General features: G+C 48.6%; 3 protein-coding genes and 1 long non-coding RNA gene across 4 annotated transcripts; 3 read left to right on the top strand and 1 right to left on the bottom strand.

Annotated features, from left to right (window-relative positions):
• Positions 1-69,487: 69,487 nt before the first annotated feature.
• Positions 69,488-72,053, bottom strand: LOC103626509 (WAT1-related protein At1g09380). The gene is made up of 2 exons (XM_008646921.3): positions 71,490-72,053; positions 69,488-70,789 (listed from the first exon to the last, which is right to left on the bottom strand). Exons 1-2 carry the CDS (start codon positions 71,693-71,695, stop codon positions 69,904-69,906), a joined length of 1,092 nt encoding a protein of 363 aa, XP_008645143.1. The 5' UTR covers positions 71,696-72,053; the 3' UTR covers positions 69,488-69,903.
• A 24,159-nt stretch (positions 72,054-96,212) lies between these two features.
• Positions 96,213-97,266, top strand: LOC100282661 (pectinesterase inhibitor domain containing protein). Its single transcript, NM_001155569.1, has one exon. The coding sequence runs from the start codon at positions 96,370-96,372 to the stop codon at positions 97,003-97,005; it is 636 nt and encodes a 211-aa protein (NP_001149041.1). The 5' UTR covers positions 96,213-96,369; the 3' UTR covers positions 97,006-97,266.
• Positions 97,267-99,388: 2,122 nt separating this feature from the next.
• LOC118472023 (uncharacterized) lies at positions 99,389-115,980 on the top strand. Its single transcript, XR_004849438.1, has 2 exons — positions 99,389-99,663; positions 114,706-115,980. It is a non-coding gene; the product is annotated as an uncharacterized lncRNA (long non-coding RNA).
• Positions 115,981-116,441: 461 nt separating this feature from the next.
• Positions 116,442-117,518, top strand: LOC100276292 (uncharacterized). The gene has a single exon (NM_001150116.2). The coding sequence runs from the start codon at positions 116,446-116,448 to the stop codon at positions 117,097-117,099; it is 654 nt and encodes a 217-aa protein (NP_001143588.2). The 5' UTR covers positions 116,442-116,445; the 3' UTR covers positions 117,100-117,518.
• The last annotated feature ends 26,661 nt before the right edge of the window (positions 117,519-144,179 follow it).

The raw sequence follows: 144,179 nt of genomic DNA, 5'->3' as shown, positions 1-144,179 counted from the left end.
CCAAGTCACACCATCAACCATTTCCTGAATGGTACCTGCAAAAATTATGCCACAAGCAAGGCTGAGTATACTAATACTCAACTAGACTTACCCGGTGTGAGGAGTCTACTCCTCTACCTCTAGACTCTGCACCTGTTTGGCTGAGGGGTTTGGTTTGCCAAAAACACTAGCTGTTTCTAAAATCATTTTTTTAGCTTTTCAAATTCTATCATCATTATCTTAGCTAGGTTTGCTCCTTCTAAGCATACATGGTGACAAGCATTTAGTTCAATCAACAAATTGTCTCATGTAACCTCATTTCACTTCTTACTCGATGCAGTACAAGGGGTCAAGCAGTCTCATTAGCTGCGAGAAGCAGACGATTCGAATCGAGTTTTAACCTTGCAAGGTAAACCTAAACACACAACATGTCAGGGTACTCCGACCCCGCACATGACAACCGTCCCCATCGATTCCCCGTTCGCGTCCAGGCCTCACCGCCTTGGCATACAATGCTCCACTGACCCCGGCTGCCGCCATGCAGTGATCGCACTTGTACCCACCATAGCTAGCATGGGAGACCCAGTCTCAGGCCGCATGAGGGATAAAGTCCACGCCCAGCTTCACTCAGGTACTAGGTTTACCAGTTATCATTTTTCCCGGCATGTGCTTAGTACGTTCAAAAGCTTGACTCAGGTATCCACACATTAGTCCTTAATTCCTTTTTCCCGTCTCCTGGACAAGGCATCCTCCCTGGATCCAAGTCCATAGACTAACATAAATCCCGTTATCAAGATGAATACAATCAATTTCTGACCTCGCGCGAGTGCTAGAAAAATCACTCGACTTCTACCGAGATCCTGATTAGCAAGCAGCTACTCGACCTAGCATACTAGTATTTATCTCAAAAAGGAATCCTAAGTTCATGCAACTAGAGGTTTCAAGCAACTCCTACACTTAAGTGCACATTACAATCCTACAAGCATTAAGTGTAGTAAAGTAGCATATAATAATACAGTTATGCATATAAACCGGGGCTTGCCTTCAATAGCTGGGACTGCAGGGAGATCCTCGATAGCAGCCTCGGAAGCTTGCTCCTGGTCCTCCTCTTGGACAGTTCCTTGCTCGGGGATGAGCACGTACTCTCCGTCGGCGAGATTACAATCTAATGAATGCAATGCGTAAGATATATGCATGGTATGATATGTGTTTTAGTAATTTCAACTTTATGATCTACTTGAGTTAGATAGAGTTAAACCATACTTATGTGATACCTTTGGGTGGTATACTTGGTAAATTGGATCAAACTTAGCTAAGGTAAGTGGTAGGTTCATTTTTGGGGTTCCACTGAATTCTTTTTATAGTCTTAGTGAGAAATTGACAAGAATTCAAGTTGGACTTATTGGAGTGAGATTTATTTCTCCCTTCTTTTTCTTTATTCTCTTTAAGTTTTTGGAGTGGGTTTGAACTACAAGTTGCCTTAATAAAATTCTAAAAATTCTGCAAAAATTACAGTGGCTTATTACTGGTGTATAATTCTCTGTCTCCAAATTTGGGTTCAAAAAGTGAATAGTTCTCTCAGGACAAAATTACCAAATTTTAGGGTAGAAGGGGTGCTTTGAACTACAACTATTATTTAACAGTAGGTAATTCTCTAAAACTTATTTTTGCTGGCTTTTAGGTGCTATAACATGACTTGGCACAAAATTGTAACCATTAATTCTTATTAGTTATCTTACTAGGATTTTCTAAAGTTTCTAGCCAAAGGGGTGCTTTCTACTACCACTATATTTGAAAATATCAAACAACAGAATTCTGATTTTTCTTAGCTTCTATTTTGCGCAAGAGCAATCATTCTGAAGTTTGGCATCTTTTTGCTTGAGGGAAGAGGTGGTATGCATTAATTGGATTAAATGGCCTTTCTTATAAAATTTTAGCAATAGGTATTATTTTGCATCTTTTTAATGGGTTTGCATTTTTCTCTGGTGGCCTATCTCATCATTGACCAAGCAAAATTTTGGTTGCCCATTATTGCATTATTATGGGTTATTCATGATTTATTTGGAAACTGCCTCATTATCATATTAGATTTATTTATCCTACTTAAAATGATGGGCTGCGGTGTTCATTATTTTTGCAGTGGGGTTCTGGTGGTTACAAGTCCACTGGATTTTTATTATCAATTTTGGGTCTACTTTTGTATTTCTAATAATTGATTTCTAGTTGGAATAATGCTAAATAACACATTTCACTTTAAAACAGATCTGGACTAGAGATCCATTTATTTTTCTTAGGTTCTCTGTCACTTAAGTAAATTAGGAAAAATAATTTCACTCACTGTTCATTAATCTCTAATGCCTTTCTGATTTTTCTAAGTTTTGGGCAGAAATGGCTTTAAATGGATATCTACACTACATTTTTCAATACTGGGGTTCGTACTATTTTTAAACAGTGCTTAAATGAGGTTTGAACATCTACAAATTTTCTTAGGTTCAGCACAGAAGCAAAACTAATTTTCCTTAATTCAACAAGGTTTGGTCAGTTTCTGTTTTTAATTTTAAACTCTAAAAATTAGAACAGAAAGCATAGAGTTCATTATTTTTAAATGATAGTTCATAATATTCAGGATTTAGCAAAATTAGTTTGACAACTTTTGGTTAAGAATTCATCAAGTTATGGATTTTCTAAGTTCTCTGTTTATTAAAAAGATTAAACAAAATTGATTAACTGGAAAACTACTTTGCAACGGGGTCCCTGGCGGGTGTTTTAAGTTTTCCTCACAGATTAGTCCCTGGGCTACTATTCAAATGAGTCACTGACACTGCAGAAAACCCCCCGGGTTCTTCTAATCGTAACCCGAGGTCCTTCCCCCAAATTAAACAGTACCCGCGGCGGAAGAAAGGGCGGAGGGGCTTACCGGCGGCGAGATTGCTCCGGTGAGGTGGCAGAGGGTGTAGGGGAGGTCCTGACGGTCACGACGATGTGCGGGTTGCCGTCGGGGATGGTCGGAGTTGGCCGGTCCGCGTGCGCAGGCGGGGGAGCTCGTCGGCGGCGAGGAGTCCGGCCTATCCAGGGCAAAATTTACCAATCAAACAGGTCAGAGAGCTTCACCAGGGATCAAGGAAGGTGTGCGCGCAAGGAATTGAAGAATGGCTCACTGGAGAGCTTGGTCCACGCGTGCAGGCGGGCGACCGAAGTCCGGCGAGGGTGATCTTCGCCTTCCGGTGAAGTTCTGCCGGGTCCGAGGGCTTGGAAAGCTTCACGGGCCACTGGTGGAGCTAACCAAAGTGCTGGCGCGACTTGGGGTTGACTGGAGTGGGCTGGCCACGGTGGCCGAAGCTCTCGCGACAATGTTGGGCGGAAAAGAGCTCGCCAGAGCTAAGGAGGGGTGGCTGGCCGGTGATGGTGAGCGCGGGGTGAAGTGAGGCGCGCCCGAGGACGCTTTATAGATGCGGGCGGGCACGACCGAGAGCAAGGGCGCGTGGCGGACTTGACCGAACGCCGGGGTGAGCGCGCGCGGGTTGGGCGAGCGCCAGCGTGCCGACCAGGGTCGAACATGTGTGCCCGTGCGTTCTGCCCAAGTTCTGGCGCGTGTGGTCACTCATCCGAGCCTGCTCTTGCCTTGGTCAGTGCACAAGACCTCTTCTCCTCTCTACAAGCTACCGATCTTGTGTGGAGGTCATAGGATTTTGCCTACTGGCTGCAGAGATATGGAGCCCGGAAATCCGGTCTGTCCCCCTGCTCAAACCCGAGGCAAATCCAGGGTTTTGTCGTGTCTAGGGCTCGCGTCCCAATGCCATCTTCTGGCATGCGACAGAGGGGTTAGTTAGGCACATTTTTGTTAATGGGGCCATTAGGATTTGAGTTAGGGATCAAGGTGAACACGCTTGATCTTTGGCTCAAGGTCTAAAATTCAGAATTCTGAAATTCATAATTCCCTATTGAGTCCCCACATGAGAAGCTTGTTTGGGGTTTTATTTGAATTATTTTGGCCAAGCTTCCTCAATCTTTATTGTTGCTTAATGAATATACTTCAATGTTTATAATTGGCCCAAGCCATGATTTTAAATTTTTCATACCCTTTTCCCCATTCCCTTGAATTTTGTTCATAGGGCTCATTTAGGGTTTTTATTAGGGTTGCAACATTTTGCCCTTTTGAAAACCCATTTGTTTTGGTCATGATACTTTTAAGTATAGGATTAGTGGGTCCTTTATTCTTAAGTCAATTTGATGTTCATGCTCAATTTTGGTTCACATAAGATGATGGTTCATGGGTTAGCACTTTGAGAGAAACCCTAGGTGACACTGGGTGTCACAGCCTTCCCCCCTTAAAAGAATCTCGTCCCGAGATTCGGGCCAGAGTCCTCCCGGGGTGAAGTGAAGGGTGAGACTGATATGAAGTGGGTGATTATTGTTATCATTAGAGCAAACTGCTCTTCGAATGTCATTCTCTTTGCAACTAAAAAAGGAAGTCCTTTTTTTTAAATTTGTTTCATGATTACTTCATTCTGATTTAGGATTATATTTTTGAAATTTAGATTCGAAGTGCAGGAGGAGGGGTTGGGTGTGATTACGTACCAGCGTCCTTAGGTAGGCAATCGGGGAAGTTGGATCTCAGGAATTCCTTGGTTTCCCAAGTAGCTTCTTCCTCTGAGTGATTACTCCACTGGACCTTGTACATCTTGATCGATTTAGCCCGAGTTAATCTTTCTTTGCAATCCAGAATCTTGGAAGGGTACTCTTGGTGTGATAGATCTGGTTCTATCTCCAATTCTGGCTCTGCTATGATCTCGGTCGGCAATCGAACACACTTCTTCAGCTGAGATACATGGAACACATTGTGAATGGCAGACATTTTTGAAGGTAGCTTCAGCTTATATGCCACGGGTCCACATGCTTCTATGATCTCATAAGGTCCAATGTAACGAGGGGCTAGCTTGCCTTTGATCCCAAACCTCTGCACTCCCTTGGTGGGTGATACCTTGAGGTATACAAAATCTCCCACCTTGAACTGGAGAGGTTTCCTTCTTCTATCATGGTAACTCTTCTGCCTGGCCTGAGCAGCTTCTAGATTCTTCCTGATTAGTTTGACCTTCCTTTCGGCTTCAGTCACTAAGTCAGGTCCAAAAACTCCTCTTTCTCCAGGTTGAGACCAATTGAGTGGTGTTCGACACCTTCTTCCATAGAGAGCTTCGAAAGGTGCCATCCTTAGGCTGGATTGATAACTGTTGTTATAAGCAAACTCTGCCAAGGAGAGGTACTTATCCCAGTTCTTGCCACAATCGATTGCACAAGCTCTCAGCATATCCTCTAGAATTTGGTTTACCCTTTCCGTCTGACCATCAGTCTGTGGGTGGTAAGCTAAACTTCTGATTAGCTTGGTTCCCAAAGACTCCTGCAGTTGTTCCCAAAATCTGGCAACAAATTGGGCTCCTTGGTCAGAAACAATGGTCTGAGGTAATCCGTGCAAACACACAATCTGGTCAATGTACAACTCTGCATACTTTTGAGCCTTATCAGTGGTGTGCACAGGAAGAAAATGTGCCACTTTCGTCAGTCGGTCCACAATAACCCAAATCGAATCATGATGACGAGAGGTGTTGGGCAGACCCACGATGAAATCCATGCTGATGTCATCCTTCCACGAAGGTATAGATAGGGGTTGCAAAGCTCTAGCTGATTTCAAGTGGCTTGCCTTTACCCTCTGACAGGTGTCACATTCCGATACATACTGGGCTATCTCCCTCTTCATTCTGGTCCACCAATACAAAGGCTTCAGATCATGGTACATTTTGGTGCTTCCCGGATGCATAGAGAATTTGGAGAGGTGAGCCTCATCCAAGATTTTCCTCTTGAGGTCCTGGTTTTTAGGAATCACCAATCTGCTTTTGAACCATAACACACCCTTTTCATCTTGGCGGAAACAATTATACTTCTCAACCTTCTGACGGAGATTCTTCTTGATAATATGTACTCCCTTGTCACTGAGCTGGGCCATGATCATCTGGTCTTGCAAAGCTGGCTCGACAAAAATGTGAGACAGAGCACCAGAAGGAATCACTTCTATTTGCATCTTGCTCAACTCATCACACAAGGTGTTGATGCGAGAATCCATCAGAATACAATTGCATTGCAACTTCCGACTCAAGGCATCTGCTACCACATTGGCTTTTCCTGGGTGATAATGTACCTCCAGGTCATAATCCTTGATCAGCTCTAGCCATCTTCTCTGCCTCATGTTGTGATCGGCCTGAGTAAAGATGTACTTAAGGCTCTTATGATCAGTGAAGATGTTGCAGTGGGTTCCCATTAGATAGTGCCTCCACATTTTTAATGCATGAACCACTGCTGCTAACTCGAGGTCATGAGTGGGATAATTCTGCCCATGAGGCCTGAGTGCTCTTGAGGCATAAGCAATGACTCGGTTGTCTTGCATCAAGACACAACCTAGTCCAGTGCCAGAGGCATCACAATATACATCAAACGGCTTGCTGTTGTCGGGTTGCGCTAATACTGGTGCTGTGGTCAGATGCTGCCTTAATGCATGTAAGGCATCTTCGCACTTCTGACTCCAAACAAACTTGGCTTCTTTCTTCAGCAACTCAGTTATAGGCTTCGCAATTCGAGAGAAATTCGGAATAAATCTTCGGTAATAACCAGCTAATCCCAGAAAACTCCGAATCTGACGGATAGTCGTTGGTGGCTTCCAGTTCATCACCTCTTGCACTTTATCAGGATCAACAGCTATTCCTGCCTGAGAGATAGTGTGACCCAATAATTTGATTTCCTTTAGCCAAAAATCACACTTGGACAACTTGGCATAAAGGTGGTGCTCTCGCAGACGTTGAAGCACTACATGCAAATGCCCGGCATGTTCTTCTTCGTTCTTCGAGTACACTAAGATATCATCGATGAACACCACTACGAATTTGTCCAATTCAGGCATGAAAACAGAATTCATCAGATACATGAAATATGCTGGTGCATTTGTCAGCCCGAATGACAACAACAAAAATTCATATAGCCCATATCTGGTTGAGAATGCCGTCTTCGGAATATCGCTTGCTCGTATCTTGATCTGATGGTAGCCGGAGCGATGGTCGATCTTGGAAAACACCTTGGCCCCGACCAACTGGTCAAAAAGAACATCAATACGAGGCAAAGGATACTTGTTCTTGATAGTTACCGCATTAAGAGGGCGGTAATCTATACACAGCCACAAGCTTTCATCCTTCTTCTTTACAAACAGTGCTGGACATCCCCAAGGCGAAGTACTTGGGCGAATAAATCCCTTATCCAGCAACTCCTGCAATTGCTTCTTCAATTCTGCCAACTCAGCGGGTGGCATTCGGTAGGGCCTCTTGGAAATTGGTGTCGTTCCCGGTTGCAACTCGATGGCAAATTCAATATCCCGGTCTGGTGGCATTCCTGGCAATTCCTCAGGAAAGACATCTGCATATTCACAGACCACTGGGATTTTCTTCAGAGGTTACTCCGTCATGGAGAAAGCACATGACTGAGTAGAACCTTGACTGGGCAGAATTAAGGTGAAGTTCCCACAGAATGGAGAATTAACTTCCACGGTACGGCTGGCTACATCAAGCACAACTTGGTGCAAGGTCATCCAATTAGCTCCCAGAATAATGTCCACATTTTCCAAACCCAAAACAAGAAGGGTGGTTTTGACAATGTGGCTTCCCAGTTGAATAGGCACACTTTGGTTTAATTGATTAGATGAAATTTTACCCCCAGGTGTGACTATCATAAATGACCCTTTTGAGTGAGAGAATGGCAGTTCACATTTAGCACTGAACTTTTGGCTAATGAAACTATGAGATGCACCAGAATCAAACAGAATTAAAGCAGGTTGATTATAAACTGAAAAGATACCGGTCATGATAGGAGCTCCCTCAGGTACTTCCTCCAGAGTAGTGAAGTTGAGCTTCCCTTGCCTGACTTGTACCTTCTGCTTTCTTCCCTTGTCTTGATTTGGTGCTGGCATCTGCCTCTGCTGGTTCCTGGGACAATTCTTGGCATAGTGGCCCACAGTGCCACAAGTGAAACACTTGTTCCCATTGCCCTGGCGGAACTGCTGCTGCTGCGGAGGCTGATTGTTCCTTGGAGCGGGAGCTAGAAAGCGGTTGGGTGCCGGCTGCTCCTGCTGAGGTGGCCTGATCACCCATCTGCCTGCCTGCTGCTGGAAACCCCTGCTCTGATTGTGAGAAACAATCCGAAACCTCTGGGCCTGAGCGGATGGTGCTGCCATTGGTGCCTTTCTCTTCTTCTCTGCCCGGTGAGCTACAATGCAATCCTCCTGGGAGATGGCCAGGTTGACCAACTCATTGAAGCTATCAGCCCGGACAGTGTTGAGTCGTTGCCGCAGCTTGGTATTAAGACCCCTGCGGAAGCGGTCTCTCTTCTTCTCATCAGAATCAGCATGGTACCCTGCATACTGGCATAAGTCGTTGAAGGCTTGCGCATACTGCAGTACCGTGCGGGTTCCTTGATTAAGGGCCAGAAACTCATTCAGCTTGCGATCAAGAATGCCAGCTGGGATGTGGTGTCCTCTGAAAGCAGTCTTGAATTCCTCCCAAGACACTTCACGATCAGCGGGGAGCATAGCACGGAAGTGGTCCCACCAAGTCCGAGCAGGGCCGCGAAGCTGCTGCGCGGCGAAGCGAGCCTTGGCTTCATCGGGGCAGTCTCCCGTGAGGAGGGGAAACTTGGACTCAACGACGCGGAGCCACACGTCGGCGTCCAACAGATCCTCTGCCTTGGTGAACAAGGGCGGCTGCGTACTCAGAAACTCCTGGTAGGTTGCCGCTGCCGGAGGTCGCTGATGCTGGCCTCCACCATGCTGCTGAGGGTGGGGCTGGCGCTGCAAGAGCTGTCGCAGAATCTCGTTCTGCTGGGCCATCAGCTCCTGCACTGTGGGAGCTGGAGGAGGTGGCGGGGGAACCTGCTCGTTATGCCCGCGACGCTGCCTAGCTGCCATCTAAAAATAGAGATTGCCGCCATTGTTATCCCGACTCATAGTTTCGAACGACAAGATATCATCTCATATGGAAGGAAGAATGCCATAATCATAATATTAGGTTCGAAATGAAGATAACATGGTGACAAACATCCCACAGATTTCAAAAGTTCACAGGGTTATATGAATCAGGGGAAAGTACCCATAAGCCTAGTCCAAAATCTGACATTAACTAAGCTCGCATAGGTTTCTATCCGCCTAAAAGTGTCGAAGTGACTGCTTAACCCTGAGCGGTGGAAGCGACACTGGATACGGGTGAAGGAGGCATCGCGGGGGTAGTCCCATTGGCACCAGGGGCTGGTCCTAGCTCCTCGGGAGCCTCTTCTCCCTCGCTTCCGGCTTCATTGGCCTCCATCTCCAAGTGGTGCATGTCAAGGTGGTCATTCGCTTCTTCGAGTTCCCTCTGCACATCGTGGAGCTGGTTCTCCAAGACATCAATAGTGTTGTCTCGGATCTCCACCTGCTGCTCCAAGGTGGTAATGCGCTGGCTCAGCCTTTCCACCTGCAGATCCTTCTCTACCAACTCGATGGATAAATCGACCACAAAATTTTCCCGACTGTCGAGAGTGAGCTTGGCGGTTTGAGCGATGTTAGCAAGGTGTGCCATAGCGTCGCTCTGAAGGGCCTGAAGGCGGTACAACGCACTCATGCACTGAATAGTGACCCTCCCAACCAAGTCAGGATACATCGCCCACACATCCTTCACATGGCTCACGCGGTTACACCACATGGGGTCATGCTTCTTCTCAGCAGAGAAGAGTCCCAAGGGGTGCATCACCATCTCCAGGGGATGGTAGCCACAGAAAGTCGTCAGAGTCTTCATGGCTGCCGCTTCAACGGTGTCGTCCGTCCTGAGTCCAATTGTCTCGGAATCAAGAGAACGCCAACCCGGCTGAAGGGGATGAGCTTCCAAAGTCAGCCAGACCCGACAACGAGGTACCCGATGCTCCTCATACAGCTGCACCGTGTACAAGGGAGGCGTAGGGTAACCGGCGGAGTTAAGCACTTCCCACAAGATGGAAGGAAAGCCATCGCGAGAAAGGAAGTCAGAACTAAAACGAGTGTCTCCTCCACTGGCGGGGGTGGGTGAATTCATCTGCGGAAGGGAATCAAAGGTAAAGATTATGGTGGAAGGAAAAAGAAAAAGAGAGCCCAGATGGTTTTAAAGAAAGTGGGTTAGCTCAGGTTTTAATTCCTCTTTGTGTTTATAATGCATGCATGCCGAAAGTAACGTCTCCTCTCCAACAATAGGGTGCTTTTAGGGCATCCTTAAAAATCTAAGTACTGGCCCACGGGGCCTAGTTAATTAGCCACCTATTTCTCCCTCTATGCCTAAGGCCTTTCGTCCTAGATCTAGCGGTCTAGTCCTGACGATCCATAGCAGTTTCTAGGCAAGTTTTAATTTTGAAAATGGTATTCATGGTTTATTGTCCCTCTCTGTGGTGGAATTTGCTCCGATACCAGCAGTGGCGGAACCGCCCGAATTATTCCAGCTTAAGTGCCTAAGTCACGCCTCAGGGACTGCAACACACTTAAATTGGAATAACCAGTCAGTCCCTCAGATCTAGTCTGATAGAGCCACTTAACTAGGATCAAATTCCACAATCCCACTCGAAGGTGAGTCACAGAAGAAATACAATAAAACATGAACCTCAAATTAAGTGCTGAATTATTACATAGATCGGAGTTTTTGAGTAGCAAATAGGAGTTCACGAAATAAAATGCAGCGGATAATCGATGTCGTCGGTATCGAGGAAATGGGCAAGGCCTAGCCCACTACTCCTCATGCTCCTCTCCTACCGGAGCAACATCCCACTCGACCGTCCAACCCGGTGGCAGGGTGGTAGGCCAAGTCACACCATCAACCATTTCCTGAATGGTACCTGCAAAAATTATGCCACAAGCAAGGCTGAGTATACTAATACTCAGCTAGACTTACCTAGTGTGAGGAGTCTACTCCTCTACCTCTAGATTATGCAGCTGTTTGGCTGAGGGGTTTGGTTTGCTAAAAGCACTAGCAGTTTCTAAAATCAACTTTTTAGCTTTTCAAATTCTATCATCATTATCTTAGCTAGGTTTGCTCCTTCTAAGCATACATGGTGACAAGCATTTAGTTCAATCAACAAATTGTCTCATGTAACCTCATTTCACTTCTTACTCGATGCAGTACAAGGGGTCAAGCAGTCTCATTAGCTGCGAGAAGCAGACGATTCGAATCGAGTTTTAACCTTGCAAGGTAAACCTAAACACACGGCATGTCAGGGTACTCCGACCTCGCACATGACAACCGTCCCCATCGATTCCCCGTTCACGTCCAGGCCTCACCGCCTTGGCATACAATGCTCCACTGACCCCGGCTGCCTCCGTGCAGTGACCGCACTTGTACCCACCATAGCTAGCATGGGAGACCCAGTCTCAGGTCGCATCTGGGATAAAGTCCGCGCCTGGCTTCACTCAGGTACTAGGTTTACCGGTTACCATTTTTCCCGGCATGTGCTTAGTACGTTCAAAAGCTTGACTCAGGTATCCACACATTAGTCCTTAATTCCTTTTTCCCATCTCCTGGACAAGGCATCCTCCCTGGATCCAAGTCCATAGACTAACATAGATCCCGTTATCAAGATGAATACAATCAATTCCTGACCTCACGCGAGTGCTAGAAAAATCACTTGACTTCTACCGAGATCCTGATTAGCAAGCAGCTACTCGACCTAGCATACTAGTATTCATCTCAAAAAGGAATCCTAAGTTCATGCAACTAGAGGTTTCAAGCAACTCCTACACTTAAGTGCACATTACAATCCTACAAGCATTAAGTGTAGTAAAGTAGCATATAATAATACGATTATGCATATAAACCGGGGCTTGCCTTCAATAGCTGGGGCTGCAGGGAGATCCTCGATAGCAGCCTCGGAAGCTTGCTCCTGGTCCTCCTCTTGGACAGTTCCTTGCTCGGGGATGAGCACGTACTCTCCGTCGGCGAGATTACAATCTAATGAATGCAATGCGTAAGATATATGCATAGTATGATATGTGTTTTAGTAATTTCAACTTTATGATCTACTTGAGTTAGATAGAGTTAAACCATACTTATGTGATACCTTTGGGTGGTATACTTGGTAAATTGGATCAAACTTAGCTAAGGTAAGTGGTAGGTTTATTTTTGGGGTTCCACTGAATTCTTTTTATAGTCTTAGTGAGAAATTGACAAGAATTCAAGTTGGACTTATTGGAGTGATATTTATTTCTCCCTTCTTTTTCTTTATTCTCTTTAAGTTTTTGGAGTGGGTTTGAACTACAAGTTGCCTTAATAAAATTCCAAAAATTCTGCAAAAATTATATTGGCTTATTACTAGTGTATAGTTTTCTGTCTCCAAATTTGGGGTTCAAAAAGTGAATAGTTCTCTCTGGACAAAATTACCAAATTTTAGGGCAGAAGGGGTGCTTTGAACTACAACTATTATTTAACAGTAGGTAATTCTCTAAAACTTTTTTTGCTGGCTTTTAGGTGCTATAACATGACTTGGCACAAAATTCTAGCCATTAATTCTTATTAGTTATCTTACTAGGATTTTCTAAAGTTTCTAGCCAAAGGGGTGCTTTCTACTACCACTATATTTGAAAAATATCAAACAACAGAATTCTAATTTTTCTTAGCTTTTATTTTGCGCAAGAGCAATCATTCTGAAGTTTGGCATCTTTTTGCTTGAGGGAAGAGGTGGTATGCATTAATTGGATTAAATGACCTTTCTTATAAAATATTAGCAATAGGTATTATTTTGCATCTTTTTAATGGATTTGCATTTTTCTCTGGTGGCCTATCTCATCATTGACCTAGCAAAATTTTGGTTGCCCATTATTGCATTATTATGGGTTATTCATGATTTATTTGGAAAATACCTCATTATCATATTAGATTTATTTACCCTACTTAAAATGATGGGCTAGGGTGTTCATTATTTTTGCAGTGGGTTCTGGTGGTTACAAGTCCACTGGATTTTTATTATCAATTTTGGTCTAGTTTTGTAATTCTAATAATTGATTTCTAGTTGGAATAATGCTAAATAACACATTTCACTTTAAAACTGATGTGGACTAGAGGTCCGTTTATTGTTCTTAGGTTCTCTGTCACTTAAGTAAACTAGGAAAAATAATTTCACTCACTGTTCATTAATCTCTAATGCCTTTCTGATTTTTCTAACTTTTGGGCAGAAATGGCTTTAAATGGATATCTACACTACATTTTCAATACTGTGGTTCCTACTATTTTTAAACAGTGCTTAAATGAGGTTTGAACATCTACAAATTTTCTTAGGTTCAGCATAGAAGCAAAACTAATTTTCCTTAATTCAACAAGGTTTGGTCAGTTTCTGTTTTTAATTTTAAACTCTAAAAATTAGAACAGAAAGCATAGGGTTCATTATTTTTAAATGATAGTTCATAATATTCAGGATTTAGCAAAATTAGTTTGACAACTTTTGGTTAAGAATTCATCAAGTTATGGATTTTCTAAGTTCTCTGTTTATTAAAAAGATTAAACATAATTGATTAACTGGAAAACTACTTTGCAACGGGGTCCCTGGCGGGTGTTTTAAGTTTTCCTCACAGATTAGTCCCTGGGCTACTATTGAAATGAGTCACTGACACTGCAGAAAACCCCCCGGGTTCTTCTAATCCTAACCCGAGGTCCTTCCCCCAAATTAAATAGTACCCGCGGCGGAAGAAAGGGTGGAGGGGCTTACCGGTGGCGAGATTGCTCCGGTGAGGTGGCCGAGGGTGTAGGGGAGGTCCTGACGGTCACGACGATGTGCGGGTTGCCGTCGGGGATGGTCGGAGTTGGCCGGTCCACGTGCGCAGGCGGGGGAGCTCGTCGGCGGCGAGGAGTCCGGCCTATCCAGGGAGAAATTGACCAATCAAATGGGTCAGAGAGCTTCACCAGGGATCAAGGAAGGTGTGCGCGCAAGGAATTGAAGAATGGCTCACCGGAGAGCTTGGTCCACGCGTGCAGGCGGGCGACCGAAGTCCGGCGAGGGTGATCTTCGTCTTCCGGTGAAGTTCTGCCGGGTCCGAGGGCTTGGAAAGCTTCACGGGCCACTGGTGGAGCTAACCGAAGTGCTGGCGCGACTTGGGGGTGACTGGAGTGGGCTGGCCACGGTGGCCAAAGCTCTGGCGGCAATGGCGGGCGGAAAAGAGCTCGCCGGAGCTAAGGAGGGGTGGATGGCCGGTGATGGTGAGCGCGGGGTGAAGTGAGGCGCGCCCGGGGAGGCTTTATAGGCGCGGGCGGGCACGATCGAGGGCAAGGGCGCGCGGCGGACTTGACCAAACGCCGAAGTGAGCGCGCGCGCGGGTTGGGCAAGCGTCGGCGTGCCGACCACGGTTGAACACGTGTGCCCGTGCGTTCTGCCCAAGTTCTGGCGCGTGTGGTCACTCATCCGAGCCTGCTCTCGCCTTGGTCAGTGCACAAGACCTCTTCTCCTCCCTACAAGCTACCGATCTTGTGTGGGGGTCATAGGATTTTGCCTACTGGTTGCAGAGATATGGAGCCCGGAAATCCGGTCTGTCCCCCTGCTCAAACCCGAGGCAAATTCAGGGTTTTGTCGTGTCTAGGGCTCGCGTCCCAATGCCATCTTCTGGCATGTGACAGAGGGGTTAGTTAGGCACATTTTTGTTAATGGGGCCATTAGGATTTGAGTTAGGGATCAAGGTGAACACGCTTGATCTTTGGCTCAAGGTCTAAAATTCAGAATTCTGAAATTCATAATTCCCTATTGAGTCCCCACATGAGAAGCTTGTTTGGGGTTTTATTTGAATTATTTTGGCCAAGCTTCCTGAATCTTTATTGTTGCTTAATGAATATACTTCAATGTTTATAATTGGCCCAAGCCATGATTTTAAATTTTTCATACCCTTTTCCCCATTCCCTTGAATTTTGTTCATAGGGCTCAATTAGGGTTTTTATTAGGGTTGCAACATTTTGCCCTTTTGAAAACCCATTTGTTTTGGTCATGATACTTTTCAGTATAGGATTAGTGGGTCCTTTATTCTTAAGTCAATTTGATGTTCATGCTCAATTTTGGTTCACATAAGATGATGGTTCATGGGTTAGCACTTCGAGAGAAACCCTAGGTGACACTGGGGTGTCACAGGCCTTAAGCCGAAGGTCCGAAAAAACACCTTCCCTTTGCTAGAATAGCGATAGTCAATGACAGATGGGCCCCACCAAGTTGCATAGCACTAGGCGTATAAATATGAACCCATAGCGGCATCATTTGATACGCTATTTCTGCTATTTGTGTTATTTTCTTAAATTTCTAGCTCTTTCTCACTAGCTTTTGTCTGGTTTTCGAGCTTTTTGAGCTTCGGTTTAAGACGTTTGCCCCATGTCTGAGGAGAAGAAGATGGCTGAGGAGAAGATAACTGAGGAGAAGAAGTTGTATGAAGAAAAGAAAGTTGCAGATCCTTTCATTGCTGGATTTTATAAATCTATGGCGAAGACAAACACAGAGAAAATTACTAAGGAGATCATGGAGGGTTTGTCCGAAGATTCTGATGACAATGATAGTTATGATGTGGAAAGTGGGGATGAAGATTTTGAGGATCGGCGGTGGCGCCCAAGCCATACTATCTTCGGAAAATCGACTATCAAGCAAAGTCATATTGACGCCATGAGGGGGAGATATTTTCGCGACATGTTTATTGTCAGAGTTGGAGGAGACAGTACTGCCCCTGCTCCGGAGGAAAATGAAGTTGTTATTTACCAAAGCTTCTTGAAGGTAGGCCTTCGGTTCCCGCTGAGTAAATTTGTGGTTGAAGTATTAAAGATATTTCAAATCTTTCTCCATCAGATTACCCCTGAAGCTATAATCAGGATGGGGATATTTGTCTGGGCTGTAAGGAGCCAGGGGCTAGAGCCGAGTGCGAAGTGCTTCTGCAACATGCACGAGCTTTTATATGAGACGAAGGATATCGACAAAGAACAATACCACAACAACTTCGGTTGTTACAGTTTCATTGCCCGTTCTAATGCAAGCCACCCAGTGCCAACATTCTGGAAAAGATGGCCTGGGGCCTGGATGGAGGAGTGGTTTTACGTAAAAAATGATTTAATTAAAAGAGAAGACATCAAGGGAATTATCCAGCGCCCCATCTGGTCTCACTTCGGCCTTCGAAGGCCGAAGGTGGATATTGATGATAATGTTGAAGCATGTCAGAAGGACTTTAGTACTGTGTGTGCCTTCATTAGCACAAGGGATTTAATTCAAGAGCACATAACCTTCAGGGTATGGCCACTTGTCGAGAATTGGGAAATGCCGAAGGATACTGTTGCTGAATCTAGTGAAGGTGGCCTAGTTCGATTGAAGTATACCTTCATATTTAGGGAGAAGTTTGATGAGCCAGATGATGACTGGTTGAAATGTATTGAAGCTACCAGTGACGAGCTGCTTGGGACATATTCCCGGGCCGAAGATGATGCCCTGTCCGTAGCCTTCGGGGGCCGGGGGAAGATAAGATTGAACAAGGTATTTGATGCGATTGGCTTCGTATATCCTGGTTATCGCTACCCGCTACGAGGGCAAGGAAAAAAGAGGAAAACTGCCGCTTCGGCCACCACAGCTGTGACGAAGGGCAAAAAGATGAAGGTTCTGACCCACCGGTCGCGATACATTGAACCGGTCGTAGTGCCTGAACTTGGCGAAGAGGCCTCTTCAACTGCCGAAGCAAGACAAGCTGCTCCAATTATGTAGAGCAATGAAGAGCCAACTATAGTGCCGATGATGCTTATAGTCGAGTCAGTCGAAGCTAAGGATGATAAGGCCGAAGAGCCAAAGGTGGAAGAAATAATGAAAATGCCAGAAATTCTGAGCCCTTCAGCAGAGGCAAAACTGTAGAAGGTGCAAAAGGCTCTTGCCGCAACTCCCAAGAGGAGGAGGATGGCCAGCGTGTTGGATGCTGTGATGGAGACCACAAAGGCCTTGAGCCCCGCTCCTACTAAGAGAATTGATGAAGCTGCCAAAGTCCAAGCCGCGCCCACTGAGACGAAGGCTGTCACGCCTGAGGACAAGGCTGATTAGCAAACTTCAGGGCAAAGTATGGCAGAAAAAGCAAAATCCCCTGCCCCCGAAGCTCTAGTTGAAGATATTGATTACATTTTTCGACATGCTTCAGGGAAAAATTATCCAAAGAAGAAGTCTTGGAAGCCAGACATTATGCCCAAAAATTAAAATATCCTAAGGAGGCCTTAGTGTTTAATGGCACTAATGAAGATGATTTCCTATACTGTCTCCCGGACAACAAAGAAATATCCATTTGCCGGGAGATAGCTAGAAGTATGGGATTTCCAAAACTTGAAGAAGGCCTTTCGGTTTTGTCGAAGGATGATCTTGCTGATAGCCTAGCGTACAACAGTATAAAGGTATGGAAGTTAACCTTGAAGTTGGAAATGAAGTATTTTATTTGTCATGCTCAATTCTTTCTTCTTCTTTGCAGAGTTTAATTCTTAGTAATGCCTTGAGGGCACAGAAAAGCGTCGAAGACGAAGGCTGTACAATAGCCCTTAACAACCTTCGCTCAGAGGTGATTGAGCTAAGAAATGAGGGTCTAGAGAAAGACAAGATTTTGATTTCATTGGTAAATAAAATAAAAGAAGACGAAGCTCAATACAAAGCTCAAGCCGAAGCCCAAAAAGCTGAGGTTGAAGACCTTCGGAGACAACTGGCCGAAGCTAATGAGAGGTGCGCGCTTGCACAGGCTAACCAAGAGATCAGTGAATACTAGAAAAATAAGCTAGAGAAAAATGTTGAAGAACTTCGCGAATCCAAGGAAAGGTGCTTTGAGAAATCCTTGGATTGCATGAAGAAATTAAAAACTAGCTTCGCTAAAGTAGACGCCTACTATTCTGAAGAAAATTTCATACGAGGCGACCCCAAGGGCGTTGTTGAATGGATAAGTGGAGAAGCTGAAGCCTTAGAGGAAATCTTGATTGATCGCGGGGATATTTGTGCGTTTTCTGGTGCACGGGGAATCTCAGCTATTCTGGAGAAGGCCGGATGTGATCATGTTATAGCCCAGGCTGAAGCTGCCTTCTCCATAGAGGATACGAAGAATCCTTCAGCCGAAGCAACTTTAATGGGCGGGAAGTTTTATAACGATGTCTGGGTGAACGGTGGCCGAGAGCTGGCCCACGAGATTATAAAAAAGAATGAAAAAGACACCCACGACGCCCGGGTAGAAGCAAAGCGAGTTGAAGAGGCTGCTGAACGCAAAAGGCGTATATGTATTGTTTTTTAATTATTTTAGCTTTGGTACTTGCTTTGTGGCTTCGAACTAATCTGTTTACCTACTTCGGCTGAACTATCCCCGCCTCCAGAGCCAAACGATCCCCTAGCTGATCCAGATGTGAAGGAAGCACTGGATATTATAAGCATGGCAAACTCCATTAACGACGAAGTCGTCGATAAGCTTTTGAACGAAGTTGCAGAGAAAGTCCTTAGAGAAGAGTAGATTTTATTGTAATAATATTTTTGAAATGTTGATATATGGAACAATGGAAGGAATATTAAGCTTCTGCTATAACAAAACTATGTAACATTTGGTGTATGTGACATTGAATCGAATATGTAAATTGCTGTAGTTTATTTCTTTGCGATGCATGAAACATACACACATGCCGCTTTTTGAGCCTTCGGCGAAAAAACACCTTCCCTTCTTTTCATGCTTCGTAAAGAAGGAAACCCCTTCTTGGGTAGATCTGATAGAATTGTCAGCCGAAGCTTGCTTCGTGCCTTTGCACATTTTCATTCAATCGAAGTATTTCCAAGGGTTTGCTTCGTATCCAGTCTTTCTGTTTATGCGGTGTGATATATGATGTGATGCTATGCTAGATGATGTGATGATATGATGCAATATGATGATGCTTAACACCCCACACATACATCCACACAGGTACACGGAAGACTGCATCCCCTTAGGGACATCTGTTGAGTCTAAGCTTTGCATCCCCTTAGGAACGACTTTTGAGCTTCTTCACCTTCTATTTCGGTGGTATAAGTTCTGCATCCCCTTAGGAACGACTTTTGAACTTCTTCGCCATATATTTCGGCGGTATAAGTTCCGCATCCCCTTAGGAACAACTTTTGAACTTCTTCGCCTTACATTTCAGCGGTATTTGGCTCTGCATTCCCTTTGGAACGACTTTTGAGCAGAAAACTTACGCTACGCTCCCTTAGGAATGACTTTTTGTAGCTTCGTCAATTTAGGCTATACATTCCCTTAGGAACAACTTTTGAGCTTCAGAATCTACTTCGTTTCTTTAAGAGTCGTCTTTCGAGCTTCGTAAATCTATGAAGAAGATATATTTAATTCTGGTGTTTGCAGAATTATTACAAGAAGTTGAAACTGAATTTTTCATTACTTGTTTCTCATACAAAAAAGTAAAATGATAAAAAAGACAAAAGTACTTCAAAAAATAGGATATTCCTCAATAAATGTGCTTCAATTCTGGTACAGTGTTGTTGACTATACGAGCTTCGGACTCCTCCCTAAAGTCGTGTTGCTGTTGGGAGTGCTGGCGCCCTTCTGGCTGTTGGCTTTGGGTATGAGCAGGTGGTAATGGTGGTGGCAGTGGAAGCTGGGGCCAGGAAGCTTGTGAATGGCTTGCCGAAGCAACAGAAGCTGCAGGTTGATTGCCCACATATTCTGGTATATAGGGAGAATAGCACGAAGCAGTATGTAGAACTTGCTTCGGCTGGTTCTGCCGGGCTTCTGCTTCGGCAATCTCTTTTTTGCTTCTGAATGGTAATCTAGCATGTTCTTGTAGTGTGGCCCTTGTCTTCACCACAGAATAAGCAATATATTTTCCTGGGCTGATCCCCATATCTTCCTCCGAAGCCCCTGCCGCCTCTGCCCCTTGGAGCTGGTGACCTGAAGGAGCTTTGTTGCTCTTCTAAAGACTGTGAGCTATGTTGTGGCCTCTGAAACTTGCTTCCTTTGTCATCACTCTGACTGGAGCTATGGATTGATCTGACATGTCTAGGGTGGATTTTTCCTCCAAAGCCCCTAGTCATCTCAGAAAACCTATAAGCTTCTTCCCTTCTTTGGCGGAAATCATTATCAGCCCGGATATACTCATCCATTTTCTGAAGCAGCTTCTCCAGAGTCTGGGGGGTTTCCTAGCAAAGTATTGAGCTGTGGGCCCTGGTCGAAGATCTTTGATCATGGCCTCAATGATGATTTCATTAGGCACTGTAGGCGCTTGTGCTCTCAGACGCAAGAACCTTCGGACATACGCCCGAAGGTACTCCTCATGGTCTTGTGTGCACTGGAACAAGGCCTGAGCAATGACTGGCTTCGTCTGAGACCCTTGAAAACTGGTAACCAACATGTCCTTAAGCTTCTTCCACGACGTGATTGTCCCTGGCCGGAGAGAAGAGTACCATGTCTGGGCCACACTTCGGACTGCCATGATGAAGGACTTTGCCAGGACAGCAGCATTACCTCCATATGAGGATATTGTTGCCTCATAGCTCATCAAGAATTGCTTTGGGTCCGAGTGCCCATCTTACATGGGCAACTGGGGTGGCTTGTAGAATTGTGGCCATGGAACAGCCTGCAATTCTGCTGCCAGGGGAGAAGCATCATCAAATGTAAAGTTACCATGATGAAAGTCATCGTACCACTCATCTTTGTTGAATGAGCCATCTTGACGAAGCTCCCTATGCTAAGGCCTTGGGTCCTGGTCATCTTGAGTGAGATGACACATTTCTTCAGCGGCCTCATCGATCTTCTTCTGAAGATCAGCGAGACGAAGCATCTTTTCCCTTTTCCTCTGGACCTGTTGATGAATAGCTTCAAGGTCCCTGATCTCTTGGTCCAACTCTTCCTCCTATGGTGTCGGACTAGTAGCCCTCCTTTTCTGAGTTCTAGCTTCACGCAGAGTGTCCTGGTTGACGTCTAGTGGCTACAGTGTAGCCCCTAGTCCCGACGAAGCTTTCTTCGGCGGCATAACGAAGATCACAGCTTGCCGAAGGTCGTCGAATGAGTTCACCGGAGGTGGGCGCCAATGTTGGGGACTTGTTCTCAAATGCTATGAGTTAAGAACAAGGCAACACAAAATATTAATGATTAAAGTCCTTCGACCTTCAAAGCATTATCTCCCTTAGGATATAATGATCTTTAGACGAAGGTTATGAAGGACATACCTTCATCATCACAGTTTATATTAATGAAAGTAGAAGCATATATAACGTGAGAAATAACATAAAAAATCATAGGATATCATTAATATATCTTTATTATATCATCATGAATGAGCATAAACAATATTGAATTACATTTGTACCTTCGGCTTGACAGAAGGCAAAAGTTCAAGTGTGACGCGCGAGTTAATACAAGTCAGCGTGAACAGTATGTTGTCACTATTCATCTATTTATAGGCACAGGATGCAGCCTGTGTAGAATTACATTCACGCGCTTGACATTTACTATTTACTTAGGGAAATCTATCGAGGACTATACAACCTTTTCCCCTTTAAGTCGGTTTCATTTTCCATCGCTAAGCCGAAGCTTCTTCACAGGTAGCTTCGACGCTGATTCAGCCTTCTCTCGAATGATGCTCTTCATATTATGTATAGCTTCATTTCATACCCGAAGGTTCTTGTACACATATTATACCTAGGAAACATGTTAGTCGTGTTTTTGAGGACCTTCGGAAGACGAAGGCCCCCAACAGGCAGTAGAAGGCTTTTTACTAGGGTATGACTCAAACACAAGGGCATATAGAGTCTTCAACAAATCCACTGGATTAGTTGAGGTTTCTTGTGACATTGTGTTTGATGAGACTAATGGCTCCCAAGTGGAGCAAGTTGATCTTGATGAATTAGATGATGAAGAGGCTCTGTGCGTCGCGCTAAGGAACATGTCCATTGGGGATGTGTGTCCTAAGGAATCCTAAGAGCCTCCACAAACACAAGATCAACCGTCATCTTCCATGCAAGCATCTCCACCAACTCAAGATGGGGATCAAGCTTAAGAAAATGAAGATGAAGATCAAGATGACGAGCCACCTCATGAGGAGGACATGGATCAAGGGGAGATAAAGATGATCAAGACAAGGAAGATGATCAAGAAACAAGGGATCAAAGACCACCACACCCAAGAGTCCACCAAGCAATTCAACAAGATCATTCCGTTAACTCCATCCTTGGTGACATTTATAAGGGGGTAACCATTAGATCTCGAGTTGCTCATTTATGTGAACATTACTCTTTTGTTTCCTCTATTGAGCCATACATGATAGAGGATGCACTAAGAGATCCGAATTGGGTGGTGGCAGTGCAAGAGGAGCTCAACAATTTCACAAGGAATGAGGTATGGCACTTAGTTCCACGTCCTAATCAAAATGTTGTAAGTACCAAATGGGTATTCCGCAACAAGCAAGATGAGCATGGTGTGGTGACAAGGAACAAAGCCCGACTTGTGGCGAAGGGTTACTCACAAGTCGAAGGTTTGGACTTTGATGAAACTTATGCACCCGTAGCTAGGCTTGAGTCAATTAGTATATTACTTGCCTATGCTACTTACCATGGCTTTAAGCTTTATCAAATGGACGTGAAAAGTGCCTTCCTCAATGGACCTATCAAGGAAGAGGTCTATGTTGAGCAACCTCCCGGCTTTGAAGATAGTGAGTACCCTAACCATGTTTACAAGCTCTCAAAGGCTCTTTATGGGCTCAAGCAAGCCCCAAGAGCATGGTATGAATGCCTAAGAGATTTTCTTATCACTAATGGGTTCAAAGTCGGTAAAGCTGATCCTACTCTCTTTACTAAGACTGTTGCAAAAGACTTGTTTGTATGCCAAAATTATGTTGATGATATCATATTTGGGTCTACTAACAAGTCAACTTGTGAAGAATTTAGTAGGATCATGATACAGAAATTCGAGATGTCTATGATGGGGGAGTTGAGGTATTTCCTAGGATTTCAAATCAAGCAACTCCAAGATGGCACCTTTATCAGCCAAACAAAGTACTTTCAAGACATACTTAAGAAGTTTGGGATGAAGGATGACAAACCCATCAAGACACCCATGGGAACCAATGGGCATATCGACCTCAACATGGGAGGTAAATCCGTAGATCAAAAGGTATACCGGTCGATGATAGGATCTTTACTCTATTTATGTGCATCTCGACCGGATATTATGCTTTCTGTATGCATGTGTGCAAGGTTCTAGGCACATCCTAAGGAAGTTCACCTTAGGGCCATGAAGAGAATCATGAGATATTTAGTTTACACTCCTAAGTTTGGGCTTTGGTACCCCAAGGGATCTACCTTTGATCTAATTGGGTATTCCTATGCCGATTGGGTTGGGTGTAAAATTGATAGGAAGAGCACATCAGGGACTTGTCAGTTTCTAGGGAGATCCCTGGTATCATGGTCGAGATCCCTGGTGTCAAAGGAACAAAACTCCGTAGCTCTTTCCACCGCTGAAGCCGAGTATATTGCCGTAGGCCATTGTTGTGCGCAATTACTTAGGACGCGGCAAACCCTTAGGGACTATGGCTACAAATTGAGCAAATTCCTTCTCCCATGTGATAATGAGAGTGCAATCCGCATGGTGGATAATCCCGTTGAACACAACCGCACTAAGCACATAGATATTCGATATCACTTTCTAAGAGATCACCAGCAAAAGGGGGATATCGAGATTGCCTATGTTAATACCCAAAACCAATTAGCCGATATCTTTACCAAGCCACTAGATGAGAAAACCTTTAGCAAACTTAGGAATGAGCTAAATATACTTGATTCTCGAAATTTTGATTGAAACATTGCACACATAGCTATTTTATATACCTTTGATCATATCTCTTTCATTTGGTACAAATGCATATTTCTTATTCTTATTGTGCTAAGGCTAAGACTAATGTGCTTTCAAGTGTATATCTATGATTAGTCTTAGATTGAAAGGGAAATGGAGTATTCGGCAAAGAAAACGCTTCCACTCAACTCTAATGGTATATTTTACCCTTTGTCGTTACTCCACAATCTCTCAATTGGTATAACATTTCACTCATATTTCTTTTATCAATAGGGAGAAAGTATTATAGGGCTCTCAAGTTCTCGGTTTTTGGCGATTAATGCCAAAGGGGGAGAAAGTATTAAGCCCAAAGCAAAAGGACCGTACCACCACCATTTTAAAATTTGTATTATATTTTTCAAATTGGTATCTTTCAAGAATTTGTATTTCAATTGATATATTCTCAATTGGTATCAATTGGTATCTATGTTTCACTTGATTTGTGAAAGTAAAATTTCAAATTGATATCTATTTCAAAACCCTCTTGAAAGCTAAGAGGAGAATTTCATTCAGGGGGAGCTTTTATTTAGTCAAAGGAAAAGCATTTGAAACAGCGGGAGAAATTTCAAATCTAAAAATGCTTATTGCAATCATATTCCTATACCTTTGACTAGTTGCAAAGTTTTTGAAAAGATTTCCAAAAGGTTTGCAAAAACAAAACTAGTGGTGCAAATGTGGTCTAAAATGTTAAATAAAAGAAAAGCCAATCCATTCACTCTTATTCTTAGTGATACTTTCAATTGGTTTAACTCCAAGTAACCTATGCACATTCATAAATGCAAACTAGTTACATTTCTGCACTTCACATTCGCTTTGGTTTGTGTTGGCATCAATCACCAAAAAGGGGGAGATTGAAAGGGAAATTGGGTTAACCATTTCCTACAATTAATTTTGGTGGTTGAATGTCCAACACAAACATATGGACTAACTAGTTTGTTTAGAATTCATGGATTATAGGTGCATAAGGTTCAACACAAACCAATAAATAATTCAAGTTAGGGACTCAATCAAACACGGAGCAAAGAACTTGAGTGTGCTGAAAATTGGGGCACCGGACTGTCTGGTGTGCCACCGAACAGTGTCTGGTGCACCAGGTCATACAGTGCTGAACCAACCACTCTCAGGAATTTCAGAGCGCGCTCTGCTATAATTCACCAGACTGTCCGGTGTGCTAGCGGAGCAACGGCTAGCTCGCGCCAACGGTCGACTCTGTTAAATGAATAGTGCAGCACAGTACCGCACATAAGTTAGAGCAGCGAAGTCAGAGGGGCACCGGACTGTCCGGTGCCGCAAGAAGACAAAGCTCCAACGGTCGACCCAGCTTCGAACCCCAACGGTTGGCTGATGTGGCGGTGCACCGGACAAGGAACAGTGCCTGTCCGGTGGCGCACCGGACTGTCCGGTGCGCCCATCGCCAGAAGCCTTGGCCAACGGCTACCAAGGTGGTTGGGGGCTATAAATACCCTCCAACCACCACAACCTTTGGCATCCAAGTTTTTCAGAGATCACATTCAATACAAGAGCTAGTACATTCACTCCAAGACACATTTCCAAAGAATAAACCCTCTCTAAGTCTATAATTCATCTCAACCATTTAGTGACTTGAGAGAGAGCGTGCTCATGTTCTTTTGAGCTCTTGTTTCTTGGATTGCCTTTATTCTTTCTCATTCTTGTTCTCAAGTGACTTGTAATCAAAGCAAGAGACACCTAAGCGTGTGGTGGTCCTTGCTGGGTCTTAGTGACCCAATTGATTAAGGAGAAGGCTCACTCGGTCTAAGTGATCGTTTGAGAGAGGGAAAGGGTTGAAATAGACCTAGTCTTTGTGACCTCCTCAACGGGGACTAGGTTCTTTGGAACCGAACCTCGGGTAAAACAAATCACCGTGTTCACTCGCCTTGATTCTTGTTTGATTTTTTACCCCTCTCTTCGGACTTGAATTTAATGCTAACGCTAACCCCGGCTTGTAGTGTGTGTTTAAAGTTATAAATTTCAGGTTTCGTCTATTCACCCCCCTCTAGGCGACTTTCAGTATGCCAAGCTTAGCAAGTGCAGTTATGGATCAATGAGGTCCTATTATTGGGTCACATTATAAACCGAGAGGGATTGCTTGTGGATTCGAAGAAGGAAGCAGCTATTCTGGACTGGAAAGCACCGAAAGACGTCCGAGGAATCAAGAGTTTCATTGGAATGGCCGGCTACTATCAACGTTTCATTGAGGGTTTCTCCAAGATTGCTAGGCTAATGATAGCCTTGTTGGCAAAGAAGGTTGAGTTCAAGTGGACCCCAGCGTGCCAAGAGTCCTTTGAGACATTGAAGAGGAAGTTGACAACAACACCAGTATTGATTCTGCCAGATGTTCACAAGCCATTCTCAGTATACTGTGATGCTTCATACACCGGACTAGGATGTGTGTTAATGCAGGAAGGGAAAGTAGTGGCATACTCGTCCCACAAGCTGAAGATTCATGAGAAGAATTACCCTACTCATGATCTGAAGTTAGCAGCAGTGGTTCATGCACTGAAGACCTGGATGCACTATTTGTATGGGCAGAAATGTGATATCTACACGGACCACAAGAGTCTCAAGTACATATTCACTTAGTCAGAATTGAACATGACACAGCGAAGATGGCTAGAGTTGATCAAGGATTATGAGCTAGAGATACATTATCACCTAGGCAAAGCAAATGTGGTTGCATACGCTCTAAGCAGAAAGAGTCAAGTCAATATGTTGACCGCTCACCCAATGTTGTATGAGCTAGCAAAGAATTTCGATAGGCGAGTCTCGGATTTCTGAACAACACCCAAGGAGTGACAATTGAGCTGGAACCCACTCTAGAGCAAGACATCAGGAAGGGCCAGGAAGTTGATGAGAAGATCAACGAGATCTGACAGCTGATCATGGAAGGGAAATGCCCAGATTTCTGTGAAGACGCAAAAGGAGTGGTATGGTTCAAGGATAGACTGTGTGTTCCCGACATCAAATTGATCCAGGAACTAATTCTCAAGGAAGCTCATGAGACCGCATATTCTATACACCCTGGTAGCGAGAAGATGTACCAAGACCTAAAGAAAAGATTCTGGTGGTATGGAATGAAAAGGGAGATAGCAGAGTATGTGGTTGTATGCGACAGTTGTCAGAGGATCAAGGCAGAACACCAGAGGTCCGCAGGTTTGTTGCAGCCATTGCAAATTCCTCAGTGAAAATGGGATGAGATCGGGATGGACTTTATAGTTGGTTTGCCTCGCACTCGTGCTGGTTATGACTCTATCTGGGTAGTAGTGGACCGTTTAACAAAGGCAGCTCATTTCATACCAGTCAAGACCACCTATAATAGTGCATTGTTGGCAGAGCTATATATGTCTTGGATTGTGTGCTTGCATGGTGTTCCAAAGAAGATAGTATCAGACAGAGGCACCCAGTTCACTTCTCATTTTTTGCAGCAACTGCATGAAGCTTTGGGCACACACTTGAAGTTTAGTTCAGCTTACCACCCACAGATAGATGGTCAGATAGAGAGAACCAACCAAATTCTTAAAGATATGTTGAGGGCTTGTGCTTTGCAAGACAAGTTAGGTTGGGACAAGAGGCTACCGTATGCAGAATTCTCCTACAACAACAGCAATCAGGCTAGTCTAAAGATGTCACCATTCCAAGCACTCTATGGGAGGAATTGCAGAACTCTGTTGCATTTGGACCAACCTGACAAAAGGCAGGTGTTCGGCCTAGATATTCTGCTTGAGACTGAAGAGAACATCAAAATGGTTTGAGAGAATCTAAAGACAACGTAGTCCAGACAGCAAAGCTATGCTGACACCCGAAGAAGAGAACTGAGTTTTGAAGTGGGATATTATGTTTACTTGAAAGTGTCACCCATCAGAGGAATCAAAAGATTCGGAGTCAAGGGCAAGCTAGCACCTCGATACATCGGACCGTACCGAATTCAAGCAAGACATGGAGAAGTGGCATATCAACTCGGCCTACCACAAAGTCTGTCAGTTGTGCACGATGTGTTCCATGTGTCTCAATTGAAGAAATGCTTGAGAGTGACAGAAGAGTAGTTGCCAATAGAGGACCTTGAAGTTCAAGAAGATCTGACATATATTGAGAAGCCAACTCAGATTCTGGAGACAACAGATTGGGTTACTCGGAGAAGCACCATCAGGATGTGCAAAGTAAAATGGGCTCATCACTCAGAAGAAGAAGAAACTTGGGAAAAAGAAGATGATTTGAAAGCCAAATACCCTGAACTCTTTGCTAGCCAACCCTGAATCTCGAGGGCGAGATTCTTTTTAAGGGGGATAGGTCTGTAACACCCTGAATTTGGGGGTATAAAATTTCTTTCTAACTATCTACCAAATTCAGGTGTTACTCTTGTATCTCTCTAGTCTCTCTCTCTCCTTTTCTTTTGGGGTAGAATTAGCTTAATTAGTGAGGGATTAATTATTTATTTTGTCAAAACAGTATGAGTCATGAAATGTTGCATCATGCTGAGCTTAAATATTCCTTGAATTGTTGCACATGTTTGAATTAGTTTGAATTTGAAACTTGGTTTGAATTTGAATTGAAAACCCTAGAGAAAATAAAAACAAAAGCAATTAGAAATTCCCTGGAAAAAGAGAACCAATTCAGCCCAGCTAGCCTAGCTCGGCCTAGCCAGATCGCGCGCCCGCGTCGCCTGACAGATGAGTTCCACTTGTCAGCGGCAGTTTTCTCTCCGTGCGCGCTCCCCTTCCCCTCTCCCTCTACCCAGTGGGGCCGTTCTGTTGGCACCAATCGCCCTCGCCCGCGCGCCCGCTCCATCTCGCTGCGCCGTGGGACAGCCTTGTCAGCTCCACCTTCTCCGCGAACCGTCATGGACCAGCACACACGCATGCCGAGATCCCCAACCGTGTCGCCTGCCCACACACCCTAGCTCCCTTTTGAGCCCCGCCGGCACACGCACTTGCTCCCCTGTCCCATTTCACGCAAGCTCACCCTCTCTCGTGCTCTGCTGTCGCCGCTCGCACTCACTGGAGACCTGCGTTCGCCGTGCCGGTCACCCAGCCTGTTCGTTCCTATGCTTGGTTTTCCTTATTCATGCCTACCCGTAGCCAATTTGGCCTCGCCAGTGTGCGGCCGCGTTTGCTCGTCGCGCCCGCATGGTGTCCGGCCAACCCAACCTCGTCCAGTGCCCTGACGTTGGCCCATAGCGCTCCCCCACCTCCACTGGAACTAGACCGAGCCCTATCGCAGTCGATTGCCTCTCCCAGTGGTCGGAATTCCTCGCCGAAGTTACCTCGACCTGTCCGGAGCTCTCCCTCCGCCATTCTCCCCTCTCTGACCCCAGTCTCGTGGCTAGAACCCCCTCAGTGTGTTCGTCGAGCCCTCCTCGACAATTCTGGCCAACCCCGACGGCCTTGGAATCGCCGTAGCCCACACCCGCCCTGGCTCTGGCGACATCACCGTCGTGAGCAAGAGCAGCGCTGCCTACCACCGTTGACTTGTCTGGTGCTTGATTTCGGTTGTCCAATCTCTATCGCGCGGTCCGGATCACCGGATACTGCTTCGCGCACGCGCACCCGACGCCTGGACCCCACCTGTCGATCGCTGGTGTCTCTGGCACTAGGCCCGACCGGTCAGTCCGCTTCCCCGCCCCGGTTGCTGAATGCCTAAGCCCGCTGGTCAGTGTGCGCCCGCGTCCACGTGCTCGCCCGTGGATCTAATCTCAGTCGTTGATCGTGGATCTGACGGTTGAGGAGACCCCATACCCCTTCGCACGGTGGTTTTGCTAAAGAACCCCTCGGGTTTCCGAGAATTAACCCGTCGTCCTTAGGCTTTACGCGCAGGCCCTGAACTCTTATAAATAGACCCCTGCCCTTTTAAATAATCACAGAGTTGGACCTAGTTTTATATTTCAAACATCAAAACTTGTTTATTTCATATCTTTTTCATATGAACTCCAAATTGAGTGGTTCAAATTGCAAAAATGTTCATAGGAATATTCTCTGTTGAAATAAATTATGTTCATCCACAGTCTGTGCACTCTAATTTTATGTCTAAACTATAGGTTAGTGTATGTGTTGAATTATGCACTTAATAAAATAAATAAAAATGAAACCCTAGTGGTAAATAGATGTTTAATATTGTGAAGATAATAATATGTGAAGTATGAATTTATCCCTGGTTTAAATTTGATGTCTCATTAAAATAAGAGGAATTAGATTATGTAATCATGGAGATAGACAACACTTAAAGAATAATCAACTACTAGATGGGATTAGTTCACCTTATAATTTAAACTCCCTTTTGGGTTTACGCTTTTTCTTTTGAGATGTGTTCCATTGTTTGTGCATGATTGATGTGCTATTCATTTGTCATTTACCAAATGTATTGAATGTATGTCGCTTTATTTAGACAACGAGCAGCCCGTGGTTCCTGAGTGTGTTGTCGAAGATCTCCCTGAGCAACAACCTGGTGAAGGCAAGTGTCCTCTGACCCATTATGTTCCATTCACTTTTAATTCACCATCCCGCATTACATTATTAAAACCTAAGGATTGACTAGTCTGTATTTACCTTATCATTGTTTAGTTTTTGGGTAATCATGGTTAGCTTATGCTATTGCTTCAACTTAATCAATGAACATGATGTGAACATTTATGAGACGATGATGTTATCCCGATGATGATCTTGTGATATTTTAGGGGACTCAGGCCATTCTCCTGAGTACCTCTCCGTAAGGACCTGTTCATTGAGTGACCACCCGGGATAACAGTGCAACCATGAGGGTGGAATGGAACACCCTTAGCTAATTAATTAGATGAACCTGGGGGTATAGTTGGCTTTGCTTGAGGGCCGTTAATGGGGGTCGAGGCGTAGTGCTCGCTCTGCCAAGGGGGGTGCAGAGGTTCATTCGATTTGGTTTTGTTAGTCACCCACCTTGGGGAGGTGTTCTGAGTTTGTACGACCGGCGAAACCTAACGAGCAGCTATGCTCCAGGGGAGTCTTTGTAAAGTCTACGTAGTGTATCCCTGGTCATTCACCTCAATAGTGAAGATCGGGTTTGTACAACCCAGGCTGGAAAGGGATCACGACTCCTGGGTAAAGTGTGCAACCACTGCTGTAACGCCCTGAATTTGGGGGTAGAATTTTTTCTTCTTTTCTCTCACCAAATTCAGGTGTTACTCTTTCCTTTTTCCCTTTTCTTCTCGCTAAGCCTTGATCTTTTCTAAAAGTTATAGCGAGAATTAGCTCGACATCTTGTGTAACCAAAACCTAGAACTATTTTTGTTTGTTGCATCATGCCGGATTATGCACTCTTTTGTTTGCGGTTGAGTGAAGTGGAGAATTAGGCATATAAGAAAATGTGGAAATTAGAAAAAGAAAAGCCTTTTCTTTTTCTCTCTCCCCCTTATCCCCTTTTGGCCCAGCCGCCCCTTCCCCTTGGCCCAAGCGGCCCAGCCGCCCCCCTCCCCTTCTCGCGTGGGCCCCGCGGCGGCCCAGCCGCCCCTCCCCCGCCGTGGGCCGTCCTGGCGGCCCAAGCCACGCCCCCTCCCCCCTTTGGGCCCAGCCGGCCCAACCGCCCCCTCCCCTTTTTTCTTTTTTCCAAAAATCCCCTCCCCGCGGGCCCCGCCCGTCATCCCCTCTCTCTCTCCCTCTCCCTAACCCTAACCGCCGCCGTCCTCTCCTTGCCCTAGCGCCGCCGCCGCCCCTCCCCGGCGCCGCCGCTGCGCCGTCCTCCCCCTCCGGTGAGGCTTCTCCCCCCTCCTCCCTCCTCTCCTCCCCCTCCCTCCTCCCCTCCCGTCGGCGCCCTCCCCCGCGCCATGGGCACGCTCGCCCGGCCCCGGCGAGCTCGGCCCCGGCCCCGGCCGCCCCCGGCTCGGCCGCCCCGCGCCCGACCGCCCTCGGCCGTCCCACGCCCGGCCGCCCCCGGCTCGGCCGCCCCGCCCCGCCCTCGCCTCGGCCGCTCCGGCGAGCCCCCGACCCCGGCCTCACCCGCGCCCGGCCGCGCCGCCCCCGCCCCCGCCCCCGGCCACGCCGTCCCCGGCCTCGGCTCGCCAGCCCCGGTCGCGCCCGCCCCGGTGCTCGCCAGCCCCGTCCGCCGTCCCCTGCCGCGCCGCCCCCGCCCCCGGCCGCGCCGCCTCCGTGCCCGGCCCGCCCGCCTCCCGGCGAGCCCTGCTCGACCGCCTGCCCCCGCGCCCGGCCTCGCCCGGCCGTGTCCTCGCCCGGCCGTGTCCTCGCTCGGCCGCGTCCTCGCTCGCTTGCCCCGGCGTGCTTGCCCGCTCACCCCGCCGTGCCTTGCTCGCGTCGTGACGGCCCCGGCATGGCCTCGAGCTCGGCCCAGCGTGCCTATGGCGCGCGGCTTTGAGCTCGGCTAGCGCACGGCCCCGACATGCGCACGGCTAGTTCGTGGCGTGTGCGTGCGGCCTCGCGCGCGTGCTCGCGTAGTGCGCGTGCCTTGGCACGACCCGTCGTGTCCCCGTCTATCCCCAGACGCCCCGTCTACCCCCCGGTACCCTATGCGCGCTAATCCCGTTGTTCATATTAATAAGATACGAGTCTCAATTTGAAAATTGGTTACGTTAGTTAATTTGTATAGCTAATCGTCTAACTCATTCAATGTTAATCTATTAAAAGTGGTCACGTTTACATTAGTGCATGTAGCTAATTCTTTTGTTAGAACCAATTGGAACTAGAGCACGTGGCGTCTAGTTATTCGTTTACCCGTAGTGCACCTCGAGCATAAGCCTTAACCCCTGCGAGACCTTCCCTCGTTTCTTTCTAACCAAGGTAAATTCATTATCGTATGTGATATTCTATGCATACTTACTTTATTTGTTCTCTTGTATGGTGTACTGTTTGTTTCCTAATTTGAATGGATGGATGTATGTATGCTTGCAATCGATCCGGTTGAAGAGCCCGAGTAACTCGCAGGAGAAGCCCGTGAGCAGTAGTCGGTTGGTGGAGGCAAGTGTCCCTTGACCTATCTCTGTATTATTCATTCTTTAATTCACCTCCCGCATTACACATTTATGCCTAAGGATTGACTAGTTTTGTTATCCATATCCTTGTTTACCTATTTGGGTTGGATTATTATTGTTTAGCTCTATGCTATTGCTCAAACTCTAATCAATGAACATGATGAGATTATCTATGATACGTTGTTTTCCCTTCTCTTATTATGATATTGTACTTGTGGTCTTCAAGGGGGCTCGAGCGGTTTCTCGAGTGCCTCTCCGTAAGGACCTGTTCTATGGATGACCGCCCAGGAAAACAGTGCAACCATGAGAGTGGAATGGGGTGCCCTTAGCTGAATAATTAGAGGAACCGGGGTGTAGTTCGCTTAGCCGTCGTGCCGTCAATGGGGCTCGGTGTATGCGGCTCGCTCTGCCAAGGTTGATTTGTCCCTTGGGGAGGAGTGCGGTACATTTAGGAAACCTAACGGGCGACTACAGCCCCGGGGAATCTTTGTAAAGGCTACGTAGTGATGCCCTGCTGGGTCACCTTGGTAGTGATCAATGGAGAGTCATGATCTCCGGGCAGAAAGGGAATCACGGCTTGTGGGTAAAGTGCACAACCTCTGTAGAGTGTTTGAAAACTGATATATCAGTCGTGCTCGCGGTTATGAGCGGCCAAGGGAGCTCCAGTGATTAGTGGTACTTGATCAGAGACATTATGGTACAGGTGGCTATGAGATCGATGGTTCTGGTTATGACTATGGTGCTGGTAAGTGGTATTCTTTCCGTTTGGAAAGGGTACATCGGGCTAATAACTTGGGTTAATGCTAAAACCTGGCTTTCTATTAGTAAATAATAATCTGACCAACTAAAAGCAACTGCTTGACTTATCCCCACATAAAGCTAGTCCACTACAACCAAACAGGATACTTGCTGAGTATGTTGATGTGTACTCACCCTTGCTCTACGCACCAAACCCCCCCCCATCCCCAGGTTGTCAGCATTGCAACCACTGCTCAGGCGAAGATGAAGCTGTGGAAGGAGACTTCCAGGAGTTCCAAGACTACGACGAGTTCTAGGCGTGGGTCAGCGGCAACCCCCAGTCGGCTGCCTGTGAAGGCCACGTTTATCTACGTTTCTTTTCCGCACTTTGATTTATTGTAAGGACTATATGGACGTCTCAGACGTAAGTTGTAATCGACTATTATTTCCCTTTTTAATACTATTTTGAGCACTGTGTGATGATGTCCATGTTATGTAACTGCTGTGTACGTGAATAACTGATCCTGGCACGTACATGGTTCGCATTCGGTTTGCCTTCTAAAACCGGGTGTGACATAAGTGGTATCAAAGCCGTGCTGACTGTAGGACCGCTAACCTAGAGTAGAATGGTCATTCTAAGGATTATAGACCTCTTTCCCTGCCTTGACTTTGATATCCCTTCAAAAGTTGGTCATATTGACCAAAACCTATGTTCTACTATATATTATACCTTGCAGAAAATTGTGTTTTATTCTAATCCTTCATTTACTTATGGTTCATTACTTGCTGGTCATATTGATTCTGTTCTCACTCTTTTGCTTGCGGTGTCTTTTGTAGATGGCTCGACTTAGACACACTGCACGAAAGTCTGTCATCCCCTTCTTACCCCCCGCCTTGCTGAGCGTCCGCTTCGCCGTCCCGTGGCCGAACAGTCCAGCCACTTGGAGAGACTGCACCACCGCCTGCATGAGGAGCAGGAACGTCGACGACAGGAGCAGGAGCAGCCGGGCTCTTCTTTCTCGCTCCAACAGGAGATAGAGTCCGTGAGGAGCTGCTCTCCTGTGCTTCCCCTGGAGGCGCCCCCTGCACCACCACTGGGCGCCCAGCCTCTGGAGTAGCTGCTGGAGGAGACCCAGACGACGGAGGTGGCGATGACAGCTCGAGCCACGACACCGACCTCTCTGCTGACCAGGAGCCGGAAGGATGGGTTGCTCGACCCATCACTCGCGACGCTGCTCGCGGGTGTCACTTCCATGATGCGCTCGACACCCTGCTACGTCGGGCACTTAACCGGCGTACTTGGTCCATCGAGTATCGCTGTGTGGTCTAACAGCATAGTCGTAGGGTCTACCCGGACCGCTGGGAGGCGACCTGCTTGGTGTGCCATCCGGAGAACAGTCTCCAGGGTGCGGAGGCCTGCTCAGAGCACTATTCTATCTCTGAGCGGGACTTAGCTGAGGCGGCCATGCAAGATGCTGCATGGCGTGCGCTTTCGCACTACTGCTCGGTTCTCGGTGGGGTAGCTGACGGTCTCGACCTGAAGTATTACCCCCGCCGTCCATCTGGCAGCACAGGAGGCGTGATTGTCTCACCTGTCGGTGAGGACAATCCTAGGTTGAGCAGCACAGTCAACCTAGCCATCGTGCTAAACATGGAGCTGGACCATGCATTAGACGAGCTGAGTAGGGCTCGTGCTGAGATCGCCCTGCTGCGGGCTGAGCGCGCGGAACGTCGTCACCTGGATGATGGTTCCCCCGCTCCCGTCGGGACTCAGCACCCGTACCGCTCACCTTGGCGTGGACGCCAGTCTTATGGCAACCCTGACTGCAAGACCAAGATAAATCTAGAACCATAGATCGTTAGAGTTGGATCTTGTAATTAATACAAAATATATACGTAGAAGCTACAGTCTTAGCGTTAGTCTCGGTCTTAGTTAGTCTTAGTTAGACAGGGTAGTTTGCTATATCCTGTGCATTTATGTTTGTCATGATGAACTATGTTTGGTTTGGATCTTTGTAATGACTGTCACCAGAGTGTGGGTATCCCGTGCATTTTGGTTTACCTGTTATATGTTAATGGAGTTAGTTATATAGTTGGGAAACCTTTTATTCCACTTTCCTCTTTATCTGAGAAGTTGTGTGGTCTGTGTTGGAGATCAGTGAAGATGCTCATCTGTTCAGTGCTGTTGAAGGATTCTATACTCTTTTCTTATGCTGCAAGATTTGCCAGATCAGTTCTGATGTGTGGTTGCATTCTGCAGATGTCAGAGAACAGGCGCAGAGGAGGAAGGCATGCTCAGCAGGAGCGAGCCGCTCAGCAGAAAGAGGTACCCCAGCAACAGCACCTGCCGCCCCCCGCCCCCGATATCGATCGAGCAGATGTTTCTGATGCAGACTCAGGCAGTTCAAGCCATCGGTCAGACTTTGGCTGTCATTCAGCAGCAGCAGCAGGCACCACCTCAGCCTCAGATGCCCAGAGACAAGCGTGCTGAATTCATGAGAGGTCATCCACCCACGTTTGCTCATTTTTCTGACCCCATGGATGCTGAAGACTGGCTGCGCACTGTGGAGCGGGAGTTGCATACCGCTCAGTGCGATGATAGGGAGAAAGTCCTGTATGGTCCCCGTCTGTTGAGAGGAGCAGCTCAGTCATGGTAGGAGTCTTACCTCGCCACCCATGCCCACCCCGACACCATCACCTGGGAAGAGTTCAGAGTTAGCTTTCGTCAATACCATGTTCCTGCAGGTCTGATGACAGTGAAGAAGGAGGAGTTCCTGGCCCTTAAGCAAGGGTCGATGTCAGTCAGTGAGTATCGAGACAGGTTTCTGCAATTGTCTCGCTATGCTCCTGAAGATGTCAACACCGACGCCAAGCGACAGTACCGTTTCCTGAGAGGCTTGGTTGACCCTCTTCAGTACCAACTGATGAATCACACCTTCTCGACATTCCAGCACCTGATTGACAGAGCAATCATGACAGAGAGGAAGGATAAGGAGATGGAGGATTGTAAGCGCAAGATCAGTGGACCTCAGCCTGGAAGCAGCAATCGTCCTCGTTTCTCAAGCAATCAACCTCAGCAGTTCAGGCAGAACCAGCGTCCACCTCAGCAGCATCAGCAGTTCCAAAGGCAATATCCTCAGCACCAGTATCAGAATCGTCAGAACAATCAGTCAGGAGGTCAGTTTCAGAGGCAGAATCAGCAGGCACCTCGTCTTCCTGCCCCAGCAAACCAGCAGAACAGTCAGGCAGCACCAGCTCAGGTTGGAAACAGAGCATGTTTCCACTGTGGAGAGCAAGGCCACTGGGTGATGCAATGTCCGAAGAAGGCAGCCCAGCAGCAGTCAGGCCCCAATGCCCCAGCAAAGCAAAACGTGCCTCAGCCTAGAGCAGACAATCGCTCTCAGTCGCGCTACAATCATGGGAGACTGAACCACTTGGAGGCTGAAGCAGTTCAGGAGACCCCCGGCATGATAGTAGGTATGTTCCCAGTCGACTCCCATATTGTGGAAGTGTTATTTGATACTGGAGCAACACATTCTTTCATTACTGCATCATGGGTAGGAACACATAATCTTCTAATTACTACCATGTCAACCCCCATTCAAATTGACTCAGCCGGTGGTAGAATTCGAGCCGATAGTATTTGTTTGAATATAAGTGTGGAAATAAGGGGGATAGCGTTTCCCGCTAACCTTATAGTAATGGGTACTCAGGGAATAGATGTCATCCTAGGGATGAATTGGCTAGATAAGTATCAGGCAGTTATCAGTTGTGATAAGAGGACAATCAAGTTGGTGTCCCCACTAGGAGGGGAAGTGGTGACCGAGTTAGTCCCGCCTGAGCCAAAGAAAGGAAGTTGTTATCAGATGGCTGTCGGTAGCAGTGAAGCAGACCCGATCGAGAGTATCAAGGTTGTGTCCGAGTTCCCAGGTGTGTTTCCAAAGGACTTACCGGGTATGCCACCAGAACGGAAAGTTGAGTTTGCTATAGAGCTTCTTCCTGGAACCGCCCCTATCTTTAAGAGGGCTTACAGAATATCTGGACCAGAGTTGGTTGAGCTTAAGAAGCAGATTGATGAGCTGTCAGAGAAATGTTACATCCGGCCAAGCACCTCGCCTTGGGCCGCTCCTGTCTTGTTCGTGGAGAAGAAAGATGGCACCAAGAGAATGTGCATCGATTACCGAGCTCTGAATGAAGTCACGATCAAGAACAAGTATCCCTTGCCCAGAATAGAAGATCTGTTCGACCAGTTGAGAGGAGCCAGTGTGTTCTCCAAGATTGATCTGAGGTCAGGTTATCATCAGCTCAGGATCCAACCTTCGGACATTCCGAAGACGGCATTCATTTCCAAGTATGGTTTGTATGAGTTCACAGTGATGTCTTTTGGTTTGACCAATGCACCAGCCTTTTTCATGAATCTGATGAATAGTGTATTCATGGATTATCTTGACAAGTTTGTGGTGGTATTCATTGACGACATTCTGATTTATTCTCAAAGCGAAGAAGAGCATGCAGATCATTTGAGGATGGTATTGCGGAGATTGCGAGAGCACCAGTTGTATGCAAAGTTGAGCAAGTGTGAATTCTGGATCAATGAAGTCCTATTCTTGGGTCACATAATCAACAAAGAAGGATTGGCTGTGGATCCGAAGAAAGTGGCAGACATTCTGAACTGGAAAGCGCCAACAGATGCCCGAGGAATCAAGAGTTTCATTGGAATGGCCGGATATTATCGGCGATTCATTGAAGGGTTTTCGAAGATTGCGAAACCAATGACAGCGTTGCTAGGCAACAAAGTTGAGTTCAAGTGGACCCAGAAATGTCAAGAGGCCTTTGAAGCGCTAAAAGAGAAGTTGACTACAGCGCCTGTCCTAGTCTTGCCTGATGTGCACAAGCCCTTCTCGGTGTATTGTGATGCTTGTTACACAGGTTTGGGATGTGTGTTGATGCAAGAGGGAAGAATTGTGGCTTACTCATCCCGACAGCTGAAGGTTCATGAGAAGAACTACCCAATCCATGATCTAGAGTTGGCAGCAGTGGTTCACACACTGAAGACATGGAGGCACTACTTGTATGGACAGAAATGCGATGTTTACACAGACCACAAGAGTCTGAAGTACATATTCACTCAGTCAGAGTTGAATATGAGGCAGCGAAGATGGTTAGAGTTGATCAAAGACTATGAGTTGGAGATCCACTACCATCCAGGCAAAGCAAACGTAGTGGCAGATGCTTTGAGCAGGAAGAGTCAAGTCAATCTGATGGTCGGTCGTCCGATGCCTTACGAGTTGGCCAAAGAGTTTGACAGGTTGAGCCTCGGATTTCTAAACAATTCGCGAGGAGTCACAGTTGAGTTGGAACCTACCTTGGAACGGGAAATCAAAGAAGCATAGAAGAATGATGAGAAGATCAGTGAGATCCGGTGACTGATTCTAGATGGCAGAGGCAAAGATTTTCGAGAAGATGCAGAGGGTGTGATATGGTTCAAAGATCGCTTGTGTGTTCCCAATGTCCAATCCATTCGGGAGTTGATCCTCAAGGAAGCCCATGAGACAGCCTATTCGATTCACCCTGGCAGTGAGAAGATGTATCAGGATCTGAAGAAGAAATTCTGGTGGTACGGAATGAAGAGGGAAATCGTAGAGCATGTGGCTATGTGTGATAGTTGTCGAAGAATTAAGGCAGAGCACCAGAGACCAGCTGGATTGTTGCAACCGTTGCAAATCCCTCAGTGGAAATGGGATGAAATCGGTATGGATTTCATAGTCGGATTGCCTCGCACTCGAGCCGGCTATGATTCCATTTAGGTAGTAGTGGACCGCTTGACCAAGTCAGCCCACTTCATACCTGTCAAGACTAACTACAGCAGTGCAGTATTGGCAGAGTTGTATATGTCTCGGATCGTTTGTCTTCATGGTGTGCCAAAGAAGATAGTGTCAGACAGAGGAACGCAGTTCACCTCTCATTTCTGGCAGCAGTTGCATGAAGCCTTGGGCACACAACTGAATTTCAGTTCAGCATATCATCCGCAGACAGATGGTCAGACCGAAAGGACCAATCAAATTCTTGAAGACATGTTGAGAGCCTGTACGTTGCAAGATCAGTCCGGATGGGACAAGAGATTGCCTTATGCAGAGTTTTCCTATAACAACAGTTATCAGGCCAGTTTGAAGATGTCACCATTTCAGGCGCTCTATGGAAGGAGTTGTAGAACTCCGTTGCAATGGGATCAGCCTGGAGAGAAGCAAGTGTTTGGGCCAGACATTCTGCTGGAAACTGAAGAGAACATCAAGATGGTCCGAGAGAATCTTAAGATAGCGCAATCAAGGCAGCGAAGCTATGCAGACACAAGAAGAAGAGAGCTGAGTTTCAAAGTCGGAGACTTTGTCTATCTGAGAGTGTCACCGATCAGAGGAGTCAGAAGGTTCGGAGTCAAAGGCAAGCTAGCACCCCGCTACATTGGTCCGTACCAAATTCTCTCAAGGCGTGGAGAAGTGGCCTATCAGCTCAGTCTGCCAGAGAATCTGTCCGCAGTGCATGATGCTTTCATGTGTCTTAGTTGAAGAAGTGCTTGCGTGTGCTAGAAGAGCAGTTGCCAGTGGAAGGTCTTGAAGTCCAGGAGGACTTGACCTACGTTGAGAAGCCAGTGCAAATCCTTGAAACCGCAGACAGAGTCACTCGAAGGAAGACCATCAGAATGTGCAAAGTCAAATGGAATCACCACTCTGAGGAAGAAGCAACCTGGGAGCGTGAGGATGATCTGATGGCTAAATACCCTGAGCTCTTTGCTAGCCAACCCTGAATCTCGAGGGCGAGATTCTTTTAAGGCGGATAGGTTTGTAACGCCCTGAATTTGGGGGTAGAATTTTTTCTTCTTTTCTCTCACCAAATTCAGGCGTTACTCTTTCCTTTTTCCCTTTTCTTCTCGCTAAGCCTTGATCTTTTCTAAAAGTTATAGCGAGAATTAGCTCGACATCTTGTGTAACCAAAACCTAGAACTATTTTTGTTTGTTGCATCATGCCGGATTATGCACTCTTTTGTTTGCGGTTGAGTGAAGTGGAGAATTAGGCATATAAGAAAATGTGGAAATTAGAAAAAGAAAAGCCTTTTCTTTTTCTCTCTCCCCCCCTTCTCCCCTTTTGGCCTAGCCGCCCCTTCCCCTTGGCCCAAGCGGCCCAGCCGCCCCCTCCCCTTCCCGTGTGGGCCCTGCGGCGGCCCAGCCGCCCCTCCCCCGCCGTGGGCCGTCCTGGCGGCCCAAGCCGCGCCCCCCTCCCCCCTTTGGGCCCAGCCGGCCCAACCGCCCCCTCCCCTTTTTTTCTTTTTTCCAAAAATCCCCTCCCCGCGGGCCCCGCACGTCATCCCCTCTCTCTCTCCCTCTCCCTAACCCTAACCGTTGTCGTCCTCTCCCTGCCCTAGGGCCACCGCCGCCCCTCCCCGGCGCCGCCGCCGCGCCGTCCTTCCCCTCCGGTGAGGCTTCTCCCCCCTCCTCCCTCCTCTCCTCCCCCTCCCTCCTCCTGCCCTCCTGTCGGCGCCCTCCCCCGCGCCATGGGCGAGCTCGGCCCCGGCCCCGGCCGCCCCCGGCTCGGCCGCCCCGCGGCCGACCGCCCTCGGCCGTCCCGCGCCCGGCCGCCCCTGGCTCGGCCGCCCTGCCCCGCCCTCGCCTCGGCCGCTCCGGTGAGCCCCCGACCCCGGCCTCACCCGCGCCCGGCCGTGCCGTCCCCGGCCTCGGCTCGCCAGCCCCGGCCGCGCCCGCCCCAGTGCTCGCCGGCCCCGTCCGTCGTCCCCGGTCGCGCCGCCCCCGCCCCCGGCCGCGCCGCCTCCGTGCCCGGCCCGCCCGCCTCCCGGCGAGCTCGGCCGCCCCGTGCCCCGGCTCGGCCGCCCCCGTCGCGCCCCGGCTCGGCCGCCCGCCCCCGTGCCCGGCCTCGCCCGGCCGTGTCCTCGCCCGGCCGCGTCCTCGCTCGCTTGCCCCGGCGTGCTTGCCCGCTCGCCCCGCCATGCCTTGCTCGCGTCGTGACGGCCCCGGCATGGCCTCGAGCTCGGCCCAGCGTGCCTATGGCGCGCGGCTTTGAGCTCGGCTAGCGCACGGCCCCGACGTGCGCACGGCTAGTTCGTGGCGTGTGCGTGCGGCCTCGCGCGCGTGCTCGCGTAGTGCGCGTGCCTTGGCACGACCCATCGTGTCCCCGTCTATCCCCAGACGCCCTGTCTACCCCCCCCCCCCCCGTACCCTATGCGCGCTAATCCCGTTGTTCATATTAATAAGATACGAGTCTCAATTTGAAAATTGGTTATGTTAGTTAATTTGTATAGCTAATCGTCTAACTCATTCAATGTTAATCTACTAAAAGTGGTCACGTTTACATTAGTGCATGTAGCTAATTCTTTTGTTAGAACCAATTGGAACTAGAGCACGTGACATCTAGTTATTCGTTTACCCGTAGTGCACCTCGAGCATAAGCCTTAACCCCTGCGAGACCTTCCCTCGTTTCTTTCTAACCAAGGTAAATTCATTATCGTATGTGATATTCTATGCATATTTACTTTATTTGTTCTCTTGTATGGTGTACTGTTTGTTTCCTAATTTGAATGGATGGATGTATGTATGCTTGCAATCGCATAGAGAACGATCCGGTTGAAGAGCCCGAGGAACTCGCAGGAGAAGCCCCTGAGCAGCAGTCGGTTGGTGGAGGCAAGTGTCCCTTGACCTATCTCTATCCTATTCATTCTTTAATTCACCTCCCGCATTACACATTTATGCCTAAGGATTGACTAGTTTTGTTATCCATATCCTTGTTTACCTATTTGGGTTGGATTATTATTGTTTAGCTCTATGCTATTGCTCAAACTCTAATCAATGAACATGATGAGATTATCTATGATACGCTATTTTCCCTTCTCTTATTATAATATTGTACTTGTGGTCTTCAAGGGGGCTCGAGCGGTTTCTCGAGTGCCTCTCCGTAAGGGCCTGTTCTATGGATGACCGCCCGGGAAAACAGTGCAACCATGAGGGTGGAATGGGGTGCCCTTAGCTGAATAATTAGAGGAACCGGGGTGTAGTTCGCTTAGCCGTCGTGCCGTCAATGGGGCTCGGTGTATGCGGCTCGCTCTGCCAAGGTTGATTTGTCCCTTGGGGAGGAGTGCGGTACATTTAGGAAACCTAACGGGCGACTACAGCCCCGGGGAATCTTTGTAAAGGCTATGTAGTGATGCCCTGCTGGGTCACCTTGGTAGTGATCAATGGAGAGTCATGATCTCCGGGCAGAAAGGGAATCATGGCTTGTGGGTAAAGGGAACAACCTCTGCAGAGTGTTTGAAAACTGATATATCAGTCGTGCTCGCGGTTATGAGTGGCCAAGGGAGCTCTAGTGATTAGTGGTACTTGATCAGAGACATTATGGTACAGGTGGCTATGAAATCGATGGTTCTGGTTATGACTATGGTGCTGGTAAGTGGTATTCTTTCCGTTTGGAAAGGGTACATCGGGCTAATAACTTGGGTTAATGCTAAAACCTGGCTTTCTATTAGTAAATAATAATCTGACCAACTAAAAGCAACTGCTTGACTTATCCCCACATAAAGCTAGTCTACTACAGCCAAACAGGATACTTGCTGAGTATGTTGATGTGTACTCACCCTTGCTCTACACACCAAACCCCCCCATCCCCAGGTTGTCAGCATTGCAACCACTGCTCAGGCGAAGATGAAGCTGTGGAAGGAGACTCCCAGGAGTTCCAAGACTACGACGAGTTCTAGGCGTGGGTCAGCGGCAACCCCCAGTCGGCTGCCTGTGAAGGCCACGTTTATCTACGTTTCTTTTCCGCACTTTGATTTATTGTAAGGACTATATGGACGTCTCAGACGTATGATGTAATCGACTATTATTTCCCTTTTTAATACTATTTTGAGCACTGTGTGATGATGTCCATGTTATGTAACTGCTGTGTACGTGAATAACTGATCCTGGCACGTACATGGTTCGCATTCGGTTTGCCTTCTAAAACCGGGTGTGACAACTGCAGAGTGTTAGAAACTGGTATATCAACCAAGCTCATGGTTAAGAGCGGCCTTGGGATCCTCTTTGATTAGAAGAACTTTGGATACTTTTATAATGATGTTTAATGATGATGGTTATAATTATGTTCTCTGGTATTTCCTCTTGGAGGGAGTGCCTTTGGGTAATAACTAGGTTTATTACTAGAACCTGGCTTTACTAATAGTAATAAATACTTGACCAACTAAAAGCAACTGTTTAACCTTAACTCCACATACAACTAGTCCACTTTAGCCAAATGGGACATTTGCTGAGTACTTTAATGTGTACTCACCCTTGCTTTACAAACCACCCCACCCAGGTTGTCCCCACTGTATTCAGTGCTCAGGAGGAGATGATGGTAACATGGAGGACTTTGAGGAGTTTGAGGACTACGATGAGTTCTAGTTTTTCTTAGTGGCAAACCCCCAGTCAGCTGCCTGTGTAGGCCTTATCTGCTACGTTACATATTTTCCGCACTTTGATGATATTAGTGACTATGATATGTATTAGACTCTGTGGATGTCTTGGACATCATATTGTAATAAAAGTACCTTTCCGCTATTTACTTTGAGCAATGTGTGATGATGTCCAATTATGTAATTGCTGTGTATGTGAGTTTCTGATCCTGGCACGTACATGGTTCACATTCGGTTTGCCTTCCAAAACATGGTGTCATGTTACATCTATGCGCTTAAGACGCTGAAGGAGCAAGGCCTCACTAGCGCGAGATTGGTGTGTGTCTTCATGCATCAATGAATTCAGCCCTTGATGGCTCGCCGGAGGCTGATGTCCATGTATTCCGCTGTTAATGACCTCGATTGCCACTATGTCGAGCCGCTCACGCTGTTCGAGATCGAGGTGAGGGTAAAGGTCGTCACTGGGTTGCTGTCAGGGTTCTTCATGGACGAGGATTTCCCGCACCCCCTTTCTCGGGGCGTACCGAGTGATTTGGTAAGCCCTTCTTTCCGTTCCTCCCCTTTTCATTTCACTTCACTAGTGATGTTGAGTCGTGGTCCATGAAGGGGATTGGTCCTCTAGTGCCCAGTCTTCCACTGCTCCTTAAGGGGGTCACAGTCCAACTGGAGCGCAAGCGTAAAAGGAGCGACAGGGAGACCCTAGGGGTGCGCATGAGGCCTTCAAGCAAGGAAGAAGAAAAGAAAGGACGTCGCGCGCCCTGTTGGGTCAGGTGAGGGAGCTGTTCCTCCTCCTGGCTTAGAGGGAACATCTTTCTCAGCTTCTGGCGGAACAGGGATTGTGGCACTGGTGGGTGGTCCATCGTGCCGCGACAATGCCAGAACCAGCTCCAATGTTCCGACTGAAGTGGGTAGGCTGTAGCATCCCAAAAATTCAAATCTTGAAAATTTCTCAAACTTCCTCTAAATTCAAAATGAATTTCAAATTTCATTTCAAAATGTTTGTTTGCAAGTTGATATCAACAAATAAATTATAGTGGTATATATTCTCTCCAAAATCCTCCTCAAAATATCCTACAAATATTTCCCTAGTGATCACCCTCAAATTCTTCCAGAAATACCGCCAAGATACTTCTCCAGTGATTCCCCTCAAATTCTTCCAGAAATACCACCCAGATATTTCCCGAGTAATCCCCTTCAAGTTCTTTCCAGAAATACTGTTCAAATATTCCACCGATATATCTCCAAGTATTTTTCCTCTTGAGAAATACCTTCAGAATCATTTTTCAAGTTCCTACAAATATTTTCTTCATAACTTTCCTCATGCTGATACGTATACGTATGCCTCCGGTGTCATACGGTGAGCTCTACAAGCTAATTACACTCATACAAGACAAATACATGCTAATTTCCCACTAATCCTCTCATCCTCCCACTAATCCTCTCATCCCTCCCCCTAATCCCCCACCATGGCTATAAATAGAGGGACAAGGGCCTCCTCTCATCCCACCCCAAGCCATTTCATGGCAACTCTCCCCCCCCCCACACACGCTCACTCCACTTCCCACACAAGCACACACTAGCACAAGGATCGTTCGGTCGTTCTTCGATCATTCGTCCACTTGTTCTTAGTTTGTTCGTTCGTTCATCCGATCGTTCGATCGTTCGTTCGATCGTTCATGGTTCGTTCGTTCGTTCGTCCGATCGTTCATCCGTTTGTTCGTCCAAATAATCTTTGTTCAGCCGTTATGCTGCCGAAATTCCGATCGTTCATCGTTCGTTCATAGTTCCTATTCATCATTCATCGTTCGTTCATAGTTCCTATTCATCGTTCATCGTTCGTTCATAGTCCCTATTCATCGTTCGTCCAGATAATCTGTGCCCTACCGTTATGCTGCCGAAATTCCGATCGTTCGTTCGTCCGATCATTCGATCGTTCGTTCGTTCGTTCATAGTTCCTATTCATCGTTCATCGTTCGTTCATAGTTCCTATTCATCATTCATCGTCACTATTCATCGTTCAGCGTTCGTTCATACGGACTATTCACCATCACTATTCATCGTAACTATTCACCATTACTATTCATCGTTACTATTCACCGACTCTATTCATCATCGTTACTATTCATCGATGATATCTATAATTACTTTTTCGTCATCACTATTCATCATTACTATTCATCGATCATCCGATCACCCCAAATTTCAACTACTCATCCATCATGCTGTCCAGTCCACCTAAGACCATATTCCAGTCATACGAACTCCGGTGACTGTGATTTTCCTTCTAGTAGGGAACCTCCCATCTGGTCACCCATCCTAGGTTTCTCCAAGTTGAGCATGCTTAACTTTGAGATTCCTTTGAACCAGGCTTCCAAACTAAGATTCCAATAATTCTTGTTTCTGAATTCTTATCAAACTATTCCCTATCCAACCATGTCATCCCTTAAGCCTAGTCCATATTCCAGAAAACTCCCAAAATACTCTTGTCTCATATTCTGCCTATAACTCTCCTGTTCATACTAAGTCAGACGATTCATTCATCACTATTCTCACCAACAGTGAACTTCACTATGCTACACCACATACACTCAGCTATAAATACACCCAGCTACCCTCTCCCTCTCCACACACACTCAACACCCTCAGCCAAGGCAAACACCCCACCCACTCAGTTACTCCGCTCTGCCGGCTACACGCATAGTGTCGCTTCGCCTCCAGTCCACCCTCCTGGTAAGCACCTCCACTCCACCACCAGTAATATCACAACACCACATGACACAGATTCTACTCAAGACTCTACCCATCCATATATCGCTATTCTGACCACTATACTAAATATTTGTTGGTATACTTGCTGGTTTGTATGTTTGCTTGTTCATGTTGCATAGTTATCGGAGCATTCGTGTCGTCTCGTGGAGGCCAGATATGCAAGTCTACGCCAGGCGATGGAGCCAGAAGCCAGTTCCGCGAGCTCTCCTTCCCCTTTCGCCGGATAAGCACGGCAATCTCACTGGATAATTTTATGCATAAATTACCTATGATTTTTCAACCATAACCCTCAGCCTGTTATTTTATGCATGATATGATTTTGAGACAAGTTATTATGGCCACCCAGCCGCTTGCCGCAATCAATCCTTGATATATTTGTTCCAAATGATTTGAGAAAAGGTGTGAGTTTTCAAAAGAAAATGCTTTTCAAAATGTGTACGATGAAGGGTTTTCACTCTTATCACCTTTGAGTAGGGATGATTAGGGACTCCCTGGTTTAGGGGAGGGCCTAAGGTGATGGCTCAGCCGGGTTAGGTGTGAGTAGAAGGATTGTCCTCTCATATAAGGACCGGTTTGTCATCCTTCACTACCTGTACTCATGACAAATACAACCACTCGAGACTGTATGGGCAGTCACTCAATCTGAACTCGTACGGTCCAAACTCCAGGGTTATGATGGCTGGGGAGCACCGGGAGGATAAGGAGGGGGAATGTTTTGTCCGGTTTGGGCATGACGGTGGCCTGACTCCTTCCGGTATAACCGTTAAGGTAGGGACGTGTGAGGAAAGAAAGAGATTCGGATTTGGGTCTCACTAGCTATAAGATCGCAGAGTCGGACTAGTGGGTAAAGTGTACACCTCTGCGCAGAGTTCAAACCTATTCGAATAGTCTGTTTCCACAGGAATGGACGAGTCTGGTGTGATATGACAATTAGTGTTTTGTTTTCAAAAAAGGGTGCTTTTGAGAAAAGTGATTTTTAAAAGGTCCGACGGTTGAGCCGTGAGCTATGGTGGACGGGAAGTCCAGTGGCTGTTGTTGAAAATGAAAACCAGTGGGAAACTGCTGAGGTACCTAGATGGTTTAGTCCAGGGGATTTTGTTCTATATTGAAAAACTTTCTGCTCCTTTAGGAGAGGATGCGCTTTGAAAAATACAAAATGTTTACAAAACAACCCTGCATAAAATATTGTTGTTTCTGCAAAATATCCTGAGCTCCACATATTCCATGCATTATATCTGATTTCCCCATTCCGCGGGTGAAGGTGGGCTGCTGAGTACGTTTGTACTCACCCTTGCTTATTTGTTGTTTTTCAGAAAAAGGAGATCGGGTAAGAGTTACGACTGTTCCCAACCTTGCCTGTGGTTGTTGGACCGCTGATATGCTTCGCTACGTATATCGGGCTGCTTCAGCCCCACTCTGATGATATGTCTCGAGTTGTGGACCAACTCTTAAAGTTGATCGCCACCTTTAAAGGTTTGTCTCGTTTAAGCAGATCTGGAATCATCTGATGTATAAATGTGTTTACTAACCTCTTGGGACTAGTAATTGTATCACATTTGAGTCCTAGAGGATTGGTGACGCTTCATAGGCCGATCGTGGATCCCACCCCTATCGTGGCGTCTGATGTCGATGTTGTGGCAACTGTTGCTGCGAGAGGGACAGCGCTGGCGGTAGTGTCCCCCATGATGCCCTCGGATCCCGTGGGGCACTGCGTGGACGCGGTTCCTTAGGTCGCACCATAGCCTTCTGTTCCTTCACCGGCCGCGCTAGGGAAAGTGGTTGCTAGGAAGCGGTCATCCTGGTATGTCAATTTGCTCCCCTTCTTGCTCTAGGTCCTTTGTTCTCTTCCTGATGCTCTTTTCTTTTCTTCTTTTGGTCCCGCACGTACGTGCCACACAAGTCTGTGTGGGACTCGACCTTGGTTGCGAGAAGGACAACTCCATCCCCCCAGAGCCTTAGATTGCAGTCGCTGGGAGGTGCCCCTTCTGGTTCCTGTGGTTGATCCCTCGGAAGATGCGCCGCCCTCTTCCCCTGTGGCAGCAGTGCCGTCGTCTCAGGTCGTTTCAGGGGCGGTGAGCGCGACTATCCCGGAGGTGGTCCTTATTGAGTCGTCACCACCTGCGTCCGCCCTAGGGGAACCCCTGGTGGAGGGCGCGAGTGCCTCTGGTGTGCCTTCACTAGTGGGCTCACCTGCTCTACCACTGCCTCTTCCTACCCTTGCACCCCCACCGACCGCCATCCTAGCTGGTGATAGCTTAGAGGTGGGGCAGCCAGCCCCCGGGTCCTTCAATGTTCAGGAGCCATCCACAGCGGCCATGGTCACCGGTAGGGTCGCGCTGCCCGCGCCGCTCGCGGAGGGTGGCAATGCGAAGGCCGGGGAGTGGAGGCGGCTTGAGTCGGCCCCGATCCAAGCTGACGTGGCCTTAGAAATTATTGAGCGCATGCTCAGTGGTTTCAGGGATGCGATCTCGTTTGCTCGGGCATCGGTAACATGGGACCTCGTCCCCTTCAGGCAGGTAAGTTTTTCTTTTGTATTTGCTCTTTCCTTGATCTTTTGTTCATCTAGATTGTTTGTATGGCTTCCTTCTCCAGTGACTTCTTGCTCGAGCGGAGGCTCTGGTGGAGGCACTGCGATCAGCTCAGGTGGAGGCGGGGCAGCTCCGGGCAAGTTCCGCCTACATCGAGGAGGAAGAGCGCAAGCTTGCTGACCTCCGCTCCGAAATCCTACGTCTTCAAGGCGAGGTGTCATCCTTGCGCGCGGAGTGCGATGGTGCTTGTGGCGATGTGGATCACCTCCAGGACAAATGTTATCGACTCGGGGAGATGCTCCGTGGAGTGAAGTCTCACGCCGAGCTAACCAAATCATCCTTGCGGGAGGTGGAGGTCCGCTTGGAGCAGGTGGGCTTAGAGCTTGCAAGGGAGCACGATGTGACCGAAGGTCCGCCTCCTTTCTTATTCTTCACATCTTGATCATCTGCCGCCTCTGATTGCTTCGTGCCTTTTCTACCGTAGAGCTCTACAATATGCTCGCTTAGGCACGAGATGCGAAGGCAACGGTGGACGAGGTGAGGGTGGTGGCCATAGAAAAATGAGCGAGCTTTCGCTAGCTCAAGAAAATTCCGTTGCCACGGGACGATGAGCGAACGCCCTACTTTCGGAAAGGAGCTCTGAACTCCATGTGATCCGTCTAGTTGCTGGCATGGTGTGTGCCCACCTCTCTCCTCCGCCGTTGGCTAAAGCGCTCCTGGTTGATCTCCTGCGGGTGCTGCCCAACCACGTGGAGCGATCTATCGCCGAAGGTGTTTGCCAAGGTGGTGGTGCGGCCCTTGGCCAAATGGTTTCTCACTTCGATGAGATCGACACCGCTATCATCGCCGAGGGTTACGTCGCAAGTAGAGATGGCAATGGGGACCCGATCTTTGATTCCTCGCTGGAAATTCCCCTATTACGGGATGGGTATGGGAGTATTTTAGTATCGCGGAGATCTAAATGGGAAAATTTAATCCTCATCAGTTCGCGGGGATGGGGAACCATCCTCCGTCCTCGTTCTCTATGTACCCGCCCCGTGATTTTTTTATCAAAATTAATCAATTTACTTGTTAAAATTATAGTAAAAACTCAGTACATTGCATATTATAAAATAGCAAACTAAACTCTAAAGTAGATGTCTCTTGCAATTTTCAATCTTATTTGTTAAATTTGTATTATTTTGATACAATCAATTAAAATTTATCTATAAATATTATACTTCTAGCGGGGACAGATTCCCCGTGGGGTTCCCCATGGGAAAGGGGATGGGAGAAAAAGCTCCCCCACGAGCGTTCGCGGGGACGGGGATTTTTCTCCCCACGGGGACGAGGATGGGGAGCCATTCCCCAATAGGGAATTCCCCGTTGCTATCTGCCGAAGCGACGAGGAGTTGGATGCCAACGAGGATCAAGTCTGTCCCCTCGCCCAGTCGATTGCGAGTTGGATCGACGTCAGGTCCCTTCTGATCGACCCCCTGACCAGGGAGCCTCTCGCTGGTGGCCCATCTTCCTCTGTTTAGATGATGACTCCTAGAATTTTTGTACTGTGCCTCTATGTGGAGTATTTATATGTATAAGCACGCTTGCTTTCTATTTTTCTATGTCCCTCGGTGTGTACACAGTGTAGACAATAGTTTCAATGTGCATTCTCTTCTTTTCATTGATTTTTTGGGACGGATGTACATTACTGCGCCTTGCCTATGTGGGGTAGCATTTTACCTAGCTCTATTGCTAGGATGCCCTTGCTCTTTGCACCCGCGCCTCTCTATCCACTGACCCTCACGTGTTTAGGGACGTCAGCGATGCCTGAGTCATCTCTTGGCCTCCTCCTTGCTCCTTGGGTCTGGCAACATCAAGGCCGGTCATAGTCGCGTTGGCGGTGCCTAGACTATCGCCTCCCTAGGACTTGACAAGCGTCAGGACCAGCTCAGAGCTGGCAAGTTCACAGGCGTACGCCATCTTGAATGAAGCGGTAGTTGTGATGATCCCGCGTGGCCTCGACATCTTCAACTTCAGGTACCTGTAGTTGGGAACAACCATGAACTTAGTGTAGCACGACCTCCCAAGGATGGCATTGTAGCATCCCGGGAAGTCCACTACCTCGAACAACTGTCGTTCGATGCAGAAGTTGGCGGGATCTCCGAATGTGACGGGGAGGGGATCCGCCCAAGGGGGTAGGCTCGATGGCTTGGGATGATGCCATGGAACGGCGCCGAGCTTGGGCGCAATGCTAGGCACGCAATGCCCAAACCATCGAAGGTCTCTACGTACATGATGTTGAGACCACTCCCCCATCCATCAGCACCTTGGTGAGGCATTTTGACCCCATATCGGCTCTACGATGAGGGGCTACGTCCTGGGATGTGCGATCATGTTGGGGTGGTCACAACGTAAAAAAACTATTCAGGATTCCAACCACCATAGGTACCACGGGACTGCGGGCTCCACGGCAAATACCTCTCATCGTGACACCTTGCGACGACGTCCGTTTCTGTATGCCTATCCCCCTCTGAAGATCATGAGGCATCCCATGACCTCGAGGAATTCTTCAATGGGGCTTTCTGGTTTTCTGTTTTGGCCAACGGCTTCGAGATTAAGCGCTTTAGGAGTTCGCACTCCTAGAGCTTGTGGCGGACGAGAATCCATGATTTTGGCACGACGAGTACATCAGCTTCTAAAAGTGGTCGTTGTTGTTCTTCGTCGGTGCTCTGGGCGGCTGATCCGTGTCAGCGACTTCTTCTTCCTTGGTGCGCGTGGGGCGGTAATTTCTTCGACGTCTGTTGGGGTGCTCCCGCTGGTCCATTCTCTCGTTGTTGGGTTCACCAGCATCGTACGGGCATTTTACCTTATGGAAAATTGCCCCCATCGTGTCCTCCCCATTAGCGAACTCGGTCGCAATGTCGAAGAGGTCGGCGGCTGTGGGGGATAGATATCCCCTGGGTCCACTAGAAGGATAAAAGACCTCACGAAAGGCCCAAAGGCCCCATAATTCGTAAGGTCATCCCCTCGTGGGCCTGGGAGGAACGACCAGTGGGACGGATCAACACAAGGCCGGGTCGGTGCAAGCCCAGACGACCCAACAAAATTCGAGCAGTAATCACAGCAGTGACCCGACCTTCCCGCGCAAGGGCCCCGTAAATCGAAACTGAGCGAGGATAAGTCGGCTGAACTATAGGAAGATAGACTCAGTTAGTTCACTATTATTTTGGCACACGTTGTTATCGTATCCACATGTAATGCCCCACGGTCAAGTATATAAGGCCTAGGGGGCACCCCTTCAAGACGATCGACATCATTCATTACTTAGCCATCCACCGCGCTCTCTACGTTTCCCAGCACTAGAGAACTCCCTTGTAACCCATCGCATAAAGCACTCCCGCCAGGACGTAGGGTGTTACGCATCTCAAAGCGGCCCGAACCTGTACATCATTGTCTACTATTTCTCGTGCGCCCAGCACGAACCATCGAGCTACAGTCGGTAACACTGTCCTACTCCTAAAGGCACCTTGAGGGGTAACCCTAGGTGCATGGTCGGACCCGAAACACCGACAGCTGGCGCGCCAGGTAGGGGGTGTGTCATTGATCTAAGCTAGCTCAATGGCCATCACCTTCCATCACAAGATCATCCTCCGCCCCGGATCCATGTTCTGCTTCGACACTATCTCATCTATAGCGGATGAGGAAGGAACTCTGCATCGCGTAGCGGATCCGCCAGAGAGAAAGCCTTCCTCAGAAATCTCCGAGAAAATCAGGGCGAGACAAGAAAAAGCGCAACCTCCAGCGCTCCTAAAAAAGATTACCTCCAGCAAGCTAGGAGCCGAGGGTCCTTCAGCCCGGAGAACCCCGCTGTCCACCTCTCCGACGAGAGAATGGACACGGATCACAAGGAAAAAGGAAGCAAAGGATCATCAAGCTAATCTTTCTGTGCCTCCACCCTCAAAGGAGAATAGAAAGAAGATCGTCGTGACAGCTACCCCATTCTACCCCGACGTCCTCTTCATCGGGAGAGTAGAATCGCCCCCCATCTCCGATGACGAGCCGACTGCACCCGGGGAGGAACCTCCTCAGCGGGAATCCTACCGACGAAGGAACCGATGCCAAAATATCCGGTGACATCACGAGGCCGGAGAGCGGGACCCGGCGCAACCTATATCGCGAGACGAGGTCTCGGAGATAGGAGAAACTCTGGAGGAACGTGTCTTCAGGGAACGAAGGAATTCCCGACGACGCGATCGTCGACGGGCTCAAGAATAGGCCGAGCAGGAAACAAGGCAACGTCGAGAAAATCCACTCTTCGGGCGCAACCTGAACACCGACTTCGCCCGAGCCATGAACACGCTGAGTGAAGTCAGAGGGGTGTTGGCTCGGATAGCTGATGGCCTCCCTCGGACTCCCGACGCCGAGGGCTATCGGCGGCTGTTCACTCAAGCAGACAATCATCTTCTACCCCTCGCTCACCCGCCGAACGGTCTACGACACGCCATCAACAGTCGCCGGGATGCACGGAGCTCCATCAATGCTTCGCGTGAACGACGACACGAGAATGAGATCCGTCGCCGGGAAGAGTACGACCGGGACCACGGCATCCCAGCGCGGAGTCAGGCTACTAGGACCGAGTCGGCCACGACTTCAACTGGTGGCACAACCCGGGGACGGTCGAGGCACCACGACGACCACACCCCTCCCTGGGACAGACAACATCATCGACGACAGGAGGACACATGTGGAGTATCGACACTTACTCCGCGCCTCAGGGCCATTCAATGGCCCCCTAACTTCAAGGTATCCAACGTCGACAAATATGAACCTAAGTAGGATTCGAGAGGCTGGCTGGCTGTCTACACCACTGCTGCCCGAGCTGCTGGGGCAACCGAAGACGTGATGACCGCATACTTGCCTATCGTCCTCGGGCAAGACGCATTGCAGTGGCTGCGACACCTACCCCGACACTGCATCGACGACTGGAGCGACTTCAGTCGGCGTTTCACCACCAACTTTCAGTCCCTCTTCGACAAGCCGGCGCAACCATGGGACCTCAAATCCATTAAGCGTCGAGGGGACGAAACTCTTCGGTCATACCTCAAAAGATTCCAGACCATGAGAAATCATATCCCCGAGGTCGCGGAGGCAGCAGTGATCGAGGACTTCTACAGGGGATCCAATGACTCGGCCTTCGTCCGAACCATATTACAGAAGGCACCGACTACCTCCGAGCAGCTGTTCCAGGAAGCTGACCTCTACATCACCGCTGACGAGCGAGCTCAGGACCTCATCGGAGGAGCAAAGCCAGCACCAGCGGCACCACAACGCGACACGAACCAGCAGCCCGACTTGCATTGGGAGAAGAGGCCTCGCGAAGAAGTCCACGCCGCCGGACCACCTGCCTCTCGCGCCCGAGGAGGACCTCATGGAGGTGAACGCATGATGGACGACATCCTCGACGCCCAGTGCCCATACCACAAGGACATGCGCCACACCCTTTGGAACTGCAGAGACTTCAAGCACTCCGTCAGGCATGGCTGACCCTTCCAACCTCTACCTCCTCCCCCGTCGCGAGGAGGACCAGGAGAACCACGACCACCCCAGCAGGAGGAGGAGGGAGTAGGTGGGGCCTTCCCGCGCGTCGACAGAGAGGTCAATGTCATCTTCGGCGGACATGGATCGCAGGAGAACAAGAGACAACAAAAGCTCAACGATCGTCAGATACTGGTGGCGGCTACCGGTCCTCCTGCCCCGTACCGATGGTCGGAGCACCCGATCACCTTCACCCGGGCAGATCAGTGGCTCAACTTCGACCACCCAGGCAAATACCCACTCCTCGTCGATCCGGTGATCCGAGAGAGCAGGGTAAAGAAGGTATTAGTGGACGGGGGGGAGCAGCATCAACGTCACCTTCCCCCGGACACTCCAAGGCTTGGGAGTTCACCTCAAAGAGCTCCACGAGTCAGACACTCCTTTCTTCGGCATCGTGCCGACTGAAGGAGAATACCCGCTGGGCCACATCTACATGTCGGTCACCTTCGGAACTCCGGAGAACTACAGAACCGAGTTCCTAAGGTTCGAAGTGGCAAATTAAACTTCGACTGTGGGTACAACGCCATCATCGGGAGGACTGGATTGGCAAAGTTCATGGCCATTCCGCATTATACATACATGATATTGAAGATGCCAGGACCACAAGGGATCATAACTGTGCGTGCTGACTTCCAAGGCACCGCAGAATGTTTCCGAGTGGCCATTCAGGCGGCCCTCACCACCAAACCATCGGCGACCTCTTCTGCGCAGGTGAACTCAAAGCCTGAGGAAGACCTTGCGGTACCCTCGAACGAAGCTCAAGCCATGACCTCTATGCGGCCGACTGAAGAAACCAAAATGATCAACCTTGGGTTCGCTGATGAACGCAAAAACACCATCATCAGCTCCAGCCTGGATGACAAATAGGAAGGCGCGCTCATCCAGTTCCTGCAAGATAACCATGACGTATTCACATGGCAACCTGCGGATATGCCGGGAGTCCCGAGAGAATTGGCCGAGCACAAACTGAAGGTCTACCCCCAGGCGAGGTCGATTCGACAAAAATTACGTCGTTTCACGCCCGACAAGAGAGAAGCCATCCTCGCTGAGCTGGCTCGCTTGGTCACGACTGGATTTATTAGAGAGGTGTGGTTAGCCAACCCTGTTCTTGTACTCAAAAAGAATAAAGTGGATTGGCGCATGTGCGTCGACTATATGGATCTCAACAAACACTGTCCAAAGGATCCCTTCGGGCTTCCTAGGATAGATCAGGTGGTAGATTCCACCGCTGGATGTTCTGTGTTGTCTTTCTTGGATTGCTACTCTGGGTATCATCAGATCAGTCTGGCAAAAGAAGACGAGGAAAAAACAGCATTCATCACTCCATTCGGAGCTTTTTGCTAAACCTCCATGTCGTTCGGCCTCAAAAACGCTGGAGCGACTTATCAGAGAGCTATTCAAACATGCTTAGCCGATCACTGGGGCAAGCGTGTGGAAGCTTATGTGGATGATGTGGTGATCAAAACAGAAAATTCAGAAAATTTCATTGAAGATTTACAGCTGGTTTTCAACAGTCTACGACGATATCGATGGAAGCTTAATCCCGAAAAATGTGTTTTCGGAGTACCAGCAGGAAAGTTACTCGGGTTTATTGTCAGCCACTGGGGGATTGAAGCTAATCCCGAAAAGATCGAGGCTATCATGAGAATGGAAGCACCATGATCACAGAAGAAAGTTCAAAGACTTACCGGATGTATGGCAGCTCTGAGCAGATTTATATCCAGGCTGGGAGAAAAAGGCTTACCATTTTATAAGTTACTCAAGAAGGTGGACAAATTTAAGTGGACTTCAGAAGCACAGGAAGCCCTAGATGCATTGAAAAAGTTCTTGACGACACCACCAGTGCTGAAACCACCGCGTCGAGCCACGCCGACTCAACCAGCTGAAGATCTGCTGCTATATATCTCTTGCACGACTCATGTGGTGAGCACCGCGTTGGTAGTCGAGCGAGCAGAAGAAGGACATGCATACCCAGTACAACATCCTGTTTATTTCATCAGTGAAGTTCTGGGTCCCTCGAAGAAGAAATACCCTCAAGTTCAGAAGCTATTATATGCAGTACTTCTAACTGCACGCAAGCTCCGTCACTACTTCGACGGCCACAAAGTCATAGTAGTCACTGGATTTCCGATAGGAGATATTCTTCACAACAAAGAAGCCATCGGGAGAATAGCCAAGTGGGACTACGAGCTGGGATCTCATGACATTGAATTTCGACCTCGCACTGCCATCAAAACTCAAGCACTGGTTGACTTCGTATCGGAGTGGACCGAACAACAAGTACCGGATAACCCGGAAACCGCAGAAGTATTGCGAATGTATTTCGATGACTCGTTAAAGCTGCAGGGAGCAGGCGCAGGGATCCTCTTTACTGCACCTGGAGGCGAACACCTCAGATATGCCCTTCAGTTGTTATTTCCAGCCTCTAACAATGTAGCAGAATATGAAGCTCTGATTCATGGACTGAACATTGCTATATCACTGGGCATCAAGAGACTGATGGTATATGGAGATTCTCTGGTGGTCATAAGTCAGATAAACAAAGAATGGGATTGTTCGAGCGATTCCATGGGAAAATACTACACTGCTGTCCGGAAACTAGAAGACAAATTTGAAGGTCTGGAATTTCACCATGTAGAGAGAGATCGAAACACGGCAGCCGATGTATTGTCCAAGCTAGGATCCAGTCGAACTCAGGTCCCACCTGGAGTTTTTGTTCAAGAAATATCACACCCAAGCATCTCACTGGATCGGGCAGAAGAATGTAATACTCTGAGCCAACCAGAGTCAGATTTTGATGACTGGAGGGGGCCAATCATCAAATATATAAAGAACAAGGAGGAACCAGATGACAAGAATGCAGCCGAGCGCATCGCAAGACAGTCATTTCACTATACACTCATTGGGGAGACACTATACAGAAGAGGCGCATCAGGAGTCCTCATGAAATGCATTCTCTCAGCTACTGGAAAGCAAATTCTGGATGAGGTCCATGCTGGGCAATGTGGAGTACACGCAGCATCCAGAACCCTGGTTGGGAAGGTCTTCAGGTCGGGTTTTTACTGGCCAACAGCAAAGAGTAATGCGGCCGAGTTAGTCCAGAGGTGCGAAGCCTGCCAGTACTTGTCAAAACAGCAGCATCTACCAGCACAGCAGCTGCAGACTATACCCGTAACATGGTCGTTCGCGTGCTGGGGATTGGATATGATTGGACCTTTCAAGAAAGCTTAAGGAGGATACACTCATGTACTGGTGGCTATCGACAAATTCACTAAATGGATAGAGTTCAAACCCATTGCCTCTCTAACTTCAGCTAAGGCAGTGGAATTCATACAAGACATAATATTTAGGTTCGGGATACCGAATAGCATCATAACTGACCTGGGATCCAACTTCACCAGTTCAGAGTTCTTCGATTTCTGCGAGCAAAAGAGCATTCAGGTCAAATATGCCTCGGTGGCGCACCCAAGAGCCAACGGGCAAGTAGAAAGAGTCAACAGGATGATATTAGAAGCACTCAGAAAGAAAGTCTTCGACAAGAATGAGAAGTTCGCAGGAAAATGGATCAGAGAGCTGCCGTATGTGGTTTGGAGCCTGAGAACTCATCCTAGCCGAGCTCTGCATGGAAATACTCCCTTCTTTATGGTTTACGGTTCGAAGGCGGTGCTACCTGCTGATCTCAAGTTTGGGGCACCGAGGTTAATCTTTGAAAACATAGCAGAAGCTGAAGCTACTAGGCTGGAGGATGTTGATGTACTCGAAGAAGAGCGACTGAATACGGTGATTTAATTAGCACGGTATCAGCAAACTCTAAGGCGCTATCATGATAAGGCCATACGGCATCGATCCTTCGCAGTGGGAGATCTCGTCCTCTGTCGAATTCTAACGGGGGAGGGACGACATAAATTGTCACCTCTATGGGAAGGACCATTCATAGTAACAGAAGTCACTCGGCCGGGATCATATCGCCTCACTCAGATGGACGACACGGAAATTGGGAACTCATGGAACATAGAACACCTCAGGAAGTTTTACCCCTGCTACATCCCAGAAGCTCTCGGAACGACGATGTATTCTGTAAATCGAGAAATATATCATCAATAAAAAGGTTTCAAAGGCACTCAGATTGTTCGCTGTCAATTGGTATACTTACTTAACTCGGGGTGACCACTATGCCCTACTAACGGAGCAATCGGCTTAAGTCGGCAATGACTTAAGGCGGTGCGACATGCTCATGCTTACTTAACTCGGGGTGACCACTATGCCCTACTAACGGAGCAATCGGCTTAAGTCGGCAATGACTTAAGGCGGTGCGACATGCTCATGCTTACTTAACTCGGGGTGACCACTATGCCCTACTAACGGAGCAATCGGCTTAAGTCGGCAATGACTTAAGGCGGTGCGACATGCTCACGCTTACTTAACTCGAGGTGGCCACTATGCCCTACTAACGGAGCAACCGGCTTAAGTCAGCAATGACTTAAGGCGGTGCGACATGCTCACACTTACTCAACTTGGGGTGGCCACTATGCCCTACTAACGGAGCAATCGACTTAAGTCGGCAATGACTTAAGGCAGTGCGACATGCTCACGCTTACTTAACTCGGGGTGACCACTATGCCCTACTAACGGAGCAATCTTCTTAAGTCGGCAATGACTTAAGGCGGTGTGACATGCTCACGCTTCTTTAACTCGGGGTGGCCACTATGCCCTACTAATGAAGTGGTCGGTTTAAGTTGGCACTGACTTAAATTGGCACGACGCGCTTGGCACGTTTGCAATTACCCATCTTAGGGCAACTTCTATGCCCCACGTCGAAATTTCAAAACCATCACACTACATTTACCTCTACAAATGTAGATATTATGGAATTCTAACAATGGGAAAACAATAGTAGCATTCAGTATTCAAAAGTGTTCTCTAAAACAAAACATTCGAGCACATTAACCACACATCCAAAGCATTCAGTATTTTCTATTTAGTAATGTTCTTCTCAGGAGCAACTGACGAAGAGGGACGACTCGAGGAATCAAGAGCGGCATTCACGTCAGCCACTATGTCATCAGGAACAACCACGCTGGGTCTCCTCATCAGGATCCGCCCCACGTGAATATCTTTATCCATAGCTTTGTCGCGCTGGGTCCTCAGAGTAGCAGAAGTCTCTTCAGCAGCCTTGATAGCCAACCGAGCGGTTTCCAGCTCCTGGGCGATGAATTTCTTGGAAGCACGCAGACCCTTGATGACAGCATCTTTGGTCGACACCAACTGCCTGAGGCGAATCACATCATCCATGGACTCTTGCAGCTTATAACGATGATTATCTAACTCCTCCCTGGTGAAGCGATGACTCCTCTCCAAGATGGTCAACGAATTGTTGGCGTCGCGGTATAGCTTGTCAAGGTTGTCAAGAGAAGTGGCGAGGGCACGCTTTTCTTCCTGCATACAAGAATCAGTTTCTCCAAACGTCGAGCAAGCAATAAGAACACAACAAACAAAGTCAAGATTCATAGGTCACCTTTTCAGAGTCGAGCTGAGCATGGAGAGTAGAGTTTAGCGTGTTAGCAACATTCAGAGAAGCAGAAACCCGGGCCAGTTCAGTCTGACCTTGAGAATATTTTTCTTCAAGATCAGAGCACTGTCGGGCCAGTTCAGTCTGACCTTGAGAATATTTTTCTTCAAGATCAGAGTACTGCCGAGCCATATCTGTCAAGAAATAGTCAAGCAAAGGTGTTCAGATAAAAAGCAGATTAATCAGGTAGCCAAAAAGGGAGCAAAAGAGCACTGACCAGCATTTGCCACCTCCAAATCAGATACACGCCGCTGAAGCAGCACTGGATTCCAATGCGCCAGAGACAAAGCTCCTTCTAGGACAGAGGCACCCTGCAACTTCAGCCGACTAGACATCTCATCAACCAACGCCTGGCATTAAAAACAGACAAGCATGAGAACAATTATCTGCCTGGGGTAAAGTCAGACCAGAAGAAACCAAAATACCTGGAGGTTGGAGAAGAATGAGGGAACCCCCAAGTCGTGAGAAGTCAATTGATGGCTTGGCGAAGGATCACCAACCGGAACAACTCGCAACAAATCAGCAGGAACCAATTCAGTGTCATCAGCAGAAACCAGAACTCTGTCATCGGGTGCGCTGGCCTCTAAAGCGACTCCTTGACCCAAGGCTTGGGCTATCGCCATGCAACCAGAGTGTGGAGGAGAAGACCCAACGTGAACATCCATGGAAGTGTGGGAGGGAGAACCCACTCGGACACCCTCGGGGGCTGGGTCATAGCTCGTGCTACCCATCCGAGTTGGATCATCTCCGACAACACCCTCGGGGGCTGGGTAAGCGCCAGCACCATCCTTGAGGGCTGAGTTCTCTGCAGCAGCCACCTCTAAGACTGAAGGTCCCTCAATCACTTCCGTGGGAGCAGTGCAATCCAGACCAGCCTCCTGACCCTCAAGACCACGCTCTAAGGTCGATGAGGCGCGGGACACTGCCCGGGATGACCCTAACCCGGCATCGGGCACATCAGCACAAACATTCATCGCGCCACCATCTGCCGGCTCTGACAACAGATCTTCTGGAACCATGTCTTCAAGAGTTTGATCAAAGTTCGCCAGAGATAATTCTTGCAGACCAATTAGGGCAGACAAGGCAGGAGAAGGAACACCACTACTTTCCCCACTAACTATGTAACGCCGACTGTTCTTCCGAATCAGAAGGATTTCATCCTCTTCTTCATCATCTTCATCAACAACACGGACAGTACACCCAATGGGGTCAACTTCAGCAGGATTACACCCATTGGGGTCAGCAGCAGTCGGGTCACACCCATTGGGGTCAGCTTCAGCAAATTCAGGCACTGGCACTTCCTCAGCAACAGGAACAGAAGGACCGGCATCCTGATCCAAGCTAGACACTCGACGAAGACGTCTCTTCTTCTTCTGCCCCTCAGCAGGAGAAGTGGGTTGATCGGCTCGGCGAGAACGTTTCGGGCGAACATTGTTAGACCTCTGAGCGTCCAAAGCTTTGCCAGCCTCAGGGTTGGGCGCCACCACCAGTGTTTCAGCAGGAGCGGCATCAGACAAATCCTCAGCTAACATATCCAGCATGTCACTTATCTCTGCGTCACTTGGATTCAAAGGCACCTCAAAATGAACCTGCCTCTCGTCGTCAGGAATTTCTCTGAGTGAGGCAACCAAAGCACTAACTTCTTCGAGGGAGGGTCGCACTCTAAGGCCCAAACCGCTATCACCAGCAGGAGGATTTGACACGAAACTGGTAAAGGCCAGGGAAGGAGGCAGATTCCAGGCCGAGTATGCAACAGGAGCGCCGACGTTCGACACCTTGCCTCTGAGTATCATCTCAAGCCGGCTCACCAAGTCCACAGCAGGAATTCTTCTGTTGGTTACCCGGGTTGAATCAGCCAAGCCTCGGTACAGATAGGTTGGATATGCTCTGTCTTTCAGCGGCTGAATGTTCTTGAAAACAAAGTTAGCGACCACAGCTTCTGCAGTCAGACCCCTTTCTTTCAAAAATCCAACTTCTGCTAACAGAGCCCCTGCCTCAGCCACCTCCTGGTCTGTGGGGGATTCGGTCCAGCTCGGAGTGCGAACATCCGGCTGTCTCCCTGACCGTGGGGGGAGGGAATTCCCATGATTCTCCATGATGAACCATTCCAGGCGCCATCCCTTGATGCTATCCTTGAGTGGGATGTCGAGATAGTCAGTCTTCCTCCCACGGCGCATCTCCAAGCTCGCGCCCCCCACCAGCTGGTGCTGCCCTCCGGCCATCCCAGGCCGACAGTGGTACAAATACTTCCAAAGGCCAAAGTGGGGCAAAATTCCAAGAAAGGCTTCGCATAAACGAACAAAAACAGAAACTTGCAGAATAGAATTGGGATTCAGATGGGTCAGATTCAAGCGATAGAAATCAAGGAGACCGCGGAAGAAAGGAGAAATGGGAAGAGCAAGTCCGCGGATAAGAAAAGGAACGTAAATGACGGATTCGTGGGTGTCTTCTGTCGGAACAGTGACCCCACGATAGATCCGCCACAAACAGAGCTCCTTCGGAGGAAGAACTCCGATGGAAACGAGATGAAGAAGGTCGGATTCAGAGACAACAGACATATGGTTACCTGCGAAAGGCAACTGACTGTTGGGATCGATGGGGGGAATGATTGCGACGGACGAACTCGAAGCTTTCCGCTTGGGCGCCATCTTAACCTCACTAGCGAGCGGAGCGGAAGCGATATTGCAGAAAACCAGAGAAATCCTGGATGCAGAAAAGCAGAAACTAGGGCACGGAGCGTGGAGGCGTGCGACAGTGCAGTACATATGGGGTTTTCCCGGGCCAGATGCCATTTCTAAAAAGTGCCCAGTCATCACCCAGTCGTTATTTCTAAAACGCTGGCGTGCCATGTCATCACCCAGCCGTTATTTCTAAAACGCTGGCGTGCCATGTCATCACTCGGCCGTTATTGCCAAACGGCCGACGCGGCCCAAATTGACTCAGCTGTTGTTTCTAAAAACGCTAACGTTATCTGACTTCACTCGGCCACTACTTTCAAAGCGGCCGACATGGTCTGTTATCACTCGGCTGTTACTTCTAAAACACCGACGTCGCCAGTAATCACTCGGCTGTTATTCCTAAAACAGTGACGTGACTCCAGAAGATTCGGTTGTTACCTCTAAAACACCGATGTCGCCAGTAACCGCTCGGTCGTTATTTCTAAAACACTAACGCGGCCCGCTATCGCTCGGCTATCACCTCTAAAAGCCCCAACATCGCTGATAATCACTCGGCCACCACTACTAAAGCGTTGGCATCATGAAGAAGGCAGTCTGAAGCATGACTCAATGATTCTAAGTCGCTACTCAAGCATTACGTTCAAAAACAGCCTCTGCAGTAGGCATTAACACAATCGACGATCAGCAAGAAGGCAGAATGATACACACAAGAGGGATCGAAATCATTCTTCATTATACGGGAAGTACTACCGAACTTACAAATCAACTCATTATGAGCTGATGCTTTCCCTTCTACTATATTACATTTAACTAACTATATTACTAGCTACTACTACATTATTTCGCTAATACTATTTCTACTACTAATATACACTAACATCTAAAACCAGTGGCGTCTAGCCACTAGCCTTGTTGCCCTTGCTGCTGCCTTTGTTGCCGCCGTCGCCGCTGCCACCCTTGCCGCTGCCGTCACCGCCCTTGCCATTGTCGCCGCCGCCGTCACCGTCGCCTCCTTCGTCGTCGCCGTCACCGCCGTCGCCGCCGCTGCCCTCCTCGGACGAGTCGGAGGAATTCTCCTCGTCCGAGGAGTACTCCGACTCATCCGAGCCCTCGAGCCCGACGCGCTCGACGGCCCGGATGTAAGTCCATACCTCTGCGGCGATCCCCTAGGAGTCGTCTGAATCATCAGACGACGCCGGGGGAGAGGCAGGAGCCGGAGAGCCCTCGGACTCGGAGGAGAACTCCTCCTCCGAGTACTCCTAGTCGCCGAAGTCCTCCGAGGGAGGAGTCGGCTCGCGCTTGCGCTTGTCGCCCAAATGATGCGAAGAGCCGCAACCTTTCTTGCTCTTGCCCATGGCGGAAGTGGAAGGAAGGAGAGGAGATGAAATAGCAAGCAGTAGCAAGAAATGTGAAAACGCCAGAGAAGCAAGAGCACTATTTATAGAAGAAGAAGGCAACCGCTCACCTCCTACCACGGCCACCGAACAGTCACAAAAATTCAATATGCAATTCAAGCCGTCTGAAGACACGTCAGGCGGCTGACGCTGTTTCACGTAACACGACACCCATTGGGACTCCAGTCAACTGCGCGGGCGACATGATTACACCCGCGGTCACATCAAGTTACTACTCAGAAGCAGTTTGCTAAACGCTCAGCGTACCAAGCCGTCCCTTGCCTACACCCATTGGGGGGGACGCCCAGAAATTATCAGTATATTTTCCAAAACTTTCACATCCGTACAGTATATGCAATGAATACTCCAAGACAGAAAAGAGATACCAGCAAGGATTAAAGGAAAGCCAAATATAGCCGATAAGGTACAAGTATAATCGATAGAAGCATCAAAGCACAAAGTGACATGAAGACTAGTCAAGGGCCATCTATCGAACGTCCAATCAGTCGCAGATCAAATAAATTGCCAGACCTAGCAAGATATGGGCAGATCGGGTACTCAATTTCAGAGACAAAAATACATGCTGACCTCTGAAGCATAACGTTGGTGACATAATGCTGACCTCTAAGGCATTCGACAAAAGAAAAGGATGATTCCCAAAGAAAAAAAGAGACACCATGAGATGAAGACCTTCGAGCGGATTATTTTCAAAAATCCATTCGAAGCTCGGGGGCTACACCTTCGGTGCACCCAATGAATAATCATCCCCTAAAGATAAAATGCTGACCTCTAAAGCATACGACAAAATTAAGGCAAGGCTGACCTCTGAAAAAGCACAGGTGGAAGATAAAAATAATCTCTGAAAAGACTTGAATGAAGACCTTCGAGTGGATTATCTGCCAAAATCCACTCAAAGCTCGGGGGCTACACCCAGTGCACCCAATGGACTTCACAGTTCAACAGTGAAAAATGCTGACCTCCGAAGCATGAACCTGAGATAGAACACCAAATTTCGAGGAATAATAGCAGAAGAAGACAGTAAAAAGAAAACGTGTTAACCGGATCACTCAGAATTCTGGAGCAGTGGCCCGACAGACTTATTTCCAAAGCATTCCCTGTTAAAATCAAATACTGCAAGCTGGACGTAGGATCTTTGGGCCGTTTATTTCAAAAATCAGCCCAAAGATCGGGGGCTTGTGGGGGACAGATATCCCCCGGGTCCACTAGAAGGATAAAAGACCTCACGAAAGGCCCAAAGGCCCCATAATTCGTAAGGTCATCCCCTTGTGGGCCTGGGAGGAACGACCAGTGGGACGGATCAACACAAGGCCGGGTCGGTGCAAGCCCAGACGGCCCAACAAAATTCGAGCAGTAATCATAGCAGTGACCCGACCTTCCCGCGCAAGGGCCCCGTAAATCGGAACTGAGCGAGGATAAGTCGGCTGAACTATAGGAAGATAGACTCAGTTAGTTCACTATTATTTTGGCACACGTTGTTATCGTATCCACATGTAATGCCCCACGGTCAAGTATATAAGGCCTAGGGGGCACCCCTTCAAGACGATTGACATCATTCATTACTTAGCCATCCACCCCGCTCTCTACGTTTCCCAGCACTAGAGAACTCCCTTGTAACCCATCGCATAAAGCACTCCCGCCAGGACGTAGGGTGTTACGCATCTCAAAGCGGCCCGAACCTGTACATCATTGTCTACTATTTCTCGTGCGCCCAGCACGAACCATCAAGCTACAGTCGGTAACACCGTCCTACTCCTAAAAGCACCTTGAGGGGTAACCCTGGGTGCGCGGTCGGACCCGAAACACCGACAATGGCTATCTTTGGTCGCCCCCATCCAAGCTCGTGGACCAGGGCCTCGTTGGTGGTGCCGTAGGTGAAGGCACTCACCACATAAGCATCGCTGGTGTCCGAGAGTTCATTTCTTTTCTATGAGAATCTTCGAATGTAGTCTCTGAGGCTTTCTCTGCTCTTTTGTGCGCACCTCTTGAGGTCGCAAGAGCTTCTGGGGCGCTTGTAGGTGCCCTGGAAGTTCCTAACAAATGCTCTTAGGAGGTTGGGCCAATCATGTATGGTTTTGGTAGGCAGGTGCTCAAGCCAAGCCCTTGCCCCTACCACAAGATGGACAGGAAGGAATTAGATGACCAAGTGGTCGTCCTTGATTCCCACCATGTGGCACGCAAGCTGGTAGTCTTCCAGCCATACGCTGGGGTTCGTGGAGCCATCACACTTGGTGATGTTGGCCAGTGCGTGTACCTTTGGGGGAAAGTGTGCCTTTCAAAATAAATTTCACGCACGAAGGCGCGTGGGTCCTGCCTCAGGCGGGCTGGGGCTACGTGCACGTCTTCTTTTTGTGTGGTTGCTTGACCTCTTCTTGCTCTAGACACCTGTTGTTGAGGATGTGTTGGGCATCGTTGATGCCTCCGATGTGATGCTTTATGTGGACAAGCATCGGAGTAGACTGGGAGGCCTGCTTCAGGACAAGGCTGTGTGTGTGCCACGGCTCTCTGTGCTGCTACGCTGCCGTCGATCAACATTGGTTTGTTATACCGTGGCTCTCTCCACCAGGTTGTGGAGGTTGCGGTACATCGCCTTTGCCTCGAGCTCGTCTGGCTCGGGGATCGATTGGAGCGTCATGGCTGCCACAACCATGTTCTGCCCGGGGTTGAGGAAGTACTACGCACCATCATTGCACTATGTGATTTGGTTGCAGGTATTTCTTGCTTGGGACTGTTCAGCTTTGAGGCATCTTTGCTCAATGTTGACGTAAACTTGGTCGAGCCTCTCGATGAGCGCGTCGAGCACGTCGGGCTCCATCGAGGCACTGCTTGAACCATCCTCAAGAAGATCGAGGATGGATGCCGGCTCGCATCTGACAATGGCCACCATGGTTGATGGTGGGGCTACTCTCGCCCGCCATTTAACAGCGATGGCGGATGCATTGAGGCGCTGCTTTAGGGCAGCATCACATCTCTTGAGGCGTCGTTTCTCTGCCTTGGTCCGGGTGGAATGTCTGGGCCCTAGGCCTGCGACATTGGCCTCGTCGTGGCCGACGAGGCGGAGCTCACTGGTCTTCTGAGCGAGGAAGTTGAGGGAGCCAAAGGTGATATGACTCCAGAGAGTGAAGGTCTCACTCCCGGCGGAGGCTGGGAAGATGGCCATCGAAGTAAAAAAGTCGCTTTAGCACGCTTGCGGTCCCCTACCTGGCGCGCCAACTATCGTGGTTTCGGAAACCGGAGAAAATAGATTTGTGTTCGGTGGGGATGCAAGCGCGGACTTACTCCGAATAGTGAACCTCGGATATCCGAGCAAAGAACTGAGACACTGGGTTATATTGGTTTAGGCTTGCACCCTAGTCCATTATAGTGCTAATCGTAGTATTGCTTTGAGGCGTGTTACAACTGGTGTGCTTGTGTGTAAAATGAAAGTTGCCCAACCTCTTTTATAGCTTAAGGGTGGACTTTATAGTGGGGACTTGTATTGTAAGGGGGAGGTCGGCTTGTTGCCTCCGGATGGCGTAGTCTCCTGACGTCGTCCACAAGGTTGTGCGCTACCGTACCCTAGTATGACGTTCCATCTTGTCCATTCGGTATGCGAGTTCCTGTAGCTTGGTTGGTGCCAGTGCTATAATACCTGGCGGGTCTTAGTTACCTGTATGTAACAAAAAATATTTCTACTCGCCTCTAGCATTGAGGGTTCTAAAAAACACCTGTGCAAATAGGTTAAGAACCGCCGCTATAGAGCTTCTGTGTCCTAGTGTAATGAGAGAAAGAACCATACCCTAGGATATATATATATATATTGTTAGTGGATGTAGTTGTTCCACTTGATGCAGTACAGTTATGTAGCTATGACGATCAACGACGAAGCATCGAGTTGGCTTAGAGATGCTGTCGGAGTACAACAACGGGAAGAAGAGGAAAGCAAATGTGATTGTTGTCCTCACTTGAGCATGCGAACACTTGAACGACAGTCATTTTGAACACATGCTCTCTCAAAACTAGGGATGAAAACGGTCGGTAAACACTAAAACCATTACCGTTTTCATATTTTTTTTTATCGAAAACAAAATCGAAAACGGTAACTCCAGAAATGGAAACGGTATCGGTATTTCGGAAATATCGGAAACGAATGTTTGGTGCGGAAAATACACCAGTAACGGTCGGAATCTAAAATACAATCGGTAAATATATCAAACTTTATAATACAACAAAGTTGACAAAAGATCACAAAGACCACAAGTTCACAATTCATGATATAACAAGTTCATAATATAAAAAGTTCACAAGGATCACAAATTTATAATATAAAAAGTGTACAAAGATCACAAGTTCACAATATAACAAGTTCACAGTATAACAAGTTCATAAAGATCACAAGTTCATAGACTCAAAGTTCACAATTCACAATATCCACTCGATCTAGCTGACATGGCATGCTTACTTATGAAATATTTTTTCCTCACATAAAGAGTTTTTCACAACCTCACAGGAAAACCCTAAAACCAAGTGTGTGGAAAAGACCAAATCATTAATCTCAACTGCCTTTCAACACCATCTATCCAAAAAAATCTAAAGGTGTCCAAAAAATACAAAAATAAGTAATTCTTATCTAGAGACGTACAAGCGATGCGAAAAATCACATGCTGGAAAATTCCGAAAATTCCGAGACACAATTCCGAAAAATTCCGAGACACAATTCCGAAAAATTCGAGACACAAATCCGGTAATTTCCGACAAAAACCGGTAACCGAAGGAAACGGTCGGTAAAACACCACACCGATTCCGATAGAAAATTCCGAAAACCGATTCCGTTTTCGAAAAATACCGTTACCGATGAATTCGACCGAAAAATTTCAAAATCGGTTTCCGGAATACCGAAAAATTCCGAAACCGTTTTCATGCCTACTCAAAACTCATGCATGTGCGCAAGTACTAGAATGAAGCAAGTTTTTTTAGAATTATTAACTATTTTGGCCAAACGCGTAAAATACTAACAAGTACTAGTATACTACAAGTCTACAACACATGATATCTTAATACAATTCCCAACAAGAATACCTCTTTCTAGAAGACAATAAAGTAATTAATACAGTCTATGCTTGACCTATGAAACCTGATATGATAGGATAGGATAGGGGTGACTAGTGTTTCATTTTCTGGCTTACGAGATTGACATTTGCGTCTCTCTCTCCGATCCCTGTGTGTCTCTTAATTTGTGTGTGTCTGTCTACGTAGGAGTACATGCATGATGAGATCGGCCGATCGATCGATCGAATTTACTCCTTCGATCTAGCTAGTTCTAGCTAGCTGCTCAATTTGATTTATTTACCATGCATACTGCATGCATTTAGTTGCTAGACGTGGTCTTCGGCGGCGTTGGTCGTCGTGGTCGTCGTCCCGTTGGCGTTGGGCTGCTGCTGCTGCTGCTGTTTGAGGTGCCTCATCTCTGTGCTTTTGCCCCAGAGGAAGGCGTAGAGTCCGAGTACGATGAGCAGGGCGCCTAGCAGGCTGCCGACGGACACGTCGGTGCCGAGCAGCAGCGAGTCGAGCACGGTGGTGGCGACGAGCGAGAGGGAGTTGAACATGGAGGGGTAGATGGGCCCTCGCCTGGCGATGGCCCAGGAGATGAGGCAGAAGGTGGCGGCGGTGTTGAAGACCCCCGAGTAGACGACGGTGAGGAGGCGCAGGTCCCAGGAGAGGAGCCACGAGTCCCGGTCGCCCCCGCGGATGACGGCCGCGATGGCGAGCGCCTGGACGGTGCCGGAGACGCAGGCCAGCAGCGTGGACATGTACTTGCAGGGGAACTCCCTGCCGACGCGGGCCTGCACGATGAACCAGAGCGCGTAGGCCAGGCAGCTGGCGCACAGGAAGACGGTGCCGAGCGGCATGTTGCGGTGGTGGTGCGGGGCCGTGGCGGCGGCGTGGTGGAGCAGGTGCGTCGGCCACGGGTGCAGCAGCGGGCCCCTGTAGAGGCTGGCCACCATGGTGCCCCCCACGCACACGGCCGTGCCGGCCAGCTTGGCACGGCCCGCCCGCGTCCCCGCCGCCAGCTTCTCGACGCGGAGCAGCACGGCCATGAGGAAGGTGACGACGGGGATGAGGTTGAGGAAGTTGATGGAGATGGCGGCGTTGGTGGCGCGGAGGCCGTAGTAGTAGAGACCCATGGCGAGAACGATCCCGAGGAGCGCGCTGATGGACATCCACCCAAAGGCCTTGAGGGTCACCTTTCGCACCATCGCCCTGCACGTACGTGCATGTGCATGCGTGCATGCATTAATCCATTTGTTGTATATGTGAAATTAATTAACAGAGCCATATATTATATATATACCATGCAAATAAACAAGACACATGCATAGCTAGGGAGGAGTTTGGAAGCAAAAGCATGCATTGCAGGTGAAAGTGTTGGTGTCTGCATGTAACAGAACACGACACCTGAGATATAATAATGAGATATTAACAACATGCATTTATTTGGAGCAAAGAAGACATGTCCTCTCATGTCTGTCTAACACTTGTCGTGCTAATCCCAGCAAGGAACTACTAGCTGCCTAGCTAACTAACTGATCGATCGATGACGCTAGCTACACGGCACTCGCGAGCAGTCTCTAGCAAGCAAGCAAGCATAGATGTTGCATGCGTGTTCTTCTAAGCAAGCATTTCTTTTGCAATCTGCATGCTTGACTTGTCAAGACAAGGCAGGCAGGCAAAGGAAGGACGACAGCAGCAGCTGGAAAGCAAGCAAACACTACGTGACCCCTTGCTTTGCTTGTGTCGGTCGTCCACGATCCATCGACTTTCATCAGCATTTCATTCCTCATAAACTAAATATAACTAGTAATAATTTCATTTCACCAAATTTGTGGAATGGATTCGTGATTTTCCAAACCAATTAAACAATCCCCACGCACGGGTTGATCAGCGGAGGCATTATATATACCTGTCAAAGTAGAAGGCCAAGGGAGCGACGATGATGGCGCCGATGAGGTTGCGGTAGGCGAGGAGGACGAAGGGCTCCATCCCCACGTTCAGCGCCAGCTTGGAGAGGAGCACGGCGACCATGGTGAAGACCTGCACCAGCACCATGCTCGCCGGCAGCGTCACCGCCTCCATCGACCATGCGCCGCCTGTCGTCCTGCTTGCCATATATACTAGCTGAGCGACGATCGATGACGAGCTCCACGCCGGGGAGTCGGACGATCCTCACTGTTCCTGCTGATCTCATGTGTCAGCTCCCCCCTGCACTACTACACATGCATGGATGCAAATTCTCGATGCATGCATGCTTCAATAATGACAGCTATATAGCACCACTACTAGTGTACTTGCGTAAGCGCATGGCAATCTAGCTACTTATTAGCCCATGTGTACATACTATAGTAGTAAGACCGGTACTTGCAACGGACCACCGACCGCTCACGTGAGATACACGTCGATCGGTTCGTCGACGATCAGCCGGCTGATCGATCGATCCGGTTTGTATGAGCCGACACCGATCGATCAGGTCAGCATCGACCACGTGGTCGTATCGGATTGGTACGTCTGGTCGGCAGGGGCCGACTTTATTAGAAACGTGGTACGTTCACCATAAGTTAGTCGTTTAACTGTTTTAAGTCCAAAAAGTTCAAGTTTCCAAAAAGTTTTTAAAAATACTAGGTAAGCATTCACCCCTATTTCATACTTAGAGTCGATACGCTCAACCCGTAATAATTTCCGCACTCCACCAAAAATACATCACTGTCCTCCTCATGCTTGCCCACGATCGATAGCATTGCCGACTTCATTACTATATATATATATATATATATATATATATATATATATATATATATATATATATATATATATATATATATATATATATATATATATATATATATATATATATATATATATATATACACGGCGCTGCTAAAATGCACCTGGGTGCATTCTCTATATTGAATGCACCCAGGCGTAAGTCCTGTTTCGCGTGCCTCCCCGCCCCGCCGCCGTCGCGCGCATCCCTATCCCCACGCCGCCGCCGTCTCCTCCTTCCTCCGATCCTCTAAACCTAGATCCCACCGCCGTCGAGCGCCTCCCTGTCCTCGCGCCGCCGCGCGCCTCCCTGTCCCCGCGCCGCCGCGCGCCTCTCTGTCTGCGTGCCTCCCTGTCCCCCGCATTAGGTGGGATTGCAAGCCCGCATTATGTGTGATTGCAACTGTTGTATAATTTTACTCAAATATCTGTTAAAAAATGTAAACAAAATGATTGCAACCGATGGTGTGTTGTAATTGCAACTGCTGGTGTAGTGTGGATGCAACTGCTGAGTTGCTCTTATGTGATTGCAAGTACTGAATAACTCTGAGAAATTTTGTTAAAAAATATAATTGCAACTGCTGGTCTGGTGTAATTGCAACGTCTGGTCTGGTGTAATTGCAACTTCTATATAACTATGTCCAAAAATCTGTTAAACAAACAAGATTGCAACTACTGGTCTGGTGTAATTACAACTGTGGGTCTGTTGTGATTGCAACTTCTATATAACTATGTCCAAAAATATGTTAAACAAACAATAATTGCAACTGCTTTTTGGTGTAATTGCAACTTCTGATCTGGTGTGATTGCAACTTCTATATAACTATGTCCAAAAATCTGTTAAACAAACAATGATTGCAACTGTTGTCTGGTGTAATTGCAACTGCTGGTCTGGTTGTGATTGCAACTCCTATATAACTATGTCCAAAAATCTGTTAAACAAAACAATGATTGCAACTGTGTCTGGTGTAATTGCAACTGCTGGTCTGGTGTGATTGCAACTTCTATATAACTATATCCAAAAATCTGTTAAAACAAAACAATGATTGCAACTGCTGTCTGGTATAATTGCAACTGCAAGTCTGGTGTGATTGCAACTTATGTGAGGAGGTTGAGCCGTTCGCGGAGGAGCCGTTCGCGGAGAAAGAGGGGCGGGGGCGGGAAAATGAAAAGGTTCTGTCCGGAGCGTGCGGGAGGGACGAAACCGGCCTGGGTGGGACGGTTGGCTCGGACCTGGCACATAGGTTCGGCCTGGGTGCATTCTCTATATTGAATGCACCCAGGTGTAATATATAAATACAGTATATATATATATATATATATATATATATATATATATATATATCAAACTATAAAAAAAACTCAACTTTACATTGCATTGATTGTTTTTGTAGGAGTGTCATTTTATTTTTTATTTTCAGTGTGAAGTATAGTCATCGTCCAACTATTGTTGATCTTAGGCCTCGTTTGGTTTCAGTCATAGGACTAAAGTTTAGTCTCTACTCTGTTTAGTTGTAGGAACTAAACATATTCTAAATACATTAAATTTAACACATAAATACTAAAATACCCCTTTTCTTGTTTCACACTAGTTTTCTAGGCAAGGTTAATTAGAGTAAAAATTGTCAATTAGGGGGTGTTTGGTTTTAGAGACTAATTTTTAGTCCCTCCAATTTATTCCACTTTAGTCACTAAATTGTCAAATATGGAAACTAAAATAGAGTTATAGTTTCCATATTTTGCAATTTATAGACTAAAGTGGAATAAAATGGAGAGACTAAAAATTAGTCCCTAGTAACCAAACACTACGTCCCTTTTAGCACCCATGTGAGGGACTAGAGACTAAAGCCAATTAGTCCCTACTTTAGGGGGTGTTTGGTTTTAGAGACTAATTTTTAGTCCCTCCAATTTATTCCACTTTAGTCACTAAATTGTCAAATATGGAAACTAAAATAGAGTTATAATTTCCATATTTTGCAATTTATAGACTAAAGTGGAATAAAATGGAGAGACTAAAAATTAGTCCCTAGTAACCAAACACTACCTTAGTCTTTCCGTTTGACAAAATAGAGACTAAACGGAACTAAAAACTAGGGACTAAAGATTAGTCCCACTAACCAAACGGGTACTTAGATGTCTTTTACCTAAGACGAAAGAGGGCTAGAGGATTTCCTCATATGATTGGGAGTACAGATTACATTCATGAGAAGTACAACAACTGTCCCATTCAAATGTATTTTAATTTTAGTAAAACGATGTATTCGATTGCAGTTCAAATTCTATAAATGGGAAAGCTTATGTGGCCTTGAGGTGAGCCTAGACTGGGTCTAATTAAAGGCCGTGCACGTACTGGAGCACTAGCTAGATATATGGGCCGACGACGAGTGTAGGATCGATAACTAATGTACTTAGTGTGACGTGACATGATGATGGTAAATAATAATAGACTCTGTGCATTGAAACGTGCCTAAGTATCTCAATGGATCAGAAATTGCCTGACAGTCGATGATGCATGCATGGACCGCACTCTATATATTCATCATCTCTGCTCTTTTTTCACGTCAACTCCACATTTGCCTCGCTCCATCCGGTTTTTTATCTGCATTTGCCATGCGACTGCATTGGTAGTAGAGATGAATTGTTGAATCAAAAATAACCATTAGTATGCGAATGTTCAGATCCCAATGTTAATTAAACACTAATTGCTTTGATGTATGTATAGAAGTTGGCATAAAAAAAGGGTAGAGAATAATGGCTCTAATCCTCAATTCAAAATAAGGGTATAGTCTAAATTAAACCGAACAAATTGAGGAATGAAACTTACTTTTTACTATTCAGGAACCCCTTGTATTGTTGCGATATTCTTGAGAAGAAAGAAAAAACGCAAGAAGCTAGGTTGATGTATGGAAACACAACAAGAAGATTGATATATGGAAAAACCCTCTTTTGTTGTCGACCTCTTATGGCTCGAGGTCGTAGTCGTATCCCCAGATGCATTTTGAAAATAGACGAGCACATGTTATAGTCTTTGCTAGTGTTTCTTTTAAAAGGAAATTAAAGGCTAGCAAGAAGATGAAGAAACGAATGGATGCTATATATGTGGGGTGGTGTTGTTGACCATGCGCACATGCATGGTCTGGTCAGTTATATGTATATATAACGCACATGGAAAATAGCTACCTGCTAGTGTGTTCTAATAACTATAATAAGACTCTAGCTAGATCTGCATGTAACGTCGTCGTCTAACAAACCAACAGATCGAGTGAAACATGGGACGAAATTGTTTCAGCCAATGACTCTTTTTTCGCACGCCGGTTATATGAGCTAGAGGAGGAACGCAAAGAATGGACGAGGTGACCAAACATGTGTGGCATATGTGTGTGATGGGAGAGCTGCATTGTTTGCGATCGAGCAGCGCTTAAGCAAGAAAAATTAAGTGTGTAAAATTTGCAGTAAAAAATGTAACTAGGTACAACTGTACTCCCTCCCCTCTGTCCCTAAGAGAATGCAATAATTCACTACTATAGAGATCTTTGTCACCGTTCAAAAAAAAACTACATTATATTAATGTGGTTTTATAGAGCCAAACGCTTTGACCGCTGCTTCCGCTAACACCATTACCAAGCTCAATACGCTCTCAGAATCATATAATATTTAACCCCAGTGACAACTGATGCTCGAGCTGCACCATAATCTATACTACTATTAAGCCTGCAAGAGTAGTCGGCTATTCCCGTGTTATGTCACCATTCCTGTGTCCTCAAGGGGATTTGAACCCGTGACCTCTAAAGCAAACACTAGTACAGAGAAGTTCTATAGTGGCGGTTGTAAACCTATTTATAGTGGCGTTTTTCGTAACCGCCAGTGCTAGGGGCCAGTAGAAATCATCATTTTTACAGGCGGGTAACTGAGGACCGCCAGTGAAAATCGATTTTCACTGGCGGTCGGCGTAATAAAACCGCCAGTGAAAATCGATTTTCACTGGCGGTCGACGTAATAAAACCGCCAGTGCAAATCGTTTACAGGAAACATAAAACATATCGAGGATTAGAGCCATTATTCTCGCGCAAAATTCGCGCGCTACGCGGTTGTTAGTATTCGAACGGTCAGAGGTACTACCTCGCTGATGAGCCCGGGGTGCACTTCGTTTGGCAGCCCAACCAAGAGTCATTGGTACTCGTCATGTCGCGCGCGTTCGATGACTACTATATCGAGGATTGTGGCGTCATCTTAGCGTCGGAGGTGACGCAGGAGGAACGACAACAGTGACCAGTTCGTCATCCTCGCCACCGTCAGGGTAGCTTTTGTGCCGACCTGCCTTTAATTCTCTTCGCAAACACACACTTACCTTTTTGTTTAAGCAAGAGCGTATGGTGGTGCGTGTCTGATGACTAACGATGTACGAGGAAATTTTTTCCAGCATGTGTGGAACGTGCTCTCCAATGATGAGACCATACAAATCGTGGTATATATCGAAGTCTGCATGACACTGATGGTTGCAATGCAGTGGTGAAACAACTAGATTAAAATAACAAAATTTATGTATGGTTAGGATCACAAATTAATTATGAAATATTTTCTCATAACAATATAACACACATTTTATATATAAGTTATCGTAGTATACTGGTATTATATATTACCGTTGCAACGCACGGGCACTCAGCTAGTTCAAGTAATAAAAATGTTTCAAACATTGAAATACAAGATTTAAAATTATATCAAACACCAAACACCATCGAAATTTAAAATTTTAAAATCTGGAGCTTACAAGTGTTTTTGGTCTAAAAAATAGGAAGTATGTAGATTATGGAGTTAAAGGAGGCTTAAGTCCATAATCGCACATTGTGGGGGACATTCATGCATCCTAGCTAGTAAACTGCATATTTTCATCAAAATGTTTGTTACATTTGCTTGCTTTGGTTGTGTTGTCATCAATCACCAAAGAGAGAGAGATTGTAAGGAAAATAGACCTCGACCCATTTAACAAATTGATTTTGGTGTTTGATAAGCAACATAACCTGTGGACGTACTAATGTATTTGCTAGTGTTTGTATCTGTAGTTCATAGGATGCTAAAGTGACTTTAGACTAAGGCACTGAGAAAGCAACACCTCAAAACAAGACATTATGAAAACTATAAGTGAAGATCAACAAGTATCAAGCAAAGTTTAAGACATGAAGAAAGTGTAGCCACTGTCGGACTGTCCGGTGCACCAGGGAACAGTAGCCCAACGACTAGTTCCTGGTGGCACTGTGGAGGAGAGCCACTGTATTGTCCGGTGCAAGGCTAACACGCGGCAACGGTCACCTGCTATGGTCAGATCCAACGGCTAGTGGCGCACCGGACATGGCACCAGACTGTCTGGTGCCTACCACCAGAATATCCGGTGTGCCGCAGAAAAGCAGCAACTTTTCTCCAATGGCTAGTTTATAGTTGGGGCCTATATATACTTCACCCAACCGACCATTTGAAAGTGTGGGAGCCCAAGCAACATACCAACACATGTTATAGATATTTCTATGTGCTCAAACACCCGTTTACTTAATAGAATCATTCGATGATTTGCATAGGTTCTTTGCGAAGTGCTTATGTTAGTTAGACAGCTTATACGCTTGCTCTAGTTGATTCCTGGTTAGTTGAGTTAGTTTTGAAAACCCCTCGGCTCTAGTGTGAGTCATTGTAATTGTATCGAGTGGGGCGAGAGTCTTGCGAGACTGTGACAACCGAGTTTATGTCACGGCTGCCACCATGTACCGAAGAGAACGAGGCCAGCGGCGTTTCGACTAGAAGCTCGATAGTGGAGACGGCTCGGAGCGTCTGAGAGGAGCCGGAAGCGGAGTTCCGGAGCACCACTTGCACGTGGAGAAGGCCTGTGGCTCTCTACGAAGTTACTCGACTGTGGTGCTTGGCCCTCGCATGGGCTACCCTTTGCGTACGGGCACCAACGAGGATTAGTCGGGACCTTCTGTGGTTTCGGATACCTCAATAAAAATACCGGCGTCATCCACGAGAGTTTACATCTCTACCCTTACTCATTACCTTCCACATTTACATTAAGTACCTAAGTCGCAATCTCTCATTTCTAGTTAGAATACTTAAGATTGGAACTTAGGTTTTGCGGTAGACATATCAGCATTTAGACAAAACCTAGTCTGCACACCTTCAGGGGGAGGTTATTCTATAATCTAAGTCTTTGAGACTAATACTTGTTCTTCAAGTCTATTATGTGTAGTGTTGGGGACTTGTTCTCAAATGCTATGAGTTATGAACAAGGCAACATAGAAAATGTTAATCGATTAAGTCCTTCGTCCTTCGAAGCATTATTCCCCTTAGGATATAATGCTTTTCGGACGAAGGTTATGAAATGCGTACCTTCATAGATACACTATACAGTGACGAAGGATGAATTGTAAGAAATATAACGGACAACATAAACAATTATATATTATTATCATGTATAAACAGAAATAACGTTGAATTACAAATGTACCTTCAACTTGAAGGAGATGAAAGTACAAGCGTGACGCAAAAGTGAATGCCAAATCAGCGTGAACAGTACGGGGGTACTGTTCACCTATTTATAGGCACAGGACACAGCCTATGCAAAATTACATTTATACCCTTTACATTTGATAATAGTTCTATAGTAATCTATTGAGGTCTGAATAGCCTTTTCATCTTTAAGTCGGTTTCATTTCGTTGCTACCACGCCGAAGCTTTCCTGCTCACACCTTCGGCGCTGTATCAACCTTCGTATTGTTCTGGTTTGCTGTGATACCGACTTGAGTCCGAAGACACCTGTTCACACATTAAACTCCAGAAATACTGTTAAATCCTGTTTTTGAGGACCTTCGTAAGCCGAAGGCCCCCAACAGTAGCCCCTCGCAATATTAATTTATTTTAAAATAATAAATTTAGATTGCGACATGGACGAAGGATTTACGCCGAAGGTCCGAAAAAACACCTTCCCTTTGCTAGAATAGCAACATTCACTGACAAGCGGGGTCTTTCAATTTTCAACGCACTGGGCGTATAAATACGGTCATACCGCAAACTCATTTGGCACGCTCTCTGGCTATCTGCTCCCGCTCACTCGATTTTTAGCTCTTGTGCACTAAGATTTGCTGAGTTCTTAGTTTTGAAGCTTCGGCTTTGAAAACAGTTTTTTAGCGTCTCCGGAGATGTCTGAAGATAAGAAGGCTGTTACCGAGATGAAATTGAGTCTCGACGAAGAGAAAAATCTGGGGTTTCTTATAGCAATGTCGAAGACCAACACAGAAAAAATCACCAAGGAGATTCTAGAAGGTTTGTCTGAGGATACTGGTGACAGCGACAGTTATGATGTGGACAGCGGCGGTGAAGACTCCGAAGATCGTCCCTGGCGACCAAGCCATTCAGTTTATGGTAAATCAACTATCAAAGAGAATCATCTTGTCAACATGAGAGGAAGATATTTCCGGGATTTGTCCGTTGTGAGGGCCGATGAAGGGGAGAAGACTTGTCCACACCCTGAAGAGAATGAAGTCGTAGTGTTCCGAAGCTTTTTGAAAGCTGGGCTGCGATTTCCCTTGAGCAGCTTCGTCGTGGAGGTGCTGAAAATGTTTAAAGTCTATCTTCATCAACTCACCCCCGAAGCAATTATAAGGCTGAATATCTTCGTATGGGCCGTGAGAAGCCAAGGTCTGGAACCTGATGCGAAAAGCTTCTGCAACATACACGAATTATCATACGAGACAAAACCTTGGGGTAAGGAACAGTATCACAATAACTTTGGCTGCTACAATTTTGTTTCTCGGTCTGGGTCAAGCTGTCCCGTGCCAACTTTTCGGAAGAGATGGCCCGGCGACTGGATGACAGAATGGTTTTATGTGAAAAATGATTTGAAAACACGAGAAGATATCAAAGGTATAATTATGCGCCCTATTTGGCAAAGCTTCGGCCTTTGGAGGCCGAAGGTTGAAATGAATGAAGCTGCCGAAGAATGCCAGAGAGCCTTCGGCGTTATCTGTTCTTTTATTGGAACTAGAGATTTAGTACAAGAGCATATTGCCTTCAGGGTATGGCCACTCGCGGAGAAGTGGGAAATGCCACAGGAAACCATAAAGGAGGCCGACGAAAGTGGACTTATCAGGCTAAAGTACACTTTTAAGTTCGGAGATAAATTCGTTGAGCCAGATGATGACTGGTTAAAAAGTATTGAAAATTTAAGTGATGAACTTCTTGGGGCTTATTCGAAGGCCGAAGATACTGCAATGTCAGCAGCCTTCGGAGGCCGAAAAAAGAAAAGGCTGAATCGGGTATTTGATGCAATCGGGTTTGTCTACCCTGACTATTGCTATCCCATTCGAAGGCAGAAGAGAAAAAACACAACCTCTACAAAAGAAGAAGCTGTAATTGCTCCTAGCGAGCCAGAACCGAAAAGAAAGAAGATAAAGGTCCTCACACATCGACCGCGCTATATTGAACCAGCTTCGGTGCCTGAGTTTACCGGAGAAACTTCTTCGGCCACCGAGGCTAAAAAGCCAACCAAACCAACCTTGCTGCCAGAAATTGCAGAAATGGCCGAAGCGCCAAAAAGGATAGAATTGGAAGAACCGAAGATTTTGCTACCAGAAACCGAAGAAATGGCTGAAGCACCATCCACAGAAAAAATGGAAGAAGTGAAAAAACCAACTGAAGAAAAAACATCAGAAGTTGTGAGTCCTGCAGCAAATGTTGAGACAGTAAAAAATTAAAAAGTGCCAGCAGTGACTCCAAAAAGAAAGAGAATGGCTAATGTGCTAGATGTACTGGAAACAATCAAATCTTCAAGCACACCTCCGAAGAAGGCTGCTGCCATTCCTGAAACAACAACTGAAATTTCTGATACTAAAGCTCCAGAGCAAGAAACTGAAGCCGAAGTTGGGTCCTCAGAGCCCGCGAAGATAAAATCCTTGGAAACTGAGGAAAAAATAACAAAGCCAACTTTTGTTGAAGAAATCGGTGTCATTGCCCCCGAAGCATCCTCCAAGGTCCGTGATTATATTGTTCGTCATGCTTCGGGGAAAAACTATCAGAAAAAGAAGAGCAAGAGGCCCAGCGCTACGCCCAAAAACTGAAGTATCCAAAGGGGGGCGTTAATATTCAATGGTAGTGGAGAAGAAGACTTTTTGTATTGTCTCCCTGACAGCAAGGAGATTTCTGTCTGCCGGGAGATGAGCAAGAGCTTCGGATTCCCAACTTTAGAAGACGGGCTCTCGGTGCTATCGAAGAACGATCTGGCCGACAGCCTGGCCTATAATAGCTTAAAGGTGCGACAAATGGGATCCTTGTATTTTTTGTTGAGACCAAAATTTTTCGTTTGTTTAAATCTATTGACACACACATATTTCTCTTTGCAGGGCCTGATACTTAGCAATGCCCTCAGGGCATAGAAGGATGCTGAAGACGAAGGGTGTGCTATAGCCCTGAGCAACCTTCGTTCCGAAGTAATTGAACTGAGGAACGAAGGCCTCGAAAAAGATAAAATATTACACTCATTGATAAATAAAATAAAGGAAGACGAAGCTGCTTTTAAAGGTCAAGCTGAAGCTCAGAAGCGCGAAATTGAAGATCTTCGGAAACAACTGGCCAGAGCCAAGGAAGAACGCATACTTGAAGAAACAAGGCGAGAACTCAGCGACCAATGGGCAGATCACTTAGAAGGAACTGTTGAAGAGCTTCGTTCGTCCAAGAAGAGATGCTATAACAAATCTATAGAGTGTGTTAAGAAATTAAAAGCTAGCTTCGCCAAAGTCGGCGCATTCTCAAGCGAAGAGAACTTCACAAGAGGCAATCCCGAAGGTCCCATCGAATGGATCGACCACGAAGCTGAGGCCTTCGAGGAAATTTTAAATAGCCGTGGAGATATATGTGCTTTCTCGGGTGCCAGAGGGATTGCCACCATTTTAGAGAAAAAGGGCTGCGAACACGTAAAGATTCTAGCGCAATCCGAAGCTGCTTTGTCCTTCGAAGATGCAAGGGATCCTTCGGCCGAAGCTAGCATGGTTGGTGGAAAATTTTTCACCGATATCTGGGATAATGGTGGCCGAGAAATGGCCCGAGAAATTATTCGAAAAAGTGAAAAGGGCATCCACGACACTAGAGAAGTAGCTGAGACTGCTGAGAAAAGCGCAGAGCCCGAAAGGCAATTAGGTATTAACTAATAGTTTTTATTGTGTTGTAATTTTTGGTTTTAAGCTTCGTTTGCCATTTGTAATAGCAATGTAGCCGTATCCTGTCCTACTTCAGATCCTGCTAAAGCGTCTCCGGGCCCTCAGCCGAAAGGAGACGACGAAATTAAAAAGATGGCTGAAGCCATTATGGACGAAGTTGTCAATCGGCTCCTGAATGAGGCTGCAGAAGTTGTTCTGAGAGAAGATTAAATACTGTTGTAAATTAAACTTCTGAAATGTAATATGTGTGACATCTTGTAGCCCTGAATGTAATATACCTGCTTTTATTATTTAATTCTTTACGATGCATGAAATTTTACATACGTACCGTTTTTGAGTCTTTGACGAAAAAAACACCTTCCCTTCTTTTCATGCTTCGTGAAGAATAATTTCCATTTGTCATCATAATATTCGTGGTGCTCTGATGAATAATATCCAAGCTTCGTGAAAATGTTCTCCGAAGCTACTTAGCATGATTTTCCCCTTTCAAAACATTCTTCCGAAGATCGATGTCATGTCCCCTTCTTGTGCCATATGCAGCATGATGTATGATGCTTATGCTATGCGAAATGATGCGATGATGTTATGCTGTGTGAGATGTTGTTTATTCCGAAGATACACACATTCCTGCGACAAAACACATAATCTTTTGAATCAGCATTGTCTTTTTACTATAAGCCTCCCTTAGGAGCTTCTTTGCCTTTTACTTCAGCGGAATCATCGTTTATTTTTCGCTGTAAGCCTCCCTTAGGAGCTTCTTCGCCTTTTACTTTCAGCGGTATTCGCGTTGACTTTTCGCGCTTCGCCTTTTACTTAGGCGGTATCAGCGTTGACTTTTCGCTGTATGCTCTGCATTCCCTTTGGAACGACTTTGGAGCAGAAAACTTACACTGCGCTCCCTTTGGAACGACTTTTTGTGACTTCGGCAAACTTACTCTGCGTTCCTTAGAACGACTTTTTGTTGCTTCGAAGAATTTTCGATAGTTCGAAGGTCCTCTTTGTTATCACAAGTCTTTCAACAATTTAAGCCTGTGAAGAAAATATATTTTTCTTGTGGGAATCAACGAAACTATTTACATGAAACCTGAACAATGTCCTTTATTACAGAAAATAAAACTGAATGAAAAAGATTGCTATTAAGGTAGGATATTTGTCAATAGATGTGCTTTGACTCTGGCACAGTGCTGTTGACTGTGCGAGCTTCGGACTGTTCTCTGAAGTCCCTTTGGTGTGGAGCATATTGGCTCCCTTCTGGCTGCTGGCCTTGTTGCAGCGGTGGTGGAGGCGGAGGTTGTTGCCAGGAAGCCTGAGGTTGACTCGCCGAAGCAACAGAAACTGCAGGGTGATTGCCTACATACTCTGGGATGTAAGGCGAATGATACGAAGCAGTGTGCATGACCTGCTTCGGCTGAGCCTGTTGTGCTGCCGCTTCGGCTATTTCTTTTTGCTTCTGGATGGTAACATGGCACATCCTGGTGGTATGACCTTTGTTCTCACCACAGAATAAGCAAAAGATTCTTCTCGGTTGATCGCCAAATCTTCCTCCGAAGCCCCTGGCGCCTCTGCCTCTTGAAGCTGGTGGTCGGAAGGAGCCTTGCTGTTGCCCCGAAGCCTGTGAGGAACATTGTGGCCTTTGCTGTTGGCTCCCTCTATCATCATTTTGTGTAGAGTTATGAATTGATCTAACGTGCCTCGGGTAGAACCTCCCTCCGAAGCCCCTGGTCATTTCAGAAAACCTGAAAGCCTCCTCCCTTCTTTGGCGAAAATCATTATCGGCCCGAATGTATTCGTCCATCTTCTGGAGCAGTTTCTCCAAAGTTTGAGGAGGCTTCCTAGCAAAGTACTGAGCTGACGGTCCTGGCCGAAGCCCCTTGATCATGGCCTCAATGACAATTTCATTGGGCACCGTTGGTGCCTGTGCCCTCAAACGCAAGAACCTCCGGACATACGCCTGAAGGTATTCTTCGTGATCCTGGGTGCACTGGAACAGAGCTTGAGCAGTAACCGGCTTCGTCTGAAACCCTTGGAAGCTAGTTAACAACAAGTCCTTCAGCTTCTGCCATGAAGTGATCGTTCCTGGTCGAAGGGAGGAATACCAGGTTTGAGCAACACTCCTGACAGTCATAACAAAAGATTTGGCCATGACTGCAGCATTGCCACCATACGAAGATACTGTTGCTTCGTAGCTCATCAAAAACTGCTTCGGGTCTGAGTGGCCATCAAATACGGGAAGCTGAGGCGGCTTGTAGGACGGAGGCCAAGGTGTAGCCTGCAGCTCAGCGGACAGAGGAGAAGCATCATCAAAAACAAAATTCCCATGATGGAAATTGTCATACCAGTCATCTTCGTTGGGAAAACCCTCCTGATGAAGGTCTTGGTGCTGAGGTCTTCGGTGTTGCTCATCCTGGGCAAGATGACGAACTTCTTCAGAGGCTTCGTCTATCTGCCTCTGCAGTTCAGCTAGCCTGGCCATCTTTTCTTTCTTCCTCTGCACTTGTTGATGAAGCATCTCCATATCTCTGATTTCTTGATCTATCTCGTCCTCTGGTGGTGTCGGGCTGACAGCCTTCCTTTTCTGGCTTCGGGCCTCCCGAAGGGAGACTGTCTCCTGATTGTGGTCCAGCGGTTGCAGAGCTGCAGCCCCAGTCGCTGAAGCTTTCTTCGGCGCCATAACGAAGGTTTATGATCGCCGAAGGTGTTCAAAAAACTCAAAGAGTGGAAGTGAGTTCACCGGAGGTGGGCGCCAATGTTGGGGACTTGTTCTCAAATGCTATGAGTTATGAACAAGGCAACATAGAAAATGTTAATCGATTAAGTCCTTCGTCCTTCGAAGCATTATTCCCCTTAGGATATAATGCTTTTCGGACGAAGGTTATGAAATGCGTACCTTCATAGATACACTATACAGTGATGAAGGATGAATTGTAAGAAATATAACGGACAACATAAACAATTATATATTATTATCATGTATAAACAAAAATAACGTTGAATTACAAATGTACCTTCAACTTGAAGGAGATGAAAGTACAAGCGTGACGCAAAAGTGAATGCCAAATCAGCGTGAACAGTACGGGGGTACTGTTCACCTATTTATAGGCACAGGACACAGCCTATGCAAAATTACATTTATACCCTTTACATTTGATAATAGTTCTACAGTAATCTATTGAGGTCTGAATAGCCTTTTCATCTTTAAGTCGGTTTCATTTCGTTGCTACCACGCCGAAGCTTTCCTGCTCACACCTTCGGCGCTGTATCAACCTTCGTATTGTTCTGGTTTGCTGTGATACCGACTTGAGTCCGAAGACACCTGTTCACACATTAAACTCCAGAAATACTGTTAAATCCTGTTTTTGAGGACCTTCGTAAGCCGAAGGCCCCCAACATGTAGTAGTCTCTTTGAAGGAAAATGGAGTTCCTGGAGAAAGACAATAAGCTTCCACCGCAAATCTACATTCCACAAGTGGTTTCATTCCACTATCGGTATAATTTACATGTCTTCTCTAGGTTTTGATTAGACTACATTACATATCTTATGCTTCCCATGTTGCTATAAATGCATATGTTGTCAAAATATATATTTTACCTATGCATAGGGGGAGTTAGTATAATCAATCATATCTTGTTTCCTGTCTTTCTTATGTGATTTTCCTAAGTAGAGGATCTCCGACGGGGGGAGTATGTCTTCTTTCATACAAAGGGGAAGAATATTCTTTCAAAGGGGAGAACACTCTTTTAGGGGGAGTAATCTTTTTAGAAGACAAGTCTTTTAATTGCTTGCTATATGCTTCTAATGTCTTCCTTTTCGGTGTTTGATTCCAAAGTGGAGAAGTTTTAGGGACCAAAGCAATTTAAGTTATATCAAACACCAAACACCACCAAATTTAAATGGGCCGAGGTCCATTTTCTTGCAGTATATAATTGTGACTTTGTTGAGTTGGAGTGCATATAATGAATAGTTTCACCCTTTGGTGCATAGTGAGGGGATTAGACACTAGTACAATTTGGCTCTATACAAGCGGTAGGCTTTTTACATCACAGGCGGTTCGGTTGGAAAACCGCCTGTGATGTCCCAGGCGGTTCGGTACCCCTGTGATGTAATAGTATCACAAGCGGTTTTTGTTTAGGACCGCCTGTGGTGCTCTATCCTTTTCACAAACGGACCCTAAGGAAAAACCGCATGTGATTGTGAAAATATGAAAATACAATTTAAATAAATTAATATTTTAATTTTTAACAGAAATATGCAAATACAATTTAAATGAATTAATATTTAATTTTTAACAAAAATATGCAAATACAATTTAAATGAATTATAATAGCACACATAGATAACTAGAGAGATTTTAAATTAATTGGCAACCACAATTCATAGTCGATCATACATGATAACAAATACAATTTGATTCATAAAATTTTTCATGAACTACCATTTTTCCGCATGTATGGCTTTAAGTTCTTATCAATTTTCTTTTCCACACGCTTGATTCTCTCTGGACCGTTAAAGACGAACATCTCTTCATACTTATTGTATTCCTCATCTTGGTCTCCCACATTCTCAACTCCAACAATTTTTTGCTTTCCAGAAATAACTACATGCATCTTCTCATCTGCTGGATCGAGTACATAGAACACTTGTGCAACACATTCGGCGAGAACCCACAGGTCATCTTTATATCCTACTTTCTTTAAGTCTACCAGTGTGAGTCCGTAGTTATCCACTATCACCCCCACGGGATGTTGTACCCATTGGCACTTAAATAAGGGTATTTTCATGCTTGGGTCATAATCAAGTTCCCATATTTCCTCTATGAATCCAAAATATGTGGTCTTTTGTCCATGTAGGTCAAAAGCATCGATACGAACACCGCTATTTTGTGCAACACTTTTCATGTCTTTTGATTTAGTATAGAATGTGTACCCATTGATGTCATATGCTTGCCATGATGTCACAAAACACGATAGCCCAAAAGCCAAATTCTTCATTGTTTTCTCTTCCAAAGAGTCTCCGAATGGGATGTTTTTGTCAATTAACCATTCGCTGAAACGATGTTTGTGCTCCCTCATGATCCAGTCCTCTGTGCGGTTCTGATTTTCTTTACGAAGCTCATCCAGGTGTTCCTCTATGTAAGGCTCGGCTATCGTGAGATGTTGTAGTACACTACCATGAGCACAATGTACTAGCTTGTAATCCTCAACGCGAAAAGTTTTCTTGCCATTCTCCCTCTCCCACATAGTTTACCCTCATGTTTAGGTACAGGCACACCTATCATTGTTCCGTCACTGATGTAATCTATACAGCTCTCAATCACTTCTTCTGTAGTGTATCCCTCCATGATTGAACCCTCTAGGTGAGCGTGATTTCGCACATAACCTTTTAATACTCCCAGGTATCGCTCCAACTGAAACATATGATGTAAATATAGTGGCCCTAATATTTTTATCTGATCCAAGAGATGTATGATTAGGTGTACTTGCATATCAAAAAATGATGGAGGAAAACACATTTCAAGCTTGCACATAGTCTCGATGATGTATGCCTTTAGATAGTCCAAGTCTTCTAAAGCTATTACTTTTTGTGAAACCGCATTGAAAAAGTAACACAAGCGTGTGATGACAACTTTGACATGCTCTGTTTCGAGGGCTCTTACCGTAATTGGGAGGAACACCGTCATCATCACATGGCAGTCATGAGAGTTGTAGCCAAATAGAGACAAGTCCTTCATCCTGACTAGTTTGCTGATATTGGATGAGAAACCTGTGGGCACTTTGACCCCACGCAAACATTTGCAAATCTTTGTTCTCTCCTCAACTGACAAGTTGTAGCTAGCTGGGGGGAGGTAAGGCTTCCCTTTGCCACTATCCACTGGATGAAGTTCCGGTCTGATTTGAAGATCTACTAGATCATTGCGTGATTTAAGTCCGTCTTTTGTCTTACTCGGCATGCCCAGCAAGGTTCCAATGATGCTGTCAAAAACATTTTTTGTTACATGCATCAAATCAATGCTGTGGCAAATTTCCATATCCTTCCAGTATGGGAGGTACTTGAAAAAAATTGATTGCTTCTTGAAAGTTGTGTAAGTTGAAGGGTCAGTTCTCTTTCTCTTTTCTCCTTTGTTTTTCCCTTTCCGAATACAACATGAATGTTCTTTACAATTTCAAAAACAAGTTTCCCACTATAAGGCTTTGGTGCACCTTCACTTTCCAGTTCATTGTTAAATTCCTCTTTCATCTTTCGGTATTTATGCTGCTTCATCAAGAACCGTCTGTGTCCCATGAACACCAACTTCTTGGATGATTTAAGGTACATGGAAGCAGTTCCATCGACGCACACTACACAACCATTCTTTCCTTTAGTCTTTTGCCCTGATAGTGTGGCGCCACCGGGAGAATCATGGATGGTAACAAATATAATTGCTCTTAAGTTGAAATACTCATGGCAATACTCATCCCATATTCTAACTCCTTCATTCCAGAGCTTTGTCATATCTTCCATGAGAGGTTCTAGGAACACATCAATATCAACACCAGCTGATTTCGGACCTTGAATAAGAATAGTCAACATAATGTACTTTCTTTTGTAACACAGCCATAATGGAAGGTTGTACATCGTTAAAGTCACGGGCCAGGTGCTATGTACACTTCTTTTTTCACCAAATGGATTCATTCCGTCTGTACCCAAAGCAAATCTTACATTTCTGGTTTCTTTGGCAAACTTAGGATACATAAGATCGAAAATTTTCCATTGTGATGCATCAGCAGGGTGTCGAATCTGTTTGTTATTCTGCTTGCGATTTTCAGCATGCCAACGCATAAGCTCAGCCTCCCTAGGATTTGAGAACAAACGTTTTAAGCGATCAATTACTGGAAGATACCACATCACCAAAGCTGGGATCTTTGACTTCTTTTTCCCATCCATGTCATCAAAAGTGTCATCGTCACTTTCAGGTCCAATAGTGGATTTCTTGTTTTTATTTTTCTTCGGGAATTTTTTTACACGGTCTTGATTGTAGCTCTTCTTGTATCGACTGACATTGCAAACTGGGCATCTTGATGCATTCTCAAAATCGCCACGATACAGAATACAATGGTTCGGACATGCATGAATTTTTTGCACACCCAGAGCTATGGGAGATATAAGCTTCTTCGCTTTATAAGTGCTTGTTGGTAGTTTGTTGGGTTTTGGTAGTAATTGGGACAGACAATTCAAAAGATCTGTGAAGCTAGTATCAGACCATCCGGCGCTAGCCTTCAACTTCAGAAGTTCTAGAACTGTACGCAGTGTAGTAAACTCTTTGTCACAACCCTTTGATTCATCATATAAAGGTTCTTTTGAGGCACTTTCCAGTCCCTCCATTTTAGATAGCCCTTTCTGCGATCCCACAGAACTCAACATTTCTGGTTCCATATGGCGCAACATCTCTTCGCAATCAAATTCTTCATCAAAATCTTGATTACCATCCACATTATCCACTTTACCATCAACTTTAAGATCTAAAATTCCGACAACTCTCTCGTCATTACCAGGCACTTCACACGGATCGAACTCACCATGTTCTGACCATATCGTGTAATTGTGTTTAAACCCTCTTTTTAGCAGATGTGATTGGATTACTCCTGTATCTCTCCAAGCTATCTTATTATCACAATCGATGCACGGACATAATATCTCCTTGCTCTTTCGCAAATTCGCGTGCTTGTTGGCCGCTTCAATAAAGCTTCTCAAATTTCGAATATACAACGGATGTGGTCTTGGCACATTGTACATCCAACCTCGGTCCATTACTTATACCTATATTGATTAACATCAATAAAATCATTAATTAATTGAATTCATCCATAAAACATGAAACAAATTGATGTGCATGAAAATGAAACAAACATTGCAGCAATAGGTACCTTGAGGTGAGACAACTGTGTTTCTAAAGAATCTTTAAACTAGATCAACTATTATAAGTCCAAATCTTGAATTCCTAAGCTTTTCTTCAAATCCGGTCTATATTACAAAATTGAGGCAAAAAATCACATCAAAATGAGAAAGAAAACAAATGGAGATCATATATATGCATAAACTATTGAAATCAATCAATAAACTCAAAAACAAAACCTTCTCCCTGTAGATCTAAAAAAACCCGCCGCCGCTACAGTGCTGTGAATGTTCTGGGAGTTAGGGTTCTGGAACCCGTGGGGGGCTAGTCCTTTTATAGTGTACACACATCACAGGCGGATATTTAGAAAAACCGCCTATGATAGATAACATCACAGACGGTTTTTTACTCCGACCGCCTGTGAAGTTAATCCATCACAGGCGGTCGGAATAAACAACCGCATGTGATGTTATCTATCACAGGCGGTTTTTCTAAATATCTGCCTGTGATTGTTTACAATATAAAATGCTTGTTGGTCGGCAGGAACCCTAACTCTTCCTGCCCGAGCTGACACAGTTGCACCGCCAGGCTGCCGCCGTGTCCCCGTCCCCGAGCACGAACCCGAGCGCCGCCGTCCCTGTCCCCGAGCCCGAGTGCGCCGCCGTCCCTGAGCCCAAGCGCTGCCATCCCCTTCCTCGAGCCCGAGCGCCGAGTCCCCGAGCCCAAGCACCACTGTCACGGTCCCCGAGCCCGAAGCGCCGTCGTCCCCGAGCTCTTTCTTCTTCCTCTCGTAGTAAGGTTGAAGTCAGGTTCCATTTCTTCTAAGTTCATGGCTCGAATTTCCTATATGTGTTTGAATCATATATGTTAATTGATGGCAGATTACTTGTGTTTGAATCATATATGTGTTTGAATACACCGCTGGATATATATGTGTTTGAATCATAGCTTAGGTTAATCAAATGTTAGGTTAATCAAATGCTTAGATTATCAGTGCTTAGATTAATTACTGTTGGTGTTTTCACTTACATATTTTGTTTGGTTGTCAATATGCTTATTGCTTATTGCTTAGTTGTCAATTACTTGCTTAGATTAATTACTGTTGGTGTTTTCACTTACATATTTTGCTTGGTTGTCAATATGCTTATTGCTTATTGTTTGGTTGTCAATTACTTCTCATGTATCAGTTTTTTTATTTCTTTTATTACTGCTGATTAAATGTTTGTATACCATTATGGTGTTAGTATCCTTCGAATGAAGTCTATTTTTAGTGTTTTTTGACTACCTATCTTTGTTTGATAATCATTAGGCCAAATGTGCTTATAGCCACATACATCATGGAAGTACATAGCCATGACAATATTATTATCTCCCTATGTTATAAGACTTGTTCTTATCTCCCTTCTAAGTTTTTTGAATACCTATCTTTGCTTCCCAACCCTATGTTATAAGACTTGTTCTTATCTCCCATCTTTGACTTGTTCATAGCCATGACAATGTTATTTGGACCCCTCTTTTTGCCCTATAAGCCACATCCTTGTTTTCCCTCTGATCCCTGCCTTTGTTGCGATCTCAATTTTGATTGTGAGACTTGGTCATTTTCAGTTTCAGAGGTGGAAAAAGAGCCACTTGACATGGTTGAGAGCTCAGTTCGAGTCATCGAGACACATGTTGACATCATTCGCAGTCTAGTGACTGATGGAGTTGTGGATACTAGTGAACCGGAATCAGTGTACACACTTAAGACCACTTTGTTTCAAATTGGAGATGTATGCGACATGCTTGAGAAGTGTGCGCTGTCCATCAAAAAGTATGCTGACTCCAAGAGGGCTAAAATTATTCAAGATGAAGCCCTGCAATATGCTGAAGATGATGAAGCTGCAGATGATTTGGAGGAACTCCCAAGCCCAGATCTCCTTACTCAAGCCGACATATTGGAAAAATATTTTGGAATTAAGTAAGATAGCGACCAGTCAAGGGGTTGTTGATGTTTAGTCCTAAACAACACGATATGAGTATCGTAGGTTTCACTCTTAGAGATAATGTATTTTGTATGAACCTCTTAGAGAGTGTCAAGTCAATGAACTATCTTCGAGTACTATTGGGAAGTGGATCTATTTGATGTATTTGTTTTCCTAGTGATATCGATGGTGCCGAGTAGCACCAAATTTGGACTTGTGTCCATATCTATAGATGCTAGTAGTTGAGCACTAGCGCCTACAATCTTGACTACCTCATCCCTATTCTCTGTTTGGGACTTATATGGAGAATGGCATCGGCTGAATGCCTGAATCGGGTCGGGAAGCACGGAGCATATAGAAGTGCACTTTCCAATGCAGTTAGACAGAGAAGGCATGGCTGTGATGTTATAATGATGAAGGACACCAAGAAGAGATTATGGCCTGTCATCCACCACTGCCCGTTATTTGTGGGCTTCACCGAGGGTGGGAAACATTTGGTGACAGCAAACGACCTTCGGGCTGGGGACGTCTGCGAGCTTGTTAAGGGGCCAGACGATGGTGAGCCAGTGTACTATGTCCGGATGTGTGGTCACAAAATTTAAAGCCGCCCCGGCTTCATGTGTGTGCTTCTCTTCTCGTAGGTGGGGTCCTAAATTTGTGAATGGGAGGCCGTTCTTGACGACGGTGCAACTTTCTAAGTTGTCGACTCCGGAGATTAGAATGCATGAGTGGTACATGGTGGCTAGCAACAAATACAAACTCGAGGACTTCACATTTGTTGTGCCAGAAGATGCATTTTGGAGCAATGATAATATAGATCCTGTGCGGCATTTATTCTTTGACGATCTCTGGTCGTTGTACCACCGACAAAGGATGGAAACCAACTACTTAACCCTCTTTTGCTTGTAAGTACCTCTAAACTTTCATATTTGTTAGTTTTGTACACTCACACATAAACGAGAGTCTAACGATTAACACTTTTACACGTAGGATGCAATACATGGATGATAAGAAGAAACAACTTAAGACAGGGTTTCTTGACCCGTTGATGATATCCCAAGCTCGCTACAAAGAAGTTGCTCGGAGACATGGAGAAGAATACAAAGACTTGGATGATGCTGAATTTGAGAAAACCGTCAAATAGAATCAGAGAAAGAAAATGAAGGTAATGGCGGCATACATTGGACGAGCCATGTATAATCATGTACAACATGGCAAAGACTTAATAATAGCTCCGCACCACTTTAAGTAAGTTCTCGACATGATTTTGAACTATAAATTATGGCAATCGTGATCTTAACATGTGTTTTCGTCTATGTCTATATAGTGACCACTACATTTGTATCATGATCTTTCCAAAGCACGGTAAAGTCGTGGTCTTCGACTCACCGAGAATGGAAAAGGCTACGTATAATGACTTCTTGAAGATTTTAGATAAGTATGATTATTATTGCACACTTGTACTTATTACAACTTAACAAATGTATTCTTAATCTCACAATGCTATTCTTATATGCAGTGCATACCGTTTTTATTGGAAAGGTCTTGGCGGCGAACATCCAGAGGACAAGCCTAATTTGTCAATATCATTATTTCCATATGGTGATAAACAACCTCCGGGTACTGTCCTGTGCGGTTATTATGTATGCGAATGATGTCGTGCCACCTTTCATTACATGGTCAATCGTGAGGATGTAAGTTCGCTATCATTGTCTATGTTACAATTTTTATGTTATATTGTTGCTCATCACATTACTCTTAGTACTGCTTGCTTTTTGCTTTCATTACAGGTTCCTAAATCCAAGATCAATGCTGAATGGTTAGAAAGAGATATGGTTTCCGTCGGCGTGGCTAAGGTTGTAAAAGACCTGCTTTACTTTATGCGCCGTAAAGTTCTTCATCAACAAAGGGCTATTCTACAATACAAATGGAAATTTGCAACAATTCCCAGAACTAAGTTTGTACACGATATCACACAGTGTTTAAATCTTTAGTTAGGAACTTTAGATGTTTAGTTGTCTATGGAACTTTGAGATGTTGAGTTGTTATGCAACTTGATATGTGTATAAATCTGTGTATGATGGAACTTGATATGTGGATGAATATGTGTATGGAACCTGTTATGAAACTTATTAGGTATAAATATGTGTATGGAATCTGTGTATTATGAAACTGTGTATGGAATATGTGTTTGAATCTGTTATTAATTCTGTATATGAATCTGGAATCGAAATATGAATCTGGAATCTGTATATTGAAATACAGTCGGACTTATATTTAAAACTGCCTGTGATGTGTGTCTATCACAGGCGGTTCTTTTAAACTGGACCGCCTGTGATGTGTTTCTATCACAGGCGGTTCTTTTAAGCCGGACCGCCTGTGATGTGTTTCTATCACAGGCGGTTTTCGATTGACCGCCTGTGATGTTGTTTTACATCACAGTCGGTGCACCACAAGCGGTTCCTGGAACCGCCTGTGTAGAGGCTAACCGGACCGCCTGTACAGAGGTTTACTGTAGTAGTGAGAGAAGTGACAACCACGAGGTTAATGAACTCTTTAGTGCATAGTGAGTGACATGTGTGTAACCATTACCCTCATTAGACTTTGCATAATCAAGTGAGAGTCTAGTGTTTGTCATTTTTGGTGATCGGTATCATCTAGACAACTAGATGACGACTGGGTGTGTGGTGATCACTTACAGAGGTATTGGGTAACCCGACTTATACCTATACATGGTTGTGAGCGCTTCACCGTGTCAGAGGGGCAAAGAACTAGCTTATAGAAAGCATTTAGTATGGAAAAAGGGGATGAAACTCTTGCATGGATGCTCCAACAAGGACTAGTGAGGAGTGCCGACACTCTGAGACCTCGATAGAATATCGAGAAGTCTTCTAATCCTTACTGTAATATAGACATTTACTTTTGAATAATTCAATTCAAGCGATTATATTCTTAGAATCGGTATGTTGAATTTTGTAGGATTGAAAATTAGGATGCAAAACTGTTATCATCACAATATTATGTACATACTCATGTAAAGTTAGACTTGTGTTTAAGATGTATATTCTACGCATGTGATATATATAAACCGTACCAATACACGGGCACAATACATACGTCCCTAGCTAGCTTTGTCCATCCATCCGGTTGGTTGGGTTGTTGCTGCAACGAACTTGAGTAGCTTGCCCATTTCTGTTGGGCGCCTCAGCCACGCGGAGGAGCAGCTCATCAGCTAGCTAGTGGATGCTGTCGCGGCCAAGATACTAACATTATTCTTTAGCTCTGGCTATATTGGTAGATTTGCCTTTAATTTGCTGATGAAATTGAAGCTATTTAAAAAAATATCAGTAAAACAACCTGTAAGTGGGAGAGAGAAACTATATACTATTATTTTCAGCTCCATCTAGTTGGGAGAACTGGTTTTCAGGAACTTTAACTATTTTGTTTTATCCCATTTGGATTTGGTTAAAAAGAGGCTTCTGAAGTTGTTGTTGTTGTGCCAAACTATAACGAAGCCTAAATAAGAAGGCATGGGCTTAGCTTAAAATAGCAGCAGTTGAAGCATTCAACGATGGATGGAGCTGAGGCGGGATCGAAGCTAGAGGAAGAAGAGGCTGTCGTCGGTCTGGCATGAGCTAGCTCCATCGAGCATGCATGGCAATGGCAATTTGCAATAATATTAATTCCGGCGAGCCAGCAACGACATGCACCACCGATCGCGACGCCTCTTCCATCCATAGAAATCGAAGCGAGGCTTCCTCCCCGCCTCTCATTAATTTTTGCCTCCGACCATCCTCGTCGTCCATATCTGCATCCTAGTCCTACTAGTACGTAGGTTGTTCGTTCGTTCGACACCATTAATTATATTCTCTCTCTCTCTCTCTCTCTTTCATTTCTATAGCCAGCAGGTAGCAGGCAGGCAACCGGCCGGTATATTAGTAGATCTTCGATCGTTCATCCAAGCTAATAAGTCAGTAAGCAGCAGTAGGTCGAAAATGGCGATGAGGTCGCTAGCGCTACTGGTCCTCCTCAGCCTGCTGGTTGTTGGTGTGGCGCAGGCGGTGGAGTTGGAGATGGAGTTGGTGCCTGCTGATGCAATTGCGATGACTATGGATCGTGAGCCGCCGCAGGAGTGCGCGACCCCGGTGAGCGTGGAGGAGGCGTGCCGCAGCGCGTCGGAGACGCACGCCGGCGTGGCCTACGACCACTGCATGGCGTCGCTGGGCGCCGACCCGCGCAGCAAGGAGGCCGGCAACAAGAACATGCACGCGCTGGCGGTGCTGGCCACCAGGATGGCCATCGACCACGCCGCCAGCACCGAGTCCAAGATCGACGACCTCGCGGAGCTGGAGGCGGCGTCGTCGGATCCGCAGGCGCGCGCACGCTTCAACCACTGCCTGGAGCAGTACGGCGGCGCCGCCGACCTCCTCCGCGACGCGCTGGACAACCTCAAGGCCAAGATCTACGGCAAGGCCATGGAGCAGCTGACCGCGGCGATGGGCGCCTCCGAGAGCTGCGAGGACGCGTGGAAGGGCGAGGAGGATGTCCCCGTCGCCGCGCACGACAGGGAGTACGGGCGGATGGCGCACATCGCCTTCGGATTCACACACCACGCCGCCGCCGCCGCATGAATCATCATGTCATATGCATGCATCGCTTCTCTTCCTTGTCGCATTAATTTTCATGCGTCCAATGATTCATATCTCTATATGCATATCTCTCTGCTCTGCCTTGTTGGCTGGCTCTTCTCATCATTCCCTAGCAGATCGCATAGTATTAGTTGCATGCATTATATTGATGATGCAGGTATTTCGTCGAGCAACAAGGCGTACTATCAATTGTTTTTGTAATACCCAAAATTAGTGAATAAAGGGAAACTGGTTATAAAATTTTATGAGATGTGTTCTCTTATTTATTTACCATATACACATTCTCATATGTTTAAGTGATTAACTTAATTAACAAATGATAAGCCAAATAAAATTTGTGTATCTCATGCTAGATTTTTTGTTGTGCACTTACGGTATACTGGGCAAACTCAACTTAGGTTTTAAAATAAATTGAAACCATATTTTAAATTTGAAAAGAAAAATAGAAAATAAAATAAAAATAAGAAAGATAAAAGAAAACGAAAAAGAAAGAGAAGAAGAACCATGGCTGGGCTCAAGTCCTTGTTTTCGGCCCATTAAGGGCTTGTTCGGTTATTTTCAATTTATACGGATTGGAGGAGATTGATATGGATTGTGAGAGATTTTGACTTACTAGGGATTGAAACTCCCTCAATCCCCCTCAATCCATATGATTTGGGGTAGAACTAAACAATTCATAAACGATTCACGACCACAAACCAGCGGGCCCATGCGGCAGCCGCGCGTCGTGGTGCGCCGATAGGCGAGCCCGACCTGTCGGTCTCGCAAAACCTCGTGCTAGTTGACCTGCGGGGACCACTGTGCATACTGTCATGTTGGAGGTATACTGTGCAAACTCAACTTAGGTTTTAAAATAAATTGAAACCATATTTTAAACTTGAAAAGGGGAATAGAATATAAAATAAAAACAAGAAAGATAAAATAAAACGAAAAAGAAAGAGAAGAAGAACCCGACCTGTTTTCGGCCTTGTTTTCGGCCCATTAGGCTATCCGCACTCATACAACTCTAAATTTCTACCCTAAAAGGAATATTCTGTTCTTGTTAGCAAAATTCTTTACTCTATAACATAATACTCCGCAGTCATATTTACTCCATATATTAACCCTATACACACGAGCAGCCACTTCATTGAGTTCATCCGCTCACTCAGCTGCACGTGTCCCACGGGTACTGTAGCATGCGCAGACACAGTGCATAGCGCAGACACCGGCCGGGCGCTTGATTTACAGTTCCATGCGTTAAAATAGAGTAGCGTTTACAGTTCTCCACTGCAGCAACTTTTCTTACGCTATCTGGATAGAGTTCTACGTGCAGCGCGCGACTGCGGGCAGCTAGGGCTGGAAACGAGCCGAGCCGAGCTCGGCTCGGCTCGGCTCGCCCATTTCACGAGCTGGGGAGACAGGCTCGGCTCGGCTCGAAGGTGGCTCGCGAGCCGACTCGGCTCGCGAGCCACACCCTGATATATATAATTATATTATTTAGTGAATTATTAGTATATAAATATAAATATATAGATATCATTAATCATTATGAGTAATCTAAATTATTAGTTGTCATATATTTAACATGAAACGTTAAGAAACAAACTGACTATCTATAAAATTACCCAATATCCATCATTATTCTACATATTAAGTAATTTGGCAAAGCTCGCGAGCCGGAACGAGCCGGCTCGGCTCGGCTCGCTAGCGCAACGAGCTCAAAATACTGGCTCGGCTCGGCTCGCTCGAGGCTCGCGAGCCGCTCCGAGCCGAGCCGAGCCGCTCCGAGCTCGAGCCGGCTCGCGAGCCTCGAGCTTATTTTCCAGCCCTACGGGCAGCCTTAAACGATTCACGACCACAAATCAGCGGGCCCATGCGGCAGCCACGTGTCGTGGTGCGTCGACAGGCGAGCTCGACCTGTCGGTCTCGCAAAACTCCGCGCCAGTTGACCTGCGGGGACCATTCCGGCTGATTGGTTGAGTGCCTCTCGCGCGCAGGTCTCCCATGCGCCTGGCTCCTCAGCGACGGTCATCAGCGCCATCTCCACACGTGCAGGCGGGCAGTGAAAAATAGTTCTAGCGTGCACGACCGCATGCTGGCCAGCATCCTCACATCCAAGCAACCAATCAGAATCTCGTGCTTGGTCAAAGCACGCGAGGAGCCTGGTTATCTCTATACAGTCAACCAATCACGTAGATTGTGCATACTCTCGTGCGCTCACGCCGAGTTTGGGCCCTCCTTGTCAAAGTCTTCTTCGCCGCGTCTATGCCGCGTTTCCTAACCGCCCTTCCGCGATCTTCGTGATTGCCTGCTGGCGCAACAAACTCCAGCAGCTCACTCGCGGCCATGCCGAACATAAAGCCTAGCGCGTTTGCCTCAAGCCTTCGTCACGCTACACGGTCCATTCCACAGAGATTGAGAGAGAGATTGAGCTCGCCATTACCAAGAGATAAAAATCGTCGCTGTCGTAGTTCCTCGGCTCCACTGTCGCTGGGAGCCCGCGGTGTGGTCGTGGGTGTCTCCCTGGGGCATCGATTGTGTGCGGGGTGCCACCAAGCGTGTAGACGGCCGGAGCACCTGGAATTCCTCACCTACGCGAACTACCCCCACCAGAGTCCGCCCTGTGCTGTGGCGGGGCACCTCTACACCCCAACTTGGGTAAGGATCCCTACACCCAATTTGTGATCCTCTCTGCTATGTATAGGCTTATCTGTGCCATCGCTAGAACATCAGAGCTCGGGATCGCCTATCTTCGGTGATGGCGTCATCGCCTCATCGGTACGCGTCGACGCGCCTGCGTTGGGGCAGTAGGCGGACCCCACATGTCATTAACTCATGTGGACCCACGTGTAAGTGAGATAGTAATGGTATGGATCCAAAGTGATGATCTTTTAATGATATGGATCCAAATTTCCCTTTTATCAAGGAACAATTGGATCTATACCATTAAAAGATCCAAACTTTAGATATATACCATGGACAAGGGTCCCAATTAGATCAGGAAAGTATGGGTTCGAAGCCTAAATATGTGTCATTGATCGCACTGGGGATGGTCCAGATCAGATCTGGCGTACCCCTTCAATGCATCAAATAAGGGTCATTGATCCGAGATCCGTCGGTTGTGGGTGTGTACCGATTTACCAAGATCATATGTATTCCCGGCCATAGATTTCTAATCGAACGGCTACGAAGCACGCGTACCCCTTCGCCACGGTTAGTGTCGGCGTTTCGACCCCCGGGGGTCCCTGAACCGACGAGTAAATTGTCGCTGCGTGTCCCAGCCCAGATGGGTCGGCGCGAGACGGAACACAAGGGGGGGCAGTAAGGGGAAATTGTGGCCTCGTGTTGTCCTGCGCCCAGGGCGGATGCGCTTGCAGTAGGGGGTTACAAGCGTTCGCGTGGGAGAGAGAGAGAGAGAGCGTGAGCCTGCGCGTCAGTCCGTCCTCCCGCGCGGCCACCTTCTCGTACGAGAGCCCTGGACCTTCCTTTTATAGATGTAAGGAGAGGGCCCAGGTGTACAATGGGAGGTGTAGCAATGTGCTAACGTGTCTAGCAAAGGGGAGCCAGAGCCCTATGTACATGTCGTCGTGGCTGTCGGTGAGGTGTTGCTGCCCTGTTCATGTGATGTCGTGGCCGTCGGAGAAGCGCTTGATCCCTGTGGAAGTACAGCTGTCGGGGCTGTCGGATCCTTGCTGACGTCTCCTTGCTTCCGTAAGGGCTGAGAACCGCCGTCGTCATGGAGCACGTGGGGTGCCATCATTACATGTTTTACCGGGGCGAGCCAGATGGGACGCTGGTCTTGTTCCCCGTAGCCTGAGCTAGCTAGGGGTAGGGTAATGATGGGCCCCCTTGTGACGTGGTCGGTCCGAGCCCGAGGTCGGGCGAGACGGTAACTCCTCCGAGGTTGAGGCTGAGTCCGAGCCCTGGGGTCGAGCGAGGCGAAGACCGTCTTCCGAGGACGAGGTGGAGTCCGAGCCCTGGGGTCGGGCGAGGCGGAGTTCGTTGTCCGAGGTCGAGGTCGAGTCCGAGCCCTGGGGTCGGGCGAGGCGGAGATCGTCTTCCGGAGTCGAGGTTGAGTCTGAGCCCTAGGGTCGGGCGAGGCGGAGACCGTCTTCCGGAGTCGAGGTTGAGTCCGAGCCCTGGGGTCGGGCGAGGCGGAGTCCGTCGTCCGAGGTCGAGGCTGAGTCCGAGCCCTGGGGTTGGGCGAGGCGGAGACCGTCTTCCGGAGTCGAGGTTGAGTTCGAGCCCTGGGGTCGGGCGAGGCGGAGACCGTCTTCCGAGGCCGAGACGGGGGCCGAGCCCTGGGGTCGGGCGAGGCAGAGCTTCCTATGGCGCCCGAGGCTGGACTTAGCTGCTGTCGGCCTCACTCTAGCGAGTGGCACAGCAGTCGGAGCAAGGCAGGCAGCGCTGTTTTCCTGTCAGGTCAGTCAGTGGAGCGGCGAAGTGACTGCGGTCACTTCGGCCTTGTCGACTGAGGAGCGTGCGTCAGGATAAGGTGTCAGGCGATCCTTGCATTGAATGCTCCTGCGATCCGGTCGGCTGGCGAGGCGATCTGGTCAAGGTTGCTTCTCCGCGAAGCCTACCCGAGCCGGGCCTTGGGCGAGTCGAAGGTGTGCCCGTTGCTTGAGGAGACCCTCGGGCGAGGCATAAATCTGCCTTGGTCTACTGTTCCTGCCCGAGGCTGGGCTCGGGCGAGGCGAGATCGTGTCCCTTGAGTGGATGGAGCCTTGACCGCAATCGCGCCCATCAGGCCTTTGCAGCTTTGTGCTGATGGAGGTTACCAGCTGAGATTAGGAGTCTTGGGGTACCTTTAATTATGGTCCCCGACAGTAGCTCCCGAGCCTCGAAGGGAGTGTTAGTACTCGCTTGGAGGCTTTTGTCGCACTTTTTTGCAAGGGGACCAGCCTTTCTCGGTTGCATTTCGTTCCGGTGGGTGCGCGCGAGCGCACCCGCCGGGTGTAGCCCCCAAGGCCTCGGAGGAGTGGTTTGACTCCTTCGAGGTCTTAATGCCTTTCGTGGTGCCTCGGCCGGTCTGGTTGTTCCCTCATGCGAACTGGTCGTTGCCCGGGTGCATAGTCAGGTTCCAAGTTCTCGGGCTGGTATGTTGACGCTGTCAATGGTTTGGCCGGAGCCGGGTTTGCGAGAGCAGCCCCCGAGCCTCCGCACAAAGCGAGAGGACGATCAAGGACTGACTCGGCTTTTATCATACGCCCCTTCGTCGCCTTTCCTCAAGGAGGATGGGGGGAAAGCGCCATGTTGCCCTCGGAGGGCGCCGAACATGGTGTCTCCAGTGAGTTGCTAACGGGTGATCCGAGTGGACGCCCGTGCCCCGTTCGATAAGGGTCGGCTAGTGGCCAGAGGCGCGCTCCAAAAGTACCTGCAGGTGATTTGCCGGACCCGGTCCCGTTTGATAGGGTACGAGGGCTCGATGCCTCCCTCTGATGGGGTTCCGTTACAGAATCGCTCCCGCTGGTCTCGGAAATGTCCTAGGGTACCTCGGGAGCGTAGCCCGAGCCTCGGCCATGTATCAGACATACCCAGAGTCATCCCTCGCTCTGTGTGCTCTGAGACGGCTGTCGAACCCTTAAGGGGCCAGCCTACGAACCCCTGATCAGTAGTGGGCGCAGAGCCCGAGTGGCCTGAGGCGGCTGTCGAACCCTTCCGAGGGGCCAGCCTTCGAACCTCTGACCAGTAGTGGGCGTGGAGCCCGAGTGCTCTGAGGTGGCTATCGAACCCTTCCGGGGGGCCAGCCTTCGAACCTCTGATCAGTAGGAGGGCTCGGGGCCCGCTTCCTTCGCGGAGAAGGATCCCTTTCGGAGTATCCCCTTTCCCGGTCCCTGTAGCAAGAGATAGAAAGGGGAAGAGGAAAAGGATACGAAATTGAACGACGTGGCACACCTTTTTTGACGCGGTCATTATGGCGTAGGTGAAGCGTCGCCCGCTTCGCCTGCCGAAGGTGTCGCCTGTCCTGCCGCAGAGTTAATGCGATGGGACGAGTGGTTCGCGGGGCAGCCGTTGTGCGTGCGCGAGCCGTTCGAGGAACGGAACACGGGCGTGTCATCTTCACGCCATGGGAGAGGGTTCTCTTGTTGTCCCAGGGGGGACGTGAGCCTGCAGACGACTTGACCGCTGCTTCCGCCCGCCTGCCGCTGCCATTACTGCCGGCCCACTTTTGGCCATATCGACCGTCGCGCCTTCTCCCGCGGCGGACTGACCCGTGACCGATGTGCTTGGTTGGCACTGTTGGGCCATGTGCAGGGTTGCCTCGAGTCGTGGCACCGGTTCCGCAGTCGAGGAGGCGCGGTACTGGCGCAAGTGGCGGTGCAGTTTCTTGCACGTAGTAACCGGCACACCGGTTACATGACGTGTGGACCTGGGCCTCCATGCTGGATGCGTCGAAGTCGAAAGGGTGCATCCCCTTGGTGCAGTTGCATGCCGCCTGCATGGCGGTCCGCCCTTTCGCCCGCTGGTTTAGGCGAAGATGGAGGAGTGCTCGTAACCGCTGGGCAGTTACGCGCTCCGCGCGCGGTGGTTTGGCTTCTTCTGTCCTGGGCCAGCTTGCATGACGCGTGGGACCCAACCCCCGTGTCGCAGGGGGAGGACCTTGGAGCGTGTTGGTGAAGACTCAGTCCGCAACGGCTGAGGGCGCAAGTGGGGAGAGTCGCCTTTAAAAAGGGGGCGACCCAATTAGATGGTAGCCATGCCTTCGCACTCCCCTCATGCATTGCGCCCTTCCACCTTCCGAGCCCCCGGATGGGGAGCGCCCGCGTTGCTTCCGTCTTGCTGTCGTTGGAGGAGCGCAACTTCGCAGAAGTTGGTACCTTTCAGCCATCGCTCGGCTTCAAGGATTTTCATCAGGCAGCCCGGCTGCATCCCCTCACCGATGGTCACCCAAGACGGCGACCACCAGTTTGATGGTGGGGAGAAGCAAGCCGAGCTGTGGCCTCTGCCCCGCCCTCAGCTTCAAGGATCTTCATCATCCTTGCTGGGGCGGAGGGCGAGCTGAGCCAGAGCTCTACCTCCCGCACGGGTTCGTGGGCCACCTTCTCCTTCAGCATTCAGGGGAGAGGGCGCTCACTGGCCTAGCGGAAGGGGCGGACTTCGACAACACGGGGCCGAGCGGCCGCAAGCGTCGTCAGCTCCAGCATGCCTGGTTTGCTGGCTCAGCTGGCTCTGGCACGGCTTCCGGTGCCACCTCCCACCGCTGGGCGGAGTGCGGCTATCTGCCCGCCATACGGGCGGCTGTTGCGCTGCGCGCACCAGGGGACCGCCCAAGACGTCGCGTGCTGCTAGGGCGGCGTTCGTGTTCTTGGGCTGTCCTGCCCTTGCTCCGGCACGACGCCTTCGCATGGAGGTCGGTGCTTGCCCGTCCGGGAGGACTTGAGTGGGGATCTGCCGGCAGGCAGGCGGCTGCCGTCGTCAGTGCTGAGGTGGTGGCGGCTGGAGAAGTCCTCGTCGCCGACGAGATCGCCGCTGCCATCCGCGCTCCGGGCCTCGGCTCTTTGGCTTTGATAGCTTGTCCTTGCCCCTCGAGTGGGGACGTGGGCGAGGGCCTTATCGCAGCAGCGTCTGCCCTGAGGTCATCGCTGCTGTTGTTTGGCCGCCCGGAGCGGAGGTCGTTGTCGCTGCTGCCGGAGTGGGCGGTGGCGAGCCACCTGGGATTTTGTCGTCCCGCAGGCCCTCCAATGTGAGGGGTTGTTCGTACCTGCGGGAGTGGAACCGGAGTTCCGTTTGTAATGGCACCTTGAGTGCCGGTGTCTGTTCATTGTGGTTGTCGGGGCCTGAACATGTGTGTATTTGGGCGTAAAGCCGTGTTTCTTCCTCCTTTCGAGCACCAGACTCGCTTGTCGGCTAGCTAAACCGCTTAACCAAGTGTGAGTTGCCTCGTGCGGAAGGTGATGAGTGAGGTATCCGTATCCCGGAGGCGTAGGAGTCCCTCGGCTCGGTTGGCCTTGCCGCCCGAGGCTTCTCTTGCTCAGTGAAGGAACCCTCGACTGCTCTACGATGAGCCAAAGCCGGAGGCAACGGTGTCAGCACGGACGGAGGCAGAGTTGGCTGGAGAAGAAACTTCGCCGGCCCAGGAGCAGGGGACTTCCCAGGCCAAGGAGGCGTAGCAGCGACGGCCGGAGCCTGGCCGGGTCGTCCACTGGCGGGACCAACCCTGGAGTCGGGTTGCCGAGGACATGAGCCGGGCTGGTGTCCCCGGGGGACGGCTGGCTGAGGCTACGGAGCGGCCAGTCCGGCCGTCTGCTCGGGCCGGGTTCCTGGAGGAGACCCCGACGACGATGGCCCAGGCGCGGTGCTGACATCTTCCTTCGAGGTGGAGATCCTCCGACTGTGCCGCCGTCCGAGGCCGGGTCGGATTCCGCCGAAGGTGGAGTCGACGCCGAGGGTGTTGCTGCCCCCCTATTGATGTCTGAACCTGCAGGAACAGTTTATCTGTAGTGTGCGTATGTTTTTTGCGGCCGCCGAGGCCCAAACATACCGTCGTCGTGTTGTAAAGCTGCGTTTCTTTTCCCCTTGTTTCGAATATTAGGACTTGTTCGTCGGTAACAGAATTGTTTATCCGAGCGAGAGTTACTTATTGCGGAAGGTGATGAGTGAGGTATCCGTATCCCGGAGGCGTAGGAGTCCTTCGGCTCGGTCGGCCTTACCGCTTACGCGTACTCTTACTCGTCCGTAGGATTCTGTTATCGATATAGTCAAGAAAGCACGAAAAATCGTTTTGGCAGAAAAGTTTTCGAGCGTTACGACTTGTTCGGCCAGCGGAATCGCTTATCCGAGCGTGAGTTACTTATCGCAGAAGGTGATGAGTGAGGTATCCGTATCCCGGAGGCGTAGGAGTCCCTCGGCTCGGTCGGCCTTTCCGCTTACGTGTACTTCGTCGTTTTCAGGATCCCACTATCGAAGTAGTCGAAAAGCACGAAAGATGTTCTGGCAGAAAGACTTTTTCCGAGGAAAATTTTGATGCAGAGGGGGTTCCCCCCTTCTAGCCCCCGAGGGAGGGTCGGGCTTTGCCGAGGCAAGGCTGACCCTTCCTTGATGGTTAGACTTTATTTGTGTATGTAAACGGGGTATATGAACGACTTGAAAACATCTTAAGGGTAGAAGCGACGTAGCTGTCGGATGTTCCAAGCGTTGCTGTAGACCTCGCCTTGACTGTTGGCCAGCTTGTATGTTCCGAGCTTCAAAATCTTGGTGATGATGAATGGCCCTTCCCAGGGAGGCGTGAGCTTGTGACGCCCTCGGGTGTCTTGTCGTAGCCGAAGCACCAAGTTGCCCACCTGGAGGTCTCGGGACCGAACCCCTCGGGCGTGGTAGCGTCGCAGGGACTGCTGATACCTTGCCGAGTGTAGTAAGGCCATGTCCCGAGCCTCTTCCAACTGGTCCAGTGAGTCTTCTCGGTTGGTCCGGTTGCTTCGGTCGTCTTACGCCCTCGTCCTCGGGGATCCGTATTCTAAGTCTGTGGGCAAGATAGCCTCGTCCCCATAGACTAGAAAGAACGGCATGAAGCTCGTGCCTCGGCTTGGCGTCGTTCTCAGACTCCAGACCACCGAGGGGAGTTCCTTCATCCATCGCCTGCCGAATTTGTTGAGGTCGTTGTAGATCTGTGGCTTGAGTCCTTGCAGAACCATGCCGTTGGCACGCTCTACCTGCCCATTCGTCATGGGGTGAGCTACGGCGGCCCAGTCCACCCGGATGTGGTGGTCCTCGCAGAAGTCCAGGAACTTTCTGCCAGTGAACTGGGTGTCGTTGTCGGTGATGATGGAGTTCGGGACCCCAAAGCGATGGATGATGTTGGTGAAGAACGCCACCGCCTGTTTGGACCTGATGCTGTTTAGGGGTCTGACCTCGATCCACTTGGAGAATTTGTCGATGGCGACCAGCAGGTGCGTGTAGCCCCCGGGTGCCTTCTGCAAGGGACCGACGAGGTCCAGACCCCACACAGCAAACGAACAGGTGATGGGTATTGTTTGCAGGGCCTGAGCGGGTAGGTGCGTCTGCCTTGCGTAGAATTGACACCCTTGACAGGTGCGTACAATCCTAGTGGCGTCGGCCACCGCGGTTGGCCAGTAAAAACCTTGTCGAAAGGCGTTCCCAACAAGGGCTCGAGGCGCTGCGTGATGACCGCAAGCCCCCGAGTGTATTTCTTGCAATAGTTCCTGACCTTCGGCGATGGATATGCATCGCTGGAGGATGCCTGAGGGGCTGTGGTGATAGAGCTCCTTTCCGTCACCCAGCAAGATGAACGACTTGGCGTGCCGCGCCAGTCGCCGAGCTTCGGCTCTGTCGAGGGGTAGCTCTCCTCGGTGGAGATATTGCAGGTATGGGGTCTGCCAGTTTCGATTAGGCAGGACCTCATCCCGCTCTTCCTCAACATGCAGTGCCTCACCCTCGGGGGCCGAGGGTGCCTCGGACTGAGCCGAGGCCTCCTCAGGCTCGGGCGTGTCGTCGGTCTTGACGGAGGGTTGATGTAGGTCTCGGGAGAAGACGTCTGGAGGAACCGTTGTCCGCCCCGAGGCTATCTTAGCCAGCTCGTCCGTAGTCTCGTTGTATCGTCGAGCGATGTGGTTGAGCTCGAGCCCGTAGAACTTGTCCTCCAAGCGCCGAACCTCATCGCAGTAGGCTTCCATCTTCGGGTCGCGGCAGTGGGAGTTCTTCATGACTTGGTCGATGACAAGCTGCGAGTCACCACGAGCGTCGAGGCACCGGACCCCTAGCTCGATGGCGATGCGCAACCCGTTAACCAGAGCCTCGTACTCGACCACGTTGTTGGACGCCGGGAAATGGAGGCGCAGCACGTAGCGGAGGTGCTTCCCGAGGGGTGAGATGAAGAGTAGGCCCGCGCCCGCTCCTGTTTTCATCAGCGACCCGTCGAAAAACATGGTCCAAAGTTCCGGTTGGATCGGAGCTGCTGGAAGCTGGGTGTCGACCCATTCAGCCATAAAGTCCGCCAAGACTTGGGACTTGATGGCCTTCTGAGGGGCGAACGAGATTGTCTCGCCCATGATCTCCACCGCCCACTTTGCAATCCTACCCGGGGCCTCTCGGCACCGGATGATCTCTCCCAGGGGGAAGGATGACACCACAGTCACCGGATGAGACTCGAAGTAGTGTTGCAACTTTCGCCGCGCCAGAATTATCGCGTACAGTAGCTTCTAGATTTGCGGGTAGTGGTTTTTGGTCTCGGACAGTACTTCACTGATGAAGTAGACCGGCCTCTGGACGGGCAATGCGTGCCCCTCTTCTCGTCTCTCGACCACGATCGCGCGCTGACCACCTGAGTGGTAGTGGCGACGTAGATCAAGAGGGCTTCTCCGGCAGCGGGGGCACCAAGATGGGCGCGTTTGTAAGGAGCGCCTTTAGGTTCCCGAGGGCTTCCTCGGCCTCGGGGGTCCAAGTGAGGCGCTCGGTCTTCCTTAAGAGGCGGTACAGAGGTAGGCCTCTTTCGCCGAGGCGCAAGATGAAACGGCTCAGAGCCGCAAGGCATCCCATGACCCTCTGTACTCCTTTCAAGTCCTTGATGGGCCCCATGTTGGTGATGGCCTCGATTTTCTTCGGGTTGGCCTCGATGCCCCGCTCGGAGACGATGAACCCCAGGAGCATGCCTCGGGGGACTCCAAAGACACACTTCTCGGGATTGAGTTTTACGCCTTTCGCCTTGAGACACTTGAATGTCATTTCAAGGTCAGAGAGGAGGTCGGAGGCTTTCCTCGTCTTGACTACGATGTCATCGACGTAAGCCTCAACCGTTCGACCAATGTGCTCTCCGAACACGTGGTTCATGCACCTTTGGTATGTCGCACCCGCATTCCTCAAACCGAATGGCATAGTAACATAGCAGTACATGCCAAAAGGTGTGATGAAAGAAGTCGCGAGCTGGTCGGACTCTTTCATCCTGATTTGGTGATACCCTGAGTAGGCATCGAGGAACGACAGGGTTTCGCACCCAGCAGTAGAATCCACGATTTGATCGATGCAAGGCAGAGGGTAGGGAACCTTCGGACATGCTTTGTTTAGACCAGTGTAGTCTACACACATCCGCCATTTCCCGCCTTTCTTTCTCACAAGCATAGGGTTGGTTAGCCATTCGGGATGGAATACCTCTTTGATGAACCCTATAGCCATCAGCTTGTGGATCTCCTCGCCTATGGCTCTGCGCTTTTCTTCGTCGAATCGGCGCAGAGGCTGCTTCACGGGTCGGGCTCCAGCTCGGATATCCAGCGAGTGCTCGGAGACATCCCTCGGTATGCCAGGCATGTTTGAGGGACTCCACACAAAAACTTCGGCGTTCGCGTGGAGAAAGTCGACGAGCACTGCTTCCTATTTGGGGTCGATCTCGGAGCCGATCCGGATCTGCTTGGAGGCATCGTTGCTGGGGTTGAGAGGGACGGACTTAACCGCCTCTGCTGGCTCAAAGTTGCCGGCGTGGCGCTTCGCATCTGGCGCCTCCTTGGAGAGGCTCTCTAGGTCGGCGATGAGGGCCTCAGATTTGGCGAGGGCCTCGGCGTACTCCACGCACTCCACGTCGCATTCGTACGCGTGTCGGTACGTGGAGCCGACGGTGATGACCCCGTTGGGGCCCGACATCTTGAGCTTGAGGTAGGTGTAGTTGGGGACGACCATGAACTTGGCGTAGCATGGTCTCCCCAGCACTGCGTGGTAGGTTCCTCGGAACCCGACCACCTCAAACGTGAGGGTTTCCTTTCAGAAGTTGGAGGGAGTCCCGAAACAGATGGGTAGATCGAGGTGCTCAAGGGGTTGGACGCGTTTCCCGGGGATGATCCCGTGAAAGGGTGTCGTGCCGGCCCGGATCGTGGACAGATCGATCTGCAGGAGCTCGAGGGTCTCGGCGTAGATGATGTTGAGGCTGCTGCCTCCGTCCATGAGGACCTTGGTAAGCCTGACGTTGCCGATGACGGGGTCAACAACGAGCGGGTACTTCCCCGGGCTCGGCACGCGGTCGGGGTGGTCGCCCTGGTCAAAGGTGATGGGCTTGTCGGACCAGTCTAGGTAGACTAGCGCCGCCACCATCACCGAGCAGACCTCCCGGTGCTCTTGCTTGCGGTGCCGAGCCGAGGCGTTCGCCACTTGCCCACCGTAGATCATGAAGTAGTCGTGGACCTCGGGGAACTCCTCTGCCTTGTGATCCTCCTTCTTGTCGTTGTTGTGGGCTCTGCCACCTTCCGCCGGGGGCCCGACTTTGTTGAAGTAGCGCCGAAGCATGATGCACTCCTCAAGGTTGTGCTTGACGGGACCCTGATGATAGGGGCACGACTCCTTGAGCATCTTGTCGAACAGGTTGGCGCCTCCGGGAGGCTTTCGAGGGTTCCTGTGCTCGGCGGCGGCGACAAGGTCTGCGTCGGCGGCGTCGCGTTTCGCTTGCGACTTCTTCTTGCCCTTCTTCTTCGTGCCGCACTGAGCGGACGCCTCGGGGACGTCTTCCGGCTGGCGCCCCTGGGGCTGCTTGTCCTTCCAGAAGATGGCCTCGACCGCCTCCTGACCAGAGGCGAATTTGGTGGCGATATCCATCAGCTCGCTCGCCCTAGTGGGAGTCTTGCGACCCAGCTTGCTCACCAGGTCGCGACAAGTGGTGCCGGCGAGGAACGCGCCGATGACGTCCGAGTCGGTGATGTTGGGCAGCTCGGTGCGCTGCTTCGAAAATCGCCGGATGTAGTCCCAGAGGGATTCTCCCGGCTGCTGGCGACAGCTTCGGAGATCCCAAGAGTTCCCAGGGCGCACGTATGTGCCCTGGAAGTTGCCGGCGAAGACTTTGACCAGGTCGTCCTAGTTGGAGATCTGCGCAGGAGGCAGATGCTCTAGCCAGGCTCGGGCGGCGTCGGAGAGGAACAGGGGAAGGTTGCGGATGATGAGGTTGTCATCGTCTGTTCCACCCAGCTGGCAGGCCAGCCGGTAGTCCGCGAGCCACAGTTCCGGCCTTGTCTCCCCCGAGTACTTGGTGATGGTAGTCGGGGTTCGGAACCGGGTTGGGAACATCGCCCGTCGTATGGCCAGGCTGCAAGCTTGTGGACCAGGTGGTTCGGGCGAGGGGCTCCGATCCTCCCCGTTGTCGTAGCGTCCCCCACGCCTGGGGTGGTAACCTCGGCGCACCTTCTCGTTGAGGTGGGATCGACGGTCGCGGCGGTGGTGCTCGTTGCCGAGGCGACCCGGGGCCGCAGGTGCCGTGTCCCGCGTGCGCCCGGTGTGGACCGAGGCTTCCCGCATGAATCGGGAAGTCACGGCGCGATGCTCCGGGGAGTACCCCTGCCTTCGGGAGGCAAAGCTTTCGGCCCGTCGGACCGCGACATCCTCCAGGAGATTCTTGAGCTCTCCCTGGATACGCCGCCCCTCGGTGGTGGATGGTTCCGGCATCGCTCGGAGTAGTATTGCTGCTGCTGCCAGGTTCTGGCCGACCCCACTGGAAGCCGGGGGCAGCCTTGCCCTGGCATTGTCGGTGATGCGGTGCTGGACGTCCTGGACCAGATGACGCGCTTCTCCGGCCGGTGCTCGGCCCGCCCACTCCTGCCCGATAATTTGCCGGAGCTGCACAAGTTGTCCTGCTTCCTCGTCGAGCCTGGCCTGCATCTCGCGGATTTGCTCGAGCTGTGCGTCCTGACCCCCCGCAGGGACCGGGACCACAGCTAGCTCCCAAAGGATGTCAACGCGAGGCGCAGGACTAGGGGGATCGCCGTCCTCCAGCATACCAAGGTGGTTGCCTTCGTCGAGACCCCCTAGATCGATGTGGAAACATTCGCGACTTGGGCCACAGTCCTCGTCGCCGAGGCTGTGGCTACTATCGGAGCAATCGGAGAGGCAGTAGTCACATGCGGTCATGAAGTCCTGCATGGCACTGGGGTTACCGAGCCCAGAGAAATCCCAACCAGAGTCGGGCTCGTCATCTTCCTCGGAACCCGGGGGCCCGTAGGTCGAGACGGCCGTCAGTCGGTCCCAGGTTGACCGCATATGGTACCCCAGAAGGTTTGGATATGCCTTTGTGAAAGCGTCCACCGAAGCGGGATCGCTCGGTGGGTCGAAGCTGAATCTAAAAGGCAGGATGGGAAACAGACGGTACCTCTTGATCGACGGATGGTGACGAAGTCGCGTCAGGGATGGACTGCACCGTCATCTCAGGTACGAGGCTAACGCCCAACAAGTCCTTCGCGAGCGTGCTGGCATCGTTCGTCTGCTTGGGGTTGGCGTGTTGCGGGGAGACGATGCTCGTCTTCGTCTCAGACGTGAGGTCAACGCCCGACGTGTCCCCCGTTGGGGCGCCGGCGCCGTCGACTCGCTCGACAGCCGACGAGGTGTCGCCTCCTGCTTGGCCATGGTTGCCCCGCCTCCTTCTCCGTCGGCGGGGAAGGTGATGGGACAGACCCGGATGTTGCTCTTCCGCCACGTGGGGAAGACGTCGTCGATTCCGCCGCCGGCGGGCGGGCTGACGGCTGTCATTGTCGTTGTCGCGCGGCGGAGGAAGGAGTATCATGTCGTAGCTGCCGTCGAGGGACATGAACTCAAGACTCCCGAAACGGAGTATCGTCCCGGGTTGGAGAGGTTGCTGGAGACTACCCATCTGGAGCTTGACGGGAAGTTGTTCGTCAACACGCAGCAGGCCCCTACCTGGCGCACCAACTGTCGACGTTTTGACCCCGGGGGGTCCCTGGACCGATGAGTAAATTGTCGCTGCATGTCCCAGCCCAGATGGGTCGGCGCGAGACGGAACAGAAGGGGGAAAACAGTAAGGGGAAACCGCGGCCTCGTGTTGTCCTGCGCCCAGGGCGGATGCGCTTGCAGTAGGGGGTTACAAGCGTTCGCGTGGGAGAGAGAGAGAGAGAGAGAGCGTGAGCCTGTGCGTCAGCCCGTCCTCCCACGCGGCCACCTTCTCGTATGAGAGCCCTGGACCTTCCTTTTATAGATGTAAGGAGAGGGCCCAGGTGTACAATGGGGGGTGTAGCAATGTGCTAACGTGTCTAGCAAAGGGGAGCCAGAGCCCTATGTACATGTCGTCGTGGATGTCGGAGACGTGTTGATGCCCTGTTCATGTGATGCCGTGGCCGTCGGAGGAGCGCTTGAGCCCTATGGAAGTACAGCTGTCGGGGCTGTCGGATCCTTGCTGACGTCTCCTTGCTTCCGTAAGGACTGAGAACCGCCGTCGTCATGGAGCACGTGGGGTGCCATCATTACCTGTTTTACCGGGGCGAGCCAGATGGGACGCCGGTCTTGTTCCCCGTAGCCTGAGCTAGATAGGGGTAGGGTAATGATGGGCCCCCTTGTGACGTGGTCGGTCCGAGCCTGAGGTCGGGCGAGGCGGTAACTCCTCTGAGGTTGAGGCTGAGTCCGAGCCCTGGGGTCGGGCGAGGCGGAGATCGTCTTTCGAGGACGAGGTGGAGTCCGAGCCCTGGGGTCGAGCGAGGCGGAGTTCGTCGTCCGAGGTCGAGGTCGAGTCCGAGCCCTGGGGTCGGGCGAGGCGGAGACCGTCTTCCAGAGTCGAGGTTGAGTCCGAGCCCTGGGGTCGGGCGAGGCAGAGACCGTCTTCCGGAGTCGAGGTTGAGTCCGAGCCCTGCGGTCGGGCGAGGCGGAGTCCGTCGTCCGAGGTCGAGGCTGAGTCCGAGCCCTGGGGTCGGGCGAGGCGGAGACCGTCTTCCGGAGTCGAGGTTGAGTCCGAGCCCTGGGGTCGGGCGAGGCGGAGTCCGTCGTCCGAGGTCGAGGCTGAGTCTGAGCCCTTGGGTCGGGCGAGGCGGAGACCGTCTTCCGGAGTCGAGGTTGAGTCCGAGCCCTAGGGTCGGGCGAGGCGGAGACCGTCTTTCGAGGCCGAGACGGGGGCCGAGCCCTAAGGTCGGGCGAGGCGGAGCTTCCTATGGCGCCCGAGGCTGGACTTAGCTGCTGTCGGCCTCACTCTGGCGAGTGGCACAGCAGTCGGAGCAGGGCAGGCGACACTGTTTTCCTGTCAGGTCAGTCAGTGGAGCGGCGAAGTGACTGCGGTCACTTCGGCCTTGTCGACTGAGGAGCGTGCGTCAGGATAAGGTGTCAGGCGATCCTTGCATTGAATGCTCCTGCGATCCGGTCGGCTGGCGAGGCGATCTGGTCAAGGTTGCTTCTCCGCGAAGCTTGCCCGAGCCGAGCCTTGGGCGAGTCGAAGGTGCGCCCATTGCTTGAGGACACCCTCGGGCGAGGCGTGAATCTGCCTTGGTCTACTGTTCCTGCTCGAGGCTGGGCTCGGGCGAGGCGAGATCGTGTCCCTTGAGTGGACGGAGCCTTGACCGGAATCGCGCCCATCAGGCCTTTGTAGCTTTGTGCTGATGGGGGTTACCAGCTGAGATTAGGAGTCTTGGGGGTACCCCTAATTATGGTCCCCGACAGTTAGTTTGCTTAAGTGCCCGTGAAGAAACGAGAAATTAACCCACAGTCCACTCATATGTAAAGAATCTCACCAATAAGTCCTGGAATTTTGCACCAAACACCCTACACTCTTAAATATTTGAACCCGCAGTCTATAATCTTTGTTTAAAATAAAAAAGCTAGAAAATGATTTATAGAATAGAAATAAATGTAATAATCTTAGATAATTTATAACTTGCATGTTTTAACTCTGAAATTAGTGGTTCTCGAACCTCGGCTTCATGTAGAATATTATTGTGTAGTTTATTCTATTGTTTTGTGTGATGTTAATTTTTTCCTATACAATGTTTGTTTGTCGAGTAGACGAGCAAGGGACCGATGACCCGAAGCATCGCAAGTTAAAGATTCTGAGAAGGAGCTCGCAGAAGGCAAGTTGTGCCATTGATCACATTCTTTAACCTAATAATGTTCTTGTTTCTGGTAATCATCGTAACATGCTTAGGTTAAGTTGACGGGACCTAATAGTTTACCTAGCTTTGTTTACCACACACCTTGCATACAAATGAATTATTGGGTAGTCTTGCTATTGCTCTACCTGTTTTTTAAGTTAATGTTACTTATGATTCATGCACATGTTCCGATATGAATTATTATTGTTGGCTTTATTATGGTACATTTTAAGATTATTTTGTTAATTGGAACATGGAGCGACCACTGAGACAATAGTGCACCCAAAAGAACTATATGGATCTGGTCTTGGCCAATTAATTAGGAAAGCTAGTGTGGGTTAATCTTTTCTCGAAAGGGGCAAGCGATGAGTGCATCTCTGCAAAGTATAGGGAGGTCCTCGGGTCGAACGGTCCATAATAGCTTTTCGGACGAGAGATTCCTATACTTTATTCTTCCTGAATCTATATCAGGATTTCTCATGCTAGTGGGGCTTTGTAAAGGCCTCGTAGTAAGCCCTTGCCTACTCACCATGGTAGTGTTTAAGGATTTGCATAACCCGAGGTATATAAAGGATCACGAATTGTGGGTAAAGATGTGCCACCTCCGCACAGTGTAAAACTGATATATTAGTCGTGCTCCCGGTCATGAGCGGCTCGGACCCTCACATGAGTAACTTATGGAATGAAAACTTAACATGTCATGCTTTGCATTGTGGGATATATTATTCATCATGATCAATTATTTAATTAGATTGATATATACTTATACTTAGTAATTGCTAATAAAATTTTGACCAACTTCTTTAAAAGCAATGCTCAGCGTATGACCGTATGGGAGCTCATGCACATGAGCCCACACCGTAAGTGAGCTCCTACACATTATTCCCCATAGTTATTGAGCGATGGCTGTATGAGAGCTCACACCTGCTATAATCACACAAGGTGAAGAGCAGGTACCATCGAAGGAGGAGTACTACGATGAGTTTGATGAGATCTAGGCGTATCGTCTCCCAGTCGACTATGGCGTCGTGGAGATAGTTATCTTAGTTCAATTTATTTATTTATTTATTTTGTAACACATTCTCGTTATGTAATAAAGATTATGACATTCGTCTCTATACACTGAGTTATTGTATGTGTGAACCTTTATTTGGCGCACGTATGAAACGTATCCGGGTTTGCCCTTAAATTCGGGTGTGACAGTTTTCCTTATTATAAATATGTATGTGTTGCTGTTGAATAATACACACTTATGCATGTTGTAGGGTTTCTTCATAAGATGAAGAGAAACAACGAGGAATAAAAACCTTATTCATTTATTTATTATATTAATCTTCTTCTTTTATATAAGTTTTTTATTGATTTATTGCCACACACACATACATGCATTGTTGTCGGCTAAGCTGCCAGACAGAGAGACAGACAGCCAGACAGACAAACATGCATTTTTCATGGCATTCTCCATGCTTGCATTGATGGTCGAGCACCACCAGCAAGAGAAGAGAAGAGAGGTTGCATTGCTTGCACGCTTGATCTTTCGACCGACCGCCTGTGCGGCTGGGAGCAAAGCACCAGGCACGTGACCCTGCTAGTAGTGCTGGCTGCTTGCTTTCTACAAGCTAAGTATATAAGACATATCATCTAGCACGTACGCATGCTAGCTGCAACAATGTACTATCACAATAAGACGAAGATGCCACCACCACCTTGCTCTTGCTTCTCTGCTGTCTCTGTTCCCTTCTCCTCCTTCAAAACCATAACAATGCTCCTCCTCCTCCTCCTCATCCTTCAGCAACTGTCTGCGGCTGCGGTTGCAGGGATGGCCACCACCAAGCTTGGGTTGTCTGACGTGGTAACCGACACCTGCGACAGATGCAGCAAGAGCAATCCACAGGTGAACTACACCCTCTGCGTCTCGTCTCTGTCGTCGGACCCCGAGAGCAGGCAGGCGGACCTCCACGGTCTCGCCATCATCTCGGCCAAGCTGCTGAGGTCAGGCGCGGTGGCCATGGAGGCCAAGATGGCGGACCTCAGCAGGAAGGAGCGCCCATGGTCCCCCCGGAGGTCCTGCCTGGACGCCTGCGTCGGGGTGTACCGCAACTCCCTCTACGACCTCGGCAGCTCCATCGTAGCCATCCAGGAGAGGAGGTACGCGGACGCCAAGACGTCCATGAGCGCCGCGGTGGATGCGCCCGTCACCTGCGAGGATGAGTTCAAGGAGCAGGGCTTGGAGCCACCCATGAGAGCGGAGACCAAACGCCTGTTTCAACAGGCGGTCATCTCCCTCGCAATCATCTCCCTGCTATGACTATGGGTGTGTTTGGTTTGGCTTTTGGCTTTGGCTTTTGCCCCCTAAAAGCCAAAAGCCAACCAAAGGGCTGGATCCAGGAAGCAGCTTTTTCTAAAAGCCGACTTTCTCGTAGTGCAAAACTGAAAGCACCCCTAGACCTGCTTTTAGTGGCTTTTGGATGGTACTGTGAAAACATATATCGAAGAACTTTTAACGACTTTTAGTGGTTTCCACCAAACGATTTTTAGCTTTTAAACAGCACACAGCCTACAGCAGCTTTTTCCACAGCTCACAGCCCACAGCAACTTTTTCCACAGCCACAGCCCAACCAAACAGACCCTATGACTATATATATTATTGCTTCTTCGATCGATCTCTTCTCTTATGTTGATGTCGTGAGTTATCTCTAGATATATATATGTCTCATATGCTATGCATGATGTTTGATCTTATCAAGTTACAATCCGAATGAGTATAAATTATTACTACAGAGAACATAACCGAGATGTCATGTACCATATCCCTTCATAATACATGTGGGCTAATCCACCAGCTGTCAGATGTTTAGTTTCTATATGCTTAATGAATCCTATATGATGTGATGAGCACGGCAGCCTGGTACGAGGCCCGGTTTTTTGGCCCGGCCCAAGCATAGCACGGCCCGGCTGGATTCCTGCCCGGGCCGGCCCGGACCAACTAACCAGGCCGTGCCTCGGCTGCCGGTTGCGCCCGCCGGGCGGCACGGCCCGGCCCGCCAGAAAACGGCAGGCACGGACCGGCCCGGTAACAGGGAGCGGGGCATAAGCCCGGCCTCCCTCTCCCACTGGCCACTCCGCCACTCTCCGTCTCCGATGTCCGCTCTCTCAGTCCCTCTCGCGGTCTCGCCTCTCGGCCTCTCCGTCGCTCCTCGCTCCGCCTGCTGCTCACCGCCTCACCGTCGGTCGTTGTCGTAGTCTCTGCCGGATCTTCGTCACCGGCCTCCTTCCATGCGGCGCCCCTCTCCAGACTCCGGCTCTCCATCGGTGAAATCCCTAACCCTAATCAGAAATCCCTAACCCTAATCTCCGCTCTCCGGACTCCGGCTCTCCCTCCCGCCGTCCCGCGTCATCGTCTCTGGCTCTGGGCTGCGGCTTGGCAGATAAGTCCCTCTCCGGCTCTCCCTCTCCAGTCGGCCATCCCAATCCCTAACCCTAACCCTAATCTCCTCTTCTCCGGCTCTCCCTCTCGCGTCGTCCATCGTCGTGCACTTGACCCTCGTCTCCGGCTCCGGGCTCCGGCTTGGCAGGTATGTCACTCTTCCTCACCAGTCCCCACTCCCCAGTCGGCATTCTCTAAACCTAATCTCCTCTTCGCTGCTTGCTTGTGGACTTTGGTAGGTCGTCGGACAACTACGTGGTCGTGCTAGTTCCGCCAGTGCCGTCGAGGTACAGTGCCGAGATAGAAGTGGGTTATGGATGACGACGACGACGGTCGGTACCCTAGAACCATCAACGAGGAGCTCGTTGAGTTAGGGCAGCTTCCTGATGACGTCGATGACATGGGAGATCCTGCCGCTGCCTTGTTTGGTGTCGATAACACTCATAATCATGGGCCGGTAAGTGATGTTGCTGGCTCTAATGAACTTGATTCATTGACTTCTTCTAGCACCGGTAAACATCGATCTGCTGTTTGGGATGACTTCACTAAAGTCACAGAAAACCGTAATGGTAAGAAGGTGCGCATTGTAGGTATTTGCAAATTTTGCAAAGCTAGGTTGAGTGCTAATTCTAATGCTGGCACTGGACATTTGCTTAGGCACAAGAAATCATGTAAAAAGAAGTCTGATCATGCTGCTATGGTTCAAACTAGACTAGCTTTGAACCCTGATGGGTCTTTTAGAAACTAGGAATATGATCCTCAAGTGGCTAGAACTGAGCTTTGTCGTTTGATTGCTAGACTTGATCTTCCTTTAAGGATAGCTGACACAGATGCTTGGGATGATTACATTCAGCATGCTCACAACCCTAGATATGTTGGAGTATCTAAGTTTACAACTGCTAGAGACTTGGTTAAGTTATACAATGAAAAATTAAAGAACTTAAAAGATGTTGTTTTTCCTACTATGTCTTCGATTTGCTTGACTTCTGATTTATGGTCTGGTAATGCCAAGGAAGACTACATTACTGTTGTTGCTCATTTTGTTAATGCTGATTGGGAGTTAAAGAAGTGTGTGATAGGCTTTAAATTGAGCCAAGTGTCTCATAATGGTGTTAACATTGCTGAACGCATTGCTTGTGTGATTCAATACTTTGGCATGATTGATAAAGTGTTCTCTGTTACCTTAGATAATGCTTCTTCTAATTCAACTGCCATGCTCACATTGTCACCTATGCTTGTTGGTTATTTGGGTGCTGAAGTTGATCCAACAAATACTAGTAACAAAACTTATAGTGTGCTTCATCAGCGTTGTGCCTATCACATTATTAACTTGATAGTGAAATGTGGCTTGAAAAGGCTTAAGGATTATTTAGATGTGTTTAGGACTGTGTGAGGGACGGATATCCCCCGGGTCCACTAGAAGGCTGAAAGACCCTGCGAAAGGCCTTGGGCCCAATGTTTCGCAAGGCCATTTCATGGGCCTGGGGAGGAACGTTTGATAAGGCGGATTGACATAAGATTGGATCAACGCAAGCCCAGACGGCCTGATGAATTTGAGCGATGACCGCAGCAGTGATCCGACCTTCCCGTACAGTGTCCTCATACATCGGAACTGAATGGGGATAAGTCGGCGGAATTATAGGAAGATAGGCTCAGTCGGTTCACTATTACTTAGGCTCACGTTGTTATCATATCCGCATGTAATGCCCCACAGTCGAGTATATAAGGCCTAGGGGGCATCCCCTCAAAAACATATCTCACTACTTAGCCATCTACTCAGTTCTCTAACATCCCTGATACTAGAGAACCCCCTTGTAACCCGCCACACAAAGTATCCGCGCCAGGACGTAGGGTATTACGCATCTCAAAGCGGCCCGAACCTGTACAAAATTGTCCACTATCTCTCGTGCATCTGTTACGAACCATCGAGCTACAGTCGGTAACACCGTCCTACTCCAAAAGGCACCTTGAGGGGCAACCCTAGGTGCACGGTCGGACCCAAAACACCGACAGCTAGCACGCCAGGTAGGGGGTGTGTCACTGATCCAAGCTAGCTCAATGGCCATCACTTTCCAGCACAAGATCGTCCTCCGCCCCGGGTCCATGTTTTGCTTCGGAACCATTTCATCCGTAGCAGATGAAGAAGGAACTCTACAACGCATCACGGATCCGCCGGAGAGAAAGCCTTCCTCAACAAACTCCGGAAAAACCAGAGCGAAGCAGGAAAAAGCGCGACCTCCAGTGCTCCGAACAGAGACTCCCTCCTGCAAGCCAGGGGCAGAGGGTCCATCTACCCGGAGAACTCCGCTGTGCACCTCTTCCACAGAGACATGGACAAAGATCACTAGGGGAAAGGAGGCGAACAAGGTCAAGGATCATCAAAATGCTCTTCTGGTACCTCCACCCTCAAAGGAGAATAGAAAGAAGCTCGTCACGAAGACAGTTCCATTCTACCCCGACGTCCTCTTCATCGGGGGAAGAGAGGAATCGACTCCCATCTCCGACGATGAACCAACCGTGCCAGGAGAAGAACCTCTTCAGCGGGAATCTCGCCGACGAAGGAACCGACGCCGAAATATTCGGCGACATCACGAAGCCGGAGAGCAGGACCCGACGCAGCCCGTATCACAAGATGAAATCTCGGAGATGGGAGAAACTCTAGAAGGACGGGTCTTTAGAGAAAGAAGGAATTCCCGACGACGTGATCGTCGGCAAGCTCAAGAGCAGGCTGAGTAGGAAGCGAGACAACGCCGAAAGAACCCTCTTTTCGGACGGAACCTGAACCCCGACTTCGCCCGAGCCATGAACACACCGAGTGAGGTCGGTGGGGTATTGGCTCGGATAGCCGATGGCCTCCCCCGGACTCCGGACGCCGAGGGCTATCGGCGGCTGCTCACTCGGGCAGCTAAACATCTTCTACCTCTCGCTCATCCTCTGAGTGATCTACGACACGCCATCAACAGTCGACGGGACGCACGGAGCTCCATCAACGCTTCGCGCGAACGATGACACGAGAACGAGATTCAGCGCCGAGAAGAATATGATCGGGGCCACGACATCCCTGCACGGAGTCAGGCCACCAGAATTGAATCGGCAACAACTTCAACCGGCGACACAACTCGGGGATGGTCGAGGCACCACGACAACAACTCCCCTCCCCGGGATAGACATCATCATCGCCGACAGGAGGACACGTGTGCAGTATCGGCGCTCACTCCACGTCTTAGGGCCATTCAATGGCCCCCTAACTTCAAAGTCTCCAACGTCGACAAGTACGAGCCTAAGCAGGATCCGGGAGGCTGGTTGGCCGTCTACACCACCGCCGCCCGAGCCGCTGGGGCAACCGAAGATGTGATGACCGCATACTTGCCCATCGTCCTCGGGCAGGATGCGCTGCAATGGCTACGACACCTACCCCGACATTGCATCGATGACTGGAGCGATTTCAGTCGGCGTTTCACCGCCAACTTTCAATCTGTCTTCGACAAACCGGCGTAGCCATGGGATCTCAAATCCATCAAGTGCCGAGGGGACGAAACTGAGACGGAACCTCCCAAGTAATTAGGCCCACCTACAGTTGTCCTTGTCTAACAGACATCAGACACCCTGTAGATGTTCCTAAATCACTTGACAAGTTCGGTATCTTCTTTCTTACCTTTCCAGGAACGTTTCACCCGTCTTGCAGAGATTACAGAACATCGGAGATAAAGAAATGCGGAAGCGATTACATAACTTACATTTATTTAAAAAGTAAGATCAAGTTACTTATTACAGACCAGAGTTATCCTAGGAGTGCATAGTAATATTATTACAATACCAAGGGAGGTAAAAACTCCTCCCGATAAGTTCTTTCACAAAAGTTCTATATGGAGGACCAAGTCCTCCCGCGGCTTCACTCTTGTTTTTCCTCCTTTGGAACCACCTTGGAGCAAAAGCAACAAAAATTTGTCGCTTCCTCACCTAAAAACAACGGAGGGATAAACCCTGAGTATGGAATTACTCAGCAAGTCTTACCCGACTAAAGAAAAGACTCTCAAGGGTATGCTGGTTAAGGGAGTCAAGGTAAGGCTTTTCAATAATCAAAAGACTCTGTTTTGCAGAAATGCTTACTAAAGTGGATCCTTAAAAATCCAGTTTTATTTGTCAAGTTAAGTAGAATTACCTATAACTAGAGTTCTTTCTACCCTAGTTCAATCACTGGTCCTGCACTAGCCAATTTCTTAAAAAAACCCCATCATCTTTAGTGGATTGCTACGTGTAAGTCAGTGACCAAGTCTTCATAAACGCGAAGGTACGGCGATCCGAATCGATTATACTCAGCTGAGGATCTCCAATCACACGACATATGTAGCACTTAACTCTTGCATATGTCAACCCGCCACCGGGTTTCTTAAGACCAGATCAGGTTCACGCAAACCGAGAGCACAGATACACCACCGTCCAGCCTCTTGCTACGGAGGGTACACGCTACTCTCGCCACCGCTCCACGCCCATTTCGTGTTACCTTATTCTGGCCTTAGTCTGCCCGAGGCAAGGCTTACCCATGACGAGGCATGTGACCAGTTAAAGGGTCCCCGGTCAGCAGGCCTACATCGAGACGGTCCTTAATCGACTCAGACGGAGACACTACACCGAGACTCTCTTCTCGTGCAAGTCACCCGCCCGGTCTCAGCTTAATCATTAAACCCAAAAACTTGGTACCTGGCAGAGGTACATCTTTTCCGATGTCGAATCCATCACGGCCGTGATGGATTCACCATCAAGTTTTATTTTCGAAAACACCCTCCCACTTTGCCAATCATCTTTTGTAAAACAAATCCTTTTGTTTTTCTAAAGCAGTACTAAGCATAGAAAAACCTTTTTGTAAAATCAGGGTTTCAAGGAAGGTAATCAAGTTCAAGGAAGGTAATGCAGGAATTGTTTAAGCATTCAACTCCTATCACCTAATGCAGCAATCAAGTGAGAAAGATTTTAAAAACATCAAGGAAGGTGGCAAATGCACCGGGGCTTGCCTTCGTTAGTAGGTGAGTCAGGCTCGGTCCCATAGATATCGAAGTAGAAACAATTCCCGGCCTGAGAATCCGAAGGTGGTGGTGTCTTCTCTTCGGTCACTTCAATCTCTTCTTCGTTTTCTAAATATAACCATATAGGTATATATATATATATAAGAATGAATGCCATGTAATGCTCATGAGAGTGCAAAGATAATAAAGATTTATTAACTAAGTCTTGAATACAACTTTCCTTCACGGAACTCCGAGAACTTAGGGTTTCCGGAGTCAGTAAAGGAGTTCAAAGGGCAGGGGGGTTTTAGGTTCTAAGTATTAAACAAGGTCCAAATCAACCCAAATTCTACCCATGGCTTCTAAATATTGTATAGAACTCATGTAAAAAGTTTTAGCAATTTTGGGATTATTATCTATTTTCTAAAAATCCAGAACTAATACTTTAAACTACTTTAAATGTCTTAAAATTCCTTATTTAATCTAAAAATCATGAAACTATTTTTATTAAATTCTATGGAAAATAAGAAGTCTGATAAAATTGGTTTCACAATTTTAGGATTTTTCTGCAATTTCTTATAAATTTCTAAAGTCGCACTGAAAAAAGAAAAAGAAAAGGATTGAACAGTGTTGGGCTGGTTCTAGCCCAGCCGACCCAGTACCAGGGGAAAGCGCGCGCGCCCGTGCCCTGGCGACTTTGCACAGAGGCCCTCAGGGTTTGGCTAATCAAAACTGGCTTCTCTCACTGTTACACTGTGTCGCTGACAGATTGCAAAGAAGCCCCTGCAGTTCTAATTCTTCGCAGAGGGAGGTCCCTGACGACGGCGCACGCGGCCGAGCTTCGACAAGCTCGTAGGCCGGTCGATTGGGGCAACGGCTAGGGTTCCTGAGCGGCGGACATCAAATCGGACCTATCCCGAGCATTTCCCCTAACCTAATTTCATCTATGGCCAACTAATGAGCTCTGGCCACGACGACCGCGAGCGGAGCTAAGGGTTGATCGCGTTCCCGGCGATTAAGGGGGGACTTAGTTCAATTGGGTTGGTCGGTGAGCATCACAGGTACACGAGAGCACTCAAACGAGGGAGCAATTGGTATGAACTAACCTGAGCTGAGCTAGCCGCAGCGAGGTGTGTTTCACGGCGGCGGAGACCGAAATTGGGGGAAGTTTGAAATTGGTGAGCTCTGGAGGACGATTGAGGGTGGGAGTGGGGGCTCTGGTTTCATGATGAGGTAGCGCAACTGCCCGCGCCATCAATTTATAGAGGGCATCAACGGTGGCCGGGAATTTGGAGAAGGACGCGCGACGGCCGGAGGTGAAGAAGAACGCGGGTGCGGTGAATTCGTGTCCACCGTCGTGGCAACCTCACCGGCGTTGAGAAGACAGTGGGAGGGAGTCACGGCGACGCGGTGGAAAGGCAGAGCCACGTGGCGCAAGGCCGGGAGGTGGTGGTTCACCGGCGAGCCTATCGTTCCAGCCGCAAAGCGGAAAGGGAGGCCACGGTGAGTCACCGGAGTGACCTCCAGCACACCGGCGGCAGAGATTCTTTTACCCGAGAGGTTATCCACTAGCCACAAGCGCGAATCCGGACGGCGGCAGCATGAATCACGACGAAGGTCGTCGGCGGTGAGCTGAGCTGGTGTTCTGATCCGATCGGCTACTGTACCATGGAATTCCTCATTCAGATGAACTGATAGCCCGATTTGCAGAGCTATTTACTCCCATTTTTGTGTAATAACATGATCGACACTCTTTAGCAAAGTTATAGTCCTAAAATCCAGCTACAACACTGTTATAGCAATACTAAGCAAATTCTTGCTCAATCATGCATTCATTCATGTCCAAACTCACTGTAGTTGCACTGTCAGTCTGAAATTCAGAATTCAACCAGCCTGACAGCCCATCTTTGGTTGAAATTTTCTCCAATTTCTTTTCAATAACTATGCTTACACTCTTAAGCAAAGTTGTTCTCCCTTGTTAGGTCTACAAGTTTGATGTGGTGACCTAGGGCAAAAACCCTTTTGTTTAGAAGTTACAAGGTCACAAAGATGAGCACAGTACACTGAAATTCAAACTTAGTCAAAAGAGTTCAAATGTGGCTCTTTTGCAAGTAAGTCCAAAACTCAGGGTTTGGCTTGTAAATCATCCTAAATGTGAACCATGTGACTTTATATACTTTAACATAGTAGTTTTGACACTTTAGTCCAAATGTGCACAATTTTTGCACATAGGCCCCCTAGGGTTTGGATTTAGGGTTTTCCAGGGTTCAAATGGGGTTTTTGGTATCTCAGGGGTATAAATGTGATTCAACTTTATTTTTGGGGACATTTTATGACTATTTCCCTAAAGCCTTTAGGTTTTCTCAATTTGGGTTAGGTCTTACCCCTTTAATCCCTATTTAGGGTTAAGTTCCCTATCCAGGGTTCTATTTGCAAAGTGCTATAACAATACAACTTGTTTGAAATTTTTGCCTAGTGAATGCACTCTAGGTGTGTCAAACATATGCTATGCCAATGCTTATGATGCCATGCTCAAGTTTTAGTTACAGTAACACCATGGGTGTTACAGAAACTCTCCAGTCATACCTCAAGAGATTTCAGACCATGAGAAATCGAATCCCCAAGGCCGCGGAAGCAGTAGTGATTGAGGACTTCTACCGGGGATCTAATGGCTCGGCCTTCGTCCGAGCCATACTGCAAAAGGCGCCGACTACCTCCGAGCAGCTGTTCCGGGAAGCCGACCTCTACATCATCGCCGACGAACGAGCTCAGAACCTCATCGGAGGAGCAAAGCCTGCACCGGCGGCACCACGACGCGACACGAACCAACAACCCGACAAACGTTGGGAGAAGAGGCCTCGTGAAGAAGTCCACGCCGCCGGACCACCCGCCTGTCGCGCCCGAGGAGCACCCCGCGGAGGCGAACATACATTGGACGACATCCTCGACGCCCAGTGCCCATACCACAAGGACATGCGCCACACCCTCCGGAATTGCAGGGACTTCAAGCATTCCGTTGGGAACGACCGACCTTTCCAACCTCTACCACCTCCCCCACCTCGAGGAGGACTCGGAGAACCTCGACAGCCTCAACAGCAGGAAGGGGGAGGAGGCAGAGCCTTCCCACGCGTCGACGGAGAAGTCAACGTCATCTTCGGCGGACATGGGTCGCAAGAAAGCAAGAAGCAACAAAAGCTCAACGACCGTCAGATACTGGTGGCGACCACTGGTCCTCCTGCCCCGTATCGATGGTCCGAACACCCGATCACCTTCACTCGGGCGGATCAGTGGCTCAACTTCGATCACCCAGGCAAGTACCCGCTCCTCGTCGATCCGGTGATTCGAGAAAGCAGGGTAAAGAAGGTATTAGTGGACGGGGGAAGCAGCATCAACGTCACCTTCCCCCAGACGCTTCAAGACTTGGGAGTTCCCCTCAAAGAGCTCCACGAGTCAGACACTCCTTTCTTCGACATCGTGCCAACTGAAGGAGAATATCCACTCGGACACATCTACATGCCGGTCACCTTTGGAACTCCGGAAAACTACAGAACCGAGTTCCTAAGGTTCGAGGTGGCGAACTTCGACTGCGGATACAACGCCATCATCGGCAGGCCTGGATTGGCGAAGTTCATGGGCATTCCACATTATACGTACATGATATTGAAGATGCCAGGACCACAAGGAATCATCATTGTGCGTGCTGACTTCCAAAGCACCGCAGAATGTTTTTGAGTGGCCATTCAGGCGGCCCTCACCACCAAACCACCGGCGACTTCTTCTGCGCAGGCGAACTCAAAGCCTGGGGAAGACCTCTCAGTACCTGCGAATGAAGCTCAAGCTGTGACCTCTATGCGGCCGACTGAAGAAACCAAGAGAATCAACCTCGGGTTCACCGACAAGCGCAAGACTGCCATCATCAGTTCCAGCCTGGATGACAAATAGGAAGGCGCGCTCGTCCAGTTTCTGCAAGATAACCGAGACGTATTCGCATGACAACCTGCGTATATGCCAGGAGTCCCGAGACAACTGGCCGAGCACAAACTGAAGGTCTATCCCCAGCCGAGGCCGATCCAACAAAAATTACGTCGTTTCACGCCCGACAAGAGAGAAGCCATCCGTGTAGAGCTGGCTCGCTTGGTCGCGGCAGGATTCATTAGAGAAGTACTACATCCCGAGTGGTTAGCAAATCCTGTTCTTGTACTCAAAAAGAATAAAGTGGATTGGCACATGTGCGTCGACTATATGGATCTCAACAAACACTGTCCGAAGGATCCCTTTGGACTTCCTAGAATAGACCAGGTGGTAGACTCGACCACCGGGTGTTCTGTGTTGTCCTTCTTAGATTGCTATTCTGGGTATCATCAGATCAGCTTGGCAAAAGAAGACAAGGAAAAAACAGCATTCATCACCCCGTTCGGGGCTTTCTACTATACCTCCATGTCGTTCGGCCTCAAAAATGCTAGAGCGACTTACTAGAGAGCCATTCAGACATGCTTAGCCGACCACTGGGGCAGGCGTGTGGAAGCTTATGTGGATAACGTGGTGATCAAGACAGAAAACTCAGAAAATTTTATTGAAGATTTACAGCTGGTCTTCAACAGTCTGCGGCGATATCGATGTAAGCTTAATCTTGAAAAGTGTGTCTTTGGAGTACCAGTAGGAAAATTGCTCGGGTTTATTGTCAGCCACCGGGGAATTGAGGCTAATCCAGAAAAGATCAAGGCTATCATGAGAATGGAGGCACCGCGATCACAGATGAAAGTACAAAGACTTACTGGATGCATGGTAGCTCTAAGCAGGTTCATATCAAGGTTGGGAGAAAAAGTCCTACCGTTCTACAAGTTGCTCAAGAAGGTAGACAAGTTCTAGTAGACTTCAGAGGCTCAGGAAGCTCTAGATGCACTGAAGAAATTCCTGACAACACCACCAGTGCTAAAACCGCCGCGCCGAGCCACGCCGAGTCAACTGGCCGAAGATCTACTGTTATACATCTCTTGCATGACTCACGTGGTGAGCACCGCGTTGGTAGTCGAGCGAGCAGAAGAAGGACATGCATACCCAGTACAAAATCCCGTCTATTTCATCAGTGAAGTTCTGGGACCCTCGAAGAAGAAATATCCTCAAGTTCAAAAACTATTGTACGCAGTACTTCTAACTGCACGCAAGCTCCGTCACTACTTTGATGACCACAAAGTCATAATAGTCATTGGATTTCCAATAGGGGATATTCTCCACAACAAAGAAGCCATCGGAAGAAAAGCCAAGTGGGCCTGCGAGCTGGGAGCTCACGACATTGAGTTTCGACCTCGCACTGCAATCAAGACTCAAGCATTAGTTGACTTCGTATCATAATGGACCGAGCAACAAGTGCTAGATAACCCGGAGACTGCAGAAGTATGGCAGATGTATTTTGATGGCTCGTTAAAGCTGCAGGGGGCAGGCACAGGAATCCTCTTCATTGCACCTGGAGATGAACAACTCAAATATGCTCTTCAGTTACTATTCTCAGCGTCCAATAATGCAGCAGAATATGAAGCTTTGATTCATGGACTGAACATTGCCATATCACTGGGCATCAAGAGACTGATGGTATATGGAGATTCACTGGTGGTCATAAGTCAGATAAACAAAGAGTGGGATTGCTTGAATGATTCCATGGGCAAGTACTGCACGGCCGTCCGAAAGCTAGAGGACAAATTCGAAGGGCTAGAATTCCATCATGTGGAGAGAGATCGCAACGCGGCAGCAGACGCGTTGTCAAAACTAGGATCCAGTCGGACTCAGGTCCCACCTGAAGTTTTCGTCCAAGAGGTACCACACCTGAGTATTTCTTTAGATCGGGCAGAAGAGTACAGTGTTTTGAACCAACCAGGGTCAGATTCTGATGACTGGAGAGAGCCAATCATCAGATATATAAAGAATGAAGAGGAGTCGGATGACAAAAATGCAGCAGAACGCATCGCAAGGCAGTCAGCTCACTACACTCTCATTGGGGAAACATTATACAGAAGGGGCGCGACAAGAGTCCTCATGAAATGCATTCTTTCGGCTACTGGGAAGCAACTGCTAGATGAGATCCACGCTGGGCAATGCGGGATACACGTAGCATCCAAGACTCTGGTTGGGAAGGTCTTCAGGTCTGGTTTCTACTGGCCAACGGCAAAGAGTGACGCAGCCGAGTTAGTCCAGAGATGTGAAGCTTGTCAATACTTATCAAAACAACAACATTTAACTGCACAGCAACTGCAAACCATACCCGTAACATGGCCATTCGCGTGCTGGGGACTGGATATGATTGGACCCTTCAAGAAAGCTCAAGGAGGATACACTCATGTACTGGTTGCTATTGACAAATTCACTAAGTGGATAGAGTGCAAGCCCATTGCTTCTCTAACTTCAGCTAAGGCAGTGGAATTCATACAAGACATAATATTCAGGTTTGGAATACCGAATAGCATCATAACTGACCTGGGATCCAATTTCACTAGTTCAGAGTTCTTTGATTTCTGCGAACAAAAAAGCATCCAGATCAAATATGCATCGGTGGCACACCCAAGAGCCAACGGGCAGGTAGAAAGAGCCAACGGAATGATATTGGAAGCACTCAGAAAGAAAGTCTTCGACAAGAATGAAAAGTTCGCAGGAAAGTGGATCAGAGAGTTGCCGTATGTGGTCTGGAGCCTAAGAACTCAACCTAGCCGAGCTTTGCATGGAAACACTCCCTTCTTTATGGTCGGAGGCAGTGCTACCTGCTGATCTCAAGTTTGGGGCACCAAGATTGATCTTCGAAAACATAGCTTAAACTGAGGCCACTAGACTGGAGGATGTTGATATACTAGAAGAAGAACAATTGAATACAATGATTCAGTCAGCCAGGTACCAACAAACTCTAAGGCGCTACCATGATAAGGCCATACGGCATCGATCCTTCGCAGTGGGAGATCTTGTCCTTCGCCGAATTCTAACGGGGGAAGGACGTCACAAATTGTTGCCACTATGGGAAGGACCATTCATAGTAGCAGAAGTCACTCGGCCTGGATTATATCGTCTTACTCAAATGGATGGCAGGGAAATAGGGAACTCATGGAATATAGAGCATCTCAGGAAGTTTTACCCCTAGCTAGATTTCAAAAGCTATTGGGACGGCATTGTATTCTGTAATTGGAAAATACACCATCAATAAAAAGACTTCATTCTCAAAGGCACTCGAACTGTTTATTGTCAATCTGCATGCTTACTCGACTCAGGGTGACCACTATACCCTACTAACGGAGTAATCGACTTAAGTTGGCGATGACTTAAGGCAGTGTGACATGCTCACGCTTACTTAACCCAGGGTGACCACTATACCCTATGAACGGAGCAATCGACTTAAGTCGGCGATGACTTAAGGCGGTGTGACATGCTCACGCTTACTTATGAAAGGGAAATGTGCCCTTGGGCCATTTCTAAGTATTTTGGTGATTGAGTGTCAACACAAGTGCTTATATGAGAATCAATGCCTATGGTTGAACAAAGTGCAAATCTACAACAAAGGTATGTTTCTAAGTCTTAGTACATTGGTTTTGTGTACTAATATATTTGTCTAAGTGTTAGAAACAGATAGAAGAAGAGAAGAGAAGACTTGGCTGTGTACAGCCAAGGGGCTGTTTCGGTCTGGGGCACCGGACTGTCCGGTGGTGCACCGGACAGTGTCCGGTGCGCCAGGCTGCCTCGGCCGAAGAGGCCGCTCTCGGGTTTTTCTCCGGCGACTTCGGCTAAAATTCACCGGACTGTCCGGTGTGCACCGGACTGTCCGGTGAGCCAACGGTCGGCCGGGCCAACGGTCGGCCGCGCGATCGGCGCGCGACACGTGGCCGAGCCAACGGTCGGAATGGGGCACCGGACTGTCCGGTGTGCACCGGACATGTCCGGTGCGCCAACGGCGCCCAGATCTGCAGCAGAAAGCAACGGTCGGATGAGCTTTTTATGGAAACGAATCGGGCACCGGACAGTGTCCGGTGTGCACCGGACTGTCCGGTGCGCCCGACGACAGAAGGCAAGGATAGCCTTCCAGATGTGTTCTCAACGGCTCCTAGCTGCCTTGGGGCTATAAAAGGGACCCCTAGGCGCATGGAGGAGTACACTAAGCATTCCTACAACACTCCTAAGCACCAAGACATCGATCTCGCGCATTTGTTTCATTGTGATAGCATATAGAGCTCTTGTGGAGTTGTGAACTCTTTGAGTTGTGTTGCGAGCTCTTGTTGCGACTTGTGTGCGTGCTGTTGCTCTGATCTTTTGAAGTCTTGTGTGTGTTGCTCATCCCCTTCCTTACTCCGTGATTCTCTGTGAACATCTTTTGTAAGGGCGAGAGGCTCCAAGTTGTGGAGATTCCTCGCAAACGGGATTGAAGAAAGAAAAGCAAGAACACCGTGGTATTCAAGTTGATCATTGGATCACTTGAGAGGAGTTGAGTGCAACTCTCGTCCGTTGGGACGCCACAACGTGGAGTAGGCAAGTTTTTGTACTTGGCCGAACCACGGGATAACCACCGTGTCATCTCTGTGATTGATTTCTTGTGGTTATTGTGTTGTGACTCTTCTCTAGCCACTTGGCCATACTTGTGCTAACTCTTAACAAGTTTTTGTGGCCTAAGTTTTGAAGTTTTACAGGATCACCTATTCACCCCCCCTCTAGGTGCTCTCAATTGGTATCAGAGCCGTTCTCTTCAAAAAAGGGACTAACCGCCCGAAGAGATGGATCCTAAGGGGAAGGGAATTGTGATCAACGACAAGGAGAAGGAGTCCTTCGTCAACGAGCCAAGGGATGACAAGTCCAACAACTCGGGCTCGGGCCACAAGCGAAAAGATGGGAAGAAGAAGAAGACAAGACGCATCAAGGAGATCGTCTACTACGACAGCGATGAGTCCTCTTCTTCCCAAAAGGACGACGACCACGACAAACAAAAGACGGTTAACTCAAACTTTTCTTTTGATTATTCTCGTATTCCACATAGTTCGAATTCACATTTGCTTTCCATTCCTCTTGGTAAACCTCCACACTTTGATGGGGAGGACTACGGATTTTGGAGTCGCAAAATGCGTAGTCATTTATTCTCTCTCCATCCAAGCATATGGGAGATTGTAGAGAATGGAATGAAATTTGATAGCTCGGATAGCCCTATGTTTATCAATGAACAAATTCATAAAAATGCACAAGCTACTACTGTTCTCTTAGCATCTTTGTGCCGGGAAGAGTACAATAAGGTGAGCGGCTTGGACAATGCCAAGCAGATATGGGACACCCTCAAGATCTCTCACGAGGGGAACGACATCACCATGCTCACCAAGATGGAGTTGGTGGAGGGCGAGCTTGGACGATTCGCCATGATAAGGGGAGAAGAGCCAACTCAAACTTACAACCGGCTCAAGACCCTTATCAACAAGATAAGGAGCTACGGAAGCACGCGTTGGACGGATCACGACGTCGTCCGCCTAATGCTCAGGTCATTTACCGTTCTTGATCCTCATCTCGTGAACAATATTTGTGAGAATCCCAGGTACACGATGATGACGCCCGAAGAAGTACTTGGAAAATTCGTGAGCGGGCGGATGATGATCAAGGAGGCAAGATACGTCGACGACGCGTTGAACGGTCCACTCCACGAGTCTCAACCCATTGCTCTAAAGGCAACAAGGAGCAAGGAGTCGCTACCTAGCAAGGTGGCGCAAATTGAGGCGGCCGGGCTTAATGATGAAGAAATGGCTCTCATCATTAAGCGCTTCAAGACGGCACTAAGGGGTCGCAAGGAGCATCCCAACAAGACCAAGACGAAGGGGAAGCGCTCATGCTTCAAGTGTGGTAAGATTGGTCACTTTATCGCTAATTGTCCCGATAATGATAGTGACCAGGAAAAGAAGAGTGGAAATGGGAAAAGAAAAAGAATTACAAGAAGGCCAAGGGCGAGGCGCATCTCGGCAAGGAGTGGGATTCGGATTGCTCCTCCTCCGACTCCGACAATGAGGGACTCGCCGCCACTGCCTTCAACAAATCGGCTCTCTTCCCCAACGAGCATCACACTTGCCTCATGGCAAGGGAAAAGAAGGTAATCACTCGTAATGCTAATACTTATGATTCTTCTAGTGATGATGAATCTAGTGAGGATGAAGTAGATTATTCATGTTTATTCAAGGGCTTAGATAGATCTAAGATAGACAAAATTAATGAATTAATTGATGCCTTGAATGAAAAGAATATACTTTTAGAAAAGCAAGAGGATTTGTTATATGAAGAACATGATAAGTTTGTAGAGGCTCAAAAATCTCTTGCATTAGAAATTAAGAGGAATGAAATGCTTGCTTGTGAAGTGTCATCATGCCATGATTCTATTTCTAACTTAAAGAGCATAAATGATGATTTAAATGCTAAACTAGTAGAAGCAAATAAATCCAACTCTTGTGTTGAATATGTTGAAGTTTGCACTAGGTGTAAGGATATTGATATTAATGCTTGTAGCGAACACTTAGTTTCTATTTCAAAATTGAATGATGAATTAGCTAGTCTTAATGCTCAACTTAAGACTAGCAAGAGTAATTTTGATAAACTAAAATTTGCTAGGGATGCCTACACGGTTGGTAGACACCCCTCAATTAAGGATGGGCTTGGCTTCAAGAGAGAAGTCAAAAACTTGACAAGCCATAAGGCTCCTATCTCCGCCAAGGAGAAAGGGAAGGCTCCTATGGCTAGTAGCACTAAAAAGAACCATGCCTTTTTGTATCATGATAGAAGACAAACTAGAAATGTAAATAGAAGTTATGATGCTTTTGATTCATATGTTTATGATTCTCATGCCATGTTTGCTCCTAGTTCTTCTTATGTGTATGATAGAAACGTTACTAGGAGAAATGTTGTTCCTAAAAGAAATGTTGCAAATGTTCATAGAAAAGTAGTGAATGAACCCTCTACAATTTATTGTGCTTTGAATGCTTCCTTTGCTATTTGTAGAAAGGATAAGAAAATTGTTGCTAGGAAGTTAGGGGCAAGATGCAAGGGAGATAAAACTTGCATTTGGGTCCCTAAGAATATATGTGCTAACCTTGTAGGACCCAACATGAGTTGGGTACCTAAGACCCAAGCCTAAATTTGCCTTGCAGGTTTACGCATCCGGGGGTTCAAGCTGGATTATCGACAGCGGATGCACAAACCATATGACGGGGGAGAAGAAGATGTTCACCTCCTACGTCAAGAATAAAGATTCCCAAGATTCAATTATATTCAGTGATGGGAATCAAGGCAAGGTAAAAGGTTTAGGTAAAATTGCAATTTCTAATGAGCACTCCATATCTAATGTGTTTTTAGTTGAGTCTCTTGGATATAATTTGCTATCTGTGAGTCAATTATGCAATATGGGATATAACTGTCTATTTACAAATGTAGATGTGTCTGTCTTTAGAAGAAGTGATGGTTCACTAGCTTTTAAGGGTGTATTAGACGGCAAACTTTATTTAGTTGATTTTGCAAAAGAAGAGGCCGGTCTAGATGCATGCTTAATAGCTAAGACTAGCATGGGCTGGCTGTGGCATCGCCGCTTAGCACATGTGGGGATGAAGAACCTTCACAAGCTTCTAAAGGGAGAACACGTGATAGGTCTAACTAATGTTCAATTCGAAAAAGATAGACCTTGTGCAGCTTGTCAAGCAGGGAAACAGGTGGGAGGCTCTCATCACACCAAAAATGTGATGACGACATCAAGACCCTTGGAGATGCTGCATATGGACCTTTTTGGACCCGTCGCCTATCTGAGCATAGGAGGAAGTAAGTATGGTTTAGTTATTGTTGATGACTTTTCCCGCTTCACTTGGGTGTTCTTTTTGCAGGAAAAGTCCGAAACCCAAGGGACCCTCAAACGCTTCCTCAGGAGAGCTCAAAATGAGTTTGAGCTCAAAGTGAAGAAGATAAGGAGCGACAACGGATCCGAGTTCAAGAACCTTCAAGTGGAGGAGTTCCTTGAAGAGGAAGGGATCAAGCACGAGTTCTCCGCTCCCTACACACCACAGCAAAATGGTGTGGTAGAGAGGAAGAACAGGACGCTCATCGATATGGCGAGGACGATGCTAGGAGAGTTCAAGACCCCCGAGTGCTTTTGGACGGAAGCCGTTAACACTGCTTGCCACGCCATCAACAGGGTCTACCTTCATCGCCTCCTCAAGAAGACGTCGTATGAGCTACTAACCGGTAACAAACCCAATGTATCGTACTTTCGTGTATTTGGGAGTAAATGCTACATTCTAGTGAAGAAGGGTAGAAATTCTAAGTTTGCTCCCAAAGCTGTAGAAGGGTTTTTATTAGGTTATGACTCAAATACAAAGGCGTATAGAGTCTTCAACAAATCATCGGGTTTGGTTGAAGTCTCTAGCGACGTTGTATTTGATGAGACTAATGGCTCTCCAAGAGAGCAAGTTGTTGATCTTGATGATGTAGATGAAGAAGACGTTCCGACGACCGCTATACGAACTATGGCGATTGGAGAAGTGCGGCCACAGGAACAAGATGAACGAGATCAACCATCTTCCTCAACTATGGTGCTACCCCCAACTCAAGATGATGAACAGGTTCATCAACAGGAGGCGTGTGATCAAGGGGGAGCACAAGTTGATCATGTGATGGAGGAAGAAGCGCAACCGGCACCTCCAACCCAAGTTCGAGCGATGATTCAAAGGGATCATCTAGTCGACCAAATTCTGGGTGACATTAGCAAGGGAGTAACTACTCGGTCTCGATTAGTTAATTTTTGTGAGCATTACTCCTTTGTCTCTTCTATTGAGCCTTTCAGGGTAGAGGAGGCCTTGCTAGATCCGGACTGGGTGTTGGCCATGCAGGAGGAACTCAACAACTTCAAGCGCAATGAAGTTTGGACACTGGTGCCTCGTCCGAAGCAAAATGTTGTGGGAACCAAGTGGGTGTTCCGCAACAAACAGGACGAGCACGGGGTGGTGACAAGAAACAAGGCTCGACTTGTGGCAAAAGGTTATGCCCAAGTCGCAGGTTTGGACTTTGAGGAGACTTTCGCTCCTGTGGCTAGGCTAGAGTCCATTCGTATCTTGCTAGCATATGCCGCTCACCATTCTTTCAGGTTGTACCAAATGGATGTGAAGAGCGCTTTCCTCAACGGGCCAATCAAGGAGGAGGTGTACGTGGAGCAACCCCCTGGCTTCGAGGATGAACGGTACCCCGACCATGTGTGTAAGCTCTCTAAGGCGCTCTATGGACTTAAGCAAGCCCCAAGAGCATGGTATGAATGCCTTAGAGACTTTTTAATAGCTAATGCTTTCAAGGTTGGGAAAGCCGATCCAACTCTTTTTACAAAGACATGTGATGGTGATTTGTTTGTGTGCCAAATTTATGTCGATGACATAATATTTGGTTCTACTAACCAAAAGTCTTGTGAAGAGTTTAGCAGGGTGATGACGCAGAAATTCGAGATGTCGATGATGGGCGAGTTGAACTACTTCCTTGGGTTCCAAGTGAAGCAACTCAAGGACGGCACCTTCATCTCCCAAACGAAGTACACGCAAGATCTGCTAAAGCGGTTTGGGATGAAGGACGCCAAGCCCGCAAAGACGCCAATGGGAACCGACGGACACACCGACCTCAACAAAGGAGGTAAGTCCGTTGATCAAAAAGCATACCGGTCAATGATAGGGTCATTACTTTACTTATGTGCTAGTAGACCGGATATTATGCTTAGCGTATGCATGTGTGCTAGATTTCAATCCGATCCTAAGGAGTGTCACTTAGTGGCGGTGAAGCGGATTCTTAGATATTTGGTTGCTACGCCTTGCTTCGGGCTCTGGTATCCAAAGGGGTCTACCTTTGACTTGGTTGGATACTCAGATTCCGACTATGCTGGATGTAAGGTCGATAGGAAGAGCACATCGGGGACGTGCCAATTCTTAGGAAGGTCACTGGTGTCATGGAACTCTAAGAAACAAACCTCCGTTGCCCTATCCACCGCTGAGGCCGAGTATGTTGCCGCAGGACAGTGTTGCGCGCAACTACTTTGGATGAGGCAAACCCTCAGGGACTTTGGCTACAATCTGAGCAAAGTCCCACTCCTATGTGATAATGAGAGTGCTATCCGCATGGCGGAAAATCCTGTTGAACACAGCCGCACAAAGCACATAGACATCCGGCATCACTTTTTGAGAGATCACCAGCAAAAGGGAGATATCGAAGTGTTTCATGTTAGCACCGAGAACCAGCTAGCCGATATCTTCACTAAGCCTCTAGATGAGAAGACCTTTTGCAGGTTGCGTAGTGAGCTCAATGTCTTAGATTCGCGGAACCTGGATTGAATTGTAGCATACATGTAGTTATGCTTTTGATCATGTTCCTTTCTGCATTTTGTTGCTTATTGTGGTGCTCAAGTTGTACAAACACTCCCTGGACCTCACAAGTCCGTTGCAAGTGATGCACATGTTTAGGGGGAGATGTGTTACAACTTGACCCTTTTGAGACTAACCATTTGCTTGAGTTTGCTTGCTTTAGTCTCGAAGGAGGATTGAAAGGGACAAGGTGGACTTGGATCATGCAAGACTTCCACTGCACTCCGATGAGAGGGTAACTCATTCCAAGTTCATCTCATGAAATCTTATTGCCATTTGCTCTTAATTGAAGACTTTGGTGAGGCAATGGGGTTAAAAGGCCAAGATTGATCCCGTTTTGGTGCTTGATGCCAAAGGGGGAGAAAATAAAGGTCAAAGTGATAAATGGATCAGCTACCACTTGAGAGATTTTGAAAATAGTAGAATAGAGTTTTTGTTTTGTCAAAAGCTTTTATTGTCAAAAATTGGCTTCTTGTGGGGAGAAGTGTGAAATAGGGGGAGTTTTTGAAATCTTTGACAATCTCTTTTGAAATGACTCTCTTTATGCTTCAACATGTGTGTTTGACATAGAAATAGAGATTTGAGTTTGATTTGCAAAAACAAACCAAGTGGTGGCAAAGGATGATCCATATATGCCAAAATTGAATCAAAACCAATTTGAGTTTTTATTTGAAGTGATTTTGCACTTGTCCTATCTGCTTTATGTTGTGTTGGCATAAATCACCAAAAAGGGGGAGATTGAAAGGGAAATGTGCCCTTGGGCCATTTCTAAGTATTTTGGTGATTGAGTGTCAACACAAGTGCTTATATGAGAATCAATGCCTATGGTTGAACAAAGTGCAAATCTACAACAAAGGTATGTTTCTAAGTCTTAGTACATTGGTTTTGTGTACTAATATATTTGTCTAAGTGTTAGAAACAGATAGAAGAAGAGAAGAGAAGACTTGGCTGTGTACAGCCAAGGGGCTGTTTCGGTCTGGGGCACCGGACTGTCCGGTGGTGCACCGGACAGTGTCCGGTGCGCCAGGCTGCCTCGGCCGAAGAGGCCGCTCTCGGGTTTTTCTCCGGCGACTTCGGCTAAAATTCACCGGACTGTCCGGTGTGCACCGGACTGTCCGGTGAGCCAACGGTCGGTCGGGCCAACGGTCGGCCGCGCGATCGGCGCGCGACACGTGGCCGAGCCAACGGTCGGAATGGGGCACTGGACTGTCCGGTGTGCACCGGACATGTCCGGTGCGCCAACGGCGCCCAGATCTGCAGCAGAAAGCAACGGTCGGATGAGCTTTTTATGGAAACGAATCGGGCACCGGACAGTGTCCGGTGTGCACCGGACTGTCCGGTGCGCCCGACGACAGAAGGCAAGGATAGCCTTCCAGATGTGTTCTCAACGGCTCCTAGCTGCCTTGGGGCTATAAAAGGGACCCCTAGGCGCATGGAGGAGTACACTAAGCATTCCTACAACACTCCTAAGCACCAAGACATCGATCTCGCGCATTTGTTTCATTGTGATAGCATATAGAGCTCTTGTGGAGTTGTGAACTCTTTGAGTTGTGTTGCGAGCTCTTGTTGCGACTTGTGTGCGTGCTGTTGCTCTGATCTTTTGAAGTCTTGTGTGTGTTGCTCATCCCCTTCCTTACTCCGTGATTCTCTGTGAACATCTTTTGTAAGGGCGAGAGGCTCCAAGTTGTGGAGATTCCTCGCAAACGGGATTGAAGAAAGAAAAGCAAGAACACCGTGGTATTCAAGTTGATCATTGGATCACTTGAGAGGAGTTGAGTGCAACTCTCGTCCGTTGGGACGCCACAACGTGGAGTAGGCAAGTTTTTGTACTTGGCCGAACCACGGGATAACCACCGTGTCATCTCTGTGATTGATTTCTTGTGGTTATTGTGTTGTGACTCTTCTCTAGCCACTTGGCCATACTTGTGCTAACTCTTAACAAGTTTTTGTGGCCTAAGTTTTGAAGTTTTACAGGATCACCTATTCACCCCCCCCCTCTAGGTGCTCTCAACTTAACCCAGGGTGACCACTATACCCTACTAGCGGAGCAATTGACTTAAGTCGGCGATGACTTAAGGCAGTGTGACATGCTCATGCTTACTTAACTTAGGGTGACCACTATACCCTACTAACGGAGCAATCGACTTAACTCGGTGATGACTTAAGGCGGTGTGACATGCTCATGCTTACTTAACCCAGGGTGACCACTAGACCCTACTAACAAAGCAGTCAGTTTAAGTCGGTAGTGTCGGCGTTTCGACCCCGAGGGGTACCTGGACCGACGAGTAAATTGTCGCCACGTGTCCCAGCCTAGATGGGTCGGCGCGAGACGGAGCACGAAGGGGGGAAAGGACGGAGGAGACAGGCGAAAGGGGAAACCCGCGGCCTTCGTGTTGTCCTGCGCCCAGGTCAGGTGCGCTTGCAGTAGGGGGTTACAAGCGTCCGCGTGGGAGAGAGCGGGGGACTTTACGCGTCGTCCCGTCCTCCCGCGCGGCCAACCTTCTCGTAAGAGAGCCCTGGACCTTCCTTTTATAGGCGTAAGGAGGGGGTCCAGGTGTACAATGGGGGGTGTAGTAGTGTGCTAACGTGTTTAGCAGAGAGGAGCTAGCGCCCTAAGTACATGCCGTCGTGGCAGCCGGAGAGGTTTTGGCACCCTGTTCATGTGATGTCGTGGCCGTCGGAGGAGCGCTGGAGCCTTGCGGAAGGACAGCTGTCGGGGCTGTCGAGTCCTTGCTGATGTCCCCTTGCTTCCGTAAGGGGCTGAGAGCCACCGTCGTCATGGAGCACGCGGGGCGCCATCATTATTTGTTTACCGGGGCGAGCCAGATGGGACGCCGGTCTTGTTCCCCGTAGCCTGAGCTAGCTAGGGGTAGGGTAATGATGGCCCCCCTGTGACGTGGTCGGTCCGAGCACTGGGTCGGGCGAGGCGGAGGCTCCTCCGAGGTCGAGGTCGAGTCTGTCTTCCGAGGTCGAGGTCGAGTCCGAGCCCCGGGTCGGGCGAGGTGGAGACCATCATCTGAGACCAAGGCTGAGTCCGAGCCCTGGGGTCGGGCGAGGCGGAGTTCGTCGTCTTCCGGAGCCGAGGCCGAGTCCAAGCCCTGGGGTCGGGCGATGCGGAGTTCGTAGTCTTCCGGAGCCGAGGCCGAGTCCGAGCCCTAGGGTCGGGCGGGGCGGAGTTCGTCGTCTTCCGGAGCCGAGGCCGAGTCCGAGCCCTGGGGTCGGGTGAGGCGGAGTTCGTCGTCTTCCGGAGCCGAGGCCAAGTCCGAGCCCTAGGGTCGGGCGGGGCGGAGTTCGTCGTCTTCCGGAGCCGAGGCCGAGTCCGAGCCCTGGGGTCGGGCGAGGCGGAGTTCGTCGTCTTCTGGAGCCGAGACGAGGGCCGAGCCCTGGGGTCGGGCGAGGCGGAGCTTCCTATGGCGCCCGAGGCCGGACTTGGCTGCTGTCAGCCTCACTCTGTCGAGTGGCACAGCAGTCGGAGTGACGCAGGCGGCGCTGTCTTCTTGTCAGGCCGGTCAGTGGAGCAGCGAGGTGACTGCGGTCATTTCGGCTCTGTCGACTAAAGGGCGCGCGTCAGGATAAGGTGTCAGGCCATCCTTGCATTAAATGCTCCTGCGATACGGTCGATCGGTGTGGCGATCTGGCCAAGGTTGCTTCTCGGCGAAGACTGGGCCTTGGGCGAGCCGAAGGTGTATCCGTTGCTTGAGGGGGCCCTCGAGCGAGACGTGAATCCTCCGGGGTCGGCTGCCCTTGCCCGAGGCTGGGCTCGGGCGAGACGAGATCGTGTCCCTTGAGTGGACCGAGCCTTAACTTAATCGCACCCATCAGGCCTTTTCAGCTTTGTGCAGATGGGGGTTACCAACTGAGATTAGGAGTCTTGGGGGTACCCCTAATTATGGTCCCGACAGTAGCCCCCGAGCCTCGAAGGGAGTGTTGATACTCGCTTGGAGGCTTTTGTCGCACTTTTTTGCAAGGGGACCGGCCTTTCTCGGTTGCGCTTCGTTCCGGTGGGTGCGCGCGAGCGCACCCGCCGAGTGTAGCCCCCGAGGCCTCGGAGGAGTGGTTTGACTCCTTCGAGGTCTTAGTGTGTTTCGTGATGCTTCGGCCGGTCTGGTTGTTCCCTCATACGAACTGGCCGTAGCCCGGGTGCACAGTCGAGTCCCAAGTTCTCGGGCTGGTATGTTGACGCTGTCAACGGTTTGGCCGGAGCCGGGTTTGCGAGAGCAGCCCCCGAACCTCCGCACAGAGTGAGAGGACGGTCAAGGACAGACTCGGCTTTTTACATACGCCCCTGCGTCGCCTTTCCGCAAGGAGGAGGGGGGGAAAGCGCCATGTTGCCCTCGGAGGGCGCTGAACATGGTGTCTCCAGCGAGTTGCTAACGGGTAATCCGAGTGGACGCCCGTGCCCCATTTGTTAGGGGTCGGCTAGTGGCCCGGAGGCGCGCTCCAAAAGTACCTGCAGGTGATTTGCCGGACCCGGTCCCCTTTTGACGGGGTCCGAGGGCTCAATGCCTCCTTTGGTGGGATTCCGTTACAAAATCGTTCCCGTTGGTCTTGGAAATGTCCTAGGGTACCTCGGGAGCATAGCCCGAGCCTCGGTTATGTATCGAACGTACTTAGGGTCATCCCTCGCTCTGCGTCTGAGGCGGCTGTCGAACCCTTCGGGGGCCAGCCTACGAACCCCTGATCAGTAGTGGGCGCGGAGCCCGAGTGGCCTGAGGCGGCTGTTGAACCCTTCCGAGGGGCCAGCCTTCGAACCTCTGACCAGTAGTGGGCGCGGAGCCCGAGTGTTCTGAGGCGGCTGCTGAACCCTTCCGAGGGGCCAGCCTTCGAACCTCTGATCAGTAGGGGGGCTCGGGGCCCGCTTCCTTCGTGGAGAAGGATCCCTTTCGGAGTATCCCCTTTCCCGGTCCATGTGGCAAGAGAGATAAAGAGGAAGTGGAAAAGGATACGAAATCGAATGACGTGGCGCACCTTTTTTGACGCGGTCATTATGGCGGAGGTGAAGTGTCACCTGCTTCGCCTGCCAAAGGTGCGGCCTGTCCTGCCGCAGAGTTAATGCGACGGGACGAGTGGTTCACGGGGCGGCCGTTGTGCGTGCGCGAACCGTTCGAGAAACGGGTGTCTTGCTTTGAGTTTTGAATCTCGCGGCGGGTTCGGGCGAAGTGTTGAACGGGTCTCGCCTGGGCCTTTATATATTCGGGAGAGGGACCGGTGACGGTTCTTTACTCTGCTGCTTGCCTCCCACTTAGGTTTTCGCAACCCGAGGGAATAGCCAGAGAAAGGGAACCGCGCACCCAGTCCTTTCTGCCGCCACCTCCTCTACTTGGTGATGGCCGACCGGGTGACCATTGTTTCGCCGCGCGACCCGTGGCCTTTCTCCACCGTCACAGCGGATGACTTGGAGGCCCTTGTTGCTGAGGGTTTGCTTCGCCCTCTCTCTGGTGATTCGCAGCCGGAGTGGATGGCCCCTCCGAGCGGAGCCGCCCTGTCCCCGCCGCGGGGGTATGTGGTGAGCTTTGTCTCCTTTCACGAGCGGGGGTTCGGAGTGCCGGCAAGCCGTTTTATGCGGGCGATTCTGCACATCTATGGGGTGGAGCTACACAACCTCAGTCCCAACTCCATCTCGCAAGCCGCCATCTTCACAGCGGTTTGTGAAGGATACTTGGGGATTGACCCTCACTGGGACCTGTGGACCCATCTCTTCTCCGCAGAGCTTTTTGCCTCGCCGACGGTGGAAAGAAGGGTCCGCATGGCGGTGTGGGCCGGTGGCTGCATCCTCCAGCTGAGGCAGGCGCGGGCGCTGCAGTACATCCCCGCCATCCTCGCGTCTTCGAACAAAGGGTGGCAGCGCCGGTGGTTTTATCTCCGAAATGACGACGGGAGGCTCCCGTCATTTTCTCAGCGAGTGGTGACCGCCACCGCCGACAACTGGCGCTACGGGACCCCGCGCGACAGACAGAAGAATCTCTAGCCCCTTCTAAAGGCCCTGGAGGAGCTGCGGAAAGGAGGGCTCGCCGCTGCGGGGGTGGTTGCCGCCATTCATCGCCGGAGGGTGCTCCCCTTGACAGAGCGGCGGTTGCCGCTTTGGGAGATGACGCTGGGGGTCGACTTGGAGGGTTTGCGGATGTCCTCGGATCCCCCTCCCGTCGACGACCTCCACAGGCGGGTAGCCGGTACGGTAGGGAAGTCAGACGTCGGCGCCTTTTCCCAGCTTTTGATGCGTCCCGATCGCGGGTGTGTGTCCCTGGTGAGTGTCCGCTCCTTCTTTCCTCTCGTGTCGGATTGCCCTTGATTCTCACAGCCGAGACTTTTCGTTCGTTTCCAGGAGGTAGGGGCTCACAAGCCTTCCCTGCCACCGGTCCCGGAGGACGCGGTGAACCGAGCTGAGCGGAGGGTCGCCGCGAAGAAGAGGAAGGATAAGAAGGACGCGAAGAAGGCTCGGGCCCGCGAGCGGACGCGGGCTCGGGACGCCTTGGAAAGGCTCCGTCGTCGGCAGGAGAGGGATGGGCTCCCGAGGGAGCCATCACCAGAGACGCCTGACGATGACGACGACGATGAAGACGATGATCAAGACGATGACATGGCTGCCTGCCTT

The sequence above is a fragment of the Zea mays genome, chromosome 5 (genome assembly GCF_902167145.1).
Source record: "Zea mays cultivar B73 chromosome 5, Zm-B73-REFERENCE-NAM-5.0, whole genome shotgun sequence".
NCBI classification, from domain to species: domain Eukaryota; kingdom Viridiplantae; phylum Streptophyta; class Magnoliopsida; order Poales; family Poaceae; genus Zea; species Zea mays.
Note: the sequence above shows the minus strand (reverse complement) of the source record. Positions and strands in the feature narration are given on the sequence as shown.

What these genes read in the sequence shown, in the direction of transcription:
- LOC103626509 (XM_008646921.3), bottom strand. Translation starts at nt 71,695, where the DNA reads ATGGCAAGCAGGACGACAGGCGGCGCATGGTCGATGGAGGCGGTGACG. An exon ending in TTGGCCTTCTACTTTGACAG is followed by an intron (nt 70,790 to 71,489) that starts GTATATATAATG and finishes ACGTACGTGCAG; the next exon opens with GGCGATGGTGCGAAAGGTGA.
- LOC100282661 (NM_001155569.1), top strand. Translation starts at nt 96,370, where the DNA reads ATGGCGATGAGGTCGCTAGCGCTACTGGTCCTCCTCAGCCTGCTGGTT.
- LOC100276292 (NM_001150116.2), top strand. Translation starts at nt 116,446, where the DNA reads ATGCTAGCTGCAACAATGTACTATCACAATAAGACGAAGATGCCACCA.